At 46.1% G+C, this 142,245-nt stretch overlaps 7 protein-coding genes across 9 annotated transcripts; 3 read left to right on the forward strand and 4 right to left on the reverse strand.

Moving 5' to 3' along the window:
- Positions 1-2,464: 2,464 nt before the first annotated feature.
- lic (dual specificity mitogen-activated protein kinase kinase lic) lies at positions 2,465-23,020 on the reverse strand. The gene is made up of 9 exons (XM_089586775.1): positions 21,969-23,020; positions 18,980-19,043; positions 14,459-14,624; positions 12,347-12,466; positions 11,318-11,434; positions 10,201-10,380; positions 8,752-8,829; positions 7,403-7,542; positions 2,465-4,746 (listed from the first exon to the last, which is right to left on the reverse strand). The coding sequence occupies exons 1-9, from the start codon at positions 21,982-21,984 to the stop codon at positions 4,587-4,589; spliced, it is 1,041 nt and encodes a 346-aa protein (XP_089442901.1). The 5' UTR covers positions 21,985-23,020; the 3' UTR covers positions 2,465-4,586.
- A 1,612-nt stretch (positions 23,021-24,632) lies between these two features.
- Positions 24,633-39,417, reverse strand: LOC149346964 (target of rapamycin complex subunit lst8-like). Its single transcript, XM_089586778.1, has 8 exons — positions 39,176-39,417; positions 38,778-38,829; positions 36,671-36,833; positions 35,062-35,212; positions 33,799-33,876; positions 32,976-33,100; positions 31,016-31,257; positions 24,633-24,825 (listed from the first exon to the last, which is right to left on the reverse strand). The coding sequence occupies exons 1-8, from the start codon at positions 39,302-39,304 to the stop codon at positions 24,713-24,715; spliced, it is 1,053 nt and encodes a 350-aa protein (XP_089442904.1). The 5' UTR covers positions 39,305-39,417; the 3' UTR covers positions 24,633-24,712.
- A 100-nt stretch (positions 39,418-39,517) lies between these two features.
- LOC149346965 (cytosolic Fe-S cluster assembly factor narfl) lies at positions 39,518-60,753 on the forward strand. The gene is made up of 11 exons (XM_089586776.1): positions 39,518-39,601; positions 39,801-39,893; positions 39,977-40,126; positions 41,039-41,165; positions 43,799-43,933; positions 46,148-46,284; positions 47,689-47,800; positions 48,757-48,829; positions 52,007-52,144; positions 56,144-56,301; positions 59,929-60,753. Exons 1-11 carry the CDS (start codon positions 39,536-39,538, stop codon positions 60,180-60,182), a joined length of 1,443 nt encoding a protein of 480 aa, XP_089442902.1. The 5' UTR covers positions 39,518-39,535; the 3' UTR covers positions 60,183-60,753.
- A 10,914-nt stretch (positions 60,754-71,667) lies between these two features.
- LOC149346966 (UPF0739 protein C1orf74 homolog) lies at positions 71,668-72,696 on the forward strand. The gene has a single exon (XM_089585474.1). It carries the CDS (start codon positions 71,864-71,866, stop codon positions 72,614-72,616), a length of 753 nt encoding a protein of 250 aa, XP_089441600.1. The 5' UTR covers positions 71,668-71,863; the 3' UTR covers positions 72,617-72,696.
- A 3,082-nt stretch (positions 72,697-75,778) lies between these two features.
- LOC149346967 (ankyrin repeat domain-containing protein 40-like) lies at positions 75,779-93,093 on the reverse strand. Its single transcript, XM_089586781.1, has 5 exons — positions 92,333-93,093; positions 87,951-88,099; positions 86,851-87,048; positions 84,931-85,073; positions 75,779-80,994 (listed from the first exon to the last, which is right to left on the reverse strand). The coding sequence occupies exons 1-5, from the start codon at positions 92,461-92,463 to the stop codon at positions 80,671-80,673; spliced, it is 945 nt and encodes a 314-aa protein (XP_089442907.1). The 5' UTR covers positions 92,464-93,093; the 3' UTR covers positions 75,779-80,670.
- Nprl3 (GATOR complex protein Nprl3) lies at positions 92,770-110,705 on the forward strand. 2 transcript variants are annotated; one of them, XM_089586779.1, is made up of 14 exons: positions 92,770-93,022; positions 93,135-93,192; positions 93,294-93,335; positions 93,691-93,859; positions 94,744-94,897; positions 95,717-95,792; positions 96,819-96,927; positions 98,837-98,871; positions 99,189-99,345; positions 101,969-102,075; positions 103,824-103,953; positions 104,895-105,078; positions 105,948-106,131; positions 108,472-110,705. In XM_089586779.1, the coding sequence occupies exons 1-14, from the start codon at positions 92,908-92,910 to the stop codon at positions 108,626-108,628; spliced, it is 1,677 nt and encodes a 558-aa protein (XP_089442905.1). In that variant the 5' UTR covers positions 92,770-92,907; the 3' UTR covers positions 108,629-110,705. The 2 variants fall into 2 exon arrangements, with proteins under 2 accessions (XP_089442905.1, XP_089442906.1); XM_089586780.1 differs by lacking the exon at positions 93,294-93,335.
- A 7,860-nt stretch (positions 110,706-118,565) lies between these two features.
- Positions 118,566-134,043, reverse strand: LOC149346969 (alpha-crystallin B chain-like). 2 transcript variants are annotated; one of them, XM_089586783.1, is made up of 4 exons: positions 133,758-134,043; positions 127,180-127,374; positions 125,867-125,992; positions 118,566-118,852 (listed from the first exon to the last, which is right to left on the reverse strand). In XM_089586783.1, exons 2-4 carry the CDS (start codon positions 127,366-127,368, stop codon positions 118,595-118,597), a joined length of 573 nt encoding a protein of 190 aa, XP_089442909.1. In that variant the 5' UTR covers positions 127,369-127,374; positions 133,758-134,043; the 3' UTR covers positions 118,566-118,594. The 2 variants fall into 2 exon arrangements, with proteins under 2 accessions (XP_089442909.1, XP_089442908.1); XM_089586782.1 differs by having other exon boundaries at positions 127,180-127,385; positions 133,758-134,042.
- Between the last annotated feature and the right edge of the window lie 8,202 nt (positions 134,044-142,245).

The raw sequence follows: 142,245 nt of genomic DNA on the forward strand, positions 1-142,245 counted from the left end.
TGCCCATGCTAGACATACAGGTCGCTGCACAAACAATTTTAGAATGGTACCAGGTACTACTAAAAGGTGCACTGAAGAGGAATCTGAACTCTTCACCACGGGAAATCGATCTCCATGTTCCAAGCATTCTTAGAAACTTTGATTTATTGTCCTGTGCGGCCGATTTCCCTAACTTAAATCAGATTAAACGTCCCAGCTCCAGCCTTTATTCGAACTCGCCACAGACGATAGGAGGAATCAACTAACGCGTGGAGTGCCTTTCAGGCAGTTGCGTGGTGGCTTCGCTTTCCCTTTTATTTTGTTTTTTAGTTTTTCGTGAATAAATAGATCCAGTCAGAGGATACATAGCCGCAAATTAGGCCCACAGAAATAAAAATACACATGGACACTTTGCTTTCAATCGCTACGTATCACTCTGCCGATGGCAGAGCGGCAAGCCGCGACGGGACTGAATGAAAGGTTGCCCGACTCCTCCTAACGTCTGCAGTGAGTTCGAAAAAAGGTGGGAGCCGGCACGCTTTATCCGATTTAAAGTATGGAAATCGGCTGCATAGGACAATAATTCGAAGTTTCTGAGAATGCTGGGAATGTGTAGATCAAGTTCCCGCGGTAAAAAGACGAGTTCAGATTCCTCTTCAGTGCACCTTTAACCTCTCCCTCAAATCAAGCCACACATTGTGTGACAAGACGTGTGTGAAGGATTAGATCACCAGAAAAAAAATAATCACGGATAACTTTGTGGAATGGTGTGGGCCCAGTGTTTTGCTAAATATTGCGCACTGGCTCAGTTCAGCCACTTTCAGTGATAAAATACATTTTCGAAAGAAAGGTTTGGGCTTTTTAAAAGCAGAGTTTAACCCAAATTTTCTACAACCCGCTCTGAATGCCCAAATCAGGAAGAATGAAGAGCCATGAATGACGACTACGTGCTGCAATCATGAAAGGATAATTTTTTCCTGATATCAAATACTGCAAAATGTAAGAATGCACACTACTTTTGAAAACAAAGCACACGGAACACGAGAGCAGAGCAACACGTAAACTAAAGCCCGCTACAGCAATGGTGGGCTCCTGTAATGCATAGTAGTTAACCAAAAATTTGGTAATCAAAATGGCTAAGAAAATGTTTATCTACGATGGCAAAATTACTGACCATTCCAATCCTGCTTGACGTTCGATATCCTTCAAAGGATATCGTAGAAAAGCACAGTAGGTTTGACACGAGGTTTCCCGTATTTTTTTCTTTTCAACATACTAGTCGTTAACATGCGGAACACACAACATTTCTTTAATGCTATGGATTGAGTCAGTATTTTGCTTTCCTCTGTCCCAATGTTGCCTCATGATGCTACAGTAATCAAGCAACAGCAGATACAAGTTTTCCAACACTAAACGGCACTTTAGAATCTGACAAGGATATGAAGGCCAAGCACAGTAAATGTAAAAAAGTTGAACTTGTTTAGCATCTAGCACTAGCTTGCCATATTTAAAAAGCACAGCACATCAAACCTGGACAAGATAGAAATATTCATGCAAAGAAATCCCTGGCCATGTAGCTGGTATGCTACATGGCATGCTGAAATGGGAACAGTTAGGGTTAAGAGTTAATGGAGAATGCCTAAGTAATTTGCGATTCGCTCTTGCAAAGTCGCTCAGGACGTGAACTGCAGAGCATGGTCAATGAGTTATACAAGCATTAGACAGGCAGAGCAGAACGTTGGGTCTAAAAACTGACATGCAGAAAACCAAAGTAATATTCAACAGTCTAGCATGAGAACAGCAGTTCGCAATTGGTAGCGAGGTGCTGGAAGTAGTAAGAGAATGTCTACTTAGGGCAGGTAGTGACAGTCGATCCGGATCATGGGAGGGAACTAGAAGAATAAGAATGGGGTGGAGCGCATACGGCAGGCTGTCTCAGATCATGAATGGCAGTTTACCGATATCCCTCAAGAGCTGTATACAACAGCTGTATCTTACCGGTACTCACCTATGGGGCAGAAACGTGGAGGCTAACGAAAAGGGTTCAGCTTAAGTTAAGGACAACGCAGCGAGCTATGGACAGAAAAATGATAGGTGTAACGTTAAGAGATCGGAAGCGGGCGGAGTGGGTGAGGGAACAAACGCGGGTTAACGACATCTTAGTTGAAATCAAGAGTAAAATATGGGCTTGGGCAGGGCATGTAATGCGAAGGCAAGATAACCGCTGGTCCTTAAGGGTAACAGAGTGGATTCCAAGAGAAGGCAAGTGTAGCAGGGGACGGCAGAAAGTTAGATGGGCGGGTGAGATTAAGAAATTTGCGGGAATACGGTGGCCGCAACTGGCGAAGGACAGGGTGGAGAGACATTGGAGAGACATGGGAAAGGCCTTTGCCCTGCAGTGGGTTAAGTCAGGCTGATGATGATGATGATGATGGCATGCTAAATGTCACAGAACTCGCGGTTGTCAGATCAACCAACACACTGATCCTTTTTGACAAGTGTCGTCACTTTCATGTTTTATTGCCACAAAGCAAGTCAATGGCAGAAGTCACTAGAAATAGTTTCTAATATAAGAACGTCAGGAAAAGAAAAAAGGGTGTAAATTTACAGGCACTTTTCACGGAGGCTGCGAGTAGGCATCTAGCGCGTGGCGTATGCAAATGGCGAGCGCCCAGAAGACATGCGCGGCAAAACTTCTCGCTGAAAAAGCATGAGCAAACTTTCCAAATTTCGCCTGTCAAAATCATGCCACAAGTGTAAGAACAGCTGTCACATGTTGTCAACAACTCGCCAGCATCCAACGGACGGCGCGCGAAACACCCGAGAGACATCCAACGGACGGCGCGCGAAACACCCGAGAGACCTAGCGTTCCGACGTTTGTATCTCGCCAACATCTTGTCCCTCCTGCCAAACAAAAGTGCTAGTACCGTTAGGAAAAGCGCATGGTCATGGTATTAGCTCTGGTAGGCAGTTAACGTTTGCATTCCAACAAAGCTAGCGAGACATTTGTTGTGTGTCTCAACGCACACGTGTTACGAATAACAGCTCCTCACGAAGAGAGGAAAAAAAACTGGGAGATGCTATAACAACGTCCACACAGTACCCATCCTGCCGGGATGCCATAGAGGCGTCCCATTTCCTTGGCCTGTTGAGTTATTTCAACGTTATAACAGAGGCCGAAAACGAGAGCTGCAGGGGCTAGCCAGCACGGAGTGTGCCATCAACAATGCACAGAAAGCACAGCACCTTCAATTAGTGCTGCCGACCTCGTCAGTAATGGAGGAGTCCTAAATGGTCACTTCAAAACACAAGGTAATGATTTTCCTGACCACAAAAGTATTTGACGAGTTCTCAACCGACGACGCCAACCACTTCTCCCATTGCTCCTCCTAGCTTGGGGTGCCTACGTCTTGGTGAACAGTTTGCACATGCGTTCATGAATCTGCACCAGCACGCGACTACCCCCATCAGATCTATCCTTACACAGCACAGGTCTTCACTGAGCAAGGCAAAGTTTCGATAGCTATTTTTTTTTTTCCAACAACAAGAAGGGCTTGACAAAGAGAGGGCTGTGGCAGGTAGGCGTGATGATGCACTCGAGTATGAAAACTCGTCAGACCTGAGACGTTGCCACATTTGAACCACGTCAGGTCAGTAGCAGTCAAACATTGGTAGCATGGTGTACGAATTAGGTGAACAGAGAGAGACTAGTCTCAAAGCCCGGTGCTTTGATTTTCTCATCCGCTTCACTGAGGATGCTCTTTCCGCCACCTTGTCCACACAGTTCGTGCCTCCACGGTAAACCAAACGACATGGTGACAACGGACCGCTGTTGGCACCGACAACACCAAGCTTCCAATGAAACAAAGCTGAAAGTCTAGTAGGACAACGCGCTACTGTGTAGCAATCCGGCCCAAGCCATCACAATGGACCTGGTAGGACGGCATTCAGGTTACTGCGACGTCACAGCTTTCTTTTTCTAACTGCTCTCTCCCACACTTGCTGGTCGGGCGTTTTGTCGAAGTCTAAGCAGACACATCTTCAGCGTTTCAGAGACAACAGTCCGGAGGCAGTGAATAATCCTCACTGGGCACTCGTGACACCTACTGACACGGAGACAGCTGCATGCAGCTCTTTCAAATCACTTGGAAACTGTAAGACAATCTCCCAAGTGTCAGCCAAGTGTACCACAGTGTCACACAGCCAGATGCCTTCTCGAGCACCAAGAAAACTGTCCTGTGATCGCGAATACACCTGTGTAATGGCCTCTATGAAAGTTCCTGGCCTGGAGGGTGGCCATAAAGTTTCCACTGCCATGTCAAACTGCAGAGTTCAATCTTGCAGAGGTTGCTAGACCGTGCACGTCGACACACTGAGCCACTAGTAGCACACACACGCAGTTCTGCAATGTTGTCGGCCTAATCGGAGCATTAGGACTGCCTTCGAGTCGTCCCGTCGCAGTGCCGCCGTCATGGCGCTCCAGTTGCACGAGGTGGTGCGATATGTTGGGAAAGTCCCTGTGCAAACGTCTTGCGATGCCGGGATCCCCTGGACACAGTCACGTGATCACTGAGTGTCTCTCTCCGGTCAGCCCGAGAGACTGCTGCTATATGGCAGGCGAGGACTCCTTCTTGGGGCTGTCCGTACCATCCAGAATCTCGGCGATGAACTCCGACATCTCCACCGAGCCGTCCGAGTGACGCTGGAGGAATGGCATGTTGAGTAGCTGCGGGTAGGTGAGCCTTTTCGCTGGCTGTTTTTGAAGGCTGGATGAAACAGAAAAAAAAAAAGTTGACATAGTACATACAAACATTGTTGGAACACAAAAGTTTCATAGCCAGCTGTAAAAGGGATACTGAGCGCAGCTCGATCCCATCTTTGTTCTTATTAAAAACAGATTGCACGGCTCTTCCTGCCTACGTTGATTTTTGCATGGCAGCACACGATGCATTTGATGCTGAAAATGGAGTTCGTTCTTCATCATCATCAGCATGACTGCCGGGCAAAGGCCTCTCCCATGTCTCTCCAATTAACCTTGTCCTCTGCCAGCTGCGGCCACCGTGTCCCCCCAAACTTCTTAATTACATCCACCCACCTAACTTTCTGATGCCCCCTGCTACGCTTGCCTTCTCTTGGAAGGAATGCGCCTTTCCCGTGGCATTCCTTTCCTGGCATTGACTGCGAGATTGTTTATGCTGTACCAGTGCTTTATATGACTACACACTTTGACCACACATTACAACTATACACACTTTGACTGCCGACTTTGCTTCTTTAGCACGACTCTCTCTCTGCTTCGATGAGTTCGGTTGTATCCATGGCTCTGTTCGCAGTAATGAGGTATGTAATGTGGTCACCGACGGACGCCTTACGCCCCCTGTCAGAGCACGGACAACAGCTATTTTATTAGTTGTGTGCTCCAAAAGGAGGTGTCAGGCATCCGTGGGTGACCTCATTACTGCAAATCTGCGCACTCTGAGGTCATAACCATTTCGACCAACCGAGAAGCGTGACACCTCTGCTGACAGCCTTCTGTAGACAACGATGAGGCATTATAAAGGCTTTTGCCTTAAAATACACTCCGTTACCCTTCAGGACCAGTGGTTATCTTTACTCAATTAAAACTCGCAACATCAAGACCGAAAAGGACTTCACGATCGCTCTTCAGAAGTGAGAGGCAGTGCAGCCTAGCCTCAGGAATCCATGTAAAAGAATCACTGCCCTGACGCCATCTTAGTTCGCCTGCAGAAACAACTGGAGGCGGCGACACCTGTCTTCTATTTTCTGACCTATTCTAGCTTACAAAGGCCCTGCTTTCAGTGAGAGCAGCCTGTTTTTCACTAGAATGCAATAATCTATCTACACAGGCCAACTTCAGTTTGTCCTCAGAGTCCCTTTAAGCGGGTCATGTTGTGTGAGGGGGTCACAGTCATGCGTAAAGGGATTTAAATGCCCATAATCAGTAACCCATAACATCCCCTCAGTGGTGGCTCATGTGACCCATCAGTCAGGCACCTAACTTTCTGCAGCGGAAAATTTGAAATTCCGAGAACTGAGAAGAAAGCATCCACAAAATTTTGAGGAAGACATCAAATAACACTCCAGAATGCACCTCACGTTATAACATTCAGAACCAAAGTGTGAACCTGCTTTTTACGAGCTTTTTAGGGTAGCTAAAGCAGCTTTTGCCATTAGGCTTAAACGCCGCTATGAGAAGGTTTTTATTATGCGAAGCATATTAACGTAGGTTTCGGGCCTTCGCGCAACGCCCGGCAGTGGCCACCATTGACCTTGAAGTGAGATCACATGATGTGACGTCACGTGATGACGTCACACCGGCTGCAGATGGGGCCTCATATTGCGCCGTCGGACGTCGCCCGGCGGAGGCCTCCCCGCTTCGGCTCGCGCCGTCGCGCGCGACGCGGCGGCGGCGCCACCATCGCTGCATCACGTGATATGTGACGTCACGCCAGGGATGAGGCGGCGCGCGCCCGCCGTCGCGTCAGTCTCTGTGCCCGCAACCGCGCCAGCGTCTTTGCGCCGGGCGTGTATGCGGTCAAGATGCCTCCAAACGCTAAGGACGTTAATAATAAGAATGCAAAACGAAGGCTGCTTCGCATCCACGGGGCTTAACCTTGATAAGCCTCCAACTTTTGGCGTTGGGTTAAATCGTGCGGTGTGCGAATGCAATGGACAAGGTGGCTACAGATATAGAAAGAAGGAGCTGCAGGTTGTTGAGAAAAAGAAGGCACTGAAAGGGTTGAATGAAGAATGGAAAGCAAAGGTCAACCATGTGCGTGCATGAATGTGCACTTGTGTACGCGCTTGCGGGTAGGGGTGGAGGAGGTTCGACTATGATTGGCCCGTTCTTGTCACGTTTTATTGATGCAAATACAATAAGTAGTCATTTTTCTGTCCTTTCTACAGCTGTCCATAACAGCAGCAGCATAAAAAAAGTAAAGAATGCCCCTGCTAGCAGAAAATTCCATAAAAAAATGCTTAAATCTGCAATTTTTTTCACGGGAAACTACAGGCCTTACTCATCGGTCATATGTGAGTGACGACAAGTGATATGACCTTGCCGTGTGACAATGTCATTTCACGGACAGGACAATCAGTCACACGACCTATCTGAAAGCAGAATTCATCCCATAAGCAAGCAAGTGCGAGATGTTAAATCATTCGCCCAACTGTGTCCATTAAGACGCGGTCACAAAGCGGCAGTCAAAACAGTGCATAAAAATGAGTGCCAGGAGAGGTTTTAGCAATGACCTTTTTTAATGCTCACGACGATACGACGCACACTGTGATCGGCAGGACTGACTGAGAGTTTCCGTACTCAGGCTGCCAGCAGACAAGTTGGAAGTGTGATCGGGCAGAGAAAAAAAAATAAAGGTAGACTGACATGGTTCAACTACTCACCAGGCATTGATAAAATCTTCATACTCTGGAGAGAACTGTCCAGTGGGCAGTCTAGGAGGGTCGTCTTCAACCACGTGCTTGAGCTGCTCGAATGGAGTTCGGAAGTTGGGGTACGGGAACCTGCCTATTGACAGTTCGATCTGTGGGGGGGGGGGGGGGGGGGGCAAAAACAAAGAACAACGGTGCATCACACAAGCGGTGCGAGACTCAAAAAGAAAAGGCTGCCACCATCTGGAAGACGTTGAAATAACGAGCGTTAGCTGTTTACTTTACAAGAATTGATATGAATGAGACTGAAGGGAGGTACACCAGTGGGAATACGAATTTGTGTGTTTATTTCCCCATATGATAAACACACCAACAAACATTTCGCTTGCAGGTGGTTGTTTCTACTGTAGATGGCGCTACAAGTCTCAATGCGAGATGTGCTGTTTTCTGGTTGCTGCCACAGATGGCGCTGTGATCTCAGGGTGGTAGCAGACCCCACGAAATCTCGAAACGTGATGAGTAAGAGCTAACACTCTTAAAAGTACCTTCACTTTGGCTTAGACTAGAGCTTAGAGAGCTAAACAACTTTGCAGGATTCATCATCATCAGCCTGACCAAGTCCACTGCAAGACAACAAAGTCCTCTCCCAACGACCTTCACTTAACCACGACCTGATTTGCCGGCCTCTGCTATGCTCCCCTTCTTTTGGAATAAACTCCATTATCCTAACGGACCATTGGGTATCTTTTCATTGCATTACATTCCTTGACTATGCTCATTTCCTCTTCTCCATCTTGGCTAGCATGTTATCAGCTCATGTTTGTTCCTTGAGCTGCTCTGCTCTCCTGCAGCCACTTAACAATACCCCAGTAATTTTTGTTTCCATAGCTCGCTTGAGGCGTTCCAATGCAATGAATGGTAGAAAAAAATGCTGATTAGAAAAAACTGTTTAACCCAGTTTCTTGTGAGTGCAACAGCAAGACCTTAGTCTAATGACACTCTGTGTGTCTCACAAAGACAAGCTTGCAGCCAACGAAGACCAGCCCGCAAGAAAGAAAAGCTGTAAAAGCCCCAGTGTCACACAGCTATAGTGGAGGAAACGTGAGAGGCTGCTCACACTCTGCCCTAATTTTTTCAGGTATATTAATTTTTTTCAAGTTGAATAAATTTTTTTTTTCACCCCAAGCAGAGGCAGTTACTGTACGGCTTAGCAGTCAGGCACGCCACATAAACCATGAAGCGCGAAGGCCATGGATAGCTGAAAAGCTGACTGAGCTAACCCAGAAGCAGGTCAATTCTTTAAAGATCCTTCCCCTAAATAAAAAGCTTCCAGAATACTGTCCCCCCATAGCCTTTCTTACCATGGTAATGCCCAAGCTCCAGACATCAGACCTGACATCGTAGCCCACGTCCGAGCTCTCAGGGTTGATTCGTTCAGGCTGCAAACATTCAAGAAAAGCAGAAAAAGAAACAGACATCAGGCTTGACTTCTCATCTCCACAATAATCAGGGACACAAAAACTGCACTGCATGTACACTTCTAGATTTACTACATGACGCCGCTGCAAATAGACCCCGAGCAACATTTTCATTCACTAGTTCCTGCAACCTACTCAAGCGCTCACCACCCATCACATCTCTGCTGACGTGCTGTGCAGAGATGAGATGGTGTGTGTGTGCCTCTGCAAATAAAATGCCACTGCTAGGCTGTTCTTTTTTTCTTGCATGTAAACAGAGCAGAGCATAGTCACTTGAGTGCTATGTATCCAAGACACGGGTTCTCAAAATGGATTTGGTGGAACTCTTGGGTTCCTTCGAGCGCATTCTCAACTTGTATTTCCCGTTTATTTTGGGACTGACCATACTGTTACTGCTCATAGCACAGCACTTATACAAGCAATTATTATTCATTGAATCTGGCCATTTCTTGAGGTAGTGACCGCAGATCCGGATCATGAGAGGGAAATAGCTAGAAGAATAAGAATGGGGTGGAGCGCATATGGCAGGTTCTCTCAGATCACGAATGGTAGCTTACCAATATCCCTGAAGAGAAAAGTATACAACAGCTGTATCCTACCGGTACTCACCTACGGGGCAGAAACGTGGAGGCTAACAAAGAGGGTTCAGATGAAGCTAAGGACAACCAAATGAGCTATGGAAAGGAAAATGATAGGTGTAACGTTAAGAGATTGGAAGAGGGCAGAGTAGGTGAGGGAACAAACGCGGGTTAGCGACATCCTAGTCGAAGTCAAGAGGAAGAAATGGGCTTGGGCAGGGCATGTAATGCGAAGGCAGGATAACCGCTGGTCCTTAAGGGTAACAGAGTGGATTCCAAAAGACGGCAAGCGTAGCGGGGTGCGGCAGAAAGTTAGGTGGGCGGATGAGATTAGGAAGTTTGCGGGGATACGGTGGCCACTAGTGGCGAAGGACAGGGTTAATTGGAGAGACACGGGAGAGGCCTGTGCCCTGCAGTGGGTGTAGTCAGGCTGATGATGATGATGATGATGAACCACAGCAGCGCTCAAAGTTCTTCCAGGGCCTTCCACTGTGACGCCTTCACTCTAAGTTCTTCCATTCCCTCACGGTACAGTAGAGGTGCCCACCAAGAGTGAAACAGCTACAGCGCTTTGCCTTTCCTATCTTTCCTCGTGATCACAATCAGGCGCAACCAACAATACTGTTGTGTGAAAGACCCACTCGTAGCCAGGCAGTCAGCTACAACGCATGTGAAGAGCTCTCGCGTGATGTCACAGGTGGTAACCGAACCGCATCGTTGTGCAGAAGAAGCGGCAGCCCTCCCAACGACTCACCGCCATGTACGGCTTGCAGCCGGCGTTGACCGTCTTGGCCACCGAGTCGACCAGGTAGCCCGATATGCCAAAGTCACACATCTTGACCTCTCCCCGCCGGTTCAGCAGGATGTTGGACGGCTTCACGTCCCGGTGGATCACGTGCAGCTGGCTCTGGAGGTAGTGCAGGGCGCTCACCACCTGAACAGGGGGTTGGGGGAGAGAGAGACAAGCAGAGATGTCTCAGCGCAAGACTTGTTACCTCAATTCGGGCAGCCTTGGAGTGAAGCTGAAAAAGAGGCTTGCGAGCAAGCAAAGGGCACACTAACAATGCACATGTAGGTGCAGTATCAAAAAAAAGAACCTACACCAAGGTCCACAAGTGCCAAAAACCGAGAGCAGATCAACACGTACGGGTGAGTAGCAACGTTGCTCGACAACGCAAGTAGAATTAAGACAACAAAGATAGATGCAGTCATCTTAATTACTAGCTCAAAATGCAGATGATTCTAACCTCTGACAGGTATCCTAGCCATTACTGAATGGTCAATTACAAACACAATGCAGCATACTTGCACCTCTCGATGAGCCACACACTCTCCCTTCGGAAGACAAGCTCTAAATATCCTTGTGCTGCTTGTGTTGTCAGTTTTTTTTCTTTCCCTTCTTCAGCAATTCCATTAGGAATATATGAACATGTATGAACGTTCAAATGGATTTCCCACTAGCTTGAAGCCATGCACTACAGCGAGATAGCCACTACTGCTGGATGATGCTGCAGTTTTGATATGTAGTAAAAGCTCGTTAATTCGAACGGCATGGGGACGGCAGCGCAGGCTGAATCAACCCAGGTTCAAAATGCGCGCCCAGGCATTACACCATGAGCACAGGCCCCCAGGTGTGGCAGCGTGTAGTCTGAATTATTGTGGTGAAACTCGTCTGCGTTTTTGACAGCAGACTTCAACGGAGCATGAACGGACCAAGTCATACAGTTAGGATTATTGGAATATTCAAACAAGTGAAGTTCAAATTAACAAGCTTTCACTGTATCTCAGAAGTCTTGTGTCTGGCTGTTGAAGATGTTAAAACTAGCATAAGAAAAAAAAAAAGTTGAAACAAGAGAGCAGGGATCCCTCACCGAGAAGGCGATCTTTCCCAGGATGCTCTCAGGAATGGTCTTTCCCAGGCTGAACACCTTGTGGTAGAACTTGTCCAGCGAGGTGTCCATCACCTCCATGCAGATCCACACATCACCCTGCACATGTGGCGGACATGCAGCATTTCAATTCTCCATGTATCGCACCCCATTACCTTTCACTGTTCGCACCACATTACACTTCAATGCAGCAGACAGCCCCTCACTTTGTGAACTCAATTTGTGAGGAGGAGATAAGACTGACAATGCACTTGAAATGACAATTAGAGTTAGCAGAATTTCAGCGCAACATCTGGTCACGCCATCTCTCTGCAGTTGGTCCAATGTTAAGGGGAATCCCCCAAGGTAGAGTAGATCTGTAATAAGGGAGTAATTGCTCACTGACGTCCACCCGAGCGCAGCCATACGGCTACAAAGGAAAGCTACACAGCTTTCACAAAAAATTCACAGTTAAAGAAAAATTTGTCCTGGTCTGGGGTTCGAACCCAGGACCACCGCTTCACCGGAGCAGTCGCTCTACCAATTGAGCTAACCGGGACGGCAAGCCTATGGTAGGGCGAGAGCGAATTGATCAATAACTCGAAGTGGGAACAGTGTTGGTCAAATGTTTAGGGGAATCCCCCAAGGTGGAGTAAATTTGTAATACGGGAGTAATTACTCCCTTATTATTTCTCCGTAGTATCCTAGCAGGGGATGGGAGATGATTACAGCCTTGGCCAGTGTTATAGATGGCGTGTCAAATTTCATAAATTCCAATTTAATCTGAGGGTTATCATTTTGCAAACACAGCATACTCTATTCAGAACAATGCATGAATCCAGGATGCCGTTTTACTTGTACTCCATCTGACCAGAATCAAGTGTCTGCACACACTCCCGTCTAAAACACGTGGTCCCGTGACAGTTCATCCCAGAGAACCGAGGAAACACCAACAGTTGAATGAGAATTTCATTTTCACGACACTTCTTCTTCCGGCAAAGGCCACAGAGGGACCAGGCGTGCAGTGCCTACCTCTCGGAACAGTGCCCCGTAGAACTGCACCGTGTTGGGGTAGTCGCTCGTGCGCATGGAGACGTCGAGGTCCATCAGCAGGCGTTTCTGCTCCTGGTTGCACTCGGTGAAGGTGATCCTCTGCACACGCAACGGAAGGGAGAAAAACAAACCGTGACTTGTTGCTCTCAAGCACATGTCTGCACAGACATGCAGCCATAGTGCAGACAGACAGCGAGGCTTTTAGTACGAAAGCACTGCTTCAGAGAGTTAAACCCAACCCCACAGTTTGTGTGAAGCTCGACCTTGAAGGTGACCTTGGCCAACCTGGAGAAATAAAACAATACTGCCGCGACTGGATTTCGAACCCGTGACGGCATGAACAGGTCAGCTTCGCTGGCCACTGCATGACAGCACTACACTATTGCCGCAGTTGGTCACGCCTCGTGTTAAACTGCAACACACTCTCGGGCTGTGCAATGCACACTGTTGTCTTCATCAACCTCCATCTGCAGAGCGAACAGATCGGATCAGCTCAACCTTGATCAGAGCTTAACCTGAGTCTAATGTTGTTGCCGGACATGCCGACGACCCAGCAAAGCAAAACCCTGAGCCATCCAGGCTAAACAAATGCTTTCGCATGTCTACTCGGTTTAACTACGCTTAAACCCTATCAATTTTCTGACCCCAACCAATTCCCCAGTACACTCACCATGGCACGGCTTACTGAGAAGCAGGTATGCACACATCATGGAGTGCGTGTTGTAGAAAACCACTCACTCACCATGACTCCTTGAGAAGCAGGCATACCACAGATAGCCCATTAACACTACGCTGGTCACACTCTGGTATACTGTTGCACATACACTGAACCCGTCCATGGAAAAGTTGCTCAGACCAGCAAAAATCACTACTATATATCAGTTTTTGGTGGTGCCACAATTATAAATGTTGCCTGCTTACTAAACGCATATTTTTGGTTTAGAAAAGAAATGCATGAAAACACCTTTCTTCCCACTCTAATCATTCCCATTATGTACCAATGGTTTATTTGCAGTCCTCGCATTTCATGTAGTCACAGTTCCGATTTCGTCCACATCTTCCAGAAGTACCACATCTATATGACTTTAACGCTATGGGGAGTTTGAGCCCTTTGTGAGAACGAAAGCTTTGCATGAACACAGTGTCCTCCGCGGGGTCAGTGTCACTAAAAAGGCAATACATCAAGATATGCATGCAACACAAATGAGCGTAGCAAAACCCATGCGGCGTCGCAGCACTTCCCCTTCTTGGCACTGCTGCCTCACTTCACTGCGAAAATGCGCTGCTTAGATATGTTCGTGTTTTCCATTCGAAGCGGAAAGTCCTGCCTCGTGCACTGTTGATGCTTTCTCGCCTTCCCTCAAAATGGAGATGATGGTGCGAAATATTTGAAGCTCAGACAAATGTGACCAACATTTTTTTTTCCACCATCCATTCGCAACGCCGAAGAGCAACCTGCAGCAGCAAGCAAACTGAAACAGTATTGCAGTTGGGTCTGCACAGCGTACTGTCACAACTGCTGCTCTTACCAATTATTTGCCTCGTACAGATCAGTGTAAAAAAAAATCTGCCGGAAATCTGACCCATCAGCATAAATTCTGTTGTGACTTATGGCAACTCTGGCATACAAGTCAAGTTTACTGTAGCTTGCATAGTAGCACAAGGTTGCCACTGCAGATCTGTATTCTCAGAGACAGATGAGGTGAGCTTCGGAGCAAAAATCACAACGTTCACGTAACACGTTTGTTGCAAGTGGCCAGGGTAACCAGAATTCACCGCACTATGGCACTTTCAAAATTCTAGAAACTGCGATGTTCATTACTAAACTTCTAGCTGCAACCAGAAGCCCAACTGTAATAATTAAGAAGTTCACTATTTGAAATTAGTTAACCAGTAAACTAGTTAACACGGACTGCCATTTTTCTGGCATCGATCACCATTGATATTATTGAAGGCATCTTTATAGCTCAGAAACCTATTTAAAAAAGTTACTCGTGGACTTTACTGAAACGTCCTGAATATTTCTCTTTCATATTGGATGAGGCGTCTAAGGTACAACACCCATTCTATCGCTGACCCAAGGATTCTCACCTTGACAGCCATGATGGTGTTACTGGGTACGTGGACCATCTTCTCGACAACACCGTACGCGCCCCGCCCCAGTTCCTGGATAACCTGGAGGTCATCCGTGGACACTTCAATCTCTTGGCCTTCCACGACAAGCTTCGCGTGGGAATCCAGGTTGCGCGGAGGCGTCCTGCAAGCAAAACATGCAGGTGTCAGGAGGCACACATTCGCTGCTATCCAAACTGAAGACTCCGTTTTAAAATGATTATTGTAGGACACAACTGAACAACAAAGCAGTGTACCCCTCCCCGTTGTAAACAACATGATGCATCGGAGGACACAGAACACAGAATGGTGGACACAGAACAGCGGCAGCGGTGGCTTGAAGGTATTGTAAGGAAGAACTGCCAGCCGAATTGTACGTATAATTAATCAGTGGTCGCGGTCACAGCCTTCACTTCAAAGGCAGCAACTGCTGACAGGACACAAAGAAGCAGACATTCAAGAAAGGTGCCACTCCAAGTGTTCTTCCCCGCGACCAAAAAACTTAAGGCCAAACCAGCCGAAGACGAGCAGGGTCAAAAACAGGATAAAAGAAAGCTCGAGTCATCACCGCACGTCTTAGGAAATTCATCACAAGCTTCCAGTGATGTACTCGATCCTGTCGATGAGGGCCCAAGTTCGGAGCGATTTGAATGTTGGCAGACACAGGGCCATAAAAAATCGCCGAACCTTGTCCAGAACTGTCAGCCAGTGCTTCTGCAGTCGACAGAGGCAGTCTTGTTGACCTCCACCAGATTTGCGAGAAATGTGCAAGCATAGCATTTACAGATTCTGAGATGTCATCCCCAGCAGTCAAGGTTTATCTGTTTGTACACAAGTTGATGCCCGATGCAGCCCAGCATCGTTCTTGGAAAAGAAAAAGTGGCGCGAAAAACAGCAAACACAGAGGAAGCGCGATGAGAAGTTGCAAGTGACTATCAATGCTTAAAAGACTTACAGCAGCTGAAAGACGAATGCTATGCTGAAAATTTTCTTCAAATCACGAGAGACTCAGAACAGGGAAGCACGAGAGCCAAACTGATCATGAAACAATCATAAATTATGAGGCAAAAAAAAAAACGACTTGATTTGAAATCCCACTCCGCAACTGTATCATCATGCAAAACCTTTCGACCAAGATATATGAATATATCAGAACAGAAAAGTTCCTCGGCATTCCGAGAAGAACAGTGCCTTAGAGGCGCCTGGGAACTCCCGCAGGTAAGTTGGGTACAGTGACCTCATGAAAAAACAGGTTGACCATGGAGCTTGAGGGCCTCAATAAAGCCCAATCAACAATGTGCAGCCTGGTAGAGGACGAAATGAGAATCAGGCAAAGGTATGGTTTGGTTTTATGGGGCTTAACGTCCCAAAGCGACTGAGGCTATGGAGGACGCCGTAGTGGAGGGCTCCGGAAATTTCGACCACCTGGGGTCCTTTAACACGATGGAAATACTGTCACACAGAAAGCTGCAAAACCCAAGTACAGCCCCTGTCAAAAATATACAGCCCAGCACACACGGCCGCGGAACTGCTGCAGGGCCGTGTGGTGGCGTCCCAATCTCCCGAGCGCGCATGGTGCGAGGGTATAGAGGGTGAGGGCGAAAAGCTCTCTTGCTCTCAGGCAGGCGAGGGAGACAGAGTCGCGCTGGCTGCGATATAGTCAGTGCGGCGTTCGTGTTATTACTTCGCTCTTGGCGCCTGTGTAGAGGCACTTGCATCGATGCAAAACGCAGTCACCTTCGGAAGCTGCTCCGAAGCGAGTGTCAGCGATGCGAGCAGCAAAGCTGTCGTGGGCGCTCGCAGATAAACCGTGGCAACTTCTGCGCACTTGCGCGGACTATGTGTTAAGTAACTGCAGTGGCCGAACAGATGCCGCGCCTGCTTCGCTAGCGAAAAAAAAACTAACAAGAAAAGGACTCAAGCTCGCATAGAGCCTGGCAACAAGCCATGTGCTGTGTTCAATTTCTTTCAGGCTCTTTTTATGAATTTGTTGCTAGTCCTTAGCAAGCATTTCCATCCTTAGCTTCAAGCAGCAACCCTAAGCAACTTACTCTATGCCTATGTTTGTCTATGCTCTGTGTTCCTTTGTCCACGTCTTCTTGCGCTGGGAAAACACTAGGTAAAACCAACTATCCATCAGTTGACGCTGTTCAACTTACTCTGCTGGGCATCTTGCTGCATTATAAGAAATAATTTACTATCCACAGCTCGATGAAACGTACATAAGCGTGAAACTCCCTACTTTCACGTATCCTGCAACCAGTGGCCGCATGCCATTATCACAGGGTGAGAAAGCTTGTGCTATCTTTGCAGCGAAGCTGAATTCCACCGCGGCGGCCTAGGTGTGCAGCAGTTCAAGTTGCTTAGGGTTGTTGCTTGAAGCTGAGTGTGGAAATTAAAGGTTCACAAAAGGACTAGCAATAAGCACATAAAAGGAGCCTGAAAGAAATTGAGCACAGAGCATGGCTTGTTGTCACGCGCTATGCGGGCTTGAGACCATTTCTTGTTCTTTTTTTTTTTCACTGGCGAAGTGCACATGGAATCTGTTTGGCCACTGCAGTTACTTAACACATAGTCCACGCTGGCGCGAAGAAGTTGCTGCGGCTTATCTTCGAGCGCCCCCGACAGCGTTGCAACTCGCTCGCGGTGCCCCCGCTTCGGAGCAGCTTCCGAAGGTGAGTCTGCGTTTTGCATCGATGCAAGCGCCCCTACACAGGCGCCAGAAAAGAAGTAATACCACGAACGCCGCACTTACTATATCGCAGCAAGCGCAACTCTGTCTCCCTCGCCCGCCTGAGAGCAAGAGAGCCTTTCACCCTCACCCTCTATACCCTCGCACCCAGCGCACTTGCAAGACAGAGACGCCACCACACCGCCCAGCAGCCACTCCGCGACCGTGCGTGGTGCGCTGTATATTTTTGACGGGGGGCTGTACCTCATCCTACCAACTCGAGACATCTTTTTCTGGCTTTCGATCAGAGCCACATTATGAAGAACATTCGATCTCAATTCTTTTCTTCAAATTCATCCGTCTTTTAACATGGAAACACCTTTGGGAGGAAAGACAGTTGTTCAACTGCTTTCACCTGCGGTGACTTTTGGAATGCTAAGATCCAGCATGACATGTTAGATGCGAGGAGCACCTTGTCTGTCACTGAGATGTTCAGACAGGGATTGCAGAGTCGCTGCATGCAAGCAATGTCCACAGTTCAACTTCATTCTTCTCCTCATGGGACATCATTCAAAGTGAGAACAGCAAGTCCACTACAACGGCCTCTAAAAGGGTGAAATTGGCACAGCAGCTGCTGCACGAGCTTTGCATCTTGAAGAAGCCTTTCCTACCCACTCCGGACAAGGCAGCAATATCCCGAGTTGAGTGATATAGTATTTCCCGAGTGTTCTCCGAGAGCCTTTAGAGCGAAACTTGCATTCCGTTGGTGGGAAAGCCAAAGAGAAGCATTCCACTGGATGCACTCATCTTTCACTAGGACAGAGGTGGGTTGTGTTACCGGACACCACAGCTTGTTCGGGTAGGTTTAGATTTTATGGAATGTGACGTCCCAAAGCGACTGAGACTCTGAGGCATGCCGTAGTGGAGGGCTCCGGAAATTTCGACCACCTGGGGTTCTTCAATGTGCACCGAAATCGCACAGTGCACAGGCGCCTTTTGCGTTTCGCCTCTATCGACATACAACCACCGCGGTGGCTCCGGAGTGAATTGCAAGAGAGGCCAAAAAATAGCAGAGGGCGGCAGACAGTAATCTGGGCAGACAAGGTTGTAGAAAGTTTTCGGGAATAGGGTGGGCTGCAATTGGCACAGGGCAGGGTTATTTGTGGGGGGGGGGGGGGGGGGGGGGAGGCCTTTGCCATGCAGGGGGCGTAGTAGTGCTGCCTGAAGCAAGAGCTGGTTGGTTGGTTTATAGGGTTTAACGTCCCAAAGCGACTAAGGCTATGAGAGGCGCCCTAGTGGAGGGCTCCAGAAATTTCAACCACCTGGGGCTCTTCTTTAACGTGCACTGACATCGCACAGTACACGGGCCTCTAGAATTTCACCTCCAAAGAAATTCGACCGCCGCGGCCAGGATCGAACCCGCGTCTTTCGGGTCAGCAGCCGAGCACCATAACCACTGAGCCACCGCGGCGGCTTTGAAGCAAGAGCTAGTGCAAAGCTTAGATAGAGGAGTCTTTGCATACAAAGTAAGTGATACATTTGGTAAGAAGCATTACAGCCCTGATACACTTTGAAGACCATAATTCGCATGCTCACAAGGAGCCGTACAGGGGCACGCACCCTATTAGTGAACCTTGGATCTATGTACAGCAGCGACATAACAAAAGAAGAGGACAACACAAAGAATGGCGATGTCTGCATTAGACTTTTCTGTGTCTAAGGCTTGGGTTGACAAGCTGACACAACGATTCATACCTTTATCAGGACGCCTGGCTAAGGAAAAAGCATACCACGCACAAGTCGTGGAAGGAAAAGGCGGTGCACCTCACCCTCTGTTTTGATGATTCTGGTTGGGCTCGGGCATGATGATCTTCCCCAGGGTCTTCTTTCCAGCTGGAAGCCAGACACAAAAAGATGAGAAACGGTGCATGAATAAGACATATAGTTACATTACGCCTGTATGCAGTTATTTCTTCTACGCAGGTCTCGAAACTATTCAGACAAAAAAAAGTATGGTTAAAACTGCTCACGCATGTCAAAGGTGTACAGACGACAAGAAGGCCTTCAAAGTCTCCTCCACCAGAGAAGAAGCATTTAGAAAATGAAGGCTCAAGTTTTCAGCAAGCAATCACCGCGTTTTCAGAACGAGAGAACACACTAATGATGGTCTGGGGCTCTAGGTTATTCCCTTTGAAAACACATACATGTGCTCCAAATGAAAAACACACCTAAATCATGCACGGCACAATGTTATCTGTGCTTGACAACTCCAGTAAAACAAACACAATGTCAGCTTTTCACAACAGACCGCATTCATTGTCGGCATGCAGTAGTCGGGTGCGAGATAGCGACTGAACCCAGTTAGGATTCTACTTGATGCCAACGGACGAGGTTATTTTTCCTCATAATCCAAAGTAAACATATGCGGAACAAACATAAGCGCACCCGCAGCCAGGTAGGTGCCAACAGGTCACACAAGGGGATCAAAAAAAAAAAAAAAGAGAAGATTGACAAATGCCAACCTAGATAGCGCTCTTGGAGAGATATCGGGCACTCGGGAACCTCTGGCCTAGCTATCTATGCGAGAGCCAACGGCTAAACATTCTTGTCGCACCTTTACAACCCCCTAAAGACCCCCCTGGACGCCAAACCGCCCTGCAACATGGGCTTATAAAACATAAGCGATCGTTGCTAGTTTCAAATGATGCGCAAGAAAACTATCAAGAAAAACTTTGTGGACCACGAAAATCGAGAAAACAACTTTCTGCAGAACTGACAGAGACGGTCCACAAGTAACAGTGGGCCCAGAATGAGCCTGAATTTTCAGACATGTGGCACTTCTCTCACTAAAGTTTCAATACACAGTGTACAGACTTTAAAAAAGGTTGTGTAGAGACCTTCTAAGGACTATTTAGAGAAATTCTGTAAGCACTCGACCTCAAATGTGTCCATCAGATCCGCTGTTTCTGAGGTTCCCTAAGTTTCGTCGTCGGCAAGAGAATTTGAAAAAGCCACCTCCTTGCCTCAATGAAAAACACTCAATATACTCAAGACTCAGTTGAAGATGTTACATTTCACTACGAAGAAGGGTAAGAACCATTGATGATGCTTCACTGTTTGAGCAAGATGCCAAGTTAAGCACTTTTGCCAAGTCAGATATGAACACATTTAGACCTACAGGCATGCAAGGTATTCAGCTGCAAATGAGTGGAAGCACATGCATTGAAGCATAATTTCTGGTTTATGGTTTATAGAGGTTTAACGTCCCAAAGCGACTCAGGCTACGAGGGACGCCGTAGTGGAGGGCTCCCGGAATTTTCGACCACCTGGGGTTCTTTAACGTGCACTGACATCGCACAGTACACGGGCTCTAGCACTGCGCATCTATTGATATTCGACCAGGATTGAACTCGTATCTCTCGGATCAGCAGCCGAGCACCATAACCACTGAGATGTCACAGCAGCATGTGGTATGTATTGGTACATATTGGGTAAACGCTTGGTATATTTGGTACATATTTTCTCAACATTTGGTACTTTGTACAACTGGCAGCAAAGCACTGCGGTTCTCCATTTCTTTTTCTTTACCACATTCATGGCCAGTAAACTAAGCAAGCATGGTCACAAGCTCAGCCTTTCAAGAGCGAGAAAGCTCTTGTTTCTCACTATGAACTAATAGAAAATGTCAGCAGCTTCTAATGGTTGATTGTCTGCACTCTATGTAGATAGTGAAGCGAGGCTATAACGAGACAAAGGCATGCCTTTAATTGCTTTGTAGCTCACTATCAATGCCACCCAAACAATGTTGTCAATGTTACTTTTGCACCAAACAAGATGACCAGTGATGCGATTGCTGCTGATAAAAGAAACGTCTTCAATTAGATGCTATTCCAGGCCCCCTGGTCAATGACAAAACAGATATAGAGTAGAAATTTGAATGGAAGAAGACTTTGATGACCCTGCACACCACAATGCTGCAGCATATTCTACAAACAGTATAACTTTCAGAGAAACGCAAAAAGTTCTGGTCAGTATAGATGGTAAATATGAGCCCACAGCCCACGGCTAGACGCATTTCAGTGAGATTTGTGTTTACTGTAAGCACATTAGCTGACAGAGCCTCTTTTCATCCATTAATTGGATTTACTAACTGGATTTGACCCTGTGCACTGCTCGGCATTTAGTGACAGCTAGGAAGGGACTCACACAGAGATGAGACGAATATTTTGAGTGCCAGCGTCACCTTCTAACACCAGACTCGACTTCCATGTACGCGAAAATAAACCATCAATCACCTCCACCTGTTCTTTTGTACCTTTACGCATGGCAGTGTGACAGGCGACCCTGAATGGGCTGCGCAATATGCATCATAAAAGAAAAGGCAAAATGGCATCCACCCATGGCAAGTTCATAGTAAATGACGGATGAGCTGCATCAGGATCTTAACAAGGCACCCTCCTGACACACCCCTTCTATGCGAACTGCTCGCCTTCATTTCTGTTGCCAGTTATGACTTTGCACGTCAACTGCTTGACACAGACGCTGGGCTTTTTTTTTTTTTCCTCAATGCGCAAGAATGGATTATCATTTGATCGAAGCGCAGTTCAGCGAGTCTGATCGATTCGAGCCTGCCTGCAATCGCGGTAATGGATGAGTGAACGTTTGGTTCAAAGGTCAGCAATCTCTGCTAACCTTTTCGCGGCGCGGGGCAGCTAGCGCCTTCAAAGTATGAGCAGCACAAGTCTCAGCTCGCGTTCAAGATATCGTGTTGCCCGCACGGTCGCTCTCGCGCGGTGCTATCGAGAGAGTGAGACCCACCTAATCTCTTCGACATACTGTCGAATGTTCGGTGGGGAACGCGTGAAAAGCGTTCCGTGCAGAGACCGATGAACTTCTGGGAGGTGAGGATGCCGCAGTTCCTCTTCTCTACGACGGCAGTAGTCGGGAAAAGAAGAGAACGGATAGGCACTGCACACGACGTTGGATGAAAGGCACACGTCGTCACAGCGTTAATGCTATTCAGGGCACGTAAGGAAGCGCTACCGCACTCACGGACGAAACGCGCACAGGAAGGAATGCGCGGCGGCTCTCACGCTACCGCTAGCACGGCACACGCGCGCGTTTCAGAGTCCACGATCGACACGTTTCTTTTTTTTGTTTGTTTGTTTCGCCACCAGTTCACGGAGGGAGCTGTTCGCACTAGAGACGTCGACAACAACACGCGACTTCTTTCGGATTCTCCCCCGGGCGAACAGACACGAGATCGAGCACCAGGCCACGGCGGCGAAAACACGCCGGCTGAGAGCACACGCAGGATCGAAGTCGATCTCCCTCTCTAATTAGGCTTAAAAATCCGCTGCACCCCCTCCTCCACTTTTGCCGAAAAGCTGCCCGATGCCGCAACGGTGCGAGCTCGGTTTGGTCGGCGCTCCGCGGTCAGCTGTCCCGTCCAGTATCCCGGGCCCCGAAGAGAGTCGGCGACAGTGCCACGAGCGGCGATCCACCGATGGCCATTTTTTCTCTCCAGGAGCGTCGAGCGAGCGAGCGCTACGGCGCAGCACAGCAGCTCTCCATTCGCACACCGCAGGCTACAGCGCTACTCGGACTACACGCGCTAGGACACACACACGCACGCACACTGTCGTAGTAGCGAAGGGCGCGACGTCGAGTTGAGTCCCGGCGCGTCTCGGGACCCCCGGCAGTTGCTGCTCGCCGCCTCCGGCTTGTTGTGCCTTTCCTCGTTCTTATCCGATGCTCTGCGCCGGCGCTTCAGCGGTTAGTCAGTCAGCATGATTCACGCACGGACCACCGAAGCCGGCGAAACGCGACCGCGAAGCCGCGACGGAGAGAGATCCGACAACGCGCTTGGCCCTCGCACGAGGGCAGCACGTGTCCAGAAGGACAGCTTGTTCAGACGGCGCGCTGTGTTTCGGTTCCGGAAAATTCGTAGGCACAAAAGTCGAGATGATTCTAAAACGACAAATCGTGCTATAATAAGTATTTTGTCTGTTTAGATTATGCCCGACTCTTCGCTGGAATGTCAAAGGTGCTGCATGCACTCCTGTAAAGAAATTGCACTTAAACCTAATTTTGGTGGTGCATTTTATTTTCTAAAATGACGCAGAAGACATTACTATACAGATTACTATAAAGATGATTATATACTAATCACCACGTGGTATTTGTGTACGACTGCTAAATTATAACTAAATTTTTCCATCATGTTGTTTCGGTTTCAACAGTCGATGAGTGTGAGGCACGAAAACACTGCAATATAATAGCTGATTCTACACTTTTTGTCATTACATCTCTTAAAACAAGCTAGCTTTAGGACTTTAGTGTCTTAAAACGACGAAGCAGCAATTATATTGCTGTCTCTTTATGACTCACTTGACCTGTAAAAAGTTGTTGAAACCGAAACCGAAATAACACGAAAAAAAATAACTGATTACAAATTATTGATTGGTCGTATGATACTACACCGTAGTTATCCATGTATGATAATGCCTTACACATAATTACAAAAAAGAAAACACGCACCAAAAAGTTATACTAGTTTTAAAAAAAAAAAACCGCGAGATTCGAATGCCGTAAAGCCCTGCCATTCAGAACTGCCATTCAGCTTGCTGTTGGGTTAGTCAGTGCAGTGTCAACTGTGGAAGCCACAACAGGGCATAACAATGAAAAACATGGATGAGAGTAGACGAGAGAAGATAAACACACGGATATGCGCATGTACGTGTTCTCTTCTTTCATGTGCATTTTCTGCAAAACTTTATCTACAAGCGCAGTAATCAGTGTCAGCAAAGTAATTTTCCTTTATTTTTTCGGTTTTCATCCCCATCTCCTCAAAATCTTTCAAAATTCATTATTCATTTTCCCAGATTCTTCAATCTTTATTTATGAACACTTTGAGCTAGGTCTGAGTCTTCGATCTGCACCAAACTCTGGCTAATCCCCCACCGTTGATATGCATGGAGGAAAAAAAAAACAGCTTATGGGTATGTGCCATTCCTTCAGGGAGAACAACTACAACAAATGGACCCATTGAAAAACGACATGTTGGAAGCCGCACGAAACCTTCCAAATTCGAGCAGTTTTGATAAGTTCAAATCTGTCGGTTTAATGAGATTTCATTACTTCTTATTTAGTTTTGTAAAGTTCCTAACAGCAGCCCATGCAGTCTTTGAAATCAAGCTAAGTTGAAATCAAGCTAAAGTAACTCTCAGGCAATAGCCAATATTATTTCGACATAGTGAAAGACTTGGCAAGTTAGTTGAAAAGAAGAATTTTTTCATGCTGACAGCTGCTTTGAAGTTTCATTAGTGGCCTTGGGGAAAAAAAGGTGCGATGTTTATGAAACGGTACTCGCCTACACGCAGCATTTTTTTTTTTTTTTATGGTAAGTTAGTGAGGTTTGTGCTCCCCACATATCATAGCTGGCACTCCCCAAACATATGTTTTCCAACACGAAGCCAGGCAGCTAATGTAAGACTTGTTTATTGTTCTCCAATTCCTCTAGTCAAGGCAGCGTTCAATCCATCCGTTACTGCCCTTGCTTGTCAGGCGCTGTCTCTGAATGCGAGTGCCGTCAGCGCCTTCTGGTGGCCACTGTACTCCCTCTTCACTTCTCCAGCAGCGACGCTCCAAAGTCTGGCCACAGTGTCCGATGAGGCTGCACACAAATCATGGACAAATGAACAGTGCACTGGGCTGAAGCCTAAGTAGAAGGAAAAAAAGATAAAGCAGCCATTAGGTTGTTCGTGTTCGGTACAGTCATGCCTAAAAGCACATGAGCAACTACTGCAGCTCTCAACGGGTGCTTTTCTGGTGCTCCTGACATGTTGAAGCCAGTCTGTGGAGCTCCGGAGCACTGTACAGTGGAATCTCGATGCATAGTGATGGTTCAACAGCGCAAACACACACAGACCAAGAAGGAGACAAGACACACACAGCGCTGAACACAGCTATAAGCGGAGAAAGAACCACTGGGTTGGACAAGTCCAAATTATAACACATAAAAGACGCCCATGTACAAGAAATAAACTGTAGAAGAACTGCAGATTGGGCTAGTTGGTGTAGATTCATAGTGATGGTTCAACAGCGCAAACACACACAGACCAAGAAGGAGACAAGACACACACAGCGCTGAACACAGCTATAAGCGGAGAAAGAACCGCTGGGTTGGACAAGTCCAAATTATAACACATAAAAGACGCCCATGTACAAGAAATAAACTGTAGAAGAACTGCAGATTGGGCTAGTTGGCGTAGATTCATAGTGATGGTTCAACAGCGCAAACACACACAGACCAAGAAGGAGACAAGACGCACACAGCGCTGAACACAGCTATAAGCGGAGAAAGAACCGCTGGGTTGGACAAGTCCAAATTATAACACATAAAAGACGCCCATGTACAAGAAATAAACTGTAGAAGAACTGCAGATTGGGCTAGTTGGTGTAGATTCATAGTGATGGTTCAACAGCGCAAACACACACAGACCAAGAAGGAGACAAGACACACACAGCGCTGAACACAGCTATAAGCGGAGAAAGAACCGCTGGGTTGGACAAGTCCAAATTATAACACATAAAAGACGCCCATGTACAAGAAATAAACTGTAGAAGAACTGCAGATTGGGCTAGTTGGTGTAGATTCATAGTGATGGTTCAACAGCGCAAACACACACAGACCAAGAAGGAGACAAGACACACACAGCGCTGAACACAGCTATAAGCGGAGAAAGAACCGCTGGGTTGGACAAGTCCAAATTATAACACATAAAAGACGCCCATGTACAAGAAATAAACTGTAGAAGAACTGCAGATTGGGCTAGTTGGTGTAGATTCATAGTGATGGTTCAACAGCGCAAACACACACAGACCAAGAAGGAGACAAGACACACACAGCGCTGAACACAGCTATAAGCGGAGAAAGAACCGCTGGGTTGGACAAGTCCAAATTATAACACATAAAAGACGCCCATGTACAAGAAATAAACTGTAGAAGAACTGCAGATTGGGCTAGTTGGTGTAGATTCATAGTGATGGTTCAACAGCGCAAACACACACAGACCAAGAAGGAGACAAGACACACACAGCGCTGAACACAGCTATAAGCGGAGAAAGAACCGCTGGGTTGGACAAGTCCAAATTATAACACATAAAAGACGCCCATGTACAAGAAATAAACTGTAGAAGAACTGCAGATTGGGCTAGTTGGTGTAGATTCATAGTGATGGTTCAACAGCGCAAACACACACAGACCAAGAAGGAGACAAGACACACACAGCGCTGAACACAGCTATAAGCGGAGAAAGAACCGCTGGGTTGGACAAGTCCAAATTATAACACATAAAAGACGCCCATGTACAAGAAATAAACTGTAGAAGAACTGCAGATTGGGCTAGTTGGTGTAGATTCATAGTGATGGTTCAACAGCGCAAACACACACAGACCAAGAAGGAGACAAGACACACACAGCGCTGAACACAGCTATAAGCGGAGAAAGAACCGCTGGGTTGGACAAGTCCAAATTATAACACATAAAAGACGCCCATGTACAAGAAATAAACTGTAGAAGAACTGCAGATTGGGCTAGTTGGTGTAGATTCATAGTGATGGTTCAACAGCGCAAACACACACAGACCAAGAAGGAGACAAGACACACACAGCGCTGAACACAGCTATAAGCGGAGAAAGAACCGCTGGGTTGGACAAGTCCAAATTATAACACATAAAAGACGCCCATATACAAGAAATAAACTGTAGAAGAACTGCAGATTGGGCTAGTTGGTGTAGATTCATAGTGATGGTTCAACAGCGCAAACACACACAGACCAAGAAGGAGACAAGACACACACAGCGCTTTGTATGTCTTGTCTCCTTCTTGGTCTGTGTGTGTTTGCGCTGTTGAACCATCCCTATGAATCTACACCAACTAGCCCAATCTGCAGTTCTTCTACAGTTTATTTCTTGTATATGGGCGTCTTTTATGTGTTATAATTTGGACTTGTCCAACCCAGCGGTTCTTTCTCCGCTTATAGCTGTGTTCAGCGCTGTGTGTGTCTTGTCTCCTTCTTGGTCTGTGTGTGTTTGCGCTGTTGAACCATCACTATGAATCTACACCAACTAGCCCAATCTGCAGTTCTTCTACAGTTTATTTCTTGTACATGGGCGTCTTTTATGTGTTATAATTTGGACTTGTCCAACCCAGCGGTTCTTTCTCCGCTTATAGCTGTGTTCAGCGCTGTGTGTGTCTTGTCTCCTTCTTGGTCTGTGTGTGTTTGCGCTGTTGAACCATCACTATGAATCTACACCAACTAGCCCAATCTGCAGTTCTTCTACAGTTTATTTCTTGTACATGGGCGTCTTTTATGTGTTATAATTTGGACTTGTCCAACCCAGCGGTTCTTTCTCCGCTTATAGCTGTGTTCAGCGCTGTGTGTGTCTTGTCTCCTTCTTGGTCTGTGTGTGTTTGCGCTGTTGAACCATCACTATGAATCTACACCAACTAGCCCAATCTGCAGTTCTTCTACAGTTTATTTCTTGTACATGGGCGTCTTTTATGTGTTATAATTTGGACTTGTCCAACCCAGCGGTTCTTTCTCCGCTTATAGCTGTGTTCAGCGCTGTGTGTGTCTTGTCTCCTTCTTGGTCTGTGTGTGTTTGCGCTGTTGAACCATCACTATGAATCTACACCAACTAGCCCAATCTGCAGTTCTTCTACAGTTTATTTCTTGTACATGGGCGTCTTTTATGTGTTATAATTTGGACTTGTCCAACCCAGCGGTTCTTTCTCCGCTTATAGCTGTGTTCAGCGCTGTGTGTGTCTTGTCTCCTTCTTGGTCTGTGTGTGTTTGCGCTGTTGAACCATCACTATGAATCTACACCAACTAGCCCAATCTGCAGTTCTTCTACAGTTTATTTCTTGTACATGGGCGTCTTTTATGTGTTATAATTTGGACTTGTCCAACCCAGCGGTTCTTTCTCCGCTTATAGCTGTGTTCAGCGCTGTGTGTGTCTTGTCTCCTTCTTGGTCTGTGTGTGTTTGCGCTGTTGAACCATCACTATGAATCTACACCAACTAGCCCAATCTGCAGTTCTTCTACAGTTTATTTCTTGTACATGGGCGTCTTTTATGTGTTATAATTTGGACTTGTCCAACCCAGCGGTTCTTTCTCCGCTTATAGCTGTGTTCAGCGCTGTGTGTGTCTTGTCTCCTTCTTGGTCTGTGTGTGTTTGCGCTGTTGAACCATCACTATGAATCTACACCAACTAGCCCAATCTGCAGTTCTTCTACAGTTTATTTCTTGTACATGGGCGTCTTTTATGTGTTATAATTTGGACTTGTCCAACCCAGCGGTTCTTTCTCCGCTTATAGCTGTGTTCAGCGCTGTGTGTGTCTTGTCTCCTTCTTGGTCTGTGTGTGTTTGCGCTGTTGAACCATCACTATGAATCTACACCAACTAGCCCAATCTGCAGTTCTTCTACAGTTTATTTCTTGTACATGGGCGTCTTTTATGTGTTATAATTTGGACTTGTCCAACCCAGCGGTTCTTTCTCCGCTTATAGCTGTGTTCAGCGCTGTGTGTGTCTTGTCTCCTTCTTGGTCTGTGTGTGTTTGCGCTGTTGAACCATCACTATGAATCTACACCAACTAGCCCAATCTGCAGTTCTTCTACAGTTTATTTCTTGTACATGGGCGTCTTTTATGTGTTATAATTTGGACTTGTCCAACCCAGCGGTTCTTTCTCCGCTTATAGCTGTGTTCAGCGCTGTGTGTGTCTTGTCTCCTTCTTGGTCTGTGTGTGTTTGCGCTGTTGAACCATCACTATGAATCTACACCAACTAGCCCAATCTGCAGTTCTTCTACAGTTTATTTCTTGTACATGGGCGTCTTTTATGTGTTATAATTTGGACTTGTCCAACCCAGTGGTTCTTTCTCCGCTTATAGCTGTGTTCAGCGCTGTGTGTGTCTTGTCTCCTTCTTGGTCTGTGTGTGTTTGCGCTGTTGAACCATCACTATGAATCTACACCAACTAGCCCAATCTGCAGTTCTTCTACAGTTTATTTCTTGTACATGGGCGTCTTTTATGTGTTATAATTTGGACTTGTCCAACCCAGCGGTTCTTTCTCCGCTTATAGCTGTGTTCAGCGCTGTGTGTGTCTTGTCTCCTTCTTGGTCTGTGTGTGTTTGCGCTGTTGAACCATCACTATGAATCTACACCAACTAGCCCAATCTGCTGTTCTTCTACAGTTTGAATCTCGATGATATGAACCTCAAGTGTTGCAAAATATATTTGTACTCTCTGAAATTCGAGTCATCCAAAAAAGAACAAAATCTGGCAATGTATTTAAGGCCGTGCAACCGATCGCTGCTCATGCTGCATACTGCGCGATTGGCGACTGTGACGTCAGCCAAGTGCGGGGAGCACTTGGTGCTCAAGAGTGCAGATGCGGCTTACACGTTCATATCACCATAGTGGCACAGGAGAGTTTTTGGAACATACGAAATTCTGCACGCTGTACATAATACACCCTGGCCAGGGATGCCCACGCATTGTTATCATCCTCAAATTTGCATCAGCAGTGATCATACCATTAAGATTCTACTCTACAGAGCTTGGCAAAGATATTTCAGCCATCATCAAATGCATTTTTTCTACCACAGTTTTTGTTTTCAGCACCATTTAGTTGTTTTCCCTTGTTTACTTGGTACTGCTGCAACTTTTCACGACCCTTGGTTTTGAAAACATATATGCACTCCACAGTGGCACTTCCTTGTCCAATTGACTAGATGTGCATGCCAGGATTTATTTGGGAGGGGGGGGGGGGGGGGGGGGATTCTGTGGACTTGCCAAGGTAAAGTGCTTCCACAAAAAATGACCAATCCTGCAGTTGCTCTTCTAACCTCTCTCTCTCTTTTTCACTGCACTTTTCACTGCACCAAACCCACAAAGATAAACTTTGTGCACGTGTTTCTAGTTATTTTTAGCTTTAGTTTAAATCTGCGCCAATAAGGCTGCTTTCAACCAAATGAAACGATTGCTTTATGATTCCAAGTTAGCAAAGGTGTATTTTTTTTTACTGAAAGAACAAGTAACAAAAATTTAAACGCTTCAGAAGCAATACTGTTTCAGTTCAGAGAAAGTTCTTTGATGCCAGATGGCAAGCTCATCAACTAGCGTTGCTAAAGCAGATGACTGAAACCAGTCACAACACTGCAAGCTAATGACTGCAACTTGTTTTTCTCAGACATTCTCCTAAAGAGCATGCTCTCGTTAAATACGGTATCGGGCTGTATTTAAAAAACAGACAAGCTGACTTCCATGGAACTCAAAAGGTCTGAAGTAATTCAGAAGCTCTTTCTTACTTCCTTGTTTTTCTGGAAAAATACCTCAGTGGTCAACACAAGGATGTACTAAACTTCCAGCAAATATTTCCCAACTCCAAGGTCCTCGGCCATTAGTACTGCACGTCAGCCCATGTAGACTGCAATTAAGGTGACTCGGAAGCTTACAGGTGTGGTATAGCAACATAATGCTGACGAAAGCTTAGTTTACGCAATTAGGTGCAGTTATGAGCAAGGCCTGCACCATCAATGTAGGCAGAATGCCAATGCAGAAACTATTGCACAGAGATTAGTACTGGACATATTGAATAGGCATGATTCACTTTACGTACTAGCAAAAAGTGAGAGCTGTGGGAAACCAAAGGGTCTAACGTTCACCTCAAAATTCCTGCACAAGCTGCACGTGAGTGGCGGCGCTTACAAGCTCTTTGCAGCTCTGAATTAAGAGCCACAGGGCAAACACAAACAATGCATCTGAGCTCTGCTAGGCTGACCATTTCTTCCTGCTCACCAGTAATGAGGAACTGTGCATCGTAGCTGAAGGCAACGTCCCAGACCCATCGCTGGTTGGCATTGGTCATCTTGGACATGGGCAGGGTGTCGGCCAGATTCCAGGCCCGGGTGCTCGTTGACGACTGCGAAGAGCTCCGCCGGACTAGCCGCTCGGGGGGTCCACTGTCCTCACCAGAGGCCAGCAGGTCCGACACCTTCCAGATGCACGCCGTTGCGTCAGCCGACGAAGTCGCCAATAGCCTGCCATCAACGAAGATTCAAATAGCCGCAACAGTCTCAACCGTGAAGCACTGTGGGGTGGCTATAAAATGTAACAAAGATGAAATACGTACTACAGGAATCAGAGAACAGGTCGTTCTAGCAAGCCATAAACAAATAACTAGACTAATTATGATGTGGCAACTTGTAAGACAACAAGGTGGTTCCTGGATACAGCCCTTGTCAAAAATGTACCAGCTACTGAGTGTGCTTCTAGGCCAGGAAGTGCGGCTTGCTCTGCATCATCAGTTCTCCATATCTCTTGGTGGCGAGGAGAACCATTACCATTTGAAGCCCCACTGACACAGCTTTCAGAAGAAAACTCTGTGGCCTGTGCATCTTTGACGAAGGCTTTAAATTGCTCACAGGACCACCCCAGCTTTTCCAGTCCACTGCTTTCTGAGAAACCAAAATTAAAATAAAAACGTACAGATACAATTCAGGTAGCAAACATTAGGTAGCAGGTAGCAAACTGTTAACATTAAGTCTAAGCACCATGCATACCAGGTGGTGCGTGCACATTAATAAGAAGTGAGCTTTCAAACAACACACAAAGCCAGGCGTTAAGCCACAACTATTTCACCACTTCACGTGCCATTCACTCTATGCATGTCTCTACCTATTATCAGCTCGCATCACTGCACATATTGCGTAGCCTTAGCGTAGTGGTCTTTGGTTGTCCACTAGGTTCAATGGACTGCAATTTCAACAAACTAAATAAAAGTAGACATCAAACGAATAATGGCAATATATGCCAGCACTACTGGAATAGCTATACGAAGTTTGTACTATGTTACTAAAGACACCACACTTCTAATAAAAAACACCCCAGATCACACTGATGCAAAAAGAGTTGTGTAATACAAGATAGACCTCAGTTTAGTTGGTCATGGCACTATGTTATTGAAGATCCCACACTTGTAATAGAAAACACCCTAGATCACACTGATGCAGAAAGAGTTGTGTAATACAAGATAGACCTCAGTTTAGTTGGTCATAGTACAAAGTGCAAAACTGACATATTTTTTTCCACACAGGAATGCACAAGAAAGGACAGTTACAAACACTGATATGGAGATCAGCTGTCAAAAGTCAATGGAATGTGACTTTGGTGAAGAATTTAACACCTCTGAATCCAGGGCCCAATCCTTGAGCTATACTGGCACAATATGCAATTTTATTTCTTAGATATACCAGCAAGCTACACAGACACAGATAATATTCACTGTAATCGCTAAATGCATAACTAAGACTCAGTTTGCGGACATACAAAGCTGCGGCCGCTTCCCATAACATAGAGGAGACTACTGTACTAGTACATCTCCTTAGTTAAAACTCCCAGTGTAGTATTGAATAAATTGCCCAACAACCCAGAAAATTTCCCAACGCAGACAGGTCTTAAATGGTAGCACTTTGCACTTAAGTTCGTTAAATAACACGCATTTCATCAAAGCCATGCACATTAAAGTTACGGATAACATTAAACAAGCCACACCAAGAAATCCCCCCCCCCCCCTCTCCAAATGGCACAACTGCCAGTCATAATACCGGCCTCGCCAAATGCTCCCTCCACCCCCCACTCCATTTCTTTTCTAGAACATAAATGTCCCCATCAGTAATTTCCGATAGTAACCATGGAAAACCGAGCACTACTGCGTCTCATTGACAGCTGGTGTGCGCCCTGTCAGGGGACAACTCACTCGGAGTCGAAGCTGAAGCGGCACTTGAGGCCGTAGCGCTTGTGGGCCGCAAACTTCAGCAGCCGCTCGGGGGTTGATATCTGGCTGTCGCTTCCGTTGCCCAACAGGAACAGGTAGCACATGCCCTGGTGGTGAAAAAGAGAGGGCATGGAAAGGGCAAGGAGAGACGCATAGAGTGAACGCTTCTGATGCTTTGCAAACACCTGGCTTTATTGAGAACACGAGTCGCCCTTTGTGTCTGCAAAACGAACAACTGACGTAGCTCGAAGTGAAACTGTCAAGCGGTTTTGCCTCCCTGCAAAGAGGGTAGGCATATTCCCACACTGTGGATGTCGAAACTGTGCCTTGAATCTCGTAAAACTGCAACTTGTGTGCATCAGCAGCTCATATCAGGTGGCGGCCCCAAGTGGCAAGAAGCTGAAACAACTGTCCAAATTTCACCTGGATGCTACCAGATGGCAGTGCCTCTCCACAGTGCAAAGCAATGGTTAACAAGCAAGTCATATCAGCACGCACATTTCAGCATGTTCAAATGTTCAATGTTACATCCACATAGCAAAAAAAAATGGACTGCAACACCGTTGTCTGTGCACTGCATGCACATTTCTACCAAAACACCACCTGGAGAATGCAATGCCCGGTATGTCTCGCGTGCTACTTCTCCGATCGATCGCTGTCATCTCAGCTCATTATTTACTTCACTGAAGGGAAACGATTCAAACATGCAGTCACAAGCACCATACACACCGACTTGGAATTCACTGACATGTTTTGCTGCGACACCAGAAAAGCTAATAAAAAGAAAAAAAAAAGGACAGCTTGCCTTGTTATCGATGGCAGCCATGTATTGGCCACTGGGGTCAATGTCCAGGTGCTGCACTGACACATCCAGGTCCAGTGTCTGTTTGGAAGGGACAGAGAAAGAAAAGACAGATCGGTCCGACAAAAACCATCAGATAAACCTCTCATGACAAGTTCAAGGTGCATGACCGGCTGTAAAGCATGTTGTACGGCCAATTAATCCTCTCTTTAGCCAGCTGCGGCCACCCTATCCCCACAAACTTCTTAATCTCATCTGCCCACCTAACTTTCTGCCGCTTTGCTACTACGCTTGCCTTCTCTTGGAATCCACTCCGTTAACCTTAACGACCATCGGTTATCTAGCCTCCGCGTTACATTCCCTGCCCACTCCTTCTTGATTTTCGAGGATGTCGTCAAACCGTATTCGATCGCTCACCCACTCTGCCCTCTTCCCGGCTCTTAACGTAACACCTATCATTTCCCTTTTCATAGCTCACTGTGTTGTCCTCAATTCAAGATGAACCTTTTTCATTAATCTCCACATTTCTGCCCCATAAGTTAATGCCGGTAACACTTTTTCTCTTGACAGATATTGGTAAACTGCCAATATCCATGTGTAATGACTGCTGAAATGAAACATTTGTGTACCTTCAACATGTCATAACAGAAATAGTACAGCCATAAAATCGGAGAGTTTCTGTTTGGTGACCATTGTAGAATGTTTGCTGTCTCGCGGCACATGTTAAGAGAGCAGTATTTTTCGCAATATGTTAACATTATTTCCTAGGGGGAGGCGATGTTGTGTGGTGCCCCCTTTGGTCGACACACAATTCAGGGGACCTTTTAGCGCCACTTAGCTGATTTGTAAATGTGATCAAATAACAATGACGTTGGGGCGTGGGACCTTCATGATTCATGATTTGAGAAATGCCAAATGTGCTTCACCCAATTCTTATTCTTATTATTTAACTATCGTGATCAAGATCTGTGGTCATTACCAGCCCTAAACACACGTGTTCCCTTAACACTTCCAGTGCCTCGCTGCCAATTGTAAACTGTTGTTCCATATTCCGAGACAAGATGGCAGGTTTAGCAAAAATTGCATTAGTACCATGCCACCGGCAACGTTGCAGCAATCAACGTCCACTGAGCGGATTCTTTCACAAGAGAAACCATGTAGCATAACTGCTGCCTTTACAGACAGCAGCTGCCTGCAACCCCACAAACTGACATGCATGCCTCCCAGGCCAAAGCGCCCCGTGGACGACGATCGATGCCAACGTACGAGCTGCTCGTTGTGGCTCGTCCTGGGGTCCCAGATGTATACGCTGCCGCTCTGGTCGCCAATGAACAGCTCACACTGGTTGGGGTGGAGGCAGGCACAGTTGACGGGCGCGTTGGTCTCAAACACACGCTGGCCAGTCTGCACCCTCGACCTGATGCGGAGGACACAGGGTGTCACCTTTAGCACACGAGACAGAGTCCAGGGCAAGAGTTCCGACTGCGTTGGGATGGCAAAATGAAACAATTCCATTTTGATTCTATTCTTTTAGTGCAATAACATTAAAAGCCTCGTGGCGCAGGAAATCCGACATCGGCGTGTGCAAAAAATCACAGGCATGGCTCTTGCAGGTGGTCCCCAGAGCAACCTAGAAGGAAGGCGGGTAACTTGGGTCACGTGACCTCACGGCATCATCACAGCCTGCCCACCGGAGAGTGAGAAAACTGGGCCACACAAGCCCTACCGCTGGGAGCACCTGCCATCGCACAGCAGTGGCGCATCGCTTAACCTGTGCACCACTGCGCCAAGAGGGGCATGAGGACTCCCAGGGATCTATGAATGTAAAGTATAGAACGACCTCCGGCATTGTGGGAATTAACCCCTTACGCTATCGCGTCATACCCTTAAAGGGGCTGCGAAACACTGCTTGGGGGGATACCGGCTATACTTCAGGTGGATTCTTCATGTCACACACACGCTGACTTAAAAAGAATTACAGGAATCGATGCACAGGAACGGGAGTTATTCAATCAGGAAATTTCAAAATACAAGCAAACAGAACACTGCCCTCAACTCGATTTTGTCGGGGCTTCCCACTCCTATTTCACTCTCCCAATGAAGGCACCTGGCGCAACCAATCAAAACAGCCTGCCAGAGCACGTCACGGAAGTTTGCCCTCCACGGTTGCCTGCTCTCTGTAACTCGTTCTTGCTGAGACTGGCAGCGTCGTTTCCATGCCAGAGCCTCTGGTGGTGTATTTTTATTTTACTTACTTTGCAGGGCTTTTATCTAAGACAAACAAGTTGTTTTTGTTGATCTAATATAAAAAGCAGACAGGTGACAAAATGTTTCTCTATTTATTCACACAATTTGCAGTATATTTACTGTTTGGACAATCATCAAGCTCGCGCCAGGTGATGTCATATCTGCTGCTGAAACCCGCCACTGTGTGGGGACACCATCAGAGCCATTAATTTGTTTTTGGGAGGACATTAAATACTAAAAAACGGAATATACGTGGTATTACCGACGCTAATAGCACCACTGTAACCTACTATATGCGATCAACAGGCAGAATAGTCGGAGCTAAAGGCGGAGCTAAAGTGTCTCCTTACTAGTTCCCTATCACTTCCCACTATTCACAGAATCACACTGAACATTTCATCATATACACTGTCAGCCATTATACCACGCCCACTGCATAGCAGTAACACATGCCCATGGAAGAACTGTGTTCCTGTTTCACCAGCTGCAGACAAGACAGAAGCAAGTCTCCATTACCTTCGCACATTTTTGCACGCAACAAGTAGCAGCATCTACTTCAGGACCTGGGCATAACTGCTTCCGCTGCTATGCTTAGTGAAGGAATAAGGCCATTCATCTGCTGTGTTACCTTAAGTCCCAGATGCGGGCTGAGAAGTCTTCGCCGCCCGAGTACATCCACAGACCATCCTCGTGAAAGCCCAGGGCAGTGACGTTCTTGCCCAGTCCCTCATAGTTGATCACTGGGTTTGTGTTTGTCGAGTTGATGTCATAGGTGCGAATGTGCTGGTAGCCTGGAACCACCACAAAGGAAGGATGCCCTTCCCATTACATTTGATCTATTGGTAGGGCTACATCGAGAATAATGCAGTGTTACTGCCTACTGCAACTTACTATATTAACATTACTATTGACCTAAGTGCTCTCTTCCATTAAGTTTACAAGTTATCAGGTGCACTGAGCTGTGCTCTGTGCAACCAGTATATAAAAGTCTTTTTCATAATGTATTGTTTTCATAAAGCTGCATGAGTAACTAAAATGAAACTAAAGAACTTTGAAAGCTGAAGATTTCCAGAATCCTGTCTTACAACCAGTGGAGGGCCTCAATCAAAACTCTCTCCCTGGTAGCAACTTAAGTCTGCAGTGAAGCTCCGCCCACATTCAGCCTCCACACACAGAATTCCTCCACAACATAAAAGTAGTGCATTGTTAAAACACTTCTTGTTATACACTCTAGAATTTTGATACCTGACTTGTTTAATAAAGTCAAACATTAAAAAGCTGATTTTGTTTACGGTTGTGATTGGCTAGCGGAGTAATGCAGGACACCCCGGACCATGGCCCATATATAGCTGCAAACTTCTTTCACAAGCAGCATAACTCATTCATACTGGTACAGCTAGGATACTAACAAATGAAAACCGTTCTTTTTTTGTGCTTCGTATATCTGAAGGTGACCCAAACTAAAGCTTCCCAAGTGCTAAGATTTGGGCTAGTTTTTATGGCATGACATGGGCGAAAAAGTGCACAAGGGTTGTGTATAAAAGCTGTGTATAAGTACCTTTGATGAATGATAACTGCTACATTGCACAATCGAAAAAACGTTCGAATGAAAAGTCAAGAGAGTATAAAATGTCTGAAGCACAGGAACGAAGAAACAATGGACACCACAGCGCTGTGGTGTCCGTCTTTTCTTTGTTCCTGTCTTTCACTGTCACAACTGAAGCCGTTCGCCTGAGTTTCAGAGACGTGACTTGCTTTTTGGGTGCAAAAACCAAATGACGCAACAAATCATAGAAGCAGAAAAAACAGCACAAACAAGTGAAAATTTTTTGACCACTATTTCAATACTGTTCTCCAAAAATAAAAATTTAGCTCATTTTTTCTTGACGCAATGAGCGCTCGATAAGAACAGACACGTCATTTACTGCACAACTTAGCAAAGTCATCAGTGAGCATGCACACAGAAACCTTGACGGTATAAAATCCTCACATGATGAATAACAGTTGGAAGCGAGAGCACTGTGTATTAATCTTTTTTAGCTCTTTTAAGCCCATGTTAGAGTTTCCTCTTAAGGAACTGTTACATGAACTGATAGGAAGGACAACAACTAGCGATCACAGACTGAAAAAGTACAGTTAGATCTTGAGGATTCGTTGCAGATTCATGAAATTATCACATAGAGCCCAACATGATCAAACTTACAGAGGTGAGATGCACGATACATGGGGCTTATGCTTCTGGTCGATGCTTGAGTGTATGCAATACTGCAGCTGAAACTGATGGCTTCAGGCACTTTCGATGCTCATAGTGAATTCGCATAAGACCCCTCAAGGAGTTGTGAGCCACACTTAATGCAGTGCAGTTTGCACACCCTAAATATGTGTCCACTAAATGCTCCGCATAGAAGACCTGCTTCAATATTCTGTCCGGGCACTAGTGGGCCAAAGTTCCGGCAAAGGAACTTTAATGCAGCCTGTCTGCAGGCAATCTCTGAAAGATGTAAAGACTGGGACTGTGTCCCGCACCACAAAACATATGTATGTCTACAATGACACAATGTGGATTGCATACTTTACTGAATAAGCCTAATTAGAATTCCAAACACAACGATAAACAACCTCAACCGAGTTTATTTCAAATGGTGCGAGACTGGTTCTAGTTAGTATTTGCGAAAGATCGAAATGGTTGTTTTTGACAGAGCCCATTAGAGGATGTTAATTCGAAGGCAACCTACCTCCAGCAGCTATATGCTGGCGATCAGGCGTGATTTCAAGCACGTTGACTTGCTGAGAAAAAAAGGATTCAAGGACGACACAGAGCAATAACTTGAGCAACGCAGTATGACTACGGCACACACATTCATGGAACCAGCTGGTAGAATTTCGATGGAGGCGAAATTCTAGAGGCCCGTGTACTGTGTGATGTCAGTGCACGTTAAAGAACCCCAGGTGGTCAAAAATTCCGGGAGCCCTTCACTACGGCGTCCCTCATCGCCTGAGTCGCTTTGGGACGTCAAAAGCTGACGGTCAAATATCGCTGCATGGAAGAGCATGCAAAATAACGCTGTACAGAGCGACGTTTAAGCAAAAAAAAAAAAAGAGGAGAAAGACGCTCTTCAAAATGTGTGGATACAGAGTCGGCGTGTTGAAGCGTCCGCTGGCACAAGCCGCTGTGCGCTTGCCATAGACGAATGCTGTGGTCGTAGCCGCCCGTCGCCAATATAACCTGGTCGCCGGCGCCGTCGGCAAGCATATCTTTCATCCTGGCAAATCGGCTACAGCATATTCACGGTCATCGAGAAATAAATTCAAGCTTCCTGGGGCTGCTGAAGGTAAATAAACAGTCAAGTTTCGTCTGCCCTCAAAAACGATAACAGAATCGCAGTGAATACAATCCGAATTTCCCATTGGTTAGTTGCAGTGTAATGCCGCGACGAACTGTTTTCTTTTCTGTGATTGGACGAACCCGTTTGTTTTCCTCGATCCGGAAAGAATGGCAGACGGCTTCAGCGGCGTGCTGAGGATCACAGACCTAAATGATTTCATAGGGCCTTCTCAAGTAAGTGTGATGGCGTACAGAAAGCGATCTGCTGTTTTGGATGTCAGGACAATAAAAATGCAGGTTAATGGCACGATGACACCAGGTACGAGCGTCATTTCGTGGTCATCAACCGTGGCTTCTCTGCATAGCTGCATTGCCATGCAATGCGATTGCATCGCAACTAACGTATACCATAACTTCTGGTTGATTTTTTCAGGAATGCATCAAGCCGGTCACGGTGGAAAAACGTCCCGGAAAGCTTGGTTCGATCAAAATAAGAGAAGATGGCTCCTACGTCCAAGTTGATGAGGTAAGAACTACTCGACGTTGCGCCTCTGGGACCTGCGGCAGTTGAACACTTGTAAAGTAATTCGAATCGTTGTGCTGTTGCAGTTGGGTCAGACCTCGAAGCTGGAGAAGGCTCAGATAACTCTTACCGACTGCCTGGCATGCAGCGGCTGTGTCACGTCTGCCGAAACTGTGCTCATCACGGAGCAGAGCTCCGAGCAGCTCTACAATGTGCTCGGGGACAACGCTAGACTGGTAAGACTCAGTTCCGGCTCTCTTTCTTTTTTCGTTTTTTTTTTTTCTGTGAGCGCTTGGTGGCGTAGCACAGCGCATATTCGGAAGCGCCAAATGTCACCACCATGCTTCAGGCAGGCTGTGTCGTCAATGACACGATTACCGTATTGCTTATGAGCTTGTGCACTTATACACGCTAGCTGATTCCACTTCGTTGACAGTTTTTACTGTGCCAACGCACATCTCGCATAGCCACGGTTTGTCACTGCAGGAAGTTCACGTTGTTCTGAAAAGCACGGCAGCAGTTCTTAGCTGCGTGGTGTCTGAACAACTGTGTCGGCGTTCAAGTACTTTCCAGCATCGCCATGCATATTGCTGGATGCTGACACACCATATTGCATGCAGCAGCGCATCACTGTGTGGCCGCCGCGGTGGCTCAGTGGCTATGGTGCTCGGCTGCTGGCCCGAAAGACGCGGGTTCGATCCCGGCCGCGGCGGCTGAATTTCTTTGGAGGAGAAATTCGAGGCCCGTGTACTGTGCGATGTCAGTGCACGTTAAAGAACCCCAGGTGGTCGAAATTTCCGGAGCCCTCCACTACGGCGTCTCTCATAGCCTTAGTCGCTTTGGGACGTTAAACCCCATAAACCAACCAACCAACCAGCATCACTGTGGTGATTTCACCCTATATATATCCGCACAGCGTTCATATTACGGAGATCGTTCTGTGTATATTGTAGTTTAATGACACAGTTGAGTCGCAGTTTGTATGCTTTCGCACATTTTTTTCACAATACTGCACATTGTGCATTTGTAAGTGCGAACGCATGCCAACTGTAGTCTCTGTGGGATTTGGGTTGACAGACTCTGCCCTGATGAGATCGTGGTAGAGCGAATGCTGTCATTTTTACTGTTTGTCAATGCCTTTGTTGCAGCCGGAAGAAAAACGCAAGCTAGTAGTCGTCACTCTAGCCCCCCAAGTGTCTGCTTCGTTCGCTGGGAAGTACGGCGTTAGCTACGAACAGGCCCTGGCTAGGCTTTCCGGCTTCTTCAATGCACTTGGTATGTCCTCGGTGCCTTTTTGCCCCTCTTGTGCTTTGGTCTGTGCTTACCTTTTGCCAGATGGCAAAAAGTAGAGAATTGATACAACAGCAATGCCTGACACACGACACAAAAACATGCTATGAAATTCTGCTGGGCTCCAAGTCACGTTGGCATTAGGGACAATGAGAGAGCATACATGTGTGCTGCACAAGCCAGAAGCATGGAAATAAAACATGCGAACTTGCCTCCTAAGGATTACATGAAGTTAGTACATAGCAAACTAAGAGCCAAATGGCAGGCTCCTTGGGAAAATGAAGGACACAACAAGCTGCACTATGTAAAGCCCATTTTAAAAGAATGGGAATCATGCTGCCGTAAAGAGTGTTTTATCGAAGTAATTTTATGTCGTTTACGCATAGGTCACACACACACGTCACCCATAGCTTCTTATTAACAAAAAAAGACATACCTGTGTGTGAAATGTGTGGTAATGAGCTCACATTTATTCGCATTTTAATCTCTTTTTCGCATCTTGGAGAACTTAGAAAAAAAAAATTTACTGTATTTTACAATGAACACATTCCATTTCATATAGCATTGCTTTTAAGCAAACACTCTTATTCTCTTATTTTCTCTTATTTGTAAGTTTCTGAAGAAAGCCAATGTTTTAAATCTAATATAATATTGCCACGTATCACTGTAGTGTCCGTTCGTTCGCGCTCAAGGCCGCAGGAACGGGGCGTTATCATTTTTGTTCGTGACAAGAGAAGCGACCGGACTAATCTCGATTGATCACAGCCATGAAGAGCTGCATCTACGTGTTTCCAGATTACTCTAGATGATCTCGACCTGTTATCTCGAAGTTTCCTTGCCGGCTTTAAATTGAGCGATGCTGCGAGCAGCGGGCATTCGTAGTTCGACGACTGACGAGCACGTTTGTTGCGTACGCCGCCGCTGAGTGATTCAGTTCTTTTGCGGGCGCAAGTCAGCCCAAATAAAGAGCTTCATTTCCAAGACTTGCTGGTGTCTTCCTGACTGCTGGACTGCCGTCACTACAACGTGACAATATCATAACATCTATGCACTTAATATAACAGATCATCTGACCTTGTGTTTGGCACATGGTAGCCACAGTTGCTTATGTGCCATAAAACTTTATATAACTAACTAAGTAGCAGCCATTAAAGGGTCTTTGAAAGAGGCTGTCAGTAAAGGTGTGGTATTCCTTCCTGCTTCACGAATACCCTTGAGAAACAATTTTTTTAAAGAGAATCCTGCAGACCACCAGGGATAGCTCACGCCTCTCTCACAGGGAACGAGGCGGCCCACGAATTAGATCGAAGACTTACTTTCTCAGCTGGTGGGCTCGCCGAGGGCTTCACAGGGCGGGAACGCTTAGTGTGTTACAGAGAAATCACATGAAACTATAGGCTAGGGCGGGTTAAATACCCTCCAACTGATACTTCCTTAAACGAGAACCAGGCTGCCACTTGGTGTCGCCTACAAACCAGCTTGCTTTCAAACCTGCGGTTGTGCAGCCTCTACTACTGTGGTCAGTACTCTAGCCAGAGTAAGCTGTGTAAATTCAGAGCTGATCTCGATCACATCCTCTGGGTATCCTCTCAAGGTCCCTCTGTGGGAAGAAGCACCAAGTCTTTAGACCAATGGGAGACCTTACTACTCTGTTCCAATCCGAAGGTTCAACTGAAAACTATCCAACTTGCCAAAGCCGCCACTGTCTAGGCGGGAAGTCTAAAACCTTCCCTACATCTGTTGGACAAATAAAGTTTTACAATCCACAATCCAATTAATGTGTTTTGTAGAAGCTGAGTTATCTCTAGCCAAAATTTCAATTGCAGCGTCGTCGCGCCTTTCCCTCTCCTCTCGTCACTTTTTGCGCACTCAGAGGTCGGTGTTGTTGCTCTTGCCCCGCCGCCGGGGGTGGGGGGGACTTCCTGACATGCCGTAGTACTGCTACTGACTGGCTGCGACCATGGTAGCTACATGACACCTGAAGGAATCTAACCAATAGCCATATCTGAACAGAATTACACAGAAGCGTGCGACGGAGGAGGTCACAAGCATGAAAACGTAACGGGAAAAAACGTGCCAACTTTTGCGCCCAATTGTGGGTTCTCTGCTGCGTGTAGAAGTGTATTATTTGGCCCAGGTGTTCATCGCGAGAGAATGTAGTGATTGAGCGAGTTTATGTACTCTCCTCAGAAAGTGTTTCAGAACCTCCTTAAGCGGCCCCTAGGTTATGAATACAACACACATCAACGTAAAACACTTATTGCTGTGTAAGACAATAGCAAAAGTTTGTTTGGTTAAGCATTCAATCAAAGAATGTTTATTGTCATGTACTTGTTTCCCTACCCATGGCTGTGTTTCTCTATGTATCATGATCTGTACAGCAGCGTCTGAAAAGGACCACTTCCCAAATGCTGCTGGCTGTAAACTAAGCTAACCCCAGCCCACACAGCCATTACAGCTGTAGTTTTGTTTCAAACAAGAAAAACTACATGGTGTCATGTTATGCCTCAAGGAAGTCACGCACCTTGTAACGTTAATGTGTTTTCGTTCTTTTGCCAACGAATTGAGTGTCACATGATTGAATGTCGCTCATTAAAGCACCATCCTTGGCATTCCAGGTGCCCACTATGTTCTGGACGCAACGTTTGGCCGTGAGTTTGCACTCGTCGAGACGCTGCGGGACTTCCTTGAGCGGTGGGCACAGAGGAGCAGTGACCCAGCTGCCCTCCCCCTGTTGGCATCCTCATGTCCTGGTATGAGACCCTTGGGGCAGATGCACACGCCCTGACTTAGTAATTTCACGCAGAATCAGGGAAACATACTGATGGTGCTTACTGCAGAGCAATTTCATATTTTGGCAGTTTTCACAAATTTGGGGATAATAGCAAGCCATCTATGTACTTGCTAGATTCTCTCATTTATCCTAATTACTTTCTTGTTTATGTGCATGCACGCATACTAAATCACAATGTTAAAAGTCTTGGTTTCATCACTGTGAGCAGTTTAAAGTCGCTGAAATGTGTGGGATTTTAATTAGGGGAGATATATACGTTCTCCTCCGATTAACCGCGACTGACTCAGTTCAAAACCGCGCGGACCCCACCCCGTGATCGCGTACGCGATCCTTGCTCTGCGGGAACAAAGGAACGACACACTGGCTGACACAAACAAGACATTTATTGCTACAACAACAATAATGCCAGCTAGCAACAAAATGCGCTGAGGAATCGATGACGTCCGACTCACCAGCATGGTTACTGTTGGCTCACGGTAGGGCAGAGGAAAACTCTGAGGTCGGACAGGACGAGATGCGGGCGAACGTTCCTCCCCACAAGGGTTCACGCCAGCCAGCGAAGAGCGGAGCCTCGCACCGAACGTCAACGCGCTTCCCCAGCCCCAAGCAGAAGAGGACCTGTCTCCCCTGCACGCGCAGCAAACACGCCATCCGTGGCGCTCGTGGCGCTGCAACGCAGGCGCCCTCCCTTGTTAGTTAAAGTAACTAATGGCTAAGGAGGGTGCATTGCAGGGAAGCGAACCACAGGGGACGAGTTGAGGGTGCTTTGTGGGAAAGCGAACTACAGGGGCGAGTAAAGTGTGTCCCCACAAATGTAATATTGGTTTACTGCTCAAAGTCTCTTGGACAGCCCAGCCTTGTGCAGAGATGAGAGGTGCACTAAGAGTGGCAAAGGTTGATTTGTCGCCGTCGTCACTGCGTTTAATGATCCTGGATGAGGCTGATTGCGGCATGTTCGGCACACAGTTGCTAGACGTCCAGTGCACAGCGCAGGTTTTCGTTGCCTGATTTGCCAGTCTTTCACTCAGCCGCAGGTGTGAGACTCTGTTTTCTGCTTTATGCTGGAGGCACCCAGATGAAGGATCGAGGAAGGACTGCTAGTGATAACCAAAATCCCAGTTCATACAGGTTGCTTTCTGAGGATATCTTAATGTAATTGAATAGTCACTCAGCTGGAGGCCTGTATTCACAAGCTGTTGCTGATGCACCCAGTAAGACCTGCATCAAGCAATTCGTCGTCGTTCGTCGTCATGAAATAGTTCAAGCATGGCACTGCTAAGAACTCGTCCATCTAGTGGCCAGTTGAAAGAGTAGGAACCTCTGCAGCATATTAAAACATAGTTGACAGATGAGCAATTTATTAAAAGTTCCTTCAATATGGGACTGAGGTAGATGCACACACATGGCCATGAACTCTCAATGAATAAATGAAATGAACAGAACAGGCCACATTTATGCACATGTCCGTGCATACCTAAAGAACGGATGTCTGCAAAGTGCACGTTGCCCTTGTTATAATTGCTTACGCTGTTACAAGATCGGTGAACTCATCATCTGAGACATTTACAGATGGCATGTTAATGCCCACATCTTCGTTTAGCTACGTAAAAACTTCCTGTACCATCTCACTTGTTCTTTAACACCCAAGCGATTGGATAACCTGTGTGCTTTAAAAACTTGAAGTTCATCTGCAGAATCTATAATTCTGCTTTGGAACTCGTCTTTTTTTTTTTTCTTTTTTTGTGAATTGGAGAAGCAAGGATGGTTTGTGTTCTACGGTAATCCCTTTGTGACACTGTGTCGCATCCTCAAATAGACGTAAATTGACAAGGCTCATGCCACCATTCATGAAAACTGCCATTTCTAACTCTGAAGCTTTCGGATAGCTAGCTAGCTACCAAGAAGATAAAGTACAGAAGCTGACTAAGTGCCTCTACTGCTCAGCTCATTATAATTAATCATACTTCTGCATCCTCTCGTGCAAGGAAATAAGCTTCGCATGGTGCATTCATCTTCACTAGATCCGAAGCCGCAAAAGTTAACTGTACCAGCACGTATGAGAGAAACAAATGAAAAGACTGGTGATTGGTAAGACGGCTTTTAAAAATGTGCTTAGGATAACTAGAGTGCCAAGACAGTTTGCAGTAGCATGCCAACGTCCACTTTCCCCCAGGATTTGTGTGCTACGCTGAGAAGACCCACGGCAAAGTGCTTTTGCCACACATCAGCCGAGCTCGCTCACCGCAGCAGGTCATGGGGTCGCTGGTCAAGAAGTTCCTGGCGGGAAAGCTGGGCAAAAAGCCCGACCAGGTGAGTGAGTGATTCAGAAATCTTTGCAACCAAATAGAAATTGTAAATTGCGGATTGTAACGTCCCAAAGCAACACGTGGGGTGTGACCCCGAAACCCTGTGAAGCAGCTGAAACTCTTGGGGACAAACTGAAGTTTGACTGTATCGATAGATGACTGTACTGTGATGATAAATGCACTACCTCGACTGAAAACGGCGCTGTTATAAAACCTAGAAGAGACCAAGAATGAAATGTAGGTGTCACCATTACTGGCCAGTTTTGCAAGCAAACTTCGCTGCATAGACACAAGCTTTTCGCGCTGATCTTAGAGGCCAGGCTGCATCACCATTCACTTCAGAACTGGGATCACGGAGTCATTTTCAATGTATATGCCACTAGTTTGAATCGAGTTGGGGGAAATGTTTTGAATCCAGCTTTCCCTGCGGTGAACGCATCTTTTCCTGCTGGTCAAGCGTCAACATACAAAGGATGAATGCATAGAGTTTATGGAGCACTGCCAGAATTTCCTAATTTCAGAAGAGCTTTCGAACCCGCTGTACTTTGGATATCTGTTGTGCTTTCTGCAGACATTCTGAAGGAGATTTAGTAAACGTGACACGGTCCAGTCAGAATCTTAGTGCTGAGACAGAGTCACATGAATTGGTTCAGAAATGTCTTTCAAGATAGCCACCCTGTGTCGCATATCTAAGCACTCCTCTCTTTTTTTACTCATTACTAACATGCCAAGTGCAGGGTTAATTATGTTTGTTTTTAGAGGTAAAGAAACCGGAAACTTTATAATGTTTGTTGTTTGCGCAAAACATTTGCTTCTTTCAAGAATGTAAAAGTCACATGAGGAATCTACTGTTGCATTTTCGTTAAGAGTGAGTTAGGGTAAAAGCAAATCTACCTTAGTCGTAAAAATCACTTGAAATGCTTGTTTCTAGTTGAAGAGACAAGAACGTAAATTGCTTAGATTCAAAGCAAGTGCTTTAATTTCAACGGTTTTTCTTTTTTTTACTACCAGAGAAGTTTAGGGTGAAAAAAATATGATGGGTGTTCTTGTTCCCTACAGCGGATACAAATGCTTTCTGTAGAAACCAACTGTAGAATGAGTTGCGGCGCATTACATTTCAGTAAACTATGTTTTCATGTATCGAGGTTCACGCATCTCATGAACTGCATGCAATGAGATGCTTCACTGTGAGAGTAGTACCCTCTTTGCTGTGGCTAGCCGTATCGGTCATTTCTCTGCTGCTTTTCTTGGAAATTTGGAGTGTATTTCCAACACACTACTGTCTTTCATGTCTTCCATTGATGCACTAACTCCTCTACTACGGGAAAACAAGAAGCCTTTGCAACTGTCCCTATTACGTGCTTGTCGAGAGTCTCGCAACATGGCTAATTCCTTCCACTGTCACCAGATATACCATGTCAGCGTGATGCCTTGCTATGACAAGAAGCTCGAAGCCTCACGAGCCGAATTCTACGACGAGATATACAGCACGAGGGATGTGGACTGCGTCATCACATCTGGTACGACATTTGATTTGCATGCATTGCTTTTCTGTTTTAAATGACTGTTGCTTTCTGTGTGAAACCAGCCAGAACTGAGTTAGTTTCTTTAAAAAGGGGTGTATACTAAATATTGCGGAGCAAGATTAGGCTCCTGCCTTGTTATTAGTAGTGTGCACTATATATCAGTGGTAGTCACTTCGTTGTTGGCAGTGCAGCACAGGCTGTAAACTGCATTGTAGCTCAGTGGATGACATACATTGCAGTGAGCTTCATGAAATCTTTAGTATTTCCTCTTGTTCAGAATGCACACATTGGGGTATGGACCATATTGCCGCGAATTTTTGTAGCGTTCGTCTGTAGTGTTTGTTTGTTCATGCTTCAAGGCTGCCAACACGCCGCTTTATTTCTTCGTTTGCGACGCAAGACGTGCCTAGATTTATCTCGATTGATCGCATCCAGACGGAGCCGATTCTAGTTTGCGCCAGAATGTTCTAGTAACTTTCCAAGCTTTATCTCGAATGTTCGCTATCAGCTTTAAAAACAGCGGCGGTCATTCTGTTCGACAACCACCGAGCACGTTTGTTGCTACGCCGCCGCCGAGTGATTCAGTTCTTTGCGGGCGCAAGTCAGCCCAAATAAAGGGTTCCGTTTCGAAGATATCCTCGTTGTTTTCCTGTTCGCCAGACTGCAGTCACCACCACGTGACAATACTATATCATGTTGGTAATGGTTGTCCTGCCGACTAATTTTGTGTCTCCTCACAGAATCAGTGCCCTTATTTTCCCCAATAGATTTGTGGAATTTTCTGGGCTGCGATCCTCATGCAGGGTAATATACGTATTGGCAAAAAGAAAGTTATATTTTGGGCTGTGTCCATTTTGCGAGTATAAATACGATAGCCTGTCCATGTGTAATGAAGAGACCATGCTCCTGTGGTTCGATAGGCATTGAGCTGATTGTCTGTTCCCTTTCAGTTGAGGTGGAGAGCATGCTAACAAAAGAAGGCAAGGAGTTTGGCGAGCTCCCATCCACTGCATCAGATTCTCCGTGAGTAGGAACTCATCGCTTCCGAGCAGCGGAGTTGTGCCATGTCTTGCGTTCACATTTGCATTGACTTGTGTTTCCAGGCCATATTCTCACATTTCATTGATATGATTACTTTATCGATTGATTCTTACTTGCTAAAAATGCGCATATCTATGAGAGAGGTCATAGCGGAGAGTTCTGGGTGAGTTTCAGCCACGTGAGCTTCTGTAAGGGGCGATGCAGGTCTAAATTTTTTTAACTTATTTATTTGTGGTAGGATTCTTTCTAAAATCACTCTGTAAGTGTGTTTTTGTATGTAGAGTCCAAATATCAATTAGAGCATGAATAGCACAATTAGAATTTGAACTCTGAGCAGCTTTTTGATTTTAACTGGGCTCTTCGTTAGACATCGTTAGCCAAAAAAAAAATTATGTGGCGTCGGTGTCCACCTGCAAGAACCTGTTTTCACTCAATGTTCTGTGCTTAGCAATGCTAAACCGCCAGCAATTTTTTCGTAGTTTGGAATTGTTCCAAGCATGAATATTTTGCAGAGATAAAGTTTGAAGCACATTTTGTACAAAAGCTGTCTTTCCAAAAATAAATTTTTTAAAGATCTCAAAAACCAGTTATATCTAAAAATGGCATTTCTGCAATCTGCAGCTGTTGTTTTCCGACTCTGCCATTTTTTCCTTCGGGAATTCAGTATATTGACCATAATATTAAATTCAAAGTATCGTGTTGGCTGAGTGTGTACAGGAGAAGATGATAACGGCACACAAATTTTGGACACGTGGCTCCCTTAGTATGTCGATATCTCAACATCTAGGACAGATAGAGATGTCATATTGTTTTTTGAGGGAAGCTGAAGGCACAATGCGTGCAGTAATGAAAGCACAATTGTTCATTCATGCTTCAAAGATTTACAGTTTTGCAAAGTTTACTGACGCATGGTATTCGCACCTTGAATGTCGCCATTCCATGCGCTGTAAAATTACTAATGAGGGTAAAACATAAAAATGGCTTTGATTATTACACTCCTTGCTCACCGTATCATGTAGCCACGGATTAAAAATTATTTTTTGCTTGAGCTGTTTTTTAGCACCCAGGTACTAATGAATGACTAATTAAAATGAATTATTTTAGGAACTAACTAATTTATGGAAAAGGTAGTTTCATATTTGAAGTGGGTATAAAATACTGAGCAAGGTGATGCAGTTTGATTAGGATTTGACTAAAAATAATGGTGTAATGGTTTATGGGGTTGAACGTCTCAAAGTGACTTATGCTATGAGAGATGCCGTAGTGGAGGGTTCCAGAATAATTTCGACCACCTGGGGTTCTTTAACGTGCTCTGACATCGCACAGTACACGGGCCTCTAGAATTTCGCCTCCATCGAACTTTGACCGCCGTGGCCAGGAACGAACCCATATCTTTCAGGTCAGCAGCTGAGCACCATAACCACTGAGCCACCGCGGCGGCCGAAGAAGAAAATAAGGACAATAGGCCTAAGACCAGCGTCTCCCATTGTAAGGATGCTAAGGGCAGGTCTTAGAACAAATCAATTCTCTGCCCATTTCTTGGTACTATTGTGATGTTTGTCTGGCAGCAAAATACGCATTTGTTGCTCAGAAAATTGCATTTGCAAGACTCCGTGATCACTGTTTTAAAGTGAATGGCAATGTTGCCTGGCCTTTGGGATCCGCACCCAGCAAACTGTGGACACACCGCAGTTTACTTGCGAAATCGGTCGTTGATGGCGACTTCTTTACTTCATCTTGTGGCCTCTTCTAGCTTTTGAAAACTCAGTTTTCAGTGAAAGTAGCATATTCATTGTTAGAATTGGGTAATCTGTAGACACACGGCAACTTCAGTTTGTTAGTCTCATCGCATCAGCAAGTAGCGCAGTCGTAGTGCGTGAGCAATTTTGGATTTTGCCTTCATCGAAATGCAGCCACCACAGCCAGGTTCAACTCACAACCTTGTGCTCGGCAGCAGGCCAATTGCGATGCAGTACAGTCATACCTTGGTATAAGGAACATGGATATTACGAATTACTGGCTATATTGAACTGTTCTTAGATTTTTGTGGTAGACCTATGCATTTTTTTACTTTATATATTGCACAGGGTCTGCCGTAAAACGGATGTATCTAACTGCAGAGTGCCATGCTGTGCTTGTTCAGATGAAGATGGAAATGAAAACTGGTTTTTGAGGAAAAGAAATGACACAGTAACTGTCTCACATAACTCGGTGGACACCTGAACTGAGCTGTAAGGGAAGGGAGGAAGATGGGAGTGAAAGAAGAAAGGAAGAAAGAGGTGCAGTAGTGGAGGACTCCGCCTGGGGATCTTTAAGGCAAGTGGCAGGCTTTGCCTCATTACACAGGTGACTGGTGGGGGTGTGGCAAGCGTTCGTGCCACAGTTCACACTTTATCTCGCATTTGCCAGCAGCGCCACAGAAGATATAGTGGCATGAATATTTGGCAGCCAGGTAGTCGGCACCCTTTTGTGCCTCTCGCACCCATGAATAGTGCCTTGGAACCAGCAACATGGTCGGTTTTAGATTTCCAGTAGCCATTCCATGCTCATGTTGACTTTCTTGGAGCATGCTTTCGTTCTGGTGTCCCATTTTTCACGCGACACCACAGTAATGTGGGGAAGCTGCTCTAGCTGGCGTTCGACCTGCTGTCGTTGCATGCTGGTGGTGCCGAATGGGGAAGCCAACCTAATTAGCGCGTGGTGCCGAATGGGGAAGCCAACCTAATTAGCGCGTGGTGCTCGATTCTTTGCAGTCTAAGACTCTCCTTGTTGCCATTCTTTTGCTGACTAAATTTGCGCTTCTCTAACATGAGTTTCTGGAGAAATTTTATATTAGAAATTTCGGCTATACCGAACTATTTTACGGTTTCTTACCTGTTTGCTACAATGAGTTTTCACTGTAACTTTAGCTCCGGGCAGCTTGCAAGGAGCTTGCCTGCCTGCCCACTAATGATGTGACAGCAGTTAGGCCTTCTTTCTAAAGTCCAGTTAGCGTGCTATTTCCTTCTTTAAACGCAAGAGCCATAAACAGTTGCGCCCCTGGTCTGGCTCAGAAGTGCTTGCTTAAAACAAGTGCCCTGTTACAGCGTGTGATATGGTTTAAGATTTTCCTTTGTTTTGTCTTTATGCCATCTTCATTTGTTGCTTGTTTTTTCCTAGGTTTCGCTGTGAAGTGGACGGCGCCCCCTACAGACACCGGGGATCCGGATCTGGTGGCTACTGCGAGTACGTCTTCACGGAGGCAGCGAGGCTACTGTTTGGCCAGAGGCCAGAGGAGGTCGTCTTCAAGACCCTCAGGTGACAAAGCTTGGCTGCACTGGAATTAGGCTGTCAACGCTGCCAGTCTGCCTTTTTGTCAAATGAAACAGGAATCGATGCACCTTTCCAATCGCAATAGCACTATGAGCCACCTGCTTGTGTCTACTGGCTTTCTCAGGTTGATTCTGGGTCACACTCGCTGGTTGACCTTTTGGATCGTGAAGGAGGCATGCCTCGGAGGTATCCCTTAAGCGATGCAGGTGTTTACTATTTTTTTTATAATTGTCAATGCTATCGTCATCACCAGCCAGGCTACATCCACTGCCAGACACAGATGCCTCCTGATAATCCCCCATCAGCCCTGTCCTGTACTAGCTGCAGCCACCCTATCTCCACAGCTTCCCTAATCTCATTTCTCCACCTTACTTTCAGCCGCCTCCAACTTGTAGTTGCCTTCCTGTGAACCGCACCTTGTTACCCCCAACAGGACATTAGTTATCTGTTATTTTGGCTGCAACATCGAATAAACACTAGTCTGGCGTGGAGACGTGCTATGTTTCTCAGCGTGTGGTGTTGTGGTACGTTCCATTTCTGCAAGATGTGACTGGTATCCAGTGTGCTGATGGTCGTGCTCATGAGGTGACATGGCATGCTTGAAAATAAACCTTTATCACTCGGTCAGTGGACCTCTGGTCACCGTCGGTGTCATCTTCCAAACTATATGTCCAGCGCAGGGCAAAGGCCTCTCACATTTCCCTGCGATTAACCCTGTGCTGTGCCAGCTGGGGCCACCTTGTCTCCGCAAATTTCATAATCTAATCAGCCATCGGTCGTCTTCCTTTCGCATTACATGCCCTGCCCATGCCCGCCTCTTGATTTCAGTTAGGATAGTATCATTAGCTTGCATGTACAGGAGATAGCGGCCAGGTACTGTGCCAAGGCGGCCAAATCCTGTTCTGATGAAGGGGCGCATTTTTCACTGTTCCATTAGTGAGTCCTTCTAGTTGGGTTGTACCTTGATAAGCATAACCTCACTGGTCCTTGGTTGTGTTCACCTCTGACCAGATGCCAGCGTTCCAAATAAACAAGCACACCGTGTATAGATCGAACTGGTTGTGTTCACCTCTGACCAGATGCCAGCGTTCCAAATAAACAAGCACACCGTGTATAGATCGAACTGTTGCAGCTGTGTTTGCAGGATATCAGAGCTCTGCACTGTGATGAAGCATGCCTTGTGCACCCTGGAAAATTCAAACTTGTCCCATTCGGCCTTTTTACGTTAGCGCACCAAACCTCCCACCTTATCCACTAGTTCTTTATCTAGTGCTTCACTGGCCTCATTCTGATTGGTAGGTGATGTGCTTCCCTGGCATCTTTTACTGCAACATCGGTTAAGGGCATGTGTCCCGGCACTGCTGTGCAAGCTTAACGAGAAACGAGGAGTAAAGGGAGTGGCGCCATTCATCGCACGACGGATACATGTGGCGCCCTCTGTGTGCAGCGTCATGAACTAGTGCTTGCGCCGTTCGTGCCTTTGAGCAGAGAGGGTGGCAACATGCATTGTGGCGAATATCATGCTTAGCACCACAGACACCTGTTGTAGGCTATCGCAGGTTTGGTAACCATCAGCGAGATATTTTTTTTTGCCTGCTTTCTGCAGCCTTGCACATGTGTTGTGTTGTTTATTTTTTGTGCGAAAGCGTTACTTAACTGATACCAGCCAAGAATCTTGTGTGAAGCCTCGAAGTAATTCAGATAAGCTCGGGTAAGTTTGGAGGAGCACCGCGCCAGCTGCAGCCAATGGGAGGAATGCGTCGCGTCAGCTGCCGCCAAGTGAAGAGGGTGTGGAGATGGAAAGCGAGAAACGCGGTTTCGTGCACACGCAGATGCCAGAAAGAAGAGGCGAAGAATGGATGCATGCACTTGCACGTCGACTCGGTTTAAGTCAAATGTTTCGGGCAATCCCCCAAGGTGGAGTAGATTTGTAATAAGGGAGCAATTACTCATTTGCATCCACCCGAGCGCAGCCAAACAGCTCGGTTTAACTACGTTAAAACCCTACCACCTTCTTTTTCAGCACTAAGAAGCAAGTGTTAGAGCTTGCTAAGCTGTTCACATTTCTGCGAAGACTTCATTTCTGTGCTCTTTTTTTCTTTTTCTTTCTGTATCACAGTTGTATGCGCGCTCACTGGTGGACCATCCTTGTAGTTAGTGCAAATCCTGCGCCATTTGAAATCTGCTCTTTGCATGGTACGCGCTGTACAATTCCGCTGTTGCTGAAATTGTCTATCAGTATTACAAGCTGCACCATTTTTACCCACCACGTCGAGGTGACCGGTGAAAGCACATGTGTAGTCCAGCTCAGGTGGAGCATGAGATGCGCTGTTTGGTACAGTCCTGACATTCTTTGGCCCTCTTTTCGTGAAAAGTACAAAAAGAAATGTTTTCATGGGGTGGTCACCCGGCGTGTGAGGGAAGCAGTCTTAAAGCGGCTACAGCGGAGAGAAGTGTATTGAAACTGCTTCACTGCATTGGCTGTGACTCTGCACGTAGCATTGAGCCTTTGCAAATAATTATTCGGGAGCGAGTCCCTTGGCTGATGTTTTGCATCCACCAAAGTGTAACCAAATTTTAGACCAGATTGGTTTAGACCAGATTGGAGTCGGAGGTTATGTGGATTCCCACTAACAGAGCCTGTTAATGAACTTATCTGTGGCATAGTTGCTAAGCATGGTTAGCCGTAACCGCGTTGAATATTGTAGCTTTTGGCTAGTGGCCATTCGTGCACATTTTCGCACCCGTGACAGGCAGTGGATAGTGCAGTGACACGATGATAAATGGACAGTGTGGTGTTGCAAACCCACTGTATGCTGCAACAGAAATGGATTCATGTATGTGTTTGTGGCAGAATATGCGTAAAAAGACGTAAAGCAATGGTGCCCTCAGAAGTTTGTGGAAGCCATGAAGAAGCTTCATTTCTTGGCTGCCTAAGCTGCAAAGTGAAGGTTGTGCACTCTGCACTCCCCTGCGACACCTGTACAGTGCACCGTTCAGTATCAGGCAGCAGAGCCTTTTTCACGGCTTCTGTATTCCAGAGATTTCTGCGGTTGCCTGTTTGTGTGTGTGTGTGTGTGTCATACGAAACATATTACGCATGGTTAATTGAAGAGAAGCACAGGGCCAGACCAAGGAAAAAAAATTCCCCGCCAACACTGCCTCAGTGTGTTCGACGTAAGAGCGTTAGCTACGGGAGCTTCAAGTGTTTATACATCGGTGTGCTCAGCAAACGTGGAGAATGCCAAATCCAAACATCCGCGGATGTTTTCTTTCCAAAAACATCCCTTCAAAGACACAAGCAGCGCCATCTGCCTCATGGATTTTGCACTACTATTGCGATTTACAGCCACCTTCGCTTTATCCGGTATATTTCCTCATCATATCAGTTAATAAATTTTATAAATGTGTGCATCACAACACGACGAATCGTTTGACACCATCCGGAACCCCCTGCGACAAACGGTTCCACCGTAATGGCCGTCTGGAGGTCCTCGGAATGCACGGTTTGGGAGTGAAAAGGTTGTCGTTGCGAACCCCATACCTATTTTGGGCTTCACCTCAGTTAGTAATTTTATCCTCGGGAACATGCCACTTTTAACATTCTGCTTCAAACAGGTGACCCCCAAAATTTTATGCAAATATTGGTCCCGGCAGGGTCCCACTTCGATGGCCGCTATGCTGGCACATATATAACGGATTGAAAGCATAGTTATCAATTGAGGTGCTATGTGCCTACTGTTGCCATGTGACCATGTGATATAGTGCGCTCACGTGGTTACTATTTTGGTCAATTTGGCCTTCATTTCAGACAGAGGCATCCCTGACAAACGTAAGTAGTCAGAGCCAGTGCTCTTAAAAGGCATGCCCTCATAGCAGTTCAGTGTGTATGTGTGTCAGCTTCTTCTCATCTTGTTCTCTTCGTTATTGTGGCACCGCTTCCTCGTGTCTATGTTTGTGACGTTATAGGTTGTTTCTCTGCAGGAACCAGGACTTCCGGGAGGTGACGCTAGAGGTCGGTGGGGAGCCGGTGTTGCGCTTTGCCATTGCCAACGGCTTCCGCAACATCCAGAACGTGGTGCAGAAGATGAAGCGGGCAAAGTGCCCCTACCACTTCATCGAGATCATGGCATGCCCAGCGGGTGAGTCCAAGCTGCATGCACGTCACATCTGTGCTTCAGCGATGAGACCCAATAGTTGGCCAAATTGAGACAGGTGTCACATATATGTCTTCAACCAACCAGTGAAAGCACAGATGTGAGCAACAGGTGCTTCTTAAAAGACCATGACTGGCAGTTTACCAATATCCCTCAAGAGAAAAGTAAACAACAGCTGTATCTTACCGGTGCTCACCTATGGGGCAGAAACTTGGAGGCCAACGAAACGGGTTCAGCTTAAGTTAAGGACAACGCAGTGAGCTATGGAAAGAAAAATGAAAGATGTAACGTTAAGAGATCGGAAGCGGGCGGAGTGGGTGAGGGAACAAACGCGGGTTAATGACATCCTAGTTGAAATCAAGAGGAAGAAATGGGCTTGGGAGGGCATGTAATGCGAAGGCAGGATAACCGCTGGTCCTTAAGGATAACGGAGTGGATTCCAAGAGAAGGCAAGCGTAGCAGGGGGCGGCAGAAAGTTAGGTGGGCAGATGAGATTAAGAAGTTTGCGGGGATACGGTGGCCGCAGATGGCACAGGACAGGGTTAATTGAAGAGACATAGGAGAGGCCTTTGCCCTGGAGTGGGGGTAGTCAGCAAAATGATGATGATGCTTTGCAGTGTAGGTAAATGGGCCTGAGTCCTTAGAAATGGACCTGAAGCCTTTGTGTATGCATGAACAGCATGACACAGCTGTAAATTTCTGGTTCTGTGCCCAGGCGGCGAGACCCTTTTATCTGGTGTCTTTGGCATGGAGACTCTTGCATGCTAGTATACGCTCAGAGCTTCAGTCAGAATGTTATCAAATTTTGAAAGGAGCCTTGAAACAATATAATTTTTAAAAGGTGGCTGTGTACCAATTACTGTCTCCTTTTCGTCCTCTCGACAAAGTTTAGGAAGCCCCATAAATAAACTGAATTGTGGCTGCAGGTGTGATGTGATAGTGAGCTCAACTGCACAAATTTGAGTGCACAGATACAGTAGCTTGCACGTGCTTACTATGAAATGTAGGGCATTGAGCACAACTTCCTGTGTCGTCATAGGTTGTTTTCAGCACACTTCAGCTTAGGGCAGAAAAAAAAAAGAACTTGAAAGAATGTGACTGTTTTGCAAAAACGGTGCTGTAGGGACGCACTTTCGATGGCTTGCAACTTTCTGATTGATGCCTCTTGCTGTCAGTTATTATTCAGTGATTAAAATTTTAAAATAAATGCATTTTAACAAATCAGTTGAAATCAAAGTTAAAGGCAGCCCCACTTGCAGGAATCGTTGGTTAGTAGTTCTCTAGTTCCTTTATTCTGGCACAGTTTTGACCTTCTTAGTTTAGAGCTGGGCCAGCATATATGGGACGTCCCCCGTGTGTGTAACACTTGAGTCTATGGAAAAAGTGCAAGCCAGGATAGGAAGCTGATTGATGGAAGCGAGGGAGGGAAACCATAGCCCAGAGAAATTGGGAATGCCAGATATGCTGGCCAACATCTGATTCCAGAGTCTTGTCCGTATCAAGTCAGGACTGCCCGGTCATTTATGGGTAATTGTACTTGCATCACATGGGCATTTGGAAGACCTTTTGAGTCATCTCAGAATCAGTAGCCTGTCGATATAAAGCGACTCCAAAGCACCGCCTTGCAAGCTTTGAGAAATGCTTTGGAGTCTTTTGGGCACCTTATAAACTGCGTCGTCCTGAAAGAATTCCATTCTAAGCGCACAACAGGAGCAGTGGAATTAAGTGTGCAATGTTTCGCTGTTTCCCTCAACTCAGATTCCCACTACACTGCAGTGGAGCTTCCACCACTGTCTTGAGCAACAGCGGGGGCTATTATGGGTGCTGACCTCTCAGAACGTGATGTCATTATGTCGAGGTAGTCTATAGAATAGATGTAAGAAAGAAGCCTTAGTTTTATTCGCCATTTGTGGTCACTACGCACCCCTTGGGACTGTGTAGTTTGGCTGAGATGCTCACACACACGCGATCTGCTCAGTGATTGTGAAAACTGAACCTGGTCTTCTGGTGGGTGCAGGGTGCCTTGGCTCTGCAACTACTTCAGGGGAATCTGGTTGGCTGTTGGGCTAGTTTGGGTTCTGACATCAATTCATCTTATTTAGCGCAAACACCTTTGCTGGCCAATGCATGCGAGCACTAGGCTGTCACCGCAGCCGATCACGCCTCGTGTTAAACTGCCACACACACTTGCACTCTTCATTGCACATCGTTGTCTTCTTCAGCTAATACAGTAGACTCCCTTTAAGACGAACTCCAAGGGACCATGAAGACTGTTCATCTTATCAGAAGTTCATCTAATTAGGAGTGCTTCTTAAAATGATGTTCGAGCATGCAGTGTGTGTCCAAATACTTCGTATATGTGGACAAAGCCATGAAATAGTCTTTTAGGAAAAAAATAATTGCAACATAAGCATTTATTGCACTACTAGTGCAGTGCATCAGGCACTGTTGAGTGTTGCCCGGTCTGTTTTTTTTTTTTTGTGTCTGTCGAGAAAATCGTCTGCTTGCTACAAGCGTAGGCATATCACTTAACCTTCCAAGATATCCTTCAGTGCCCTCACAGGGGAGGAGCAGCGACAGTTCTGCTTTCACAGAATCGCCCTTTCAACGGAGACGTGGTTAGGTCTCTGTGCCTCCCCGCGTCGCATGGATCGTCGGCGGTGCAAAAAAGCTTTCAGTTTTTTAGCTTTTTTTTCTTTCCTTCTGCTGAAATACTGCTCGAATGGTCGAGTAAAGCTGCATGGCTTGGGCACGGCTGGTCGTGAAAGTTCATCTTAACCAATTAGCACGTGTGCAGTGTACATCTTAAGCAGATTTTTTGTGCACTGACTCTATGGGAAACCAAACAAATGACCACCACTGTTCATCTTAACCAAGGGTTCATCTTAAGTGAGTTCGTCTTAACGGGAGTCTACTGTACTGTTGTCAGACTAATGTGCACATTTTCACACGCTGCTCATTGCAGCGCATGGTCGTCTTCATCAACTTATACTACTATCAGACTAATATTGTTAGCAGATGTGCCGACAGCCCTGCAAAGCAAAACAGTGAGCCTACAGAGACTGGGACTACTAGGCTATCGCCGCAGCCAATCACATCTCATGTTAAACTGTAGCATACTCTCGCGCTGTGAATTTCATTTCATCGTTTTCTTCAGCTAATGCTGCTATCTGACTAACATACACATTCTCGTGCGCTGTGCATTGGACGTCGTCGTCTTGATGAACTAATACTGCTACTATTATCTAATATCATCGCCAGACGTGCCGACAATGCAGCAAAGTAAACAGTGAGCCTACAGAGCGTGAGACACTGACAGAGCTGCACTCAAATTTCGCATTAGGGAGATTCGTAATCATCCTTAGAATTTTTTCACAAATCAAAGGCTTGTGCTAACAAAGGGCTTCGCAGTGAACACTGAAAAGCTCTATCTCTCTGCTGGATAGCAATGGTACGGATATCCTCACAAACATTTTTGGCACCTCGTGGTCTCGGATGTCTTTGTACTAATTGGGCGCCTCTAGTAGCCACCTCTGCAGGACAGCTTTGCTATAGGCGTTGCAGCTGTGGACACACACAATGCAGCCGAGTGAAATTCGAACTGACACGCAGGGTGCCTGAATGGTGGAGCGCAGCTACGAGCTGACGACGGTGACTCCAAGGCACTGCTGAAGCGCGTCGAGGAGGCCTACAACGCCGTCAAGTCTCGGCCGCCTGCAGCCAGTCCAACAGTGTTGGAAGTGTACCGTGATTGGCTGGGTGCCGAAGACCCTCTCGACGAGATTGGCAGTGTCGACCGGGCGCCATTGTGGACCGCCTACCGCGCACTAGAGAAGACAACGAATGCTTTGAACATTCGGTGGTGACGACGCATGCCATTTTTTTTTCTTTTCAGTTTCTTTCATGAAATCATTTTTTTTTTCGTTAATACCCCATTCATTTTCACGCTGATTGGCTTTATCCCGGTATGCTTGGTGGCATAGGCGGTGCACTTTTTTTTCTTTTTTTTTTCATTAATAATGCCGATTGCATTCTGTGTCACATTCCAGTGTTGAGAATGCAGCCGGGGTACGGTTGTTCAGTCTTCTGTGAATGGACACGAGTGGCTGCTGCGTTTTCTTTTTTAAGTGTTCTTTTTTTTTGGACATCTTGAGAGTGGAGCGTTTATCGATGCGAATGTCTGGGAGAGACTGCACAGCGGCGATTTCAAGCTGGGTGTTTAAACTCGGCACTTCCTTGCCAATCAGGTGAGTGCTTTACTACTGGACTAGAGATCTGGTCAGTGCATCTCATAAAAACGCTGTTGTCAGATAAAAATCTGGTACAAGTGCATCACATAAACAAAAAGTGGCTTCCACATTGCGTCCCAGTTACATGTGTTAGGTTGTTATAACTATTGTGCCTAGAAAGATACCAATAAATGCCTCTTAAAAACGGCACATTTAGTACTTTTAGTTTTCATGATGTTGATCTTGGAAATGGGTTGGCAGGTGTGTGTATGTGTAATGAACTGTTGGAGGACTATCTTGGCTTCCACTCATCCCTCGAACCTTTTAGTGTCGCATATACAGGGTGTTTCACCTAAGACTTTATGCAATTTTTAAAATAGGCTTTTTCTGGCATAGCTTTGTCAGCGGTGTAGTACATCAGAATACAGCAAAGACATGCTAACTAGCTGGCTGTTTAACTAATATTGCATAGTTAACTTTTTAACTATTACTGTCAGGCTCCTTAATTATTAAGAGTCGTATAGCCCATAAGTAATTTCCATACCAGTTTTTAGAATTTTCAAAAATGCAGTTACTCCTGGTGCTGTGGCCCAACAAATTTTGGATATTTCGACAACTTAGCATGCACTGGAAAGTTTGCTTTGCCTGCCAGCCTCCCTAAAGTGCATGTATTTTGGCGCAATATAGCCAGAATATGTTGGGCTACAGTGCCAAGGTTAACTGCACTTTCAAAATTCTAAAAACTGATATGGATATTACTTACAGTTCACTACACGCCTCTCAATAATTAAGGAGCCTAAATCTAATAGTTAAAAAGCTAACTATGCAATATTAGGTAACCAGCCTGCTAGTTAGCATGTCTTTGCTTTATTCTGAAGTGCTACACTGCTGACAATGCTATGCCGGAAAGTACACTCTTTTAACTCAAAAAGCCTGTTTTTAAAAATTGTGTAATGTCTTACGTGAGACACCCTGTATAGGTCATATCCACTCAACTAAGGGCTGCCCTCATATATAGACCACTCCCACCCAACTTGGTTGTCGATAATCTGGAACAGAAAAAAAATCTGCCAAAAGCAATTGCATTTCACTTGTGTTCCATTTAAAGCTGATTTCAGACGCCTGTACTCGGCATAGATGGCAAGTGTCCACAATGAAGTGATGTCTGCAGGACAGGTAAAGGGAGCATGCCTTCAGCTTATATTCTCTCGAATTTTGAACTTGTCACGTGTGATATCTCCAGACCTAGTTGTTATAAGCTTTATACTGTAATTTTGAATATAATAGATGCAGCCAAAGATGAGCTTGTTTAGTAGGGTGGTGTGGATCCAGGTCCAAGTAGCGGTGACAGTGATAAAGAACCTTAAAGTTTTGTACAACTAGGCACCAGTTACAGCATCACACTGTATAGTACAATAAAGAAGTTTCTTAGGAATATAGATAGAAAACTGAACTGAAAAATGCAGCTTTTATGCAAGGGCCGCATATCACGCAAAAATTGCAAAAAAAAAAAAGAAAGTGTGGCCCTTAACTGAGCATTGGCGGAATGTGTGCATGCATCTGCCCATCCGTCCAGCCAATGTCATGCATGCTGGCGACTGCATGTTAGCACAAAAACATTTATGATTCGAACTCGGTAAACCATTTCGAAATTCCGCAAAATTTGAGGAATTTCTGTAGTCTCGTGAATTTTTTTTTTTGACCAGCAAGAGCTAGGAGTTCAGGAGGGGTCGACTTTTACACGGCAATATATGGTAACCGCAAAGTTTGCCTAATAAAGGTAGCACATTTTTTGCCCAAGTCCACTTTTTTTTTTTGCTGCACTCAGTTAATTTAAAACCCGGTTAATTCGAATAATTTTCGTGGTCTCAGTGACATTGGTTTAACAAGGTTTTACTGTATATACTTGCCTGGTGTGTTTACACTCAATAAGCTCGTGGCAAATTTTGTGTAGTATAACAGGGGGTGATATGCTGCGAAATTAAGCAGCTCTTGTTTACTTGTTCCTGAGCTGTAACGGACATAGGTGTGTGCAGAGGGGGGGGGGGGGGGGGGGGGGGGGTGGCAATGGGGCAGTGGCCCTCCTTAAAGTCATGGGTGCAAATTTTATACTATGTTGTTGCGTACTACTCGGAAGGCATTAACGGTGCTACCGTCAACTTTTCCCCCCTTTTATACAGTAAGCTGTGCACGCCTATGATAATGAATTCTCTAATTTTAGATGAAGGCCTGAAGCTGTCGATTTCACTTCCAGTATCATCATCATCAGCCTGACTACGCCCACTGCAGGGCAAAGGTCTCTCCAGTTAACCCTGTCCTTCGCCAGTTGGGGCCACCGTATCCCGGCAAACTCCTTAATCTCATCCGCCCACCTAATTTTATGCCCTCCCCTGCTACGCTTGCCTTCCCTTGGAATCCACTCCATTACCCTTAACGACCAGCGGTTACCTTGTCTTCACATTACATGCCCTGCCCAAGCCCACTTCTTCCTCTTGATTTCTATTAGCATGTCATTAATCCGCGTTTGTTTCCTCATCCACTCTGCCCGCTACTTTCAGTATACTGTGCTCTCGTTCCTCGCGTTACATTTGTGTACTTCTTTTTTCCTGTTTCGCGGCTGTGAAATCAAATCTCACATATTACATTCGAGGTAATATTTAATTCGCGTAAATACGGCATTGCCCTGCTGTAGCATTCGGGGCTTTCAGGTCTACACCGAAATTCTATGTGTGAACAGCCGGCTGGCGATTAACTGATTCACCAGTCAGTCATTCTATCATTCAATCCTTTATTACAATAGCAATGAAAGCACATTTATTGAAATATGCACTAACAAACAGTAAAAAATAATTAAAAGAAATTGTAATAGTCCTCTGCATTGAAAGTTATCAGAGAGGCGGGAAGGAATGCACAAAGATCTTTGTTAACGAGTAGGTACAGGATGCCGTTCAGTTTGTTGTTTTGAAGACAGAAGTGGTGCCAAAATCAAACTGTTGATTCCGTTGTTGGGTCTATTTCGCGAGACTGTGCTTAAAAATTAGTATTAAACTGCATTTATGTATTTCTGTATTTGTGCTAAAGTATGAAATTGACACACACTTAACCATCTAAAAGCAAAGCGGTGAATTCAGCCTGCAGTAATAAAAAAGATATTTATCACCTTTAATTAGACTTTTTTTTTTCTGTTCACTATGAAATTACAGTACTTCTGCTTGCATCACTACATGGCTTCTGGCCATACTGTACAAGTTGCACATTCATGCACAACGCAAATGCTTGTGCAATAGTGGATAATTTTTTTGTCTTTTAGTCGTTCATGTGCCCCACACACCTTCCTATCTGCCATTGTGCTTGACATCACAATCATTGTAATTGCTTATCTGTGCTTCCAAGCAGCAATTAATTACAGGAAGTGAAAGCGATCTGATCCTTATCACATTGGCAATAAGCCATTCAAGAAGAACCCAGAGTCAAAGGCTGGCACTGGAAACTGTCCCCTGTTCCAGCGTGTGATCTGAGCCCACAGGAATGTCAGGAAATTGGGTTATTGAATTTCCCGTACTGACAATAGCAGAGTTGGTAGAGCTTTTGCACTACAGTGATTTGAGAGCCCTGAGGCGTCGGCATTAAGATCAAGTGTTGCTTTGGGGGGCTTCTTATAGAATATTTCAGTTTTATTATGCGAATTTGTTCTTTTCCAAATGAACAAATTCAGAGATGATCAATTGGATTGATGCGGAGAAAATGCGAGAGTATTTTTCTTTTACTCGGCAATCTATTCCAATTCTGATTCCATAGTCTTCCATCCACCATTCTATTTCACTTCTGATTCTATTCTTATTCTATTCTTAGTCCAGTGTCTCCTCCTCTCCCCTCCAAGTGGAGAGGGGTAGAGGTGGGTGGTTGGCAGGTGAAGGGAGGAAGATCCCCCAAACACCACCTGTCACGGTTGACAGGTGGCAGCTGGTGCTGGACATTTCTCGCCTTCATGGCACTTTTGATGCTATTGCACTCACTTTTCCACAAAGGTCAGCCAACCTGTCTATACCTCCATCAATTCAGAGCACGAAGGGTTTCTAGACAACTTGTGTGTCGGATCTTTTTGGCTGATGTGGAGAAGTCGTCACTGAGAGGCAAGGACATCTGCTGTTGTTCGTAGCTAACTGCTCCCTTTCCGGGCCCTCTTTGCCAAATAAGGTTCTTCAAGGCTCACCTTACAATGCAGTAACCATTATGTGCAAGGTGTGGCAGCACTGTTAACGCGACAGCATCAAGGAGTTTGTGTCACAAAAAATCCGGCGGTGGCATTGACCGTGAACGAAAATTCGCACAAAATCCCCAGAAAAGCAACCTAGGAGGTAGGTGGGACGCCTTAGTCATGTAACCCTGTGGCGTCATCACAACCTGCCAACCGGAGCGAGAAAACTGTACACTTTTTCAGGCGGCAGTTAAATTAATGATTGGTCGTGAGAGGTTGCTTGGCAAGAGCAACCCAGTGGGCATTAAAACCCTCTTGGACATCCTGTGGACGTTTACGACGTCCATGGGACGTCCAAGAGAGTTCCAGTGCCCACTGGGAACCTGGGTTGCACAAGTCCCACCGATGACAGCACCTGCCATCACAGGGCACCAGTTAGGCGATGCGCCGCTGCCCTGGGATGGCAGGTGCTCACATTGCTAGCTTAACCGGTGCACCACTGCACCGGTAATGCAATGGTGTGAGGCGCAATGGCGCAAAATAAAATTTTGCGCACAGATGTGCTTTTGTCTTCTGATTCCAAATATGTAATCATGATTGAGCTGGTGGTCTTAAATCTTACGAAGTCTAGAATGTAATTAGGTAATTTCTTACGCAGCTTTAATGAACTTTCTCATTGCATTTTGTTGCTTTTATTTACATGAATTGATAGCCAGAGAGTTCCCATACCCGGTGACATTCTTTGTATTTCTCTGAAGGCACGTCATCCTAAGAGACTATGTCAAGATTAAAGTTCTCAGCATTTAATGCTGCAACTCATTAAGCTAATTGTAAATTGCTATTTATATGTGGCCTAAACAAAAAAAATTAAGAATGTCTTCGGGTATGAGAATTCGCTGGCTATCAATTCATTTAATTAAAAGCAACCAAATGCAACGAGAAAGTTCATTAAAGCTGTGTAAGAAATTACCCAATTAAACTCTAGAATTTAAGATAACTTTTGATTCTAAGACCACAACCCAGCTCAATTATGACTACATTTTTGAAATCAGAAGAGAAAAACACGTCTGCTGAGGTATGGTTGTTAGGGTGCTACTAGCTACTATTAGGGCTAGTCTTGTGTTGTGTTCATGGCTACGGCTCTGTTATAGCGACACGTCTTTTAGCCTCTATTTACACAACTGCAATCATTTTGAATTTGCAGCTTGTTTTTTTTTAGTGTGCTACAGGTAGAAGTGATTTCTTTATTTCGTATGAATTCAGCATTCTTCATGTTGAAACTGGCCTGCTTTTTTATGTTCAGTAGCGAACACAGCATGTAACATTTCTCAAAACAGTACGCAATTTAATAAATTCATTGGTATACTGTTCCAGACGTATTTTTTCACACGTAAAATTAAGATTAAGCTTTTCTTATACAATTCTACTAGTGATGTGGATCACTGAAAAAGGCATAATGGTCAATCTGCGTAGTTAGGCCAAATGCGAATTAGGTGCGGTAGCGGTTCGGTTTTCACTTTGGTTCCCGTGTTCAGATCCAGTGTTCACGGATGGCAGTTGTTTGGATAGCGATAATGTGTTGATGTCCGTATATGCGGAATTCATAGACCCGTTGGAGTCTTCCTGCCATTCCTGGTGCAGTGGTGCAGCGGTCAAGTTAAGATGTGCCACTGCCCTTCTATGGCAGGTGCTGCCATCGGTGGGACTTGGGTTGCTTGTGTTGGGTTGCGGTCTAGGTTGCTCTTCCCAAGCTACCTCTCACGATTGATTGAGCCTGATACGGTGGGCGGGATGCTAGGTGTATATACGTGTGTGTGTGTGTATATATATATATATATATATAAAAGAGAAGCCAACAGCCACAGAAACCAAGGAACACAGGGGATTTTATTTATATTTTTTTATTTTGTGGTGTTGATCAATGGATAATATTACTGAATCTGTTATCGCTTAAAGATAACTGATTAGAAAAGCAGAAGAAACAACCGCATGCCGCCGGTGGGAACCGAACCCACGACCTCCGAATTACGCGTCCAGTGCTCTACCAACTGAGCTATGGCGATGGCTGTCAGATCTTCTGCTTTCGGGGGTATTTATGTTTACAAGTGACCTAACCTTGGGAGTGTTCATCAGTGCCACCCACGTTCGTAAGCAGCAGACGTAGCACGTCCTGAGTTACTGCTGATGTGACGTGGGACGTCATTGAACATGAGGGTGGAAGCTGTGTGAGAACCCTCTTATGCTTCCTATGGCATCAAGGCTGCCAGAATCGAGACAGGGAAGAGGAATGAAGGGAATATATATACCTATATGCATGCTAGGGGGGTGTGTGTGTGTACACACACAAACACACACCTGGGCAGGTGAGCATCCTGCCACAAAAGTGGCTTTGGACAAACACATACACACACAACCACTAAATGCAGGTAGTGGTCACTATAAGTGCTAGCATACTGAAACATAACACATGTGGCCTGCAGCCACTATGACTTCACCAGTTGTCAGCAGGCTGTGTTGCATGGTGTTTCTCCTGTTGCTAGCCGAGATTCTCATACACAATGCTAATTGTTTTTGTGCAATACAGCAGCTGCTGCAGATTAAGCAAGATACCTTATCTACGCTTGCACACAGCCAATACTTCAGGAAGCTAGAGGAAAAGTTGTTCTTATCACAGTGGCAACGAGACACTCGAACACTTGCGCTCAACACAGACCCAGGACCAAAAGTTGCTGTCGGCCACTCTTTTCTGTTCAAACGCACAGTTCCTGCTGCAGGAATGTCGTTACTTTCTTTCTGTCATCAAACTGCCTCTCTTAATAAAAGCCTAATTATCACGGTATTTGCTTTGAGCTAATTTGAGATCTGAGAAGTCAGCATTAATATTAGATGTCAAAGGCTTCTTGCAAGATGCAATTGTTTGTTTGTTTGTTTATTGTGCTTAAGACAGTGCTTAACGTGACAATTCTTTTTTATCAGGTGCAATAACAGACTTTGTTGATGAAGTTTATTTACAGTTTGTTTTTTAACAGTAAACAGCACTTCAGCAGGCAGCAGCTAGTCTGTGATTCAATGCATTATACCTAATAGAGGCTGGACTTGGTTTTTATTTTTTGAAAACTCACTGGACCTTTTTCAGTGTTATTTCAGCATGCAGTTTTTCTGGGGGATATCATTTCCTATGCACGAAGTACTGTAGTTTTTTTCGGTGACATAGTTTAGTATTCCTGTTAGGTAAAAAGTCACTTAAAATTTCCCTTGGTTTTTTTCAGCCTGGGCATTGCATTTACCATTAATTAAAACACAAATGGTCATTAATTACTGGCAAAGCTCTTAGCTACATTTGCAGAAGGAAATGCATGCTATTGCCAATGAAAGAAAAAGTGACGAAAGTGAAATGATGGAACAGTTAGATAAAGACTAAAAAAATAGAGTTGATTTCTAAAAGGTGGTTTTTCGTGTTATCTTTTAAGTTTTTATGCTGTAGGTTGGCTGAGAGTGGGGAATCACGTGATCCAAGAGTTGACGACAGTAATGGATCTCTGTCATGGTAGCAAGAACTTTTTACGGCACTTATGGTTTTCGCTTACAACCTGAAGCCCCACTTTTTGATTGTACTTCAGATCCAGTATGCCATCTTGCAGTGTTCAGAACAGTTCAAAAGCACAATGTCTGACCTAAACCGCCGTATTTAGACCACAATTAATGAATTTTATGACCTAGCAGAGAAGTTGGGCAGCCAACATGCTTTTGATTCTCCTGATGTAATCAATGCAGGCTTTCCACTGCATGCCTACAATTGACAGTTTACCAGTATGTAAGGTTCAGCAGAGCTTTCCTCTTCAGTTCTGTCTACACGGGTTGTGCAAATAAAGCTTAGAGGAATCAGTGGTAGTTATTCTGGTTAGTACTAACTATCACAAAAATTTAAATTTCCGGTTTCTCTTGGAGGCTGCTACAAGGCGGTCGTAATGTACCATGCCAGTGGACATGCGATTCAGACAACAAGCATATGTACAAAACTGAAATAATCTTTATTGCCCCTCTAATATTGCTCCGTGATGCAAAGACACAATACGAAAAAATCGACTCAAATTAGATACTATGCAACTGATTCGTCTCGATATAACAGGTAAGGCACATTGGTTGAGCAAGTGATAAAGTTCGGAAAAGAAAAGCGAGAAACAAGCGCTAGCAATGACAGAATAAGCAGCCTGGTGACGACACTTGAGCAGTACATTAAGGTATGAGGCCACTTAGATGGATACATTTTCTAACAGCAGATACACACATTAAATTAGAAGCCATATGATTTTATCCAGTGTGTTTAGACCTAAATGAAAGATGTTATGCCCTACATAAGTGGTGCAACTGCCATTTGAATTCTTAAAAAAAATTGGAAAACAAAAATAGACCGATGGTAAGAAACAGGTAGTCTAAACTTAAGAATAAAGAAAAATAACTAATCCTGCAAAAAAAGTAGGCAGTTATTTTGAACGTTTAGTTTTGATTTTGCGATTTTTTGTTGCAGTTCATTCACAAATAATTGGATATTTTTACGACAAATTTTTTTTAAACTGATGTTTTAAAATCTTTCAAAGTGGTCCGACACCTCAACAGACAATAAACCAGAAGTTAAAATACAAGGATAGGGTGGCCGCAGCTAGTAAAGGTCAGGGTTAACAGAAGAGACATGGGAGCATTTGCCCTGCAGTGGGCGTAGTTAGGCTGAAACACTGAATATAACTCGTCAACAGGCAGTAATCAAAAGTTCCCGGTACACTTCGATGCAGTTCTTGCGTTTCTTGGCCTTTGTTAGAGCTTCGTTGGCTTTCGTAACAACGTCTTCGGAAGCCCTTTCCACTTCTTTGTCGTAGTTACCATCTCCTAGTGCGTCGAACCGACACGTAGCTATACCGATAGAAGCTTTACAGGCACCTAAATCGCGAAATTTATCCGTCGCATCTTTGCCAATGAAACAGGGTTTTATATCGGACAAACGGTTCAAAATTCCCCGCATAACGCTTTCCGCGGTACCCGCGTCTGCATCGAACGTAAACATAAACTCGTCCCCCCCGAACCGTCCGACCGCCACTCTATCATTGCTTTCGACTGATTCGCGTATGAGGCGTCCAACGCTGGCGACAACCCTGTCAGCGTCGAGGTAGCCGAGCACGGTGTTCATGTTCTTGAAATTGTCCAAGTCCATAATGGCCACCGACGCAGCCGAACGCCGGGTGCATGCCAGAAGCAGGCGGCGTCGGGTCTCGGCTTGGTAGGCCCTCTTGGTCAGCAGCTTAGTGAGTTCGTCGCAAGAAGCGCCCTTGGCAACCTTTTCGACTTCCAGCTGACGCAGCGTAACAGCGAACTCCCGCAGGGCAGGCGTGAAATCCTCCGGCAGTGGATAGCGCATTTCCGCTGATGTGACTATGATGACCACGGCGTGGCCGCCGATACGAAAAAAGCGTACGGTACCTACGCCGTCCCTTATTTCTTCTTTCAACTGGACCGACGGGACGTGGTTCGGCTGGTGGTCCGCTTTTCGGCTCTCGGCGAGACGGTGGCACATTTCCTCGACGTCGTATCTGTTGGGCTGCCATCGCTGGTCGTCGCCTTCGCGCTGGGCCAGGAGAGGTGTCAATCGGTCGTTGAGGGTGAGAACACCGAAATACAGCAGCCACCGCGATCCGATGATGTGCGCTAAGTAACCGGCAAATATGTCCCTGCAGCTTTTGTCAGTCCCTGCTTGTCGGAGTTTGTTCAAGCATGAATCGAGCAGGGTAGTACTACCAGCTACTACGGCGCTACCGTTAAGCATCATGGACTCCTAAGGAATGCCACCCACCGGAAGAATTGGCGGGAATGGGACTGGCGCGAACGGGCGCAAACTTTCGCTTTCGTCCTTGCAGGAAGTGCTTTCGTCTGCTTTCGTCGGTGTTGATGGCAATGCTGAAGTGGCTGTCTGGTGTCTATGGTAAATGGAAATTGCGAAGCGGTAACATGTTATTACTTTCTAAATAAATAACTTTAAAAGTAGTGTTAAAGCGAGCCGCGCGCCAGTATATTAACTCTATGGTCGCGGCGTCTTGTATAGTTCTCGCTTTCTTCGTGCGGCGTGGAAGATTTTACTGGCTTTTACGGACTTCGTATTCCGGCATTCAAAACTCTCAAAGTCCGTGATGTTACCGTCGGCTATCGAAACAGCCCAGGAAGGCCTAGCAGAAGGCAGGGCGTGGCAGAAACCTTGGGTTTCTGTCTTCTAGCCAAGCTGATCGTGTCATGTTCATATCTGTACCCACACGGCCCTCGACTGAAAATGAATGAATGAATGAGCTGTCGAATGAGAAAGGAAGGCTCGAGGCCGTTTGTTAGGCAATTGGGTTGTTAAGGAAGGGACCAGTTAAACATATGAGGGGACGTACGCGTCTTTGACAGAGTGGTCGACCCACGTCCTACACTGCTTAGTACAGGCCACTTAGCAATTTATATTGCCGGTATCTTCCCGGTGCCTTTCGCTCCGGCTCTGGTCAATGCACGAAGTTCCTTGTCAAGCTTAGGTGGGAAAACCATGCTTGGCGACGAGGTTGTCGGCCTTCATGACGTGCACATAAAGATCTGCTCATACCGTGTGAGAGCATCCCAGCATTACCGACGACCCTACTGATACATCCGACAACTTGGCTATCCTAACTTAATATGCATGCAAAGGAGAGTTCATATAACCGACTGGCCACCGGACCGCGAAAAGGATGCGACCAACGGAAGTAAAAGCACTTGTTCTTTGCATTACTGCGAACGCGTGCAAAACCCTCGCGCTTTAGGTATGCTTGTGCCTTGCACGATAAGTGTGTGCAACGATTGTAACTGTGTGCACGGCAATTATTATTATTATTTTTTTTTTCAAATTCGCATAGGAAAGACGGTAGTCTCTGACTCCGTGTCCAAGTTCAAGCGCTCAAGCTAGCCAAGCCAAGCTCGGCCGCAAGAAATTAAACATGGCCGCGCCCATCCCGTGTTTAGCATACTGTAGTGCCGGCTACAAATCTTTTTGAATTGTGTCACTTCGAGATGCTTAATTTCTTCCCAGCTGTGCCGCTTGCCTCGTAATACCTTCCCGCTGCCAATGCACGAACGCGTCGTGAGCAAGCGTTTTGAGAGCGGCGTGCCACATGCCAGAAATGGGACGGTCCTGTGCCGGCGCGTTGCCGCTGCTTTCTCTGGCGCGCTGTGGACGGCCCGCGGCTGCAAGCCGGGCTTCCTGTGGGACGTCAACGAACCGACAGACCGCGCCGTCGCCGACTGTCTGCGACTCTGCAGCACCACCGGGGACGTCAGGGCGCTGCGACTTGGACGCGACGTTCTGCTCTGCAACGTTCCCGAGACACTGCGGAGACTGGCAGACGCGCAGCTCAAGTTCGTCGACGTCTCGGCGAAGCTGTGTTCTCCTCGCGTGTTAGCGACGCCGCCGCCCGGGGTCGCCGACATGCTGTCGTTGTTGAACCGACGGCTGGCTGAAGTTGCCTCTTCGCCGGTGGCGTTCCGCGACGCGGAGTTCGCGGACGTCGTTCCTGCTGACGGAGGTTGGAACTTGTGCACGGCGTTCGGCGTTCTCCTCGGCTACCCGGTCGTGTACTGGTTCGACGGCGGCGCCGACGCCGCCAATTGCCTGGCCATGGAGGAGCTGAACGTCGTGCGGGTGCGCGGCGCGGGGCGAACACCTACGGAGTGGGACGACGTCTACTCGTTCAGCTTTCCGCTTACCCTCGGCGTCGAGTTGAAGCCGCATGTAGACGCCTGGTGGGAGCAGCTCAGGGCCCGGGGTTTCGAATTGACGCGGGTGGACGAAGTGAAGTGCTATCCCGTTGTGGCGCTCTGAAACTGTTTCTAGTTGCGTTCATGATGGTTGTAAACATTTTGTTTTCTTTTTCTTTCGGGGGTAAGCTTTGTACTAACATTTGTGTTAGTACAAAGCAGCACTGCGTTACGCACTGGTACGTTAGTACAATGGACGCAGCACTGCGTTTGGGGGGGGGGGGGGGGGGGGGGGGGTGGCAAATGGCCTGCGAAGAGCAGGTGAGCTCAGGAGTGATTGGGCGCAGCAAAGCTTCTGTCACACCTGTGTAGAACATGCAGTTGACGGGCTATGGGGCAAAGAAAGTGACGTTTCTGTTGCTAGTGTAGTCATGTAGACCAAGGAGCCACACAGACTTAAGTGCTGCACTGAGCAGGAGCTCTCTGATCTCACTTTCTGTACTCTTAAGTTGGTGCTTGTAAGTTCTCGACAAGCATATGAGTGTCTACAGAACTTGGAATGCAAAAGAGCCAGCACAGTGAAGGGACCAGATGTCATAAAAATATGAAATTAGCTCTTGTGTACAGAGATGATGAATTATAAGAGAAAGAAGAGCACTTGTTTTGAAGTGTGAAGTAAGGGCTGATAAAAGAGGTGCTGGGAGCAGATTATGCTGGCACAATCCTCGCTTGTGCTGAAGGCAGTGTAATACAAGATGCCTTCGTATGATAGAAAGCTCCCTATATATGGCCAGGATGAGAAACCGGTGTTTTCTGAGAGCTTGATACAAAAGTGAAGCAGATTTGAAACGGCAGTAGTAACTGCAGCTGAGTGAACTGAATGATGTAGTTAATCTGCGGTTAAGGATAACAGGTACCGGTGCACAGGGGAATGATGGGAGAAATGGCGGCCATTCCTTTCGGAGGGACTCCAGGGCTGAAGGTGGGGAAGTATTATATGCACTGAGAGATCTGCTCACTGTCATTTATGATCATTTCCTGCGTTTGCTACTGGTGCTGTTCGAAGCATCAGCCTGTCAATTCATATGCAGTTATTAATGACAATACGAGGCAGAGCACTTCAGTGTTTCAAGATAACAGTGCATGCATGTGCGTATGCCTTTCTTCTCTGTGTTGTATCCATATGCTGTACTTAGTGGGATTCATCACTGTTTGGAATTCACTGCCTACTGAAGGGAACAGACAGCTTATTTTTTGTGTTCAGTATCTCGTGAGTTTGCAAAGCAAAGCACCTGTTGTGAGAGCTATGAAAAGCATCCTGCATGCGTGATTATGACCCCCGGAAACATTGTCCTGTGACAGGGGGCCTTGCGGATTCCCAGTTAGGATGACCAAACATATGGCAACATCACTGCTCACTGTGGCTTTGCTGCTCTGATTCGCTGGCAGTAATTCCAAATTCTTTTCTCTCAGAAATGCTACAGTGGTGTGCATCGAGTTCAAGACTTACCATTATTTAGCCTTTGCTTTCTTCCATGGAGGCTCTAATGACGCCTTTGTTGATGGGTTGCCATTCATCACTAGGGAAAATTATCCTTGACATTCAATAGACTCTATGGAGAGTCTATTGAAGTAACTTGAAAGTGAGCAAAATGTTAATGACAAAAAGACACTTATAAATAGACTGATGACTCAACTGGGATGTTATCCATTACTCAGAAGTGACATGTTCAGGAAAGATCATTTGTGAGGTGTTGACAAAAGCTCTAAGATTCTTGTTAGTTGTGTTACGTTTCTTTTTACTTATGTAGCAGCACCACTGTGTGTCTCGTCATTGTCCTTGGGTGTTGTGCTGTTTCCAGATGGTGCATTGAACTAGTTGAATTAACTGTAGCCCAATTGTCCACACTAGTAGGATTGATGTAATTTCTTTTTGGATCTGTCTTAAAGTGCTGTTCCAGTGGATTTTTTTTGTAGACCCCTACTGTGCGATTTTTAATCTTGGGCAGGTAGTGGCCGCTGATCTGGATCATGAGAGGTAAATAACTAGAAGAATAAGAATGGAGTGGAGCGCATATGGCAGGTTCTCTGAGATCATGAATGGAAGTTTACCAATATCCTTCAAGAGAAAAGTGTACAACAGTTGTATCTTACCGGTTCTCATCTATGGGGCAGAAATGTGGAGGCTAACGAAGAGGGTTCAGCTTAAGTTAAGGACAACGCAATGAGCTATGGAACGAAAAATGATAGGTGTAACGTTAAGAGATCGGAAGCGGGCAGAGTAGATGAGGGAATAAACGTGGGTTATTGACTTCCTAGTTGAAATCAAGAGGAAGAAATAGGCTTGGGCAGGGCATGTAATGCGAAGGCAAGATAACCGCTGGTCCTTAGGGTAACGGAGTGGATTCCAAGAGACGGCAAGCGTAGCAGGGGGCAGCAGAAAGTTAGGTGGGCGGATGAGATTAAGAAGTTTGCGGGGATACGGTGGCCGCAGCTGGCAAAGGACAGGGTTAATTGGAGAGATATGGGAGACGTCTTTGCCCTTCATAGGGCGTAGTTAGGTTGATGATGATGAGTTGCCCTTTGTCTGCTTTCTCTAACCTTCTTATGTGGGCAGAGTAACCCTGGCTAACTGAGGTCATGGTTAGCCAGATTCAGTCGGAGTTAAGGCTGCCCTCTTGCAGAAAGGGTATTTATTACTCTAGGTTGCACAGGTTGTAATAGCCTTGTGTAGCAAGTTAACCATCATGCCATGCTACTATGCGCAGTCATAATTAATAATAGCAATAGTTGCCTTGGTTAAGGCTTCCTGTGTAGCAAGGCTATTACACTGCCATTGTTGTTCGCTTTTCAAGTTGGTACGTTATATGAATGTACACAACACATGTGCTGTCACTGTACGTAACACAGGCTTGAAATGTCATTTGTTATTCTGAAGAAAAAAAACAAAAAAAACTGCTGAATTTAATGATTCCACAAAAGATTTCCGTTGGAGTCTATTTTAAATGTGTTCAATTAAAAATCCCCTTTTTTACTCTCTTCCCCTTGATATATCTTGGCATTTCTGAGATTTAATTGCTGTGGTTTCTTGATTTCTTAATGCTATTTTCTACATTGTGCGTGTGGCTTGTGCAAGAAGCAACTACTAATTCTGATTGTGCAATTTGCTGTCATTCACTGCCTTAGTTCAAATAATAGCACAAAACCTGGCTATACGGTGTCAAGGTGCAGATGTATTAGTATTTCTGCATATCTTAAGACGTTTTCAACTACGAATCTTGTGAGGCACTGGCAAAGAAAAATGTTTTATTGACAAAGCTGCCTACAGAAATGAGGACCATTACAGAAGTCGCATAACAGTTGCATTCCTCTTTACAGTATTTTAATTCCACCGCTATTGAGAGACTAGTCGTCTTTGCTGATGCCCTTGAAACAATGGGGAAAATCGGAGACAGCAGGTCTGCCAATGTCTGAAATTGGCTGCGACACTTTGGCAGTTTCATGATATTGCTTCCTCTTGAATGAGATTGGCTGCAATTAATTCTGATATTGTGATGGCAGTTTGCTGGGCAAATATCGTTGTCTCTTGATTTTCCACATAATTTCATGATCACTCTAGCTTGGCTGAGTATGGAACAACCTGCTTTTATGACTGAAGGCTGAAAAAGATAATAAATTTTGGCAATGAAAGGTCAATTACAGTAACTGCTTTTTTCTTGAATTGATTTCAGAAAAACAAAACATGACAGTGTTACCAATGGTCACAGGTAAACTGGCATTCCAAAGAGACTAGAAATATAGTTTATCACAAGAAAGCATAAACGCTGACTCAATAGACACAAGCACTCTACAGGTTTTTGAGATAAGTAGTTGCTTTGTTACATGGGAAGAATTACCCAGGATACCAGCGGCACTTGCTCATCCACCACTATACAGGACTCGAAAACTTTGACAAAACACGCACAATGATCGTTTTACAAAGCTAAGCTGAAGGACCTCTGGCAACAATGGAAGCAGAAAAGATTTGCCATGTTTTCGATCTATAGTCGCATCACAATGTTCGAGAAGAGAAGACTTTAGCCCTTACTATGCACTAGCTGTTCCTTGCCCGCAAATGTATCGCTTGCAGACATTAATCCCAAGCTTTGGTCCCAGCAGCAAAAGCAAAAGCTAATTTTTTACAGCTTCTAAGCAAACGCATTAACTACGTCTCTTCTGTCCACATAGGTGTGCAGTTCCACTGGCAAAAGCAGCTAAATGCAGTGTTTATACTAGTAAGCATGTCAACCGCTTTGAGAACTCAAGGCGACTGAGAAGCAATGACATTTTTGCACAGCGCTACTTGGTTGTGTCTACAGTTTATAGACTACACATGTGTTTAGAACTTCAAGAATGGTCTGTTTGTGCCAGATCATACAGCTACTTGAGGTTCAGAAAGACATTGTATGCTTGGGACTAATATTGTAACAGGTTTTGAACATGCCAGTAATGAAGTTCTCAGCAGGCTGCACGTCCCAAAATGCACCACACTAATTCCGCAATTTTGAGGATTGCAGCGCCATCTGTCGTCAAGAAAACAAAACGTTCCTTCATGTTGCTGCTAGTCGACTATGTTTTTTGTCCTTGGCTGGTGATAAATTTTGCACATCAATTCGACCTCAAAAATTGACTGGATGGTGTGGCCACATTTTGGAGTGGAGTCTAGCAACTCGTACAGCCAAAAAAAAAATTGCGTAACATGACAATTTCCAATGCGAGCTTTTAAGAGTTCGCTAGTTCTTGTTTTGTGAAATGGAAGTGCATCCGGTTTCTTGCGCCTTAAACCCGTGGATGCTTTATGCTATTTTCTAAGCACAGCTTGGAATTTCAAATGCAGGACCATCCTTGAAATGTACACAGTGATCTACAGCTAGCAATGACTTTTAAGTAAAGGAGCTAAAACATTTCACCAGGCACGAAACAGAACGCATTACATGTCACACACCGACAACCTCACAACAAGGATGAGAGAAAAAAGAATTGATGCGTGAAAACTCGACACATCTCAAGAAAGGCACTTACTTTCTTTTCTTTTTTTTTTTGCGAACACTCAAAACAACATGCAGTGTTTGCAGGACACTGAAAACCAGCAAGGCTCAGTAATGAGATCACAAGTGCGCAACTCATTTTCGATCGCGACGAAAGTGAAAACACGCCAACACACGCAGTTAGTTAAAAAGGCCGCAGATAGAAAAACTGTTCTCACTGAAAGTGTTTCAGCGCATTTGTAAAAAAAAGCATCAGTCCAAATGTGTGGGTGATCCATCTCCGACAAAAATATGTGCAAGCGGAATGATGATCTTCTTGATGACTAGCTAAACCGATTGGTAAACATAAAAAGTCGAAGAAATAAGAGACATGGTAAGTGCATAGCAGTTGCGATGTGAGAGTATGACGGTTTCGCACATTTTCCATATACTAGCTGCCGTCGCCAGCAACTGTGTTCCGCAGCTTTCTTGAATACACCATAGTTGCTCTATGCCTGTTTACGCGAGGCCCACCAGAAATGTATTGTTGCACTGCAGAAAATTTCACGCTGAAATAGAGCAAATACCTTGTCCGTAGAATTCGTACAAGGTTTAGCACTCCTGACTGCACTGCATTTGCAGGTAGCTAACAAAAATGCAGATGCACTCTTGAGACAGATTCCCATTGCACAAATTCGTGGTCTTTTAAAGAGCCTTAATGAAATTGAAATACAATTGCAAAATCAAGCTTTTCGGGTAGCTGCCAAAGTAGCAACCCTGATCTAATGGTTAACTTTTAAGCATCACAGCATGTGCACATAATCACAAGTAACCACATGCTTGAACTAGTTCACCGCTGTCATTAGAAAATAAACATTTGTGAGCGTGGCAAGCCTAATGGCCATGTCCACGGTCGTAAGTAGCATGTGCATATTTTACGGAATGTATCCACGTCAGAAGATGCAACATGGAAAGTAATTTGAATCGGAGCATTGCATGGGCCTGCTACTTGAGAAATCACCTGAACAGGACCCGCTGGCCTGCATTTTTGAAGGCTTAGCCCAGATCTGGTTCAGCTGATCCACTGAACTGGCTTGGGTGATTACAGGCTAGTCTGGCAGGTATGTACTATTTTTTGTTGCCCTAGAAACTCGGTGTCAAATAGGGCGCAGCACAACACCTGCTCAGCAAAAAAGTCTTCCCACCCAAGGAGAACATGGCTGCAAGACCAGTCGTCACAAGCGTTTTGATGACTACAAGCAATGCCTTATCCACATGAATATGCCATCACGTGGACTGAACTATGCAGGGCAGATGAGCCTACTTAAAAGGCTGCATGTGCATGATCACATCATGACAGAAGCATCAACCACCTGTCATCGCACTCTTCTACCTGTGGATGAATGTTTTGAAAACTGCATGGTGATGATAGGCAGTTCTTTTCAAACAAAGTCTCCCATGTTGTAACAGACCATTATAGCCCAAAGAAATACAGAATCCAGTCCCAGTACATGAAGAAGAGGGCTGGCAACTCATACATCTTTGAAAAAACCAAACCCAATTCAGGCTTGTGCAAAGGTTGGGCCGGGTCTAGGTTTGCGGGTAGGCCCAGGCCCATGCAATTCTCTAATTTGAACACCATCAACACACCACCATTCTCAAGGCAATGAGTCGCTTAGCTTGAACACAAAACACTTTTCCTTGCATTGCTAGGCCGTTACATCAAGGTGCTCATGACGTTGCACTGTTGTTTTACAATGTTTCACAAAAAGCACAGGGGAAAACATGAGAGCAGCAATCAACAATGCACAAACTGCCGCTCTGAGATGCTATGTACAAAATGAAATCAGTGCATTCTATGTACAAACAGAATGAGCAGCACGGCGGGAGATATGCCTGAGGTTTTGCGTTGGGATCACAACCTATCACACGCGAGCAATAGATGCAAGTCAAAGACTTGACGCGAACTCGGCTGAGAACAGCGATCATGACATTATGCAACGTTGACCCCACTGACTTGCAGCAGGTACTCGTCTCACACAAACTGGACTCGGGAAAAGGAGTGGGGGGGGGGACAAAATCAGGCAGCCATATGTATGCATGCTGGCAAGCAGTTCATTGATGTTAGATGCAAATATCCTAAACTGCAATGCCCCTGCCTGCTTTCAACTAGAATTCGAAGACAAAGCTGAGAGCTTCCATTGCATTGCCTTGAGCTTTTGTGGGCTTTCAGCGAGTATGCTCATAGAACTAGCTTGGTGAAGGTGCTGGGACAAGAGAGGCATAGAGAGACCAGGCATAACCTTACTTATGACGGCCAGCACATACCACTTAATTTAACAATATAGATGCCTTGAGATAGACTACAGACTAGGCTCCTGCCTTGAAGCAATAGTGCTGACTAAAAAGTAGAGGCAAAATTTAATGCATGCCGAACTTTCATTCTCATGGCATCACTATTCAATGCTCTTGTCAGCAGGTTCACGATTTGAGCAGGTTTGGAGAGATGTAAAAACATACATATATATATAAGATGCCAAATTCCTTCAATGACACAATATAGCGAGGCGAAAAGTTGGTGTTTCACCAGAGACGATGGCAATGCGTGACAAAAGATAACTTCTGCGCATTTTTTTTAAAGATAAGTATTACCTACACTCCAGATAAGGCATTCAGTATGCCTAGCTTGCATCTACAATCTATTGTCTCAATATTTTAAGTTAGGAAGCTTATAGAAACATGCTACAATCTCTCATTTCAGCAAAAGAAGTGATCAAGAACCTTCTTCAATGGAATGCGCTTTCATCTATCCTTTGCCACATCACAGAATCATATCACGGACATATTTAATATAACCATGCAGTCCTGTCGGACAGCTACCAGTCCGTGACATCAATACCACCTAAGTGATCTAATCGCAGGTTCTTAGACTTTTTTCATTCGTAGAAACAATTAATGCACATTAGATCAGGAAAAAATGATGTCCGAGAGCTGTTGTGACAGTGAGACATAGCTTAAAGCACATAGACAGAGGTCTCACTTTTTTGAAAAGGTGTCGCTGTTATGATAAGCCCGAGCATTTGTCTTGGAACTCCCACAGCATTTTTTCTCATCCTCAGATCTAGCTTGCAGTGATGTGCAACAGGCATGTCCACTCAAAGCCCTTGTTGGCTCAGTACAGAATAGTTCCGTTCATGCAGTAAGCCGATTTTGGGAAAGCGTTTTGTGCTGGCGTTGTTGCTCCGTTGCCGTTGGGCAGGTACCCCGGCGGCGAGTTGTAGTTGGCTCCTGATAGGAGACCAGCGAGGTGGACCACAGGGTTCAGGGCGCTGCTCGCACTGCCCCCAGAAACAGTGGGCAGGCTTGGATTGGGACTCGGCTGTGGCTTTGGCTGGATGTTGTCGAGGACCAGTTCGAGTTCCTGGTAGTCGGAGAGCCTCTGTACCTCCTTGTCCTTGCGAAGGATGGTGTTGGGCAGCTTGCGAAGCTTGCGCACCTGTGTGTTGTGCAAAAAATGGCTGTGGCTTAGCTTGGTTGAGCCCGGTAATTGTGAAAGCAATATCCGTAGCTACGCCATGGTTCAGCTGGTAGTGTAGCTGGTGGTGGTGCTTGTGGTTAGACTTGTGGTGATGCATCGGTTATACAATCCAATCCAATCCAATATGCTAACATGGTAGCTACCGGCCTCGCTACGCGACGGGCTGAAAGTGCAACTAGTATTGCTTTCGCAATAAAAAGCAGGTGCTGGTTTTCCACAATGACAGCCAGTCCTAAAGCGCCTAGTTGAATTTTTTTTATGGTTTATGGGGGTTTAACGTCCCGACCGCCTCAGGCTATGAGAAACGCCGTAGTGAAGGTCTCCAGAAATTCCGACCACCTGGGGTTCTTTAACGTGCACTGACATCGCACAGCACACAGGCCTGTGGAATTTCGCCTCCATCGAAATTCGACCGCCGCAGCCGGGATCGAACCCGCGTCTTTCGGGTCAGCAGCCGAGCGCCATAACCACTGAGCCACTGTGGCTTTCAAGCATCTAACATTTGTGTCTGCATTCCCCACAATGAAGGCTAAAAAGTTGGGAGAAAAGGATGAGATGTTGCCATATACAAAAGAATGAAATGATCGATGAAATGCTCCAACCTAGACATACCAATGTGATTTTATTCTGCTGTTTTAAATATCAGTGGGGCTGTACGGTAGCCTGTTTAGGACTCACACATTCCTGTCATTTTAAGACCTAGAATTGCAAAAATTACAAAGAAGTTTGAACAATACATGACTGCTCCAGTTTGCTACTGAAATGTTGCTATGCACGTGACGTGACTGTTGAGAAATGTACAACCTGTGAATTTGCACTGGGGAGCACGTTTTTTCAAGACTTCGGCAGTCAGCCATCACTGCCCCAAGTTTTCCTCAGAAACCGGGAGTCATTCACCGCTGAGATCAGAAAGAGGAATCATCTATTTATGTACAGAGATGAGCTGTGAGAAGACCTATGCATGGCAATTTCCTACAGCTGTTCGCTAAGCATGAACTGAGTCAAGTAAGGATTTGAAATTCTAGTAAAAGGAGTGTGAACCAAAACTTGATGTCAAGTAGGAAGTCAACATATCAACTCTTTCAGCGAAATTATAGAGGCCCATGTTACCCACAGCGAGGCAAACATAGAATTGTCAGCAAAAGTTTACAGGACGAGTATGCTTGAGAACAAGTTTATTATAGCGGCGGCTGAATTTCGATGAAGGCGAAATTCTAGAGGTCCGTGTGCTGTGCGATGTCAGTGCACGTTAAAGAACCCCAGGTGGTCGAAATTTCCGGAGCCCTTCACTACGGCGTCTCTCATAGCCTCAGTCGCTTTGGGACGTTAAACCCCCATAAACCAAACCAAACCAAACCAAATTTATTACAGCACTACCATTTCACCTGCGGATGCAAGCATGCACGTCCCCTTATACTTGAAGGTGTTTTAGGTGGTTGGCTTAAATGTGCACTGAAGAGGAATCTGAACTTGTCTGTTTGCCGTGGGAACTCGATCTACACGTTCTGAGCATTCTTAGAAACTTCGACTTATGGCCCTGTGTGGCTGATTTCCCTAATTAAATCGAATTAACGTCTGGCTCCCGCCTTTTTTTTCGAATTCTCCCCCGTACGGTGGGTGGAGTCGACCAATGCGTGGAGTGCCTTTCAGCCAGCTCCGTGGAGGCTTTGCTTTCGCTTTATTTTGTTTTTTAGGTTTCCGTGAATAAATAGTTTCATTCGCAGACAATATAGCCGCAAAATAAGCCCGCAGAAATAAAAATATGTGCGGGTTATTTGCTTCTACGGACTACTACGTATTACTCCGCCGATGGCAGAGCGGCAAGCCTCCACGGGACTGGGTGAAAGGCGCTCCACGCGTTGGTCGACTCCGCCCACTGTACAGGGGAGAATTAAAAAAAAAGGCGGGAGCCGGACGTTAATTCGATTTAATTAGGGAAATCGGCCACACAGAGCAATAAATCGAAGTTTTTAAGAATGCTCGGAACGTGTAGATTGAGTTCCCGCGGCAAAAAGACGAGTTCAGATTCCTGTTCACTGCACCTTTAAGTTGTGATGCTTAAAGAAATTTCTTACTGCAAAAGCTCCTATATGAAGCCCTACCTGATGGATTCCGTTGCACAGACTAAATATCCAGTCTCATGACTGATCCGTCGCGTGACCAGCACTCCCTCAACCACTGCCAGGCATGTGACTGTGCACCTATTGCAACCACTGTCGTAACACAGGTTGCCACTGTGTCTGTGGGTCTTAGCCATGAGCAATAAACAGGTACCAGCAGCACAGCAACAGCTTTCGCCAAGTTTAGCAAGTTACGCAACTTGGAAATTTTTTCCTTTGCAAAAGGCGTCCTGCAAACTTTTACTGCTGAACGTACACTGATTTTATTGTCACTGCCTTTCGTCGAAGAAATAACAAATGTCCTTTTAAGAATATATGTAAACATTTGGCACACCATAAGAGTAATGGGCTAGCATAGCATCAGATATTAAAGGGCGACTTGGGAGTTTTTTTAAACATTTTGAGATTGGTCGTATAACCTTCTATAGAGGATTTTCTCCTTCTCTGGCACAACAAACTGCTCTTCGATATACCGAGTGCAACTATCTTAAACAGTAAGAACAGTTAAAACAGTAAGAACAGCAAATGGAAACCAAATATCGGTTTGTGATAGGGGACAATGCTCCATTTGATGCAGCGATCAAGTCAGAAACATAATTGGAAAAACATTCATAGAAAAAAAAAAAGTGTGCACTGAGTGGGGAGAAATATTGACTGAAAACATTGATTTCACCGATAAATACCTGACATAATATAAATACAAGCCTCAAAATTCACTTAGAAAACTGGTAGCAGGCACCAACATTGAAGTACATTTGCGATGTAGTGTTGCCTGTAGAAATTGCCAGACCTGAGGCCACTGAAGTGGCAAAGTTTAAAGTCAAGTTTAAAGCCAAACTTGGTGAAAATGATCCGGACCAAGCTGAAAACCTACAGGAAAAGTTTTATTACAATATGTGAACCTCGAGAAATGTCCAGAGTTGCTCCTGAAGTCCTCATGCAGCTACTGAGGGTGAGGTTTCACATACACACTGCATTATCTAGCTTTTTTTTTTTTCAATAAAAAACGGGTGAAGAACACATCATGAGCTAGTTGTTTTTCCATCACACGAAAACAGCGCAAACTTCACGAGGACGCAGAAAAGGGGAGACGAGACACAGGCGCTGACTAACAACTGAAATTTTAATGCTCTGACACATCGGTAAATACACACAAGGCATCAAAAACAACAAGAAGGGTAAGACATGAAACATAGACAGTCGCAGCAGGAAACGAGCAGGGAATCATGAATGCTGAGTTGTCGCAAGGAAACGAAACTCCTTATATAGAATGGCTACGGATGGGGTGCTGACACAGCGGTCTTTTAGGCTTTTAGACCGCTGTGTCAGCGTCCCATCCGTAGCCCTTCTGAATAAGGAGTTTCGTTTCCTTGCGACAGCTCAGCATTCATGATTCCCTGCTCGTTTCCTGCTGCGACTGTCTATGTTTCATGTCTTACCCTTCTTGTTGTTTTTGATGCCTTGTGTGTATTTACCGATGTGTCAGAGCAATAAAATTTCAGTTGTTAGTCAGCGCCTGTGTCTCGTCTCCCCTGTTCTGCGCCCTCGTGAAGTTTGCGCTGTTTTCGTGTGAAAAAATGGGTGTCGGTACGGCTTTCAGAAGCTTCGGGTGGTGGTAACTCCTCTGAACCCCCCCTACACACAAATCTACCCAAGAATGCAATTTAGAATGCAAGAATACCAGTTTGAACTGCTGCATAGCCTATGTTGGCAACTGGCATACCTGTTGCCAACTTAGAGCTTCCTACACCCGCGAAAGCCAACGGGCACTGACCCGTTTGAAGTCGGCGCCCAGTTCGTCGCAGCATGTCCGCAGGAGGTTGGCAAACGTGAGCTCCGTCCGTGGCAGCTCCACTTCAATGAAGTCGGGGTCGTCGAGGTACGCAATCCTCACTTTGAGCACCAGGTCCGTCTCTTCTGCCAGCAAGAAAGCAAATCCCAGCTCAGTGCTCACGGTATAGTACCCGCTGTATTGTACTACCCTCCTCTTATACAAGATGACCGATGCTTCAGGTGGCACATCGTGCACTCGGTCCTGAGAGACATATTGATGTTAATGACACTGTGTTATGCGTGGATGGAAAAGTGATTAAACAGTAGTACTCAACTTTTAGTAGGGCCTCACACAGTTCGCTCGTTCTTATTGCAGGTTTTTTAGCAGCATTTGCTTTGCGGCTAGTTGGCTAATGTTTAAAGGTGGTTATTCTATAGCGCAATACCTGGGACACACACACACACACACAAAAAGTACATAGGACGAGTACATGTCCCGCCTCCCTTATTTTCAATGTGTTAACATTAGACTGTGTCCATTATCATGAAGAGTGTCCGACGTTGTTGCCGGCGTGTGAACCTCTGGTTGGCAGGAAGCAAATTTGAGAGAGAGGAACTAGAAAGAGAGGGTGGGAGGCGATGAGTTGCAAGTGGGACACCGCAGTCGCCGATCAAAGTCAACGGGTGGGAAGATCGAGTGGAGCGCGGCACGATGTGTCACATGGTGATTGATGAACTGGATTGCGCCACCAGTCTGAACCCATTAGTGGCAGTGGCTGCTGTGTCTGGGGGGGACACACACACTAATCAAACACACACTCTATCGCATCAGTCGAATTGATCATTTGTGTATTTTTTTGTTCCATGTATTGCGCTACGAAGCAATCATTGCAGGTTTTAGATGAATTCACCCTCACAACACATTGTAAGAACTATTGGGATCAATAACCCTGTTCTAAGCACTCTTTGTCTACAGCTGCCATTTGCACCATAGAAATCAATCACCGCTGGTATTACTCCCTTTGAGTGACTTCCCCATAGGAATTCATGTGGTTTCCCATAGGTTCCTGACGGAGTAGCAATTATTTTTCAGTGCTTTTGCTCTGACATGTGCTTTTGATTTCGGCTGACCCGAGAAAAACTACCTCAGCTTTTGTAAAAGATAATGCCATTTTTACAGATGCACATATTAAGGATATTCAGAAATGCACAACGGCCCATGGCAAATACGAATGTTTGCAGTTAACTTCAAAGAACCTTGATCTCCAGAAGCCAGACAGGAAGGATTCAATGCTCTGGCTCGTTTAAGCAAGGCCGCAATCCTGAAGTGCATTCAAGGTTTTACTTCTCACTAGTTTAGTACCTTACATCAAGAGTGAACAATTACTGTAATTTTCAGACCATGCTCTGTGCCTGGTGTATGTTCTGCAAATTCAATTTTGGGTGAAAAAAAAAAAAAAAACATTTTTATTAAAGTGCCTATACCTTGTACACAGCCTGACAGGTGTCTAGTTATTGCTGAGACCGGTGTCTGGGTGGTGATGGCAGAGTGCATTGGATCTATTCTTTCGGAGGCATTATGACTGGGCATCTATTGCACTGACTTCACTACCATCTGTTTGCGGGACAAAACACTCACCAGCACATTGTGTGACATTCAAAACAAAGCTACTGCATAGTTCACAGCTGCGAATAGTTTGCACAGCATTAAGTTCTAACATATAGAACTATGTAGTATATGCAGATTGCATTTTGAAAAATATGATACTCTGCTGCAGGCTACGGCATTCAGAAATTGATGATGATTATGATTATGGTGACGAACATGATCATGACCATCATCATTCAGAGGTTAACCCCTACACTTCAATCCAGAGTTCCCGACAACACACTTCAAGCTGTCCCAGTTACAGTGCCATACCCTGGTGGCCGCTGGAGTAGTCCGACTGTCCGTTGTCGTGAGGCAAGCCATGCTTTCCCGGAAGGTCGGCATCAACGTTTCTCGTACTTCTGGACAATTCTGAAAGGTCCACCTTGTAGTCCATGGCGGGGTGACTCAGAAAGTGAGGTGTGATTGGCAGAGATGGTGTGGAGGTGGGTGCATCACCCTGTCCAGCTTCTGCACAGCAAAAGAATTACACTCACTATGAAGCTCGCGCTCGCTACAACTATAACTGACCGAATGACTGTAACTGACGAAATACGTTCCCCCCAGAGGCAGTGCTGGCTTAAATACAATTGAATTCACTGAGACTATAACTGCAAAAACATGCCCACCCTGGAGGTTGTGCTAGCTATAGTTGAATGAATACACAGACAAGCTCTCTGGTATATTACTAATAAAAAAAAAGTGATGATAAATAGCAGGTGCAACTTGACAGTGCTATTTCTACAATGACAAAGTTCTTAAACATCACAGAGCCAATTGGCACGTGCTGCCTTCACCCATTTGTGTTCTCATTGCCACCATCACTGTCGTTCCCATTGTGAAAATAAGGCATTCCCTTTGCCTTTTCATGGACACCACAAGCTCCGTCAGCAGCTTGAGCTTGCCAACATGAATACATCAGCACTTGTTAGTGCTGATGGGCTCATGATGTAAGCCAATCTCAAAGGGTGACAGTTCAAGCCAACCTCAAAGGATGAGAGTTCAAGCCAACCTCGAAGAGTGACAGTTCAAGCCAATCTCAAAGGGTGACAGTTCAGTTAGATCTGTAAAGTGATTGTTTATTTGCCCAGATACCTGATGCTGCCGTCTCCTTATTCACTTCATTGCCTGAAACAGTAAAAAAGCTTCAAATAAAAGTTCCACTGCTGAAACTTAGTTCACTCTGTTGCAAAAATTTAATGCTTGAAACTACCTTACACATCCTGTGAAGTGGCCAAAAGGTGAAGAGGGCAAATCGATTTATAATAGCTCTGCTGTAGGCGTGACAAGCAGAGTTCACTTGCCTGCCTCGCTGTTTCGAGGAAAGCACTCTTGACATCCGATATACACGCATATGTCTATGCGAGGCTTACCCCCAAGCAGAGCTTTGATGTCTTCACTGTCCGTGAGCGCCGCGGGTGTTTCACCCTTGAAGGTCGCTATGCTGGGGTCGGCACCCTGACTGAGCAGGTAGCGCACGATGGCAATGTGGCCCCTTTTACACGCCCAGTGCAGTGGTGTCCTGCAGATAATGCGCGAGGAGACGAGGGATGCTGAACTGCTTTTTTGCTGGCGACAGCATGTTGCCTTCAGAAGTGTCTCAGCCTGTGAAATGGCTGACACGCTTGGAAGGCAGTTTTTAAAGGGGCTGCGAAACACTGCTTGGGGGGATACCGGCTATACTTCAGGTGGGTTCTTCATGTCACACAGATGCTGACTTAAAAAGAATTACAGGAATCGATGCACAGGAACGGGAGTTATTCAATGAAGAAGTTTCAAAATACAAGCAAACAAAACGGTGCCCTCAACTCGATTTTGGCGAGGCTTCCCACTCCTATTTCGCTCTCCCAATGACGGCACCTGGCGAAACCAATCAAAACAGCCTGCCAGAGCACGTCGCGGGAGCTTGCACTCCATGGTTGCCTGCTCTCTGTAACTCGTTCTTGCTGAGACTGGCAGCGTCGTTTCCATGCCAGAGCGCCCCTGGTGGTGTATTTTTATTTTACTTGCTTTGCAGGGCTTTTATCTAAGACGAACAAGTTGTTTTTGTTGATCTAATATAAAACACCGACAGGTGACAAAATGTGTCTCTATTTATTCGCACAATTTGCAGTATATTTACTGTTTGTCCGATCATCAAGCTCGCGCCAGGTGATGTCATATCCGCTGCTAAAACCCGCCACTGTGTGGGGACACCACCAGAGCCATGAAGTTGTTTTTGGGAGGACATTAAAAATAATAAAAAACGGAATATATGTGGTATTACCAACGCTAATAGCACCATTGTAACTCACTGTATGCGACCAACAGGCAAAACGGTCAACTAAGATTGTGTTTCTGGGCCCCTTTAAGGCATGAATGCATTTAATGTCAATATCTATAGACCCACCATCTGTCACATTCACAGTTTTCCGTCGAAGCACAAAAATTTTCTAGTCCCATCTAGATGGGCACAGATAATGGAGAAACGAAAGAAGGAAAAATAGACTAAGAAAGATAAGCTATCTTTGACAAATTACACAGGCTTCTATGGGACCTCTTACAGCAAGAAGAAAGTAACATTAAGGGAATGCAAGGACTTCTGTGTGAGTGTCCATTCTAGTGCACTCATATGTCGTTATGAATGCAAGAATGAAGTAAACATCTACGTTTGTAGAGGTCATGAGGGAAAGAAAATGTGTGGTAGCTTCCGGGCACTCTGGCTCAGTCGCACTTAAGATTGTGAAAAGAGAATAAGAACATGGACAAGCAGAGGAAAGGCACAGTAGGGCACGGTAACAGTCACGTGAAGACCTCGGTATCTCTTTGTTCTGTTGCGCTTAGTGCTCCAAGAAGGAGGAGCTTGTCAGCAGAGGAGAGGTCCATGCTATGTCTGCCCTATCCAGCACACACAGAATAGACCGCAAACTTTTCCTGAGTTTAGCCAAATAATTATGAAAATACATTATAAGAATTATGGAGCAGAAATGTGGAGGATAACAAGAAGGGTTTAGCTTAAGTTAAGGATGATGCAGCAAGCTATGGAACGTAAAATGATAGGTGTAACGTTAAGAGACAGGAAGAGGGCAGAGTGGGTGAGAGGAACAAACGCGGGTTAATGACATCCTAGTGGAAATCAAGTGGAAGAAATGGGCTTGGGCAGGACACGTAATGCGAAGGCAAGATAACCGCTGGTCCTCAAGGGCAACGGAGTGGATTCCAAGAGAAGGCCAGTGTAGTAGGGGGCGGCAGAAAGTTAGGTTACGGGTTGAGATTAAGAAGTTTGCGGGGATACAGTGGCCGCAGCTGGCACAGGACAGGGTTAATTGGAGAGGCATGGGAGAGGCCTTTGCCCTGCAGTAGGCGTAGTCAGGCTGCTGCTGCTGCTGATGATTATACAAAAGCTCGCGGCCACGGACAGCCCCAGATGGGATGCAAATTAAGAGTGACGGAAAGGGAAAAACAATGAGCTTCAGCTTTGCTGGATGGATTGAAGGTTGCCTAGAACCAAGAGTTCAATTGAAGGACGGTTGAAAAAGAGAAGGTTACAATTACCTGGGACGAATTTCAAGCATACCAGAGGCAGCCCAAAGGTAAGGCCACTTCTGCGTACACTATTTTTTATTTTGCCTCTCTTTCCCTCCCCATACTGGACAGCTAAGTTGTCCACTCATAACAAGACAGTTACTGAACCTTTCCTTTTCCCATCTGTTCCATTCCATTCCAGTTCTGTTTCTTTTCTTTTCCTTTCCATTCTTTCATTTTCCACATTCTGCACATCAGCAGAGTTGTCAGGAGGCAGTGCTGTTTGAAAATGGGGTTAACACTTCTGATGTGTGCACAAAGTTTTGAAATATGGAGTTATCACAAGTTTGTTGTAATGCACAACTAGTGCAAAGAGGGAGCACATTTTTGAAGCGAACAGCTTCACTACGCTAGTCAACACCGCGCTTCGCGTGAGCCGGCGTATGTCGGAGCACGAGTGACGTCACGCACGGCGCAGGCTACTGCGCATGTGTGCCGCCCCTTCTCCTCCTCGCCACCGTTTGACCTTTCGCTGCAGCCGTGCACATTTGAAAGGAGGGGTATATAAGGCGGTCTTGCCCATAGAACAGGCGCACGCTGCCGCGCGTTATGTGTCAGCGTTTGACATTCGCCACAAGCGCGTGTTTATCACGGATCATCGTAGCTCTTTGCTTCGAGATATCCAGGCTGAACCTTAGCTAAGCCCCAGCCAATTTTTTTTTGTTGCTTAGCTGCCACTCCGCCACGACACTTCTATTTTGTTGCTCAGCTGGTACCGCATACAAGTCAGTTAGTCATAATAATATCCCAAATATAATTAAGCTCCATTGCATGCTCAAATTAATCCGAGCATGCAGAGAGTGAATACGGAGCACTTAGCTATTCATACTCAGAGTTTTAAAGTACAATGAAACGCAATGATGTGGTTTTCAAGAGTGGATTATTGGGACTGTTGGTGCAACATAACTAAACCTTTATCTGTAGTTCTCTGCGTGTTGTCCTCTTACAGAAATTGAACTCCAGTGAACATAGGAGAAAAAATTGCATAATGCTATCACACCTGTTCCCCTGTGTAGACAGGACATGTACTTAACATATGTACATACACTAAAAGGCTTGTATATGAAATCAGTACATATCTAGGGTATGCAGATATCTGCAGCATAGAAAAAAAAAAGCAAATTCTTCCTTTCCTGGACCATTACCGTGCTTATTCTCTGCATAAAGATTTCCAGCAAAAGATGATATGCAGGCTCTTCTATGGATAAAACAGTTACCTAAAGGCATCAAGGTTATTTGGCATCAAGCATAGTGCCTGAACTGATGCGAATGATTGTTTCTGCATGCATACAAGACTCAACTATGAACTGGTCTCCATGTCAGGTAACATACAGCATGAATTATACACATCCGCAATTTTGCGCTGAACAAATGCATTTGGATCTTGATGGAAAAATATCAGAAATAACGATGATAACAAACAATGCAATATCTGCATAATGCTGCAATCGGCACGATTATCTCTGCGGGATTTCCCATACAGCTAAGAGAGTACACGTACTGAAATTTAAAAAATAAGGCCTACAAAGCTACGGCTGTATTTCCATAAGGGCGGCTGATCACAAGTAACACAGAGATCCGAAAATGATCCCGAGGCGGAACTGAGAGTGAACTTTGATGCTCATGTTTAGACTTGAAAAAGTTTTCGGAACGCACATTCTTTGGATTAGTATTACAACTCCCGTAAACAAGCTACGTTTATCAATGTGCGCACAATTTGCTTTATATTTTGTAATTCTCAAAACATGCGAAAGTTTTTATTTCCCTACGGCTTGTTCCTTCTCTCACATTTGGGCTTCCTAGCCAAACACGCAAGCAACGTGGCAGAGACCCGCTTTCAATGAGATTACACAAAAGAATCAAGTACAATTCAGCGTTATTCAGCAATATAAGAAAATCTAAGCAGTACAAGTTTCACAAAAGGAAGCGCAATCAGCTCCTTAACACGCGAAAAATACTCGGGATGCGACGCTATTTCGACTTTCGCATGTTCGGTTGACGCCCCTGCAAAGCATGCGGTCGGCTTCGTGGCATAGCATAAAACCAGTGCGCTCGAAACGCACCTCCAGGAGACCAGTGGGGGTGACCACATGTGGCGGCAGCACTTCGGCCACGATCAGATTCCGACCGCACAGATAAAGATCGGGCCACTCTGATGAAATCTCAGTGCTGCGCTTTCGAAGGCACTCACCATCCGTTGATGTCATGCTGAGAGTTGACGCGTACATTGCGTTCGACGAGCGTGATCACAGCCTCTTCGTCGCCGTAGCACGCAGCTTCTCGAAGTTTCTCTTCGAGAATCTTTGCTTTGTTTATCTCCATGCGTTGGATGCAGGCCGTCAAGGAATCCGTCGCGGCGGTCAGATCAGCGAAACGCCAGTCAGAAAGTATCACCGCCGCCCGAGATTGATGGCTCACTGCGATACGAGCGGATGCATGTTTTCGTTCCTCCTACAGGCATCTGGCATCCGCGTGCAATAAGTAGTTCCACACTCTGCAGGTTCAAAAAGGGATTTGAGCAGCAATGTTTATACTTTCATGCGCAATCAAAAACAAATCGTAAATTTGCGTTTTCGCATAACCGAAATCGTCGGCTTGAGAACATGCCGAACGCGCTGAACGTCAACAAACATTGTGTTCATACTCCGCTGTCACGTGGAACTACTTTTGTAAACTGTGGCGTCAGTTTCGGTGATTTGAGGCCGTTTTGAAAGAAACATTAAAAGCAATGATGTTACAAGTTTCGCGAAGCGTCACGACCTGACTATGGATGAGGCCAGTCCACTGGGTGTTTATCTGGTGAAGTCGGGTAGTAAAGGCGATCGCCTTCTCTTCCGCTATCCGTACGCTGTCGACACCGAAAGCGACTCCCATGCCAACAGTGAGTTAAATGACCTTTATGCCGGCGACAGCTGATTTCGCCGAGTTGGTTGGACATGAAATTGAGTCCGCCCACGTGCAGTGATGGTGCATTCGTGTTTCTACACTTTCAGGAAAGCGGGCCAATCCGTACGCGACGATTGTGCACGAGGACACGCTGAATACGACCAGGTAACGAACGGCGTATTCATGAACTATACACAAAACTGCGCATTGGGCTGTCTGATTGCCTGCTCTTCCTGAAATTTTGTATTTAAAACTTCGAATTTCAGAGCCAGAACCTGTTCAGAGGTTTCTGACAAAAACTTAGTGCTGTAAGTAGGACGCTTTCTTGTCATTTGCTCTACGAGCACTCCAGTTTGGTAATCGAAGTTGCATGCTCTCACGATGAATGCTGCGGACACAAAGCAGATATACAAAAGATAACGTCAGTAGACTGCGCACAACAAAATTGATTGCATGCACGTGTTTTGTCACCCGCAAGTGTATCGTCAATTTAGATTATCAGAGCATGGTCTGATTGATCCATGCTTTGTCGATGGACGACATGACATGGTCAGTTGTGATGTTTTGCACGATTTCTTTGATGAGATCGAGACGACCAACTATGGTTTGAATCTTTTTCTTTTTGTGGATCTATTTTCATTGTAGTAATCCATCTTTTGGCAGAATATCAGACAAAGCCCTGTCAAATCTCTTCGCCACCAAGAGTGAACTCTGCAACAGAAAGTTCGAACTCAAGGTGAACGATGTTCGATTCGTGGGACATCCCGTCCAGTTGTGCTCGAAGCGTGAAACTTCCACGTTTCTCATGTTCAACGTCGTCTTTGCCCTCAAGGTACCTACCATTCCTGGATGAGCATTGCACTCGATTGATATTCTTCATATATGACAGAGATGAGCTCTGTTCGGTTAGCTTGTGTGCTGCTGTGGGCCTTGCTTTAGTGACACTATGCCAACGGCGTGATGTATATTGTATTGCAAACTGGATATCATGTGTACACAAAGCCATATTGAGCAGGTTGTCTGCTTAGGTGCATATTTTCTTAGCTGTATATTGCTTCAGTATTGTTAATTGAAATTCTACTGGCCTGTGGGTTCAGTTTTGGGCCATGCAGTTTGTCTTGTCTTGTATTCCTCGTCTCCTTAGGCCTCATTGAGTGCCAAGTGAGCTGTAAGAACCCCACTGCATGGCTCACTTGGTGACCTAGCTGTAAAGTTTGCAATGGTTTTTTACATGTGTGTTGTTTCTTGTTCATGGTGGTTGTTTGGTTTGGTTTATTGGGGTTTAACGTCCCAAAGTAACTCAGGCTATGAGGGGCGCCGTAGTGAAGGGCTCCGGAAATTTCGACCGCCTGGGGTTCTTTAACGTGCACTGACATTGCACACTACACGGGCCTCCAGAATTTCGCCTTCATTGAAATTTGGCCGCCACGGCCGGGATCGAACCCGTGTCTTTCGGGTCAGCAGTCGAGCGCCGTAACCACTGAGCCACCGCGGCGGGGCGTTCATGGTGGTTGTGATTGTAGACAAGGAAGTTGTAAGGGTCCGAAAACATGAGTTGGTTTCTGTCTTCCCTTTTATTTTTTTTACTTGATATATGGACCTATTAGTTTTGTCTGACCCTAATAATTAATATGTGAACGAATTTTTACTACATTTGTCACTGAACTCCATACATCTTCCTTCCCTTTCTTTTGGCTCCCCTCCTCTCCCACAAAGGCCAACGCCAGCCATGACATTGTCAACTTCTACCACGACTTCACACACAAGATTGCGATAGCCTTGTCCTCGGAAGAGATGCGTTGCAGCTACCTGAGTGTAGAGTTGAAAGGCATGCTGCGAGCTCACGACGACACTGTGGCCATGCCTGAAGGTGAGCACTGTAGTCCAATACAAGTCAAGAAAAAAGCGGCTTTTCCCCATCAAAGGACTCCCTATCCAGCCAATGGTGTCTGTCCGATTCTTATGAACCTGCTTGCTTGGTAATGCAGAGAGGGGCAGATAAAAGGGGGTTGTCGCCTCTCTACATTGCTGGGGATAGTCTCCCTCCTGCATTGTCACGCCACTCCCTTCGCTGTCACGTGACTCACTCTAGCAGGGTGATGAGAATTGGTCGACGCCATTGGCTGGAAGGGGGCCCTTCGATAGGGAAAAGCCGCTTTTTTCTTGACTTGTACCCGAATATAGCTGTGCTTGCCCGTCACATTCACGAACCAGTTTCTGGTGGTTGTATTTGGCTACGTGAAAAACCCTATTTTTTCATGTTGCTCACTGTTTTGCATTCAGATCCCAAGCAGTGTGTTTAGTGGTATTTTTTGGGCGCTTTTTTTATATATAAAACTCTTGTGTGTCCTCAGTGCTGCTGTTTATTACTGTAAAGAGTAAAATTCTGCAGTGAGAGTTCCACATCAGAGTCAACACAAATTAAATATCTTTTTAGGTGTGTTGTGTATTAGCATAAATGGCCTGAGCCCACTCCGAACTGTTAGATGCTGAAACACCATCTGTTAGCAGATTTGCAACTAGGGTGGGGTTAGATTGAGTAAAACCTGTGGAGAAATAATTTCGTTCCATTTGCAAGGCTTGTATGTGATGCTGCACTGAAGAGAATGAGCTATGTGTAGTTGCATACCAGAAAGTACATTTTGTGATCGCATCTCATTACTCTCTTCTTCATCTGTGTTCCCCCCAGACAGTGGAGAGTCACCGTACTACCTGATCTTAACACGCAGTCAACTGGCTCGGGATTTGCAGCGGGCATACAACGAGTGAGTTCACTTAGATTTTTTTTTCTTGTATCACTGTTTTTTCTTTTGTAAAGTTCATTAACGGGATGATTGGTTTAGAGTTTTGTGGGGTTTATTGTCCCAAAACGACTAAGGCTATGAGAGACGCCGTAGTGGAGGGCTCCGGAAATTTCGACCACCTGGGGTTCTTTAACGTGCACTGACATCGCACAGTACATGGACCTCTAGAATTTCACCTCCATCGAAATTCGACTGCCACGGCCGGGATCGAACCCGCGTCTTTCGGGTCAGCAGCCGAGCACCATAACCACTGAGCCACGGCGGTGGACGATAACGGGATGAAACGCATTAGTTAAGTATTCTCTTTTGATGCAGAGGTAGCCAAAATAAGGTGGCCATTTGGCAGCAAAATCAAGACGGGGGATTTCACATTAGTTGCGTGCAGTTCTGCCTAGTTATGCCAAGGACGACCCTTTTATGTCGTCTAGTGCTCTGTATTGATTTGAGGAGGGACGAAGGGTTTAGCTGCAGCTTGAGCATTGCAGGTGCCTCATAATTTTTATTTATGAAGCTCTGTTGTGGGCAGTACATCTTCGACTCATTATTTCATCTTCATTTCTGCTTGCATTGCGCATCAACCGGTAGTATATCTCCAGAGACATTTCCTATTGCAAGAGGCATGCTTATGCATCGATCATACCCCAGTGCTTTGTTACACTTACACAGGCGTGTGCTTGCTTTACTTTCTCCGCAGAAGTTTAGTCCAGAGTGTTCCCTTTTCTTCTTGCCTTACACTGCTACGTCCCATCCCAAAACCTTTTACATTCGAGTGGAATCTACGAGCGTGTGGCAGTGGCTTGCATTGCTATGCTGTTCTCATGCCCCCAGAAGCCAGCTTTGCAGGTCCTAGAAGCCGTTGCCTTGTACTTGTTAGCTCCCACTTCAACGTGAACAACTTTTGAGACAGAGCATGCTTCTTTACCTGTAGTGGAGCATCGGGACATGCACTTCTCTTAGCTTTTGTGGTGACTGTGCCTTCTTTTCCAGGCTGCACGGCAGTGGTTCTGTGCAGCTGCACATCAACCGGTGGATTAACGTCTCCTTCTGCCTCCCGCATAAGGTGCATCGGCTGTCCCTGGCACGCAACTGCGTCAAGGTGAGGTTCCTCATGGTGGGGGGGTGCAGAGGGTTCACTTGGTCTTGAGGAAAGCTGTGAGGAAACTCGCATGCCCAGTTGTGCCAAATTATATGATGTATATGATGAATATGATGTTTACCTATGCACTGTAGTCTTTTTTTATTGCTCTGCCCGTGTTCTGTTGCTGCCGGCTTTTATGCACGGGGGTGCGCCCCTCTGTCAAGCCAGTCATAGGCTTTTTGGGTGTACCCCTAACATCCCTGATGTTTAAATAAAGGTATTTGAAATAAAGGTATTTGTATGCCTAGGACAAACGTTTATGCCATCTTGTACTGAAGTGGCGTTTCGGTGAGAAATCGAGCCTAGCCTGGGCCCAATGAAGCACGAGGAAAAAAAAATGGTCTTGCAGTGTTATTGTTGGTGAATTGGCTCCAAGGTGTAGTTTTCTTGTGTCGTGCAAATCAGGAAACGAAGTTCCCGCAGCTGTTGAGCTCTAAACGAACAAGCATGCCACGACTCCGTACAACGTGTGTGCACAACCAGGAGCCATTAGCAGGAATGGCTGTACGTAAAAGGCAACGCGTGCTATGATAGTGTATGTAGCAGCTGAAGCATCTGCATGTGGAAAACAGTGTGGGCACATTAAAGTCAGTGCGCTGCTTGGATAGATGTATGTAGCTTGTAAGTGGAGTACACCTGCAAGGATACAAAAAATTAGTGGCCAGGCTATCACAAAAGTCATAGACAGACATTGTATGTCGTAATTGATGTTTTTGTTGAAGTATCAGTTTGTGAGATGAGATGTTAGACATGACAAATCAAAGGAATGGATTCCCAGGCTTGCGTTTCTAAATAATAAATTTCTTGTGGTAGTTTTGTTGCAGTGTTCTGTGTGACTTTTCGAAAGCTCTGCATTGCATTGCTTGAAATACCCTGTTTGTAGTGTCTGGAGCTTGTCCACAAGTGTCTGGTGTAGACAGAAATGTGTGAGAAAATTTTTCCCATCATGTTTTGTTAGGAGGCCACTACAATCCTTGATTCAGAGCAGTCATTTATTTTGGTTGCGGCACTAGTATTTCATTACTTGTAGTGGCTGGTTGCAAAGGAGAGTAGTTAGTTTCCACTGCCTCCTGACATCTACTGTGGTGGTCTGTTCTGACAACCTCTGGGCGAGTATTTTCAAGCCACATATGAGGAACGTGCAGGAGTCGCTTGAACTCATATTAATGCGACAGCGTTAAAGGCCCTGTTCCGCAGAAAATCCGATGTTGGTGTTGTTGGTGTCGGCATTGCTGGTGTGGGTATTGTTGGTGTGGGCTTTGTTGGTGTGGGCATTGTGGGTTTCGGCTTTGTTGGTGTTGGCATTTTGGGTGTCAACGTTGTGAGTGTGGGCATTGTGGGTGTAGGCATTTTTGGTGTTGGCTTTGTTGGTATCAGCATTGTGGGTGTGGGTTTTGTGGGTGTCGGCATTGTGGGTGTTGGCATTGTTGGTGTGGGCATTGTGGGTGTCGGCATTGTGGGTGTCGGCATTGTTGGTGTTGGCATTGTGGGTGTAGGTGTTGTTGGTGTTGGTATTGTTGGTGTCGCTGTTGTCTGTGTCAGCATTATCGGTGTCAGCATTGTCAGTGTCGGTGTTGTGAGTGAAATATCACGGGCATGGCTCTAGGGCTTAGTCCCAAGAGTCCAAAATTGCAAGCCATTTTATATGAGTGGCATCTGAAAGACCAGTATGGTACTGATGTCCAGTATAACCTTGGCCCTTGATACAATGCATTTCTGTCCCAGTAGGCCTAGAAAAAAAGAGACATGAAGAAAACCTTGATAGGATACATGGGCCTCTTTGGGAGCTCCTGTTATATTGCATGTGGTATATGCTCTTAAACATTCATGCTCAGCCAGTTTTTTTTTTCTTTTTCTATTTGAACAGGCTGAAGCCATTCAGAAGTGCTTGACGCAACTCAGGTAAAGCACTCACACTTTTCAGTTTGTTTTGACGTGGCTATTTGAAATTCCTAATCCCCCCCCCCCCCCCCCAACCACACCTCCCTCTTCTTAAAGTCTCCTATTGCACTGATTGGTAAGTGGCGGAATATGACTTAAATATCTTTTATGTAGTTCTTTGCTTAGCAGTTATCATACTTGCTAGAACTTGTTGCAGACATGCAGCTGAGAGACTGACTGATTAGCCTTTCCAAATGGAGTGTGTTGAGAAATGGTGAAAAAATAGCAGAAATGGTGAAGAAATAGCAGAAATGGTGAAGAAATAGCATCTGCTGCAGGCCATACCATGCCTTGCTGCTTCTGGTCGATCCGAGGGAACTTGTTGAGTCGCTGCCCAACGATGCGTCGTCCGCACTTGTTCGGCTCATCCACACGGCTAGCCCAATGCGCAGCCTGGTGCAGTTGGCTGCGGATACGGATCTTGCTTTGAGACAGGCACGTGACTTTCTTATTGTTATCACTCTACATGGTTTTTCGCCTAAGACTTTGCACAATTTTTAAAAATAGGCCTTCTGAGTTAGAGGACCGCTTTTTTCGGCTTAGCAATGTCGGCAGTGTAGTACATCAGAATACAGACAAGACATGCTAACTAGCAGGCTGGTTAACTAATATTGAACAGTTAGCTTTTTGACTATTACTGTTAGGTTCCTTAATTATCGAGTGGCGTGTAGCCCACCGTAATCATTATCCATATCAGTTTTTAGAATTTCGAAAATGAGGTTACCCTCGCCGCTGTGGTCTAACAAATTTTGACTATTTCGACGAGTTGCGTGCACTGGAGAGGTTGCTTTGCCTGCAAGCTTCTTGAAAGCGCATCTATTGAGGCGCGCTTTAGCCAGAATTTATTAGGCCACACTGCCTAGGGTAACCGCGTTTTAGGAATTCTAAAAACTGATATGGATATTACTTATCGTGGGCTACACGCCTCTCCATAATTAAGGAGCCTAAAAGTACCGTATTTACTCGCATAATAGGCGCACTTTTTTTCCGGAAAATCCGGCTCAAAGTTTGGGGTGCGCCTATTACGCGTGGTAAAATTTCCGGAAATTTTTCGACTCGCAAAATCGAACATACCGCATAAACGCACCTGTGAACGGGCCGCATCCTGTTTTCCCGAAGGAAATAATTTTTAAAAAATCCCTGTAAGGGCCGCACCCAAACTTTCCACGATCCATGCGGAAATGCACGCGCCATGGCCTCCGCGATCAGCTCCGGCTGCGAGCAACGCGCGCTTGGTCGCTGAGGAGCGGAGGCGCGCGCGTGATCAAGGCGGCCGTGCACGCGCACAGGAGCTTCCAGGTGCCGCCCACGGATAGCGCCCAAGGTCAAGCTTATCATCATCATCAACTTTTTCGCCCGCCGCGAGCTTTCGTTATCCTTATCGACATCAGCATCACCAGCTCCAGTTTTTTTATGGCTGGCAAAGGGTCGGTTTCTGTCGTAGTGTGTTAGTTCATCGCAGATGTGGCTTTCTTGTGGTGCCGCTGAGCGTTGCTATTACAGCACGACGGAGAAGCGCCCTAATAGCTACACGGCTGGTAGTTAGATCTCAAACACGGCAAGCGTGCGGTAGGCCGGAAATTTGATGTGGACGAGAAGTGTGGCAGTTGCGACTGCGGCGTGCCTAAATTTTCCTATGCGACTCCTATCGCCGCGATTTTCGGGGTCCTAAGTCGGGAAAGTTTCCGGCTGGAGATGAAGCTTTCCAAACAGACGTTTAAAGTGAGCATCCCTGAAAACTGTGTGCGGCTGTTCCACGTGACGTCGTTGTACGTGCTGTGGGTCCGCAGCATCTGCGACGGCAGCAGCACTAGTGAGGACTAGTAGTCAGTTCAGCAAAAACTTTGTTAAAATAAAGATTGTGGGGGTAGGGAGGCGTTGGCTTGCAATCGTGTAACTACAATACTGATCACAGTGCCAAGTTCGGGGTGCGCCTATTATGCGCGGAAATAAAAAAATCTGATTTTCCGCGACCGAATTGGGGGTGCGCCTATTGTGCGAGTGTGCCTATTATGCGAGTAAATACGGTAATAGTTGAAAAGTTAACTTATTCAATATTGGTTTACCAGCCTGCTAGTTAGCATGCGTATTCTGATGTACTACACCACTGACAATGCTATGCCGAAAAAATCGCCGTTCTAACTCAAAAAGCCCATTTTTAAAAATTGTGTAAACTCTTAAGGGAAATGCCCTATATGTGCTAATGGGGGTGACTTCGTTGTTTTCACTGCCTTGCATTGCCTCGGTACACTCATGCATTTTGCAGTCATTGTCTATTACTCTCAGCCTTATCTGGTGTTTAAGATAAGTCGTTGGCCTGGGCTTCCAAGCTGTTGATCAAACTTTCCGGTGGTCCCAAGTGCAGACGTCTGGTCTGCACTTGGCAGAAGCTAATGATACACGGGTCATTTTTCAAGCAGTTTATTTTTGGGACCCGAGTAAAAGCATGGATGACGTGCACCGTCCTATGAGTAATTTATTTTTGCTATGAGTCATATACGTAACCCTGTGACACAGAAGATGCAGATGCCTGTCTTGCCATTTCCAGGTGGCATTGTTGTCACTGGCACGCCTTCTACGTATGGTCTGTGCATTGCAAGTCATCAATATAGTGTGCAGCCACTTTTGTGCTAACGCAAGCATTAATTGAGAAGCAAGTTTCATGTCTTACGATTAACCTGCACGACAGGATAGGTTGCAGAGTGCCTGTGAGCAGTGTTTGCAGTTTCAGGGGCTATCTTTATGTTTTGAAAATGCAGAGGTGTACTATTGGGGACAAAAATGGTATACTCCACGTGGCCGGAGCCGGAGCAACGGAAAACCGCGGCATTTTGGTGAGCTAAAGCACGAAACATTGAAACGAGCCAAGTGTCAATGCCTGCTGATAGTAAAGGTCACGCATCGGCTGTCTCGATCCCAGATGCCTCCTGTAGATGGCGTTGCAACACAGTTTTCCGTAGCTCCGATTCCCGCTGCGTGGAGTAGACCACTTTTGTCCCCGATAGTACATCAGTGAGGCACTCGGTCAGTTGATTGACTTGTGGCTCATTTGTGGCAGGTGTTCCAACTGTCGGCGCACCTGGTCTACTGGGCCAAGGCCACCATCATCTACCCTCTGTGTGAGAGCAACTGCTACGTGCTTGCTCCCAACGCACCAACCAGTGTGTGAGTGTGCTTCGTGGAACTCGCATGGGAGAGGGGAAGTCTTCACACTTTTTTTTTCTTTGTACAGTGTAGTACTTAGCGTTTAAGGTAGTTGAAAAGGGCATTTAAATGATCAAAGAAGAAATAAGAGAAAAGTTGAAACAGAAAGAAGGGGTTATAGATGTAGGATTGAAACCCAGTTGTGTGCATATAAGCACAGAACTTGTGCATCCATAGTTCCCGCTGGGGTGTTGTTTCAAATGTTTTGCATGTATTTTGAGAGCTGTCCCTCAGTTAGATAGGCATGTTCCTCAGCCTCGCAAAGGCACTGAGGTTTTTAATTTTTGTTTTTTGAACCAGACTGCCATGGCTTGGCCAATAAATAAGTAGCAGCATGATGCATATTGTAATTTTGAGAAATTGTGCCTGTTTTGCAGGCATGATTATTGTCACTGATTTTTTTATTAGAAAGGTTGTTTTTTTTCTTAATCCCCACACATGGAGATCCTTAATTTTTCTTCCATGCACTTATGGAAGTTTCCGTGCATGTGAGACAGGTGAAGCAAAACTGCATGTTTAAAAAATGTATGAATAAAACAAAACCCTGCATGAGATATATCTATTAACTGTAACTTGTGCAGAATATATAGATCTGATTGAAGTGCTGGGAAGAGGCTGCTCTGCCAGTTTAATGCATTTGAATGTGCCGTTCAGAGTTCCCTCAGGGCCCCTATGTTTAGCATATTTGGGTGAGTTATGGTACTCAGTGCTTCTTGCGTTCCTGTGCTCAGCTCAGTAAAAGGTGTGACCAGGGAATGTGCTCTTCATTTGATGTAGTTCCTGGTTGTCTTATATGTTTATTTATCCATTGCTCGGTGTCCTTTGGGCTAATTTATTTGTTTATTTGACAGTGCTTCAAAGCACTGCTATGGCTGCAGTTGGCAATTTGAATTAAACCTATATTTACTGAATTGAATCATCCACTCATCTACTCGAACATCGAGCGAACATCTATTCAAACACTTAATTGATAACGCTTAGTGCTTCATTTCTATACTGATGATTCATATAACTGTTTTCAGCCACTTGAGACTGTTGCCTCGTTGGTTCTGTTTACGTGTAGTTGTCCTTACGTATACCTGAAATGTTTCTTTTTTTGCATTTGTATGATACCTGGTGCATTTCCCCTGTTTTGTTCTATGACACATTGTTTTTGCCCTGTACTTCATATCACTTCTTGTGAACTGCGATAGCTTACAATCTGAGCTAACTGGTTTTTGCTCTGCTTTGCTGTACTTACCATTATGCTTTTGATTTCTAACCTACTTTGCACAAACTTTTGTATTTGACTCTCCTTATACAGTGGTTGTGTTGAGGCCTTTAAGGTATATGTAAATGAACTAATGAATAATTTAATGCAAATTCAATGCAATTGGTTAGGTTAAATTAATTTACTGAGTAATTAACTCTTTGCGACGGATGTGTAGGTTCCACGGTAGAATGCAGGGCTGTATGCTAAACTAAAGGTAGATATAATAGCTTTCATTGCAAAAGCTAAAACAGCAAGTAGCGCACAGGGAACAGCAAATCAGTAAAAGGGATTGCAAGTCGCAGCTTGCTGATTAATGTTTTTGCAAGCCTGGTGGATGTGGGGCAAACCTCATGAATGTGGGCTTGTTTTTCCATGATCATGCTCTTGTTCCTAACGCTTGGCAGTTGTAATCCGTGGGAGTAATTAGTTTGTGATGAAGCTTCTAACTCATTTGCAGGAAATCCCCCGTGCACGAGAGGTTTGCCGAGATGTTCCCCGGCGTCTCCCTGCCAGCCATCATGTCCAAATTTTCGATGCCCACTTCGCTTTCCCAACTGAATGACCCCATGGACCTCAAGAATGAGCGAGTACGGTTTTGTGTGTGCACCATTAGTTGTGCCATGTATGCGCTATTCACTATAATGCTGTAATAGGGCGAGGGAGCATGCTATAGAGCATTTGTCGCTATGTTGAAACTGCCCGTTCCTAGTTTGAGTTGAGTCTTGGAGGTTAGCTTTGCAATTGAGCTCGACATAACAGGTGGGAATAAGCTACTTTCACGATTCAGATGATTTCATGCAGCATTCGTCAAAAGGTAAGCCTCATTTAGAACGTACCTTGTTCGATATACTGCCAGCGCTGATAGGTCACTGTAAGACACCAATGAAGTGAATGCGGCTGGATTTCTTGCGCTGATATTACTTGGGGTACTTGGGGTATTAGTTGCCGTTGATCTCCTGCAGCAGTCTTCTGGTCTACTCACGAGTTCCAATTGAACTGCGGTTGTGCTCATAGGGGCAATATTTGTAGACTCAAGCAGAAGCTTCATCCTTTTTCTGCCCAACAATAATATTTATTCTGTTCTCTGGCCTGGCAATGTGTGCAAGTTCTCGATTGAAAGAAGTAGGTCTATTGACATTGCGATAAGGAGAGAGAGAGAGATAGAAACCTTTGATGGGCAGAAGAGAGGAGAGTTCTACAGGAGTGGCATGGCTTTGGTCTGCTACTCCTTGCTAGGGGAGAGGTATGAGACAGAATTGGGGAGAAAGTAAAGACGAAAGCTGATGATGGCAGAATACAGTGGGATGTGTATGTGATGCTGAAGGCCAATTGTGCACAGCCTTCACACACGGGCTCGGCTTCAAAGATGGACATCTCTTCAAAGATGGGTGTCCATGGCCTTTGTTGGCCAAAAACTGCAGCACCGCTCTTGCTATGTGCTGATTCACATTGTGTGGTTATGCTTTAACTTAACTTCACCCTGTGAAGGCCTGTCAGCATTGCCGCTGCTTCCCGTGCTGTTCTGCAGAAGCAGCTGCTGCAGATCCTGGTGTGGATGCTCCAGGAGAAGATCCTGATGCAGCTCCACACGTACGTCTACCTCGTGCCGACCGAGCAGCCCAACAATGGCTACCTCGGGTCGCGACCCTACCTCTCGGAGCCCCACCTGGGCCACCGGCCAGCCACCAGCCAGTCAGACTTCAGTGGCTCAGGTCAGGCCCTGCTGTCTGTCTGGGATGTGGGTCGTTGGGGGAGGAGCCAACGCCCTCTTTTTCACAGCGCAACTGTTAAGCCTCACTTCCTGGTTTGAGCAGCATCCTGTGATGTAACCATAAGAGTACAGGCAGGAAAGCGGAGGAGGAGGGCAAGGCAGCGAGGGGAGAGAGAGAGTGTGCTGTGATTGGTGGGAGAGGGTTGTCGCAAGCGGTAGCGGCTATGATTGCGTATCAGAATGATTGGACAGAGATGGCAGTGATGAAGTGACCACCCTTTGCATGGAGCACGTGACCTGTGCAGCCCTCGTTGTCCATGGAATAGATAGGATCTGGACCATACGCGTACCACAGCTTACTGCGTTAGTGTTTGTATACCCTTCCATCTCTAGCACCTATGGCATGACTGCATCAAACAGACACACAAAACACGACAATCAGTGTTCATTGTAAGCCTTTGGTGCATGGAAGTCTTGATGACAGGTCTTGCAATCTGTATACCAAGCAGTGCCGAAAGAAAATGGTTAGTACTCTAAAAGTGTGTTGACAAGAATATGAAGAGGGCATGTACTTCACAAAGAGCCATAGCCTTCCCAGGTTCCAGCACAGAGAAATTAGCGCTTCCCATTTTGTTTGGCAGGAAAGGGATAGTGAATGATCCTTTAGGGTAAGGGAGTAAATTCCGAGAGGGGAACTTAGCAGGGAGTGACAATAGTTGGGTGCGTGCTGAAGAAATGTGGGAAATTTGTTGGAATGTGAGGGACCGCAGCTGGCAAAAAAGACAGATCTAACATGAGATGATTGGACATAGTTTGGGCTGACTCTGATGGTGTCCATCTGCATTTTCACTGTTCTCTTCACGCACGTAGTGCCCAGTGAGGACTCCATGATAGGGAGTCCAAGTCAGTCCAGCCAGTCGTCCAAGTGTGGCTCGGACGAAGACTTGTCTCCGGCGGAGTCCGATGGACGCTTCGCGCTCTCGTGGGATGAAAAGGAGGCCGTCACAAGGGTGCCTGCCTACAGGAACCTCGAGGACCGCAAGCTCTTTCTCAGGTGGCCCCAGGCGTTTCCCGCTCTTCTCGTTAGGGGCTCGTTAATGCTGTTGAGCATTAACAGCTGTTAATTCAGCTGTTAATTAACAGCTGTTAACAGCTGTTAATGCTGTCGAGCATTAACGAGAGCGTCGTAAAGGTGCTCCGGTTTGCCGTTGTCGGTTGCTTTTCACATTGCTTTGTATCCCTTATTTTTGTTGTTGGCTTCTGTTTTGTGGAGATGAGTTTAGTCACCGCAGTGCAAAACCAGCCACCACGGAGCATGTTCCTTGCACATGGGGAAGACATGCTCTGTACAGGTCTCTCCAATATGAAAGGGAACTTATTTTGAGCATACAATTAATGATTACTCCATAATTATGTGCGCCAAGCACAGATTTTTCTAATTTTCTAACTATTTTTGTTTTACTCTTGGCATTAAATATCCAGAGGAAATATCTAGGGGAAATAACGAATAAATTCATGTTTTCATGCAAACTGGTTGCTCCCTATCAAGTTGGAGTGGCCTGTACTTTCTAGTTGTGCTAGCGATGCATGTTTAGACAACAAGGAAAGTCTTAGAAGAGAAGAAATCCTTAGCATTTTTTTTTTTTTCAGAACACGACAAAAAAAAGGGCTTAGCTTGAGATAGCATGGTCATGTACGGGTGGTCCAGGGAAGGTATGGCATCACGTTTTGCAGTTGTGGAAACAGGAAGGCTGGTGCAGGTGTCTATGCTGCTTGCAGGCTCAGTTGGTAAACATGAAATTAATGAGCTGGGTAGCAAGGGTGCTACATTTTATAGTCATGATATTAAAAGCACGACGCATTGGACTCTGCTGTTCGAGTCCTTTTTTCGAACTGTCATTGTAGACTTGCACTGTTACAGGCTCTTATCATAATTTTTTGCTTTTGTCGTTTCCTCAGTGGGTTCTTTTGCCAGTAGTACTGCTGTTTCAGTGACATTGTTTTGAGAAGTAAGCATGCTTACACATTTGATAATTTCTACTACTTATTTGCAAGGTTTCTATGCTTTGAATTACTTTTCTATATTTTTTTTTGCCTCAAGTTTTTCTGGAAGCTGTCATTGAGCAAGCACTGCATTGTAGTATATTAACATAGATTTCAATGTAAGTGCTTCAAAGCAGTACTCTTTAGTGAGCGGAACAGCTTTATGCTGCTTGATTACTAGCATGGCAAAAGAATCTGCTGGACAGTATACAGTAGCCGACTGATTTTTCGGACTCCTATAATTCGGATTTGCGTGATATTTCGGACTTCGCTGAGGAACTGTCGCGCACCTCATAGGAATGTGTACATTTTCACGACTGATATTTTGGACTTTGTGGATTTGTGGACTTTGTGGAAGTTTGAATTTTCGGACTAAAATAGATGGCAACAATATGGTGGAGGTCGTTTTTCAACCGAAATTTCGTTATTTCGGCCTAATATAGATGTGAGCGGGCATCGCTGTCACAACCAACCCGCTCCCCGCCACTGTGAAAGCGCCATCTTGGATTTAAATGGAATCGGTGGGTGCAATCAGACTGGCTTGGATAGGCTTGGCTATTTGTTCTCCATCATTGCCATTCGAGATAATGGGATGCTCTCCGTTGCCATTGAGATGGCCTTCAAAGAGCGTGCAATCGCATTGAAAACAAAACGGTACAGTGGGACAGCTGCAGCGTCCGCCGCAGCTTGGACGACGTCCGCTGCTGTGCGGGGCAGCAAATGTGGCAGAAGTTGGGAGGGGGGACTGCATTCAAAGGTGCTTCTTCCCGTGGGTTACCCATGGGTAACCTCTCGGTCTTCTTAAGCATCATTGCCCCATGCAAACTGACTGTTCTTGCTTTGCGCAGCGAGTGCATTCATTCGCGGCATGACTGCGGCCGCGTCGCACTGTCTGGTATCATGGTGTTGTGATAGCTTGTGGACATGACGAAAGCATGGCTATGACTCGGATAGAGGCTAATATTATCGCTTATAGGTTGAACATGGGGAGCGATGATTTTCGCGATTTTGAAAGCCGGTTTTTTGCAGAAAAGTTTTTTTTTTTAAGTTCACAGATTTTTCGGTTTGTTCGAATACAGACCTTGTTATAACGAAGTTCAAGTGGCCCTGCGATTGCTTCGTTATAGCCCACCTCGACAGAGCTTCCAAGGGGAATCGTCATTCCTTCGTTATATTCATTATTTCGTTCTAAACCGTTTCGTTACAACGAGATTCGAATGTATTCGGATCATTTTTCGGGTCCCGCCAAGTCTGAAAAATCGGTCGGCGACTGTATTAGCAGCTCGACATCCTTGTCAGTAGTGCAACTAACAGTGGGCTGATCAGTAAGTGGCAGTATGTCCTGTTTCAGGTTGTGTCCGCACTTCAAGGGCAAGGACCACCTCGAGGAGATCATGTACTATGAAAACGTACGCCGTTCCCACCTCCTCGCCCTGTTGGACAAGTTCCGCGAGGTGCTCTTCACTGTGCAGCACGAAGACCCCACGGTTGCAGTCTTCTACAGCTGACAGCACATGCGCTAGGCTCTCTATCGGAATTGCGCGACCTCACGCTGCCTTGGGGCATCACAGCCGACGTACTAATTGCTAGTCCGATCTAAGCACTGCAGTCTTGCCATGCGTAACTGAAATGGAAGTGGCTGGTACGCCTGTTACACAGGCAGCTTCAAGTACTGTTCAGGTCAAGGGCAGTTTACAACTGTCATGAAATTGACGGGCAGTTCGTAACTGAAGAGTTGGAATGTCGAACCGTTTTTACGAGGCACTTTTGCGGAACTTGGGTCAACCTCTCGATAACGTGATGACGCAATCTGCCCGTCATGAATAAAGGCGCGTTCACACTTGCCCAAAAATCCGGCGAGCGTAGCGGATTCACTCGCCGCAAAAACTAGGACCTGTTCTCATCTGTTCACGTCCGGGCGAGGCGGAAGCGCCGCGCCACTGCTGTTTCTCGCTTTTCCACACCACGTCGCTGCTGGTGGCATACACAGATATAGGGAGAAAATAGCGTAAATTAACGCTGTCTACGTACCATAAGCGTATGCTTGCTTACATACGTTAAACGAAGGCGCATTCCCACATTTAGTTCAGCGTATGCTAGCACAGACGCAAAAATAAACAGCCTATGGTGGTGCCATCTGGTTGTCAAGATGGGAACCATTACTGTCAACAGACTGACTTTCCTTTTAAGCCTAGAAGCGGCACAGTCGTCACTGAATAAAAAAAATAGAGCAAATTTATCACTTATACGCTTTCTTAGAGGCGAGGTGAGATGAAGCTAAAGACTGCTGCTCCATTTATGGCTAGTGAACGCACTGCAAAAGGCAGCAGCGAGAATTCAGTCCGAAGCGAGGGGTGTGGCTTCGAAGGGCGGTGTCATGTTTGTCGCCAGCGGCGGAAATTGTTCTGGACCGATCGGCCTCGCCGCACCGCTTTCCGTCTCGCTCGGCGTCAGAAGTGGCCGAATCCGCTTCGCTCGCCGGATTTTTGGGCAAGTGTGAACGCGCCTTAAGTAAGACTGTACTTTTATCTGGTCATTTTGATTTTAAGCCCTCACATCATTTAATTTTACGTGATTATTCTAGTTGCGATGTCCGTGCAAGCTTTTTATTTTACCTGTGCTGTAATTTAGCATTGTGCTAAGGTAGAGCAAGCATCCTGAGATACTGTTGGCTTTAGTGCTTTGTTGTGGCTTTTTCTGGTAATGTTTTGTGTTTTTCTTGCTTATGCGCATTTTTTATAGTGAAGGTATAGGTTTCTATCTGCATTGACCAGGACGCACTCTTGCATGCAATGAAGGAACTGATGAAGGAACTGATGGCAGCTAGAAATATCGTTGTGTTGCCTGGTAAAGAAAGACTGCCAACTGCCGTGTCATCAGTTGACCCATTCAGCTAAGGCTGAGATCTCGGTTGGGCTGAACTGCCAGTGTATTCATGGCAGCTGTTGATGCTGCCATGTGACGTTATCCAAATATGGTTTCCGTGAATGCTCTCGTCTGGATGGGAGTTGAAACCACCCGTGTAACAGGGGCATGACAGCTTTAAATGGGCCCTCTACACATTCCCTATTCTTCTTATTTTAAATGGTGCCAAATATTTCCGACCAGCGTTGGCCATATTGAGAACTCGAGAGCAAAACCAAGTTCCAACAAAGGTGGCAGAGAAAGAGGGGCCAGTGGAATGCTGTAACTAGTTGCAGCACATAGAGCTATTTATGACGGAATCTTTTCTGACGAACGAAAGTAAACGTATGAGTAACAGTCACTTGAATGACTTTACGTGGTAAATACGTTAGATTGGATAAGGAAATTTCGCCTGAATGCCGCGACTTTGGCGCAGGTTGTAGAGACACATTGTGCGCAATGTGTTCAGCGCTGTTGCAGCAAAGCGGAAAGTTGTTGCTGATGATGCATCGTAAGAAGCAACTACTGCAGTGCATTTGGATTTTATTTTCTTGGGTTACTGTTGCTTGCTAAACACAGAAGTTTAGTGCAAGCTTGGGCTCCTTTGTCTTTGCAGATCAGCGTGGCTGCATGTATGATATGTGTGAGTGACACAATGAATTGGTGTTGACGGATGCTGCATACGAAGTGTGTGTCTAATTTCTTTCCCTTTTCTCAGATCTTCATCGCATGTACACACCGCATGGTATACATAGGCAGGCTAGTCTAAGCTTAGTCTGTTTTCTGTCCGCAGTGGCATGTCAGTACAAACATTTTCAAGCAGTGCAAACTGTGTGGGGGACGGTTCAGTTCAGTGTACTCTGTGAAGAAGTTACACTTTCTTTTCTCTGTTGGAAATTTAGCACGACAAGCATTGACCATTATTGGCTGGAGCTCTGTATTTAAAAGCTCGGTGTGAATCTGATTGTTATAATCTAGGATTCAAATTTTATAGAGTTTTAACTGTTCTTGATGTTATCCTTAAAATCTACTTGCAATTATTTTTAATCAGTGAACTATTCCAGATCTGATGAAGCAAAAGAAGACAATGAGTTTTAGTTGTTTCTTACTGCAGCAAACTTCCTTGAGAAAAAAACTGGAGGACACTTAAGCTTCGCCTTTACGAGTGGAACGCGACAGCATGTTGCAGTGCTGGCAGGGAGTCCACGGAATGCCATTGCCTGTTCGATATGACGCCTTGCCCATTGTACAAATTGCTCGGAGTCTCTAGGAGGTCTCTGAAAACAGCCCGTCCACTGTGCGAAGAGATCATGAATGGGCTGCAATGACGCTGCTCTCTGAATTGGTGCCGTTGTGTATCTCCCTTTGTGGTTGTGATTTGAGAACGAAGGAAAGGCGCAATAACTAGTTGTTAGTTGTCTCACATATCACTGGACACCTCAACCACGCTGTGAGGGAAGGGAGGGAGTTTGGAGTGAAAGAGAAAAGACAGAAAGAGAGGCAGTAACGGAGGTCTGTGTCTGTCTCCCTTGGCGTCGCATTCGTTGACCACAACAGAACACAGACGCGTACATCACAGGCACTTGCGCGGTAGGGGTTCTATGACATTGCAGTGGTTGACACCCGCACACAACGTGACACACACTGGCTCAATTACCACTGCCTGCCCGAAGAGGTCGCAAAGGGTTGCACCCATGCTGCCACCCGCAGGGGTGAAACCGTCGTGTTATCGCCGAGCTCCGTGTTTGGACCAGTTGACGTCTTCAAGCTTTCGTCTGCTGGTCCTCCAAATTCAAATCCACAACCCCTGTGCGATGTCGGTGCACATTGAAGAGCCCCAGGTCGCCGAAATTATCGAAGCCCTCCATTACGGCATCACTCATAGCCTCAGTCGGTTTGGAACATAGAACTCCGTAAACCCAAACTCCAACCGAACACAGTCGTATACCACCTATTGTACCTCAGTGCATATGGGAGAATTTTACATGCCGCTGCTTGTTGGTGTTGATAGTCACAGTACACCAAAAGCAATGAGCCTACTTTCCCTCAAACTCATTGATGAATGAGCATAGATGATATTTATCTCTTGGCCAACCTTTGCCATGGTGTGGGATGTGGGGGCCATTTGGACATTTTTGAGAATGCTTTGGACTTAATATGGGGGGTTGTTTGTGAAGGCAACATTCCTTTACTGCCGCTGTCACCTGCATGTCATCCATCACATGCTCTTTTTCTGTAGCTCGCACCGTTGCTGCATCGAGTCTGACGGTGGAGCGCAAGCGGAGAGGGAGCATGGGACGTGCACTGCAGGGTGACACACGCTGCTAGGCAGGACTGCACGCTTTCCCCTGTTCCTGCGTTTGATCTGGCATATGAAAATGGCCCATATTCTTTGCTCTGTAGCTTCGACGTGATTCACATTTTCAAAAATATGGTATGGATTGGTATGGTATGGTATGGGCTAGGTACAAGCCTCTAGATAATAGAGGAAACTGTATCTCTAACAGTTCAAATGTTAACTACGTTAGAGTTTCGTTGATTTACTTGTTAATTAACATGTGTAAGCCATTTTCTGGTGGCTGTCACCGATGACTATACTGCACCGAAGAGAAGACTGTTTTAACTAAAAAAACCTATTTATAAAGCCTTCAGTCGTGAATGAAATGCCTGTGATAGACCGTAGGCAGTATTTTAAGGGGTAGAGGTGGAATTTCAAAGTCCAGCAAAGGATATAATTTGTTTTCTTAGTAAGTGGGGTGCTGTCCAGTAAGTTTAATCGCAGACATTTAATTTGAAAAGTCACTTACTTTTTTTTTAAACATTGGCAGGGGAGAAGCTGCGGTTTTTTTGTCCAAGAAAAGCAAGAATTGTGATGCCTATGTGTGTGTCAAGAAGCGACACAAAACCTGACAGGCTGTTCGCTGGCGCATGGTGGCAGTCGGAAGTGTGAGCAGGTGAACTTCTTGCATCATAGATTTCCGAGCCCATGTGATTGCAAGTGCTGCTACATGTTGAATGCAATGTCACGCAGGCGCCTCATGCTGGCACTGATCGAAACCGAAAATGAGTTCAAAAACTTCTAAATAATTACACAAATTAGGCTCTAGCATGAGTCTGTTTTCGTGGTTACTGCGCTTATAGAAACCCTCCATAACAAAAACAAGGACGTGTGGCTGTACCTATTTAATAATTATGTAGGCATGCAAAAGGGATTAACCTTGTTTGCTGAGGCAGCCATTTAATATTTTGTTGCGTTAGATGGTGTTACAGTCACTTTAACTGCTCTGTTAAAGGGTCCATGAAATGTTTTTGAAATTTGCTTTAAAATGCACGCATTATGTAGAGTCAATGCCAATAAGCGTTCATGCCGTGTACAAGTCTTCAAAAACGAGCTGATAAGTTGTAAATAATTTTTAGAAACATTCTTGGCCTCGCAGTTTGACCCAGTGCCGACATATTTGACGGTGAGGTCTGAGTAATATTATAACGCTGTCACGAATACCAGTGCCTAAAGACAAGCAGATGTGACATGCTGATCAGGCTATAGAAACACTGTACAAGCCAGAAGAAGTTATGTGGCATCAACATGCTGAGCATAGATCCACAGAACGAAGAATTTTCTTGAGCCAGTGGCTCTTGCACGTTAAGCAATATTGTTTAATTCAGGTTGTGATTCTGCGATGACACTAGCAAGAAATGAAAATGAGCGGACTACGTTGCAAATACCTTTCATTAGAAAAAGCTTAATAGTCCACTCTGCAATATTTGTTGCGAACATTATGCCAACGTAACGAGACTAGATTTTCTCAGATATCACAACTGCTCAACATACCCGCATGTCATGAAGGTTACACCGGAACGCACATCCGGCAAAAAAGAGGAGAAAGAAAAAATTTCCAATGGCTGCTTTTATGCAGAGTGTTCCTGGCAAGCTCATCGGCTGCAAGAGACGCGCAGATGTGGTCCTACTTATTCAGTTTTTATGCACATTTGAAACGCAGGTGTCCATGGATAAAAAAAATTGCAGTCTTAACAATACAGCCGGGTTCAACCTCGTTCTTGATGAATTTGTATTCGAGAGATCTCACAAAGAGGTGAAAGAAAAAATGCAGTGCAGAGCGGCTGTTTCTGCCAGCGAGGACATTTGCGAAAGACGCGTCATAAGCTGTCAGACTAAAACGATGGTACTAGTAATACAGGCAACCCTTAAGAAACAAACACGCGTGACAACAGAGTGCGGCGAGCAGTTAGGCTAGTACGTACAGAGGTTGCTCCAGCCCGCATAATGTACAACCATGGCAGCCGATAGGTGGAGCTACTGGTTCAGAGTACAATGTGCTCGTTTTAATCTTCTCTTTATCTCCTTGTCTGCTCCTTTACTGCCATTCTGCATTTCCTCTTCATGCTTTCACTGTTAACTCATAATCATAACTCCCACTGCAGGGCAAAGACCTCTCCCATGTCTCTCCAATCAACCCTGTCCTCTGCCACTTGCCACCGTATCCCCGCAAACTTCTTAGTCTCGTTCGCCCACCTAACTTTCTGCCACCCCCTGCTACGTTTGCCTTCTCTTAGAATCCATTCCGTTACCCTTAAGGACCAGCGGTTATCCTGCCTTGCATTACATGCCCTGCCCAAGCCCACTTCTTCTTGATTTAAATTAGGATGCCATTAACCCTATTTGTTCCCTCACCTACTCCGCCCGCTTCCTATCTCTTAACGTTGCACCTATCCTAACGTTACACTGTTAACTAACCACCATCATCTACTTAAAAGAAGGCGAAGCCAGGACCCATTGGCATTGGTGGCTCTCTTGTGGTGCCTGAGGACATCATCATCATCGTGCGTCTTGCATTCTAGCTAGGCTTCGTTTGCTCGACTGCTTTTCCGAATGCTCTGCCTTCACAGCACGCCCCCGCAATTGATCAGATCGTGTGCTATCAGCGGAACCGGTGCCGACGCTTCTGAAGATCCGTAAATCGGGGCAGAAAGCAAGGGTCCTGTTCCAAGAATGATCGCCCACGCTTCGAGCATGGCAGCTTGAGTACCGAAGCCTCGTCCAAGCGTGGCTTGTATCGCCTGTGTGGAAACAGACCTTCTTCGATATTATGGCACCAAAAGAATTTTCTCGGACCAGTTGAATCTCGGATGCCACCATGAGTGACGATGAGCAGCCACTACCCTTCGCGCTAGGGCCTCTCCACCGAGTGCTCGGTAGACGCGTTCCCAGGATGCTGGCTCATCGACCAGCTAGACTCGTGGAACAGCGCATTGCGGGCGATGCGGCTGGTGCTGACAGAGTTTGAGCCTAAAAAACTCTGCCTGCACTCATATGACGACAGGGATGACTACGGGGCCAGCTACGGTGGTTGCTGCAATGTAAACGACGGTGTGTTCTTCATAACTTGGCTGCCTAGACAATACCGTCGCGTCCACGAAGTCTGAGTGTACGACCGAGTCCGCATTGACCGGCTCTCCTTCATGTCGTCTATTGTCACTGGACCGGCTCGAAACTTGAAAACCATCGTACTGCATCCCTGCCGCGGACTTCAGCTTGGAAGCGGTTATCTTCAAGTCTTTGAACCACCACGTCTTGCACCTAAGGTGGCCGAAGTGCTGAAGTGCGAAGTGCATCAACTCTCCACAGCTTCAAGTTGGTCGGAAACTGTCTCCAGAATCTGCGGCATCCTGTTCCTGGCAGTAGTCTCATGTAAGCGACTGGAAGACAACCCTCCAGGATATCAAGACGTTTTCCACCTGCGACTCATTGGCGAATGAGAAGTGCAGATATGCCCTCTGTAGCGCATCCTGTGCGGCGTGTATGACTCGCTAGCTTTGAATCATTCACTGTGTTTTTTGTACATAGACTTATGGGGGTGACGGCAGTAGCGATGAGGGCAACACACCGGGAGCTCTTATCGGTGCGCTCTGGACCGCACTCAAGGCATGTGGGTGCCTCCAGACATTCCACTTGGACGTGCGCAGGGCTTGAAAACGAGGAGCCGGCCCCACTTTTTACTGAGGTCTTTAACGCCCTGGTCACCCCTTTCGTCACCCTGGTCACCCCTTTCGCTGGTCACCCCTCGACTGATCTTCAAGACTGCCAAGGCGCTGTCTGTCCTGGTTTCCCAATGCAAGAGGAGCCTCGTTGACCTGCACATCTGGAGCATTGCCAACATATTGAGCACAGTCCTGGGTGCGCTTCGCAAGATGGTGACCACGAATGTCTTCCTGTCAAGGATAAGTCAGTTGTTCTGCCTGGAAAGATGTGGTGCAGAACAGTGTGCTCAGTGTGCTTCGCAAGATGGTGACCACGAATGTGTTCCTGTCAAGGATAAGTGTGAGGTGAAAGAAGTGGTGCAGAACACACTCCTCGGTGTGCTTCGCAGGATGGTGACCAGGAATGTCCGCCTGTCATGGATAAGTGTTAGTTGTTCGGCCTGGAAAGATCTGCGAAACACTTTCCTCAGTGTGCTTCGCAAGATGGTGACCATGAATGTGTTCCTGTCAAGGATAAGTGTGAGGTGAAAGAAGTGGTGCATAACACACTCCTCGGTGTGCTTCGCAAGATGGTGACCAGGAATGTCTGCCTGTCATAGATAAGTGTCAGTTGTTCTGCCTGGAAAGATGTGCGGAACACTTTCCTCAGTGTGCTTCACAAGATGGTGACCCGGAATGTCTTCCTGTCAAGGATAAGTGTCAGGTGTTCTGCCTGGAAAGACGTGCTGCAGAACACAGTTCCTGGTGTGCTTCGCAAGATGGGGACCACGAATGTCTTCCTGTCAAGGATGAGTGTCAGGTGTTCTGCCTGGAAAGACGTGGTGCAGAACACAGTCCTCGGTGTGCTTCGCAAGATGGTGACCACGAATGTCTTCCCGTCAAGGATACGTGTCAGGTGCTCTGCCTGGAAAGACGTGGTGCAGAACATAGTCCTTCGTGTGCTTCACAAGATGGTGACCCGAAATGTCTTCCTGTCAAGGATAAGTGTCAGGTGTTCTGCCTGGAAAGACTTCGTGCAGGCTAATGCAGCCGTGGACGATGTGAAGGAGTGCAACCAGAGCCTCCTCAACAAGGCAGCACAGTTCATGCCGCACCGTTGCGGGAACACCTAGTGGCGCTGTCGGGAAAATCCCGGCTCCAGATGTCCCTAGACGTGAAGAAGGCGTGGTGTTATCTTCAGGACAACTTCGTTGTCTTCGCTCGTGTCATGCGCGTGGCGGTTATCTGCGAGGGCGACGGTAGCATGCAGCTGGATGGACTCAGTGTTTACTGCTGGCGTGCCATCGCGCAGTACCTGAAGCTGAGTGATGTGGCCCGGTAATTGGTTACCTATTATGGGGACATTAGAAGACATTGCTGTCTTGTGTTTGTATGCGTGTGTGCGGCATGTGTGTGTACGTGTGTGCGCGCTCTGCTGTCAGTAAACACAACTTGTCAGCGTTTTCAGTAAACACACATTTGTTCACTCGTTTCCGTGGCATCTTGTCTTCGTTTCTTTGGCTTGACTTTTTTCGAGCCCTGGACAGCGACCACGTGATCAATGTGAACTTCTGAAAACTCGTTCTCCCGTGTGATGCCTTCTGCGCGGTCGAGTGTGCGTCGTAAGGGCTGAGACGCCACTGTAAAAGATGTTTGTCGCTTCTCGGCTTTCTCCTGCTTTCGCTGTTACTTCATCCTGACATGTGTGGCGCCGTGCAAAATTGTCCCACAGAGCGGTCTGCAAAGCCACGGCGCAACCCGTTCGTGGCAGGGTTGCGGCGACCATGTTGTGGAGATCACAGTAATTTGCAATTTCTTTGTGTTTCGCGGTTTCCCACATTGCATAATCGGTTCCCACGATGTGACGAATCTTCTGTGGACCAAACACGATGACTGCTTCGTAAGCAGCAGTGTCTAAATCATAGTGTGTAACGTGCAAAGTTGGCTCGCAATCCTGAAGGGCGTTTCATACGGATGTGCGGGATCTAAGAATGCTAATCAAGCAGTGTAGTTGTTTTCTGGTAGTGTGTAAAGAAATATCTGAAATTCCAAGGAGGGGGGGGCTTAGTCCCCTTCCGGACGCCCATGGCTCCTACATACCGGTACTGTAGATAGTGCACTGCACAGCCGTGCGAGGAAACAAAGCTTACCAGAAGTCCGTGTATTACATGTCGTCTTGGTACTACTGTTGAACTTAGCTCCGTGAAGAGTGGTTCTCGCGGACCATATTAGAAATAAAGCATTTCCATTACGGCTCCTGTGCTGGGTGGTTGTCTGTTCTCGTGGTGTGTGCGAGACAGCAGTAAAAGTGACCTCGCAGGCCAGTAATGGCAGGGTCCCTTTAAGAAGCCTAACAGTAATAGAAAGCTAACTATTCGATATTAGTTAACCATACTGCTAGTTAGCCCGTCTTACCTGTATTCTGAAGACTACACCGCTGACTGGTATGCCGAAGAAAGCGCTCTTCTAACTGAAAATCCTATCTTTAAAAATTGCGGAAAGTCTTAGGTGAAACACCTGTAAGAAAGCGCCCCGACGGGCAGTGGCCATACCACATGTATGTATGGTATATGTACAGCATCGCAATTTATTCAGGCCTTGCCCTTGGCCGGCTGCAGGACGGCGATGGGCACCACGCGCTCCTTGAGTGTCGCCGGCTCGGGCGACTTCTTGGCGGCGCGGATGACGAGCACGCCTTCTTCGTCGGCCATGAACTCGGAGGTGACCTGCTCCGGGTCGGCGTCCGGCGGCAGCATGTAGCGCCGGGTGAACTCCCGCGACACGAAGCCATGCTCGTCCTGGCGCTCCTCGTGCTTGCCGTGCACCAGCACACAGTCCGTGCCCACGACCTGCGCCAGGCGGTGGGAACGGGCACATTTACAAGAGGCCACGCTTGTCAGGCGCCATGCATGTTTGTTAATGGGCGAGCCACGGGCATATTAGTACGAAAGGACACATGCGCTTACCAACACCGATCAAGAATTCTTGTCACCGTACGTACGACCTCGTGCCATTGTCTAGCAACCCGAGTTACTACCCGAGTAAGCTAGAGTAGTTACTTGGGTAAGCTCGGGTAAGTTCGGAGGAGCGTTGATATTGTGCTGTTGCCTAGCAACATGAGTGACTCGGGTTGCTCGGGTAATGTAATTACAGCGTCGCTCCCGCTGCGCGAGAGGTTCGGGAAGAGCAACATGGGTCGCAAAATCCGGACGGGTGGCTGGGATAGAAACAGCCACCTGCCAGTGCAGTGGCGCATCACTCAACCACTGCGCCATTGCGATGGCAGTGGTATGAGGACTCGGCGCCATCTATGAAGGTTAAGTAGAGAATTAGTTCAATAATGGCTGCGTTTGGGCGAGTTGGTTAGACATGTTAAACCTGGAAAGCGCATAAAAACAACGGACAACAGAAAGAGACAGACACACGAGCGCTTACTTCCAACTGATTTTTATTTTCATGCGAGAGCAGAATATATATGTACACTTCAGATCACCTGCGCATGCGAAGAAAACTCAAACAAGATAAAATATTATCTGGCTGCACATGCAAAAGAAGAAAGATATGCAATCTCTTTCTCAGACAGCAAAATCGACGCACCACTTACACATTCATCGCCAGATCGTGCTATCTCACTTGCCTCAACAATTTCACGCGTTGTTTTACACTTACTTTTATACAGAACTTTACATTGATGAAAGAGAGGACGACAATTCCTGCTTTTGCACTTGAGGCAATGAATGCTCAAATGCCCACCTTTTCTGTTTTCGACAACGTAATTGTGTTCACCTAATCTCTCATTCAGGCATCTACCAGTTTGGCCTATGTAATATTTACCGCAAGTCAAAGGCAACTTGTACACAACCCCTTCTGTGCATTTTACAAATGGTTTTTGGTGCTTGATCATGCAACCTGACTTCAGCCTGTTTTTTGACGTGCTCTGTTTGCTTAGCGCACTCAGCTTACTTGGGGCAGAGAACAACACATTTACATTCACTCGGTTACCAATTTTTCTTAGGTTGTGTGACAACCTGTGCTTATAGGGTATGACTGCAAACTTTCTTTTATCTTTTGTCTTATCCGGCTCTTGCTTTGAGTTAGCATTCCTTTTGTTTGTTTTTACAAGTCCTTCTGCAACAGACACCAGCATGTGCAATGGGTAGCCAGCATCTTGCAACTTTCTTGACTGTAAAAAGATGCTTTCTTCAACAGAATGTGGGCATGACTTTTTCAAACAGTTTATGAAACCTAAACGAGCTATGTTACGTTTAATGAGTTTAGAATGCGCGGAGCTAAAAGGTAAAGGCAATTTTCCATCTCTGGGATGATAAGTCCAGCAAGTATGATCTGCAAAAAATGTTAATATGATGTCAAGGAAGCGTATGCTGTTGTTAACAGGGAGCTCATGTGTGACAACAAGTGGAGATAAACAATTCGAAAAACAATCTAAAACACTTCCAACGGCCTCATCGAGGGTGATTACAGTTGTGTCTAACAAAATTAAAAAGTCGTCAACGTAACGAAATACATTTACCACCCCTACGTCTTTCAGGCAGGCAAAGAGCCTTCTGTCACATTCGGATAAAAACATGTCACTTAAAATGGGAGCCACACTGGACCCTATACAAATACCTTGCTTCTGTAAAAACAGGTCATCGCCCCACCTAACAAAAGTAGAATCAAGATAAGTACCTAAAAGTTCTAGAAAAGCGCCAACACTCACACCCACTGAATTCTGAAAATCAATTACACCAGAGTTCTCGATACATCTTTCAACGCACTGCAGCAAACCATTTTGGGGCAAAGAGTAGTAGAGGTCCTTTATATCTACCGAGAAAGCACTGAGACTTCTTCTTTCACTTTGCTTAAGAAAAGAAGTCACGCAAAAGAAGTGTCGCAGGGCATCGACGTTTTAAAGAAGTGTTCGAAGACAAGGCCAATGGTGTCCCTTTCAAATGTTTTGAAAGTGCTCAAGGAAGACAACTTATGTGTTCTTCCATCTGATAAGGACGGCGGTTTTGCTGTGATGCCAAGATGCCTTTTTGGTGAAAAAGTTGACAAAGCGATTGAGAATGTTTTTCACAAGCAGCAAGGCATTAAGCTTTCAAAAATTAGGCTGAAGGCAAAAAAGTTGTGTACTTCGCACAATCTCACCCGTTTAGCTCAGTCCATCGAAAATTCCAGAGGCCTAAGTCTTGACATGTTTTTTTCTGCTAAAACCCATAAATTGGATTGTCCTTTAAGAATAATCGTTTCAGAAGCGGGAACGTGGCAAAAATCAGTCTCAGACTTCCTGCAAAGGAGCCTAAAACAGCTAGTTGTTGACGACCCCTTCTTAATAAAAAATTCCGATTGCGTGACTTCTTTTCTTAAGCAAAGTGAAAGAAGAAGTCTCAGTGCTTTCTCGGTAGATATAAAGGACCTCTACTACTCTTTGCCCCAAAATGGTTTGCTGCAGTGCGTTGAAAGATGTATCGAGAACTCTGGTGTAATTGATTTTCAGAATTCAGTGGGTGTGAGTGTTGGCGCTTTTCTAGAACTTTTAGGTACTTATCTTGATTCTACTTTTGTTAGGTGGGGCGATGACCTGTTTTTACAGAAGCAAGGTATTTGTATAGGGTCCAGTGTGGCTCCCATTTTAAGTGACATGTTTTTATCCGAATGTGACAGAAGGCTCTTTGCCTGCCTGAAAGACGTAGGGGTGGTAAATGTATTTCGTTACGTTGACGACTTTTTAATTTTGTTAGACACAACTGTAATCACCCTCGATGAGGCCGTTGGAAGTGTTTTAGATTGTTTTTCGAATTGTTTATCTCCACTTGTTGTCACACATGAGCTCCCTGTTAACAACAGCATACGCTTCCTTGACATCATATTAACATTTTTTGCAGATCATACTTGCTGGACTTATCATCCCAGAGATGGAAAATTGCCTTTACCTTTTAGCTCCGCGCATTCTAAACTCATTAAACGTAACATAGCTCGTTTAGGTTTCATAAACTGTTTGAAAAAGTCATGCCCACATTCTGTTGAAGAAAGCATCTTTTTACAGTCAAGAAAGTTGCAAGATGCTGGCTACCCATTGCACATGCTGGTGTCTGTTGCAGAAGGACTTGTAAAAACAAACAAAAGGAATGCTAACTCAAAGCAAGAGCCGGATAAGACAAAAGATAAAAGAAAGTTTGCAGTCATACCCTATAAGCACAGGTTGTCACACAACCTAAGAAAAATTGGTAACCGAGTGAATGTAAATGTGTTGTTCTCTGCCCCAAGTAAGCTGAGTGCGCTAAGCAAACAGAGCACGTCAAAAAACAGGCTGAAGTCAGGTTGCATGATCAAGCACCAAAAACCATTTGTAAAATGCACAGAAGGGGTTGTGTACAAGTTGCCTTTGACTTGCGGTAAATATTACATAGGCCAAACTGGTAGATGCCTGAATGAGAGATTAGGTGAACACAATTACGTTGTCGAAAACAGAAAAGGTGGGCATTTGAGCATTCATTGCCTCAAGTGCAAAAGCAGGAATTGTCGTCCTCTCTTTCATCAATGTAAAGTTCTGTATAAAAGTAAGTGTAAAACAACGCGTGAAATTGTTGAGGCAAGTGAGATAGCACGATCTGGCGATGAATGTGTAAGTGGTGCGTCGATTTTGCTGTCTGAGAAAGAGATTGCATATCTTTCTTCTTTTGCATGTGCAGCCAGATAATATTTTATCTTGTTTGAGTTTTCTTCGCATGCGCAGGTGATCTGAAGTGTACATATATTCTGCTCTCGCATGAAAATAAAAATCAGTTGGAAGTAAGCGCTCGTGTGTCTGTCTCTTTCTGTTGTCCGTTGTTTTTATGCGCTTTCCAGGTTTAAAATAGAGAATTAGCAATTCTGAATATACGGGCATTAATTCACTTATCACGTTATACCCTTAAGGCGGAGCTTAAATGCCTTTCCAATTGAAGAATGAACACCTGCTTTCGCACATCTACTCGGTTTGGCTTTGTTCAACCTCTACCAATTTTTCTTCCAGCGTTTATATCAAAAGCACAGTCGGCGGCACATCTCAAAAGAACTCCCGTGATGCCTCTGTTCCGCAGTCGATTTTAGCAGCGGTTACAAATAAACAAACTTGCCAAATGCGAAAAAAAAAAGAAAAATGTTGCTTCGGGATCCGGCCTTACGGGTCCCTAGTTTACAATGACGAAATCGTCAACCTTTTCCCTTTTTTTTTTCTCCTAATCTGGCCAGTGCTCGTTTATTTGCTATTTATTTCCCCTAGCCAGACGGGATTGCGCCAAACGTTCAACTACTTAGCAGCGGTTATGGGCACGCACTTCTTTCGTCGCAGCACTTCCATGCCTATACGGTTCTGAATACTGTAATTTCTTATGCCGGGTTTCCCGGAGCAAGCACGTGCACGTGCCTCGTATGAGAGATCTTTTATGAACGCCCGATGTCCGGCGTTACGAGAAGCTATACACTAAGCTGGCCACAGAAACACAAACGGGGACAGCAGCCGGAGTACTACACAAACGGGGACAGCAGCCGGAGTACTTCTTTGTATTCGTCTAGGAAACAAGCGGTTTGTCCAGTTTCGGGCTCAGAGTAGTCTGGAGATGGTCTTTCATTGTGAAAAAGATAAGTCAACTACATAACAGTCTTTTTGAAAAGGGTAGAAAGGGTGGCCTATAGCCATTACCGCCGTCATCACGAACACGAGCCTATAGGTAGATTGTTGTGTTGGTGATGGTTCAATGGGTTTGTCAGTGTGGCAGTAGTAGTTCTTCGAGCCATAGGTACAGCCAGCACATCGGCTCGTCTCTGTGCATATATAGACAGAGATCCCCCCAAAAGTGGAGCTTACGCGGGCCAGTTAAGCAGGTAAAGGGGCGCATCCTGTCGTGAGAGTAACTCCCCTCAGTTCCAATTTCAGTGGGGATTTGCAGCCCGCAAGGATTAAGTGCAGATGGTCTGAGTCCTGGTCCTAGGAAAGGAGCGTTGTTGTGTGCCCCACTCTTGCTTCAGTGCGAAACGTGGCTTATATCCATGGCGCCAAACGCGGCGTCACAGTGGATGCATCCGACGTTACAGATTTAGCATAGCGCGGTCCGCGCCGCCAGAGCGCGCGCGCTGATTGGTCTCGACGCGAAAGGCCAGCATCTGGCGCCATCTGACGCCATCGGGGCGATCTGCGCATGAGCAGTGGCTACCCGCGGAAGAGGATCATGGTAGCTGATTACAGATCGCGCTATGCTAAATCTCTCTATGAACGCCGGCATCAACGGATGCGGTGCACGATACGGAAAATGCTACCAAAGGGAGGATGGGGAGAGGTTGGAGTAGCTACGAGTCCCTTGGAGGAGACCGTTTGCGCACAAATTTTGGAAACCTGCGGTTGCTCTCTCTCCGGCTTTTCTTGAGTTTGGCGCTTCGTGATTATGTGAGCTTCACGTAAAGACGAAGAATTTATCTGACAAATAGCCTGGAAGAGCATACGCAACATTCCGTGAATGCGTTCCCGGTTCTTGAAGCGAGCTAGTGGGTGGAGGCTGTATCCCAGTTGTTTATACCGATGTCGGAATCTTCGTGTTATGTGCGACTGCTTTGATCCGCATCAAAGTCTGCGCGTTATAAGGTTTTCACAGATTCTTGCTTGGTGACGACCGAGGTGCGGATCGAATTTGAGTGAGGGTTAACGAGTATAACAGCAGAGTTAGTTCTTGGGCTACTTGGTATTCTTAATTTAAACTCATAGTTTTTCAGCGCAACGGCACACGGCCAAAGAAAAGAATCAGGTTCTGCTTCTTTTCTTTGGCCATGTGCCGCGCCGTTGCGCTGAAAAACTATGAGTTTAAATTAACGAGTATAAGATAGGCTCGACGAAGGTTTGGTCTTGGGTATGCGGTCGGTTATGTGAGGACTTTAAGGATGTCTTTAAGGTAAAACCTAAATTTAATATACGTGCTGTAGGGCCACGCGATGACTGCCCCTGTTCATGAACCTTTTTAGCAAGAAACCTGTCTTTGCAAATGGTGTTGCACGTAAAGGGCTCATATTTCAGGTAGATTTGCTCACCATATGTTTTAAACATAGCTCTCATGATGTGTACCACACAGCTGTCACAAGGTGTTATTGCTATGAAATAGCTCCAGTGTCGATCTAGCAGTTTCTATACCATGGCTGCCATACGGTGAAGGCAAATATTGCGTATAAAACTAACTGTGCCAAAGCGAATTGTTGTTGCCTACATCTTATGCCTTGCTCTCAAGTTCCTTATTCTCGACACATCAAACACGCCTTAAGCCACCATGCAGTGAATATGGGACAGTGGAGACCGGAAGTACCGCAATGCGCAGCCGATGATGGGTATTAAAAATCTGGAATTGTATATGGTTGATGCGGAGAGTGCTTCTCACGGAGCTCGCTAACGTCATGCGACTATACAGGCCGTCATGGAGAAGAATGCATGCTGGCACAGAACATCAGATGAAGCGTAGTGTGGTTCCGGTAGATACCAGTGACAGGACTCTTAACTAGCATAATAGAAAAAGGCAGATGTAGTGTGGCTCCGATTTCGGGCTCAAAGAACTTGTAACTAGTGCTCCTGTTGGTAGTATATACAGTAACTCTACTTGTAACTAGCTTGCAGCTCCGCCTAGCGGCAGCTTGCCTTTTACTTGCATCATCCAAAAAAATACACGTCGCTGTTATCCGGCCGTGTCCATGTAAACCCATAAAGGTCATACGGAAACCTTTCCGAGAAGCATTGAACATGCAGAATTTTCATATCGAAAAGTTATACGCTCCGTTGCTCTTTTTCTGTTACGTACGCGTACTTCAACCATACCAGACGTCGTTGGAGTTCGTGCGCTCACCTTGACGGTGATGTCGCTGGGGTTAAAGAAGCTCACGTCGAGGCGCACTTCGAACTTGGATTCGTCGTTGACCACCTCCGAGACGCCCGTCGAACGAGGCGCCACCTCGCATACGCCGCCGGCAACCTGCGTGTGCAGTGACGACGCATATGTCACATTAATCGGCCTGTACTTGGACCGCCACACGCAACAAAGGGCACGGCAGAAACGCAAATGACCACGTTAAATAAAAAAGTGGCTATGTGCGAACACGCCTTGACTGCGAGGAACTGGTTTTACACCTAGTACGACACTCTCAGACTTTCCTTTCTTTAGTTCACGTGACATGCTTTCTGCCGCGGTGCGCTAATCCTCCAGATTCGTCTTTCTTACGAGAACATTTACTATATTAGGATACAGCTAAAAAAAAAAACTGCAGCTGCTACCACTGGGCCATGGTCTGCGGCGTCCTATATTACTCCGACAGCCAATCACAACAGAAGACGAAATCGGCTTTTTAATATTTGCCTTCATTAAACAACCAGGTATCAAAATTGTAGAGCTTATAGTGTTTTTCTTGTGATTAGTATCTTGTTTAGGTAACTAGAAAAGTTTTAACTGCGGACTACTTTATTGTCATGGCAGAATTCTGTACGCCATTCCTGAATGTGGGCGGAGCTTCACTGCAGACCCCTTTCACAGGGCCGTTTCGAAGGCCCTCGAACCGATAGTCTATCGACTCAAAGGCGATCGAGGGCTGCTACACGGGCAGTTTGAATGGCCATCGAGTCAATAGCCCATCGAGTCGACAAAGCAATGCTAGAGCAATGCGGAACTCAATCGAGATTCCGAGGGCCTTCAAGCCTTGCCCAATGTTGCTAGCATTGCTTCAAACGGCGCCAACGCGCACTTTCGTGCACGGTACATAAGCATGAACAAACATCATTCTCTCAAACTTTAATGCAAGCAGTAAACTATTAGTCTGAAAAATAATTTAGAAAATGTATCCGTCTGGTTTAAAGCACGATTAAAGTGCTTAATTTTAATGCACTCGACGTTGACAGAACCAAAAGCCACTAATTCGAATAAACCGGAAGTTCGAATTAAGCGAGTTTGAATTGCTGATGTTCCAATGGTCAGACTTGAAACACTTTAGCTCTGAAGAAGGTCTGAGCAGCCCCAACTTTCTGCCTGCGGTAACTGCACTAGTGCCTGGACAGATGAGCCCACCTTGCTGATATGTTGTGGATGCATAACTTGGTGCATTTCCGTCACACTATAAGTTACAAACGGCGCGGTCACAGCAGTGACCCCAGCCGCGCGGTAAGGCTCACCTGTCCTCTGCGCGGCGACGAGATGGAGAGTGCCGAGAAGGGTCTCCTGGAGAAGGGTTCGCGGTCGAAGAGGTCCTCGTCCCTCAGCGCCACGCCGAACTTCTGGTCGAAGATGCGCGACGGGTAGTCCCACGCGTCCCACCAGTCCTTGTCCCGGTGGCGGCCGAACAGGCTCCGGTGGAAAGGCATGGCTGGCTGGGGAGGACCTGCTCATTTTGACGTTCCGCAAACCGTTAACCTTTACGGCTATGGTTCGTGGCATCTTAGGCTAAAGAGCACCTGTGGGGGCTCAGTATCAAGGGTTCGTGCTTTGTTGCTTTGAGTGAGTAAAAACAGGCATAGTGCCTCCCAGCGGACAAAAAAATGCGACAAAATCGGGCACAACATACGCCAAAATGTTTTGTCGTAACGACAGTTTTATGTAGTACTGCAGTGTTTTTCTGTAGGTCTGTCACTACAAATAAAGACAGCGCAGCACTACAGCAAATTATGCTATGATTACAGTGGTTATGGTGCTCGGCTGCTGACCCGAAAGACGCGGGTTCGATCCCGGCCGCAGCGATTGACTTTCGATGGAGGCGAAATTCTAGAGGCCCGTGTACTGTGCGATGTCAGTGCACGTTAAAGAACCCCTGGTGGTCGAAATTTCCGGAGCCCTCCACTACGGCGTCTCTCATAGCCTTAGTCGCTTTGGGACGTTAAACCCCATAAACCAAACCAAAAATTTCTGTTGCTACTACAAGCTCATGGCCAAAACCACTATAGAAAATCTGTTCTGAAGACAGAAAACAGGTGATCATGGGCAACGAAGCAAAGACATTAAACGAGACAGTAGCAGTTAGTGATAGTAATAGCGGCAGTTTAGGAATGATAAAGGACGTTACTAAATAATGATGAGAGTCATTAATGACAATGGCCAAGATAAAGGCCTTCAGGTCAAATGATTTTATAGTAAAGGTCTTTAGGGTAAAGGCCTTTAAGTAGGAGGATGCTGTCGCATTCACAGTACCTAAATACCTTAAGTGTCCGCCATAACCATTTTTTACCTTCACCTACTGTCTCCTTACACTTTCTTTTCGCTTTAAACGCAAACCATATGTTGCTCTAAGGGCCATCCTGGTAGTTTGGACGAGGTAAACGTAATATGTAAGCCTTTAAATAAGCAGGCGCGTCATAAGTCACTGCACGTTTGAGAACTGGTGCTCATAGTGAAATCTGAGAAGAAAATTACCGAGCTTGCAGCCCGTATTATGTGCACACCCAATGCTATAGCAAGTTGGCCACGTGTTTCTGCTGGCGTCAAAATCAACGCCGCAGCATTGATTTAACAACTTCGAACGGCGTCTACATGAAGGTGGACGTCTCGGGGACACGCTGGTGTTTCTTAACACAAAGAACTACCTGGAAATAATCTCAAATACGAAGAAAAAAAAAGCGAAGAACCTCCCGTGAATTACCCTTTGTTAACAGCCGCTATAGTATACGAACGGCCCGTTCCTCTTTTTTTCCTCTTGCATGTTGCACTGTAAACAGAAAGGAGTAAAATGGAGCGGGCAACTTACTCCCATACCGTGTATTAGTGTCCAGAGTGCGGTCGTCTTGGTGTATTATACCTGTGTGGCTTCATGCGGCGATTTGAGGCCTGTCGCATAACGCTATACAAGAAATACCGAAATATACTTCGCGTTGCTTCACCGCGGCTTGGAGCGTTGCCCAAAGTCGGCGACAGACGGGCGTCGGAGCGGCAAACGAACAAAGAACGAGGTGAAAGTGATCGCTCCGCTAGCCAAGTTGCTGGCTGGCGGACCATGCCACGATGGCGACACAGGTGGCGCGCTTTCTCGGGAGCGTGCCAAGGCCGTTACTCCTAGTCTCGGCGCATGCAGAGTGTAGTGCAGACAGCTCGAATGAAATAGACTCGGCACAAGAAGACCGAGGTGTGTAAAACAGGCCGGCAGGTGCAGTTAAAAGAGTAGACACCAAAACTTGTTTGCGTAATTTCTTCTTTTTAATAGAATTACATCATAGTGCGGTACGCGATCCGCTATATCATAGTTCGATCCGCGAACCGTATCCTGGAGGAGCCAGGTATACACTCTACGCAGAAAGGAGTAAAAAGAAAATGAAGTCTTCTAGAGCACACCCTCTTATAAAAGTGAGTGCGATATAGGACAGATTACTACCTTTTTACTCCCATATAGGCGTATTCGGGTTTAGAGTGTACACGCATGCGCAGATGGCCCAGAGGTGCGCACACTCGCCACTGCGCATGCGCAGGTGGGTCCCCGCGGAATCGGATCACGGTAGTGGATCGCGCTATGCAATAACACTTTAACGATGTGTGGCATATAAGTATACACGGATGATCGTATGATATTCTTTTATGACGGCTGAATAATTTATAACCGAATTTGTTCTTTCATGCTATGTTGGTTTCCAAGCCGCCGCGGTGGCTCAGTGGTTATTTATGGTGCGCAGCTGCTGACCCGAAAGACGCGGGTGCGATCCCGGCCGAGGCGGTTGAATTTCTTTGGAGGAGAAATTCTAGAGGCCCGTGTACTGTGCGATGTCAGTGCACGTTAAAGAACCCCAGGCGGTGGAAATTTCCGGAGCCCTTCACTACGGCGTCCCTCATAGCCTGAGTTGCTTCGGGACGTTAAACCCCGATAAACCAATAAACCAAACTTATAGAATGCCCTGGTGTCTGTGTTGATGGGCGCTTCAGGATGAAGCTAAACTGATCGAAGATGACACCTTCCCTCTGTTAGTCTGGAGCCACACAAGAATGGTATTAGAATGGATAGTTGGGCTAGCTGATATGTATTGATTTTTGGGTAGGGTGAAGAATGGTATGGTGTGTATGGTATCTGGGCTTTAACGTCCCAAAGTGACACATATCCTGTGAGGGACGCCGTAGTTGAGGGCCCCGGATTAATTTAGACCGCGTGAGGCTCTTCAACGCGTGCTGACATCGCCCAGCACACGGGCGCATCCTGTGTTTCGTCTCCATCGAAACGCCGCCGCCGCGGGAACTACAAAAGAACTTAGACTACAAAGGGGAAAGCGGAAGACTGCAAAGTAGAAAACTTTCCGGTCAACTTCCGTAGCCTGTTAGCCGTATCGTCGTTCGGACAACAGTCATCCACTCTGATGTGATTCTGTCTCATTTGGAACACGACAGAATACCACTCCATGATGTACCAGCTGTTTCGATCTCATTAGATCCGAACCGATTGCTCCTAAATGCACTTTAGCGACTGGATGCTATCCCGTACAGTGTCAAATCAGACGCAATGAGGTGTTTCATCTAATCGCATCCGATTCCATCCCGCACGATCCAGTGTCGTGTTCTGATTCCATTCCCGTCGTTATGCTCGTATAGACACCGAATATTGATGGAGGCGAAATTCTAGAGGCCCGTGTACTGTGCGATGTCAGTGCACGTTTAAGAGCCTCAGGTGGTCGAAATTTCCGGAGCCCTTCACTACGGCGTCCCTCATAGCCTGAGTTGCTTTGGAACGTTAAACCCCAATAAACGAAACCAAACTATACATCTGTACTGTCCTGTACTGTCAAAACGCACTGGGGTCCCTCCTGTGCCAAGGCCCATCTTGTCCGAACTGGTCTAGCTCCATCCTGTGGGATCCCTTTTTTTTATTTCACGCGATATCCAGTGTCTGACTTACCACGCGATTCTGTCCGCTCATATCTTATTCCGTCCTGTAGGATACGATTCCAATTTAGCCTTCTCAATCGACTGGATTTCTTTCGCTTCCAGTCAATAATTTAACCCCATGTGATATGATGCGCCTATATCAGATCTCATGGCGTTTCTGATAGGATTCGATCACTTGGCATTGCGTCTTATATTCGATTCAACCTTATTGCTTCCACTTCTGTGCATGAAGGCATTACGTCGGAGATTCTAAGCGCGTCAAGACTGCCCTCATGTCCTCAAAAAGGGTCCTTCGTCATTCTACATCCGATACAAAACTTCTTGCTTACGTCACTTTTCTCTTATAATACGCCAACATAGCTTGGTTCCCCCCCCCCCCCCCCCCCCACACACACACACACACTAAAACCAACGTTAATGCTCTCGAGATGGTGCAAAGGAAAGCCGTGCGCTTTATCTTCAATTGCTATGGCCTTATGCATTCAGCCACACATCTTTTACGCACGGCAGGGCTTCACACGCTGACCAGCCGTGCCAAATTACACTGTTTAAAGTTTTTGTATCTACTGCTTAATAACGCTTAAAAGATGTCTCCCACAGACTTTGTTCGTAAAAACACTACACGAGGAACACGTCACAAGCATGCACTCACCCTTGAAGAATATTTCTGTCGCAGTAATACTTTCCAATATTCTTTTTTTCCACACGTTATTCGAGATTGGAATCGCTTGCATCAATCAGTCACAGCCCAGCGCACCATAGAAAAATTTATTACCCTCGCTGAGAGCTCTGTACTTTCATTCCTCTCATCATAACCTTGCTCATATTCTTGTAATACAGTACTCTTCTCAGTGTATTTATTGTACTCAAGTGCCATCATCAGTTTTATGACACGATTGCTTTATTTATTATTGCCATTTGTATTGCATGTTTTACCTTTATTTTCTACTCTTAAAAAAGTTAGCGCTGAACCTGTATTTGTATGTTTTGCCCTCTCCTGTAAAAATCCCAGGAAGGGATTGACAGTATTCCGAAATAAATAAATAAATAAATGTCCCTTGAGAACTACACTTGCGTCGTCTTGTGTGAAACTGGTTGGGCGGGATGTGCGAATGGTCGTTTTCGAACCATCCATTTCCATTAGGCTTAACAACACTCGCCATTCGGGTCAGTTTAAAGGGAATTAATTGTTTCGCGTGCTGGCAGGAAACAGCAGAAACCTGAGCCGGCGTTAACGGCACGTCGTGTATGGAGGCGAGCGCCTCTCTGTCATTTAGTGTAAAAAGCGCCGTTCACTGGCCCTGAAATATCTCTCGCGACGTTCCCGGGCAACCCGAGGTCAATGAACTCTCGTGGAAGGTGTCGCGAGACAACGCGCGGCGCCATCTGGCTTAACGTAAAAAAAAAAGAAGTTGGCAACATTGGGCCACGGTCCTCGGTTTTCTGTGTTACTTCGCAGACCGATCACCACCGTAAACGAAATGAGCTTTTTAACGTATGACCTTGTTAAACAAACAAGGCACGTCAAAATTTTTGAGGTTATGATTTCGTCTGGTGTTTATCTTCTTGTTTAGGTAACAACGGACTAATTTTTTGTCGAGTAGGAATTCTGTAAGGCGGTCCTGAATGTGGCTGGAGCTTGACTGCAGACCTAAGCTGTATCCGACCATAGTTTTGGCTCAGAGCCGCAACGTGGCGCAGCACACTTTTGCCGAAAACGGTGAGCTGTGAACAGGACACCTTCAGTCATGCCTGTTCGTCTGCAAAGCTGGCTCCGTACTGATGTCTTCAAGCGAATTCTATAGGAACATATAGGAGGCAGGATGTACAGGCACGGACAAAAATTTGCAAATGCGGAATTGAGGGAAAAATTTATTGCGGTGTGGTCAGGGATAGCAGGTCGATAAAATGCATAGCACGAGGAGACACGCGTGTTCCATCTGTTAAAAGAGTACCATCTGACTGGCTAGCGAAACAACGGAAAATTTTTCTTCCCGCGAATTCGCAACCCGCAAACTTTTGTACATGACTCTACCATTAATCAATGAATCAGTCAGCGATATAGTAACTAATCAAATGCCATCTTGTTAGCCTCATCACTGATTTCTTCTCGGATCAAGTTATGCATTGTTTGGAGATGATATCGGTAGTAAACTTAATTTACTTTTGGCTCGTTATTCTCAGATCGACAGTAATCTTGTTCTTTTGTGCCTTGCCTTCAGGACAAGACGCCGTTAGAATGGTATATACCCCAAACCAAAATTGAATAGACAGTATTTCAATAGTCTGCAGACTGCCTATAAACCATCTAAAGATCTTTTTGTTCGATGTGATATCGCTAGTTATCACACGTTGCCAAAATGAACGGCCCACTTCAGGAAAGTGACGTATCTGTCTGGGCGTCAGTTACCGACCGGAATAATGGGTGACAGGTCATGAAAGACACCATATAAATATAACTTCAAGACAATGTAGACAACTGGTAAAGCTGTAAAGACCAATATCAGTGTAACGATGACGCAATGATGACAGAATTCGTCTTATACACGAGACAGTCCTCAATGTGCTCGTTTTGATAGAATGGCTCATTGATGGTAGATGCGTCTGCCATTGAGCCGAACGTTTCCCCGCAAAAAAATAAGGAGTCTATCTCTTTCTTGTTTTTGTTTACCACGCACCACTAGATCACAGGAACCCCTCCTGAGACATGCAATACGATACGGAAACGCATCGAATCTGACAGGCAGGATACGGGCGGCGCAGTTTCCACGTTCTCAGCCAGCCAGCGAGCGGGAACATCGTCGAGTGGAACTCTACACCGCGAGCCAGTCCAGTTATGTCCAAAATCGGCGAGGAAAGCAAAACGGGCCTGCGATCGTCGCAGCTGTCCCTGGCACCTTACCTTTTTACTCTACGTCAGGAGGCGTTCGCACGTACTACGTCTGCCGTCTGTCAACGGCGCTCGATCGTGGAGCTCCGCTAAGCCTACTCAATGCACCGCCGCTGCGCCGATGAAGGCTTTCGACTTCGCGTCGTCGTTCGCACGTTCCCGCCGACAGGAAGCACAAAAAAGTAAGCGTTTCTTGCGTTTTGAGCCACTGGCGAGGAGCGTTCGAAGGCGAGCCTCGCGGTGGGCTGGTTCGGTTCGAAGACACCGCCGGCTTCTTTCGCGTCGGGGGCGAGGGTGCCTGTGGCGCCAAAAATAGTCAGCGCCGCGCGCGCAGCGCCTCGCCTCTGGCGCGCGTAGTTAAGTTGTGTGCAGTGCCGGCGATGCCTGTTGGGTCTTGGAAGCGAGCTCGCTTGACGCAACCGAAAATAGCGCCGGCGCTTCGCGTTTTGTAGCTGACACAAGCGCGCGAGCGTCAATGAACGTGCAACGCAGCAGTGCTCTTGTGTGCTATCCGAACTGTGACAACATACTGATTGCTGGATCTAAGCAATAGCGGTGTATAGAAACTTGCGGAGTCTTAGCGCGGAAAGCCGACTCTTCACCCAGAACGGATGCATAAGCGCGTAGTCGACATATACGAAGAGAAACTCGTGCTTGCTGACTCAGGCGGTATGCTGGGGAACTCGCGGCGTTCGCGACTCGTTGATTTTATGTGGCGGGTGTGTTCATAACAGTCATCGTTGCGGTCGTGTGGCGTCACAAAGACGAACTGGCGACGAATGACGGAACAGTTGCTACTTCTGTTTTGGCTGACAGTTTATGAAGCTTTCCCTTCATTGTTTACACGCTACTGGCTTGGAATGTTTCGAGACCCTGGTCGTCTCCCCCAACTCAGCTTATCTGATCCAACACTAAGGGGACAACTGGCAGCACATTTTACGCCGCCTCTATAAGACGCGATTTGGTGAAAGGCTCGGGGAAGTTTCACTGCAATATATCGTATTAGAAACATGCGATGCAGGAAGCTCTGGTTTTATGGCTTTCTTTTTTCAAGAGTGACATATCGAGACATCTCATTGGATAAACGCGGCAATATGGCGCCTGCAGCGTTAAATACCCCACGGAAAACCAGCGCGAGGCGTGTTCCTTCGAAGACAAAGGCATATTGTCCGGCTAAATAACGCAGAAATTCACTCTTCGTCTTGTATGACACACGTAGGCCTAGTTAGTTGCGCAATGAACACTCAGCGCCGGAACACAAAGGACAAGACATGGCACAAGCGCCTGCGTTCCTGAACCGGATGTTCTGTCGGCCTCTTTCCTTCCTCTCCGTTCCCTCTTTTCCGTTCTTTCTTCTTCCCCGATGGCTCCGAACGTCGGCCTGGCCAGGTAGCGAGGCTCCGCGCTGCTGCACAAAATCTTGTGCGCCTAACTAGGGGAGAAGGCGGCTCTTTTTGGGAGCTCCCCAAATTCCACCGCCACGCAACGGTTCCAGAGGGACAACACTCTCGCCTGGCGGCTGGTGGGCGATGCGTGACTCAGCCGGTGGTGCGAACGGGCTTTGACTCATTGCCGAAACGCGTGGCCGCTCTTGTTGTCTTGGGCTTGCGACCACCAGAGGGACCACAGTGCCGACGACTGCATTCGCGCGGCTCCAACTAAAGGCGCTGAGCCAAAAGAAAATAAAACAAGAAAAAAAAATCCCAGGCTCTTGGTTCTCTGCTTGGGCGAAAAAGTGACCGCAATAGCTTTATCGCACCCCTGCGAGACCAACCGCTCTCGATCCCACCCTGGCCACATATGGCCTCAGATAGTACTGCATTATAACGAATCTGACAGCAGCGCGGATTTCGTTCGCTGTGTGCGAAGTCCTCCATAAAATCAGCAGTAAAATTTCTATAAGGAAAGGTGTCAGGCAGGGAGACACGATCTCGTCTATGCTCTTCACCGCCTGTTTACCGGAGGTATTCCGGGGCCTGAAATGGCAACAGTTGGGGATAAGAGTTAATTTAGAATACCTAAGTAATCTGCGATTCGCTGATGACATTGCCTGGCTAAGTCACTCAGGACTAGAGATGTAAAATTTGAAGAAATTTTGAATGGCATGAAAAAAAACCGTTTTTTCATTGTTTCTTCATGAAAAATTGCAAATTTTGCAAAACGTGACAAAAACAGATTTATTTGCAACAGCACAACGATCAATAATAATGCTCCGAAGTTCAGTCGAATATGCAGTTGTAGATGTCATATTGTGCAACGAACTTCTTGTTCTACTGCACCGAGAAGATAAATAATGATTTGCACTTCAGGCGAATATGGAAATATATAAGTATCATATTTGTGGAACGAACCTCTTGTTCTATTGCACCGAGAAAGGGAACATGAAAACTGATCTTTAAGTCACTCCATATCGGACTCAGAGTCAGTGTCACTGGATGCGGCACTACGCGCAGCAGCATGGACTGAAGCTGTGTCCACAGCTTGGTTCTACAGCACATACACAAGCTTTTGAGCGCGTTCCCCTGAAAGCCTGTTGCGAATCCTTGTATGGACATTAGCGAAACGTGAGCGGTTTAGTTCGCAGCTGGCGGATGATGGTGGTATCTGAAGCAGTAGCCAAGCCCGACGAGTTGCTGGTTGGTGCAAAGGGCTTGCCACCAGGTAGATGGGGCCACGTGCTTCGCTGAAGGCCCCTGTCCTGGACCAAATTCCTGCGGTTGTCCTGTACTCTGCTACGTTGGAAATCAAGAAGCTAGGCTTGCATTTGGCTAAAACCGCTTACGTGCACAGCAGCCCATGTTAATTATGCCATGCGTGTAGCGCTGTAGAATTTGGAGCCATTTTTAAGGCGGAAGCCTTTAATGCCTCATCGTTGTAAGCAGCAGTTGTCGACAGAAATGTCACGCTTTTCTATTGGTCGATATGGTCGTGAAGTCACAGTGCGCGAATTTCAAACGGGGCCAATTGTACCTTGGCTAGTAACCATGCAAACAATTAAAGGGATTGTATAGTTATGCTCCAAGTTAGTGGGAATGAGTTTAGTTTATTGCTTAATCACCCAATTGGCTCAATTAACGTTTCTAATCAGGCCAGATAAATAAATAAAACCGAGTAGAAAATTAGTCAAGTTCGGGAATCGAACCCTGGTCTCCGGAGTGCGAGACGAGTATGCTACCCACTCCGCCACGCCAGCTTTTTTTTTTCTTTATTGCATTTTCACAACGGGTACAAAGAAGTAAAACTTGTCAGCAACACTTGCACTGACACGGCTCGATGGTTTGCAATGAACAAAGGCGCGTCTAGTGAATACGGTGTCTTCATTCACTCCCATCTTCCTCCCTTCCCGTTACGGCGAGGTTCAAGTGTCCACCGAGGTATGCGAGACAGATACATTTCCTTTCCTCAAAAACCGATTTACCGATGAGAAAGGCCGCCGAGATATGCGAGACAGTTACTGCGTAATTTCCTTTCCTCAAATACAAATTTTCTTCATTACGGCCCCTCTTTCTTCTTTCACTCCCACTTCCTCCCTTCCTCTACGGTGCGGTTCAGGTGTCCACCGAGATGAAAGAGAATTACTGCGCCATATCCTTTCCTCAAAAAGCGTTGCGTTCAAAGGGCATTGGATTGGAAAACGTTTATTGTCAGCACTGAGCCCTAGTGGGCATTATACTAGGTGGCTTCGAGCCCATGGCTCTTGGCGACCTTGTGAGCCCACTCAGTGGCCCGGACTTGCGTCAACGGGTCTGAGCTGGCCAGTATAGCCTCCCACCGCTCTAGAGAAGGGACTGGTAGTAGGTCCGCCGGTGGCGGCGCCTTTTTGCAGCTCCATAAAATGTGGCCATATCCGGCTATCTCGCCGCATTGTTTGCAAGTAGCGTTGTATTGTGTTGGATACATGTGTGCTAGTCTCGACGGGCTAAAGAAGGCTCGCGTCTGGAGCCGACGCCACGTTACCTCCTGGCTTTTGTCGAGCTTTTTGTCTGGTGGCGGATAGATCCTCCTTTCCAGTTTAAACTGATTGGTGTATTCGTGAAATGATATGAATGCATCTCTCGTGAAATTTGGGGACTCAACCCGGCTCACTGCTCGGCTGACATAACCTCGAGCTATACTGCGAGCCAACTCGTTTCCTCTGTTCCCCGAGTGTGCCGGCACCCATATTAGTTCCACCTCTCTTTGGTCCCAGTCTTTATCTCTTAGGATTCGTTCTGCCTCCTGGGATATCATACCCCGCGCAAAATTGTTGATAGCCACCTTGGAGTCGCTAATTATGGCGACTGCTTTGGTGCTGGCCATTGCCATGGCGATAGCCGCCTCCTCCGCTGTCCCTGAGTTTTTTGTTTTGACCGAACCGGCCGTTAATGTTTCACCCGAGTCGTTCACGGCCACGACCACAAAGGAGTCTCCTCCTTCGTATTCCGCCGCGTCTACATAGGTTGTGTATTCCGAGCCTTCGAGCTTGGCTTCAAGGGCCTTTGCTCTGGCTCTCCTCCTGCCTTCGTGAAAAGCAGGGTGCATGTTTTTTGGAAGTGGTTTAATAGTGAGTAATTTTCTAACTTTGGTCTGTAATTTTGCCTGCGCGTTTCTTTCCGGAATTCTATCATGTAATCCTAGGTTGCTCAGGATCTTTCTCCCCGGGGGTGAGGTCGCAAGCCTCCTTAATTGCGCAAATATATGTGCCTCGCATAGTTCCGTGGTGGTGTTGTAGATCCCCAGTTTAAGAAGTCTTTCCGTAGGAGTGCAGTGGGGCAGCCCCAATGCTGCTTTATATGCCTGCCTTATGATCCCATCTATTTTGTTCTGTTCCGCCAGCCCTAGCTTGAGGTAGGGAACGGCGTAAACTATTCTGCTTATCACGAAAGCCTGAACCATTCGGCAGAGATCTTTCTCTTTGACTCCCCGTCTTTTGTTAGCTATTCGCCTTATGAGCCTGGTTGTCATGTTAATTGTGGACTTAAGCCTGTTGATTGTCTCTGTGTTCTTTCTATTGTCCTGTATTATAAGTCCTAGGACCCTGATTTTGTCAACTCTGGCTACCGGAGTCTCATTTACCAGTACGTGAATGTCTCCTGCGTTGGTATCGCGTTTCCTAGCCCCTCGGATCACCAGAAGTTCGGATTTGCTTGGCGAGCATTTTAGTCCTGCCCATTCCGCGTAATCCTGGACAATATCGATCGCGTGTTGGAGATTTTGTTCTATTTCCCCATCGTTTCCTGTATGCGTCCATATTGTTATGTCATCCGCATATAGCGTATAGTTTATACCTTCGACAGTCTTCAATAGCGGCGGTAGGTTCTCCAACGCCAGGTTGAATAAGAAAGGAGAGAGCACTGAGCCCTGCGGAGTTCCCTTGTCTCCCAGCTTAATAGTTTCTGACTGGATGTCTCCTAGATTTATTTCTGCGGTTCTGCCGGTTAGAAAGTCTCTTACGTAATCGTAGGTCCGCTTTCCAGGGGCAATCTCCGCCAGATTAGTTAGTATGACCTCGTGTTTGACGTTATCGAAGGCTTTATGTAGGTCTAGGCCCAGTATAGTTTTGGCGCCCCCTTTGTTCGGCGGGTCTATGATGTCTGCTTTGAGCTGGAGCATGACGTCCTGCGTGGACAACTTGCTCCTGAAGCCTAGCATCGTTTCAGGAAATACCTCCCTTTCCTCTGCGTATTCCTAGAGTCTGTTTAATATGACATGTTACATCAGCTTCCCCAGGCAGGACGTTAGCGATATCGGCCTGATGTTGTTCAAAGGGCAAGGCATCGCGCCGAAGGGTGGTGGCGTTCCGTGGACGCCCTGGCAGCGCTACAACACGCTGTCGCGTTCCACTCCTAAAGGCGAAGCTTAAGCGTAAATAATTAGCAGTTAATTAGTATTTAGCCAATGATCAGTAATTAACCATTGATTAGTAATATGCCATTACTCAGTAATTAGTCATTAATTATGTGTGACGTCACCAGTGCCACAGAGGCAGTCGAAGTGGCGCGGAAAACGCTTTCGCCTCTACGCACTTTAGACAGTCAAAGTGCCCCCTCAATTTTTTGTTCTACTTCAGCCGTGAGTTCAAGTATTAGTGTGTTTTTAAGTCAAGCCTGGATCTTATATGTGACCTGGCTTTCAACCCGCGTACTCGCAGCACGAACGTTTTAAAAGCACTACCTGGCGCCGGCGATGACGACTGCTTTCAAATAGTTCAACGATGCACGGTGTAATGGTTTTAAAAGCAAAAAGAAAAACCTAAACTAAAAGCAAGCAATCATAAATCCTTGAAATAGTTTTGTGAAATTTTCGGTGTTTCTTTCCATTTTTTCTGGTCTGAAAAACAAGCGAAAAAACCGTTTTTTTTTCCACAATTGCAGTGTTTTTTTCAAGCCTTCACATCTCTCTCAGGACATGAACTGCAAAGCATGATCAATGAGAGGCAGAGCAGAACGGTGGAGTTAAAAATAAGCATGCAGAAAACCAAAGTAATTCATACTGAAAACTGCGCAAAAAACGAAGACACAGAACGAGAAGGCACGACACGGGCGCAGACTATCAACTGAATTTTTATTCAATGAAGAGGCCTATATATGTATCTTCTACCCACAGTGAGACAGCACAAAAACACAGCAACCGCGATAATCAACCCAAAACACAATCACCCACTATCCCTTCGCGTGCACCGTGATGCACCCGTCAATTACACTTCCATAAAACTGCGCACAAAGAAAATCACGACAACCTTAACGGTCACGCTGATGTCACGCCAAAGACCCATATCGCCTGCTCGCCTTAAGAAATCTGGCCAAAAAGTTTATCTCCCTGTCAAGCAAGGCCACAGATGGTGATGCCACACAGGAATCCGAGTCTTTCTTGATTAGGTAAGCCTCCACCATCTCCCTGCATACCTGATCGCTATGTTTGAACAAGACGCTGGTCCTGTTCAAATGAGGGTAGCATTTTTCGCAACCCTTGCAATGCACGGCGAGATTGGAGGAAGCCGCGCCCTTCAACGACCTACGATGCTCCGCCATCCGTTCGTTCACACAACGACCCGTCTGGCCGATGTACTTTTTTCCGCACGAGAGCGGCACTTCGTAAATAACTCCAGTGTTACACTCTGTGAACCTAGTTTCCTTCCTGTGCGCTACCAAACAACCAGTTCCAGCACGACTGCCCTCAGACTCTAGCTTTTTACGCACAGCGCTACAAATCTGCGCAAGCTTATTTTTGGCCGTGAAAATCACGTCCACTCCGTACCTCTCACCCACTTTCTTGAGCCGGTGTGAAATTCCATGGACGTACGGAATTCCCACCAGACGTCTCCGTCCCTCGTCCTGCTTGTTATTGGAACCACTGCTCCCCTTCTTGGCCAGGATCCTTTCGGAGATCTGAGCCAACAACTGCTCCGGAAACCCGGCTTCCTTCAGCCTCTCCACCTGTGCCAGGAAGCTAGCCTCGACTTTGTGGTTACAGGACTTCGCAAGGGACGCTTTTAAGCAGGACGTGGCTATTCCAGCCTTGACTATTTTGGAATGCCCCGAGCTACTTTAGCTCGTTACCAGTGACGTCGTTGCCCGGAAGTAACTGCTGTGAGCGCAAGAAGCATTCTATAGAAGCGCCTGTGCAGTGATGAGGAAGATTCGGCCTTGGTAATCATTGTGTTCGAGCAGAATTTCTCGTTGCTCTCCAGTTTTTTTTTAATTAGAAGTTTAAAGAAACAACATAGAGCTGCGCGGTATTGTTACTGACGACCAACAGATGACGCTAGTCGATGTCCGAAGCAGCGTGACGAGCAGTGCTCTCGGCCAAGTCATCATTGAACTTGTAGCACAAGTACAAGACCGAGATTGTAGTTATCCAAAGATATGCCAAAAGCGTTGGAAGTGGACTGTTGTTGGAGGCTTGAGCGGGAGCGCTGCGCACGGTGGAATAGTGCCGAGGCTTCGAATTGGGCACCGATATCCAAACTGCACTGTGCGGGCCTGCGCGAAATCGAAGAGACGACGAAGCACTTGGGGCTCAATTACGGGAAGTTGTTCCCTCAACCAAGGGAAGGTGCCACTGTACCTGAGGTGCTAAGATGTACGAAAGTGGAGTGAGAACGGAATACAAACATTGCGACCACCAAGGCGCACCTTGAGAGCTGGTGGACTCTGGCAAAGCGAGTTTCACGAACTGGTTGACCGAACGCGGACAAGCCTTTGACCTTGGGTGTATGTGTGTGGTTTGTTTTCCTTTTTTTTTTTTGGCTGAGCACTACAACGTGGCCACCCGTTCCCAAGGGTTACCAACATGGACATCATCATCATCTATAGAAAAGCTGGGCATGATATAGAGCTTCTTTGGAACTACATTTTTCCTTGCTCACTGGTTTGTAATCATCGTAAACAGACATTAATCTTAAATACATTTAATTTCTTTTTCTCTTGCGAAAGCTTGCCTTTCGATACAAATCAACTACCGCCGATGAACCGGCCTCACGTGGCTATATGCCTCACGTGTCTAGTCATGAAGAAGAAGA

This window comes from Amblyomma mixtum, chromosome 4, assembly GCF_055824585.1.
Source record: "Amblyomma mixtum isolate Tamu chromosome 4, ASM5582458v1, whole genome shotgun sequence".
Classification (NCBI taxonomy): domain Eukaryota; kingdom Metazoa; phylum Arthropoda; class Arachnida; order Ixodida; family Ixodidae; genus Amblyomma; species Amblyomma mixtum.

Excerpts from the sequence above, each read along its gene's own strand:
- LOC149346969 (XM_089586783.1), bottom strand. The coding sequence starts at position 127,368 with ATGCCTTTCCACCGGAGCCTGTTCGGCCGCCACCGGGACAAGGACTGG. Across the intron at positions 125,993-127,179 it reads CGTCGCCGCGCAGAGGACAG|GTTGCCGGCGGCGTATGCGA; the intron begins GTGAGCCTTACC and ends CTGCACACGCAG. Across the intron at positions 118,853-125,866 it reads CCAGCGACATCACCGTCAAG|GTCGTGGGCACGGACTGTGT; the intron begins GTGAGCGCACGA and ends CGCCTGGCGCAG.
- Nprl3 (XM_089586779.1), top strand. The coding sequence starts at position 92,908 with ATGGATGAGGCCAGTCCACTGGGTGTTTATCTGGTGAAGTCGGGTAGT. Across the intron at positions 94,898-95,716 it reads CACTGTGGCCATGCCTGAAG|ACAGTGGAGAGTCACCGTAC; the intron begins GTGAGCACTGTA and ends TGTTCCCCCCAG. Across the intron at positions 95,793-96,818 it reads TTGCAGCGGGCATACAACGA|GCTGCACGGCAGTGGTTCTG; the intron begins GTGAGTTCACTT and ends CTTCTTTTCCAG.
- LOC149346966 (XM_089585474.1), top strand. The coding sequence starts at position 71,864 with ATGCACGAACGCGTCGTGAGCAAGCGTTTTGAGAGCGGCGTGCCACAT.
- lic (XM_089586775.1), bottom strand. Across the intron at positions 8,830-10,200 it reads GCTGCAAGCCGTACATGGCG|CCTGAACGAATCAACCCTGA; the intron begins GTGAGTCGTTGG and ends GAATGTTTGCAG. Across the intron at positions 7,543-8,751 it reads GGAGCTTGGGCATTACCATG|ATCGAACTGTCAATAGGCAG; the intron begins GTAAGAAAGGCT and ends CCCCCCCCACAG.
- LOC149346965 (XM_089586776.1), top strand. The coding sequence starts at position 39,536 with ATGGCAGACGGCTTCAGCGGCGTGCTGAGGATCACAGACCTAAATGAT. Across the intron at positions 39,602-39,800 it reads ATTTCATAGGGCCTTCTCAA|GAATGCATCAAGCCGGTCAC; the intron begins GTAAGTGTGATG and ends TGATTTTTTCAG. Across the intron at positions 48,830-52,006 it reads TCCACTGCATCAGATTCTCC|GTTTCGCTGTGAAGTGGACG; the intron begins GTGAGTAGGAAC and ends GTTTTTTCCTAG.
- LOC149346967 (XM_089586781.1), bottom strand. The coding sequence starts at position 92,463 with ATGGAGATAAACAAAGCAAAGATTCTCGAAGAGAAACTTCGAGAAGCT. Across the intron at positions 88,100-92,332 it reads CAGCATGACATCAACGGATG|GACACCACTGCACTGGGCGT; the intron begins GTGAGTGCCTTC and ends CATTATCTGCAG. Across the intron at positions 85,074-86,850 it reads CTACTCCAGCGGCCACCAGG|AAGAGACGGACCTGGTGCTC; the intron begins GTATGGCACTGT and ends TCTTGCTGGCAG.
- LOC149346964 (XM_089586778.1), bottom strand. The coding sequence starts at position 39,304 with ATGAAAGATATGCTTGCCGACGGCGCCGGCGACCAGGTTATATTGGCG. Across the intron at positions 38,830-39,175 it reads CGCTTCAACACGCCGACTCT|CAAGTCAACGTGCTTGAAAT; the intron begins GTATCCACACAT and ends TTTTTTTCTCAG. Across the intron at positions 33,101-33,798 it reads TGGCTGCCATCGATAACAAG|GGCATGTGCTACCTGTTCCT; the intron begins GCAAGCTGTCCT and ends TTTCACCACCAG.